The sequence below is a fragment of the Dipodomys merriami genome, unplaced genomic scaffold, assembly GCF_024711535.1.
Source record: "Dipodomys merriami isolate MVZ:Mamm:240054 unplaced genomic scaffold, mDipMer1.0.p SCAF_278, whole genome shotgun sequence".
Taxonomy (NCBI): domain Eukaryota; kingdom Metazoa; phylum Chordata; class Mammalia; order Rodentia; family Heteromyidae; genus Dipodomys; species Dipodomys merriami.
Window position 1 is genome coordinate 674,290 of NW_027204248.1, and position 121,896 is coordinate 796,185.

The 121,896-nt window shown below is 37.3% G+C and overlaps 1 long non-coding RNA gene and 2 pseudogenes across 1 annotated transcript; 1 reads left to right on the top strand and 2 right to left on the bottom strand.

Moving 5' to 3' along the window:
• Positions 1-19,895: 19,895 nt before the first annotated feature.
• LOC138837888 (U6 spliceosomal RNA) lies at positions 19,896-19,992 on the top strand (annotated as a pseudogene).
• A 39,636-nt stretch (positions 19,993-59,628) lies between these two features.
• Positions 59,629-100,354, bottom strand: LOC138837878 (uncharacterized). Its single transcript, XR_011375486.1, has 3 exons — positions 100,105-100,354; positions 60,402-60,596; positions 59,629-59,692 (listed from the first exon to the last, which is right to left on the bottom strand). It is a non-coding gene; the product is annotated as an uncharacterized lncRNA (long non-coding RNA).
• Positions 82,680-82,779, bottom strand: LOC138837886 (U6 spliceosomal RNA; annotated as a pseudogene).
• Positions 100,355-121,896: the final 21,542 nt, after the last annotated feature.

The window sequence follows — 121,896 nt, forward strand, 5'->3', positions numbered from 1 at the left end:
TGATGGCTGGCAGGCTATCAGGGAAGCCAAAAGCCAACATGTCAACATAGGCCCTCGGTTCAAATCCTAATCCTTACATTTACCAATGGCAGGAGATCACAAGAGACTCGTTCCTATGCATAAGAATACAGATTGAAAGAGTAGTTCATGCATTTGTCTAGTCTAAGATTGGATGCAATAATCCTAGGATGCTGATTGACCTTAATTAATAGTTTATTAAACATGAAAAGAATAATATTGTTTCAATGGAGATATAATAAATACCTAAGAGTTGGTAGGAATGTAGTAGATGTCATTCAGTCATAGATAGACAGCTCTGGAACTCTTTCACTATATATATTTATTTGTATACCACCTCTGCCTAGCCATGTATTGCTGTTTTGGCTAAACTTGGGGCTTGATCTCAGTGCCTGGGAACCACCTGACAGCTTCATTGGCTAGAGGCTTCTGTGCTCACACTCACCCAATCATGAATTGGGCCTGCTAGTCCCTGAGTTCAGATCCCAGCACTGTCAAAAATTTAATCTTTGAGTAAGAAGCCGAGTGTGACACATGTTTTCCTTTTCTGGGAGAGTACAGGATGTCAGGCATGATAGAGAACACATCTACAAATGTAGATGGTATGTGATATGATGTAAAAATCGTAATAAATGGATAAATGGTATAGGTGTCATCAAAGACAATAAAATAAATTGTAAATAAATGGATAAAAAAGAAATAAAATGAATAACAAAAAAAGAAAAAAATGAATAAAATGTATGGATGTATAAATCCTGCCACACCAAACACAGTATCTACTGAACATCTGTATGGAACTATAAATCCTATCTTTAAAATGTATATAAGGAGTATGTTTTCCATGCCTGAGGCTTGAATTCAGCCCACCCCCATGAGAAAACAATGGCAGGAAATCCTGAGAAACTGGTTTCTGGACCAGGAAAAGTCATGGAATATGAACGATCTCATCAAATGAGTAGTTCATGCATGATGTGTCTAGGAAATGATAGGCAAGACTCATGGGGTATCACTTATTTGTAAAGCAGTGTTGATTAAGTGTGACAATTATCATCACAGTCATGAAATGAAGACATCTGGAAAGATCCAAGAATCAGTAGACACATGGTAGATTGGATTCCATCACAGGTTATCGTCTCTCCTACTCCATACAAATGTGTACTCATTTGCATACTACCTTCAACTTATGAATGGATGACTACTGTGTACCCTACTCCCCCCCCACCTAGGGGTCCATCTCAGGTCCGGGGAACGGCCTTACTCCTTAATAGCTCACAGGCTGGTGTGCTCACATGGACCCATTCGTCAACTGGGTCTGCTGGTCCCCAAGTCCAGATCCCAGTAGTGCCAAAAGATTCCTCCTGATGTCAGAAGCCAATTGTTGCACCTGTGTTCCTTTCCTTGCAAGTCCTGGCTCTCAGCTAGGATGAAGAATACATGGGCCACCCTGTGGCCATGGGAATAGGTTGTTATCTTGTGAGGCAAGTTATACCTGTCATCATATACTGAAGAAAATACACAATACATCCATGAATAGCATACAAAATAGAATAACTACACTAAATGCACAATGCAGTCCACACACGGATTTGAATATACATCCCATGTTTAAATGATGCATTCAGGACAATTGTGGCCTCCCTGTTGCTCGATCTCTGTTCCTGGGACCCTACCAGCTCCTTAGTGGCTCACAGTCTGGTGTGATCACGTGGACCCATTGTTCAGTTGGGCCTCTTAGGCCCAAAGTTCAAATACCAGCACTGCCAAAATTTACCTGTTGTGAGAAGCCAGTCACTGCACCAGTTTTCCTGTGCTGTGCAAGTCCGGCGTCTCAGCTAGGATGGAGAATGCACAGGCAACTCTATACTCATGGGAATAGGTTGTCATCCAGGTCACCGCAGTTATATCTGTCATCCTATACTCAAGAAAATACACAATACATCAATGAATAAGGCACAAAATAAAGAGAATGACTACACCAAATGCAAGATGCTGCCCATCCATGTATGGAAATATAGATCCTCTGTTTAAATGATAAATTTATGACCATATTGGCCCCAACCAGGGCTTCATCTCAGTTCCTGGGAACGACATACTTCCTTAGTGCCTCACAGGCTGCTGTGTTCACCATGACCCATTCACCAGTTGGGCCTGCTAGGGCTTGAGTTCAAATCCCAGCACTGCCAAAAGATTCACCTTGATTTGAGAAGCCAATCGATCCACCTGTTTTCCTGTCCTGTGAAAATCCTGGGTCTCAGCGAGGATGGAAATTCTATATAGACAACTCTATAGCCATTCGAAAAGGTTGTTATCCATGTCAGCATAGTTATATCTATCACCATACTCAATAAAATACACAATACATCCATGAATAAGACACAAAATAAAAAGAATAACTACACTGAATGCAAGATGCATGACAAACTTGTAGGTAAAGAAAGATCCTATGTTTAAAAAAGGCAGGCTTGTTATTTTGTCCAGTACTGGAGCTTCAAATCAGGCCCTTGACGAGGCCTGACATTCTAGTCTTCAAGGATGGTGAGATTTCCCTTGCCCCAAAGTGCAACAGAGCTACCCAGACCTCAGTTCAAATCCCAGCACTGACAAAAGATTCATTCTGTTGTCAGATGCCAGTCGTTGAACATGTTTTCCTCTCCTGTGAAAGAACCGGGCATTCACTAGGATGTAGAATGCATAGGCAACCATATAACTATGGGAACAGATTGTCATCCATGTCAGCACAGTATACCTGTCACAATACTCAGTAAAATACACAATAACTCCATGAATTAGACACAAATTAAGGAGAAGTGCACCGAATGCAAGATGCTGTCCACACATCTATGTAAATATAGATCCTATATTTGAATTACGAATTTATGACTATCTGGACCTCCATGGAACTCGATGTCAGTTCCTAAGAATGGCCTATCTCCTTCGTTGCTCACAGGCTGGTGTCCTCACCTTGACCATTTTCCCAATTGGTCCTGATAGAGTGTGAGTTCAAATCCCAACACTGCCAAAAGATGAATCCTGATGTGAGAAGCCCATCGATTCAACTGTTTTCCTGTCCTATGAAAGTCCTGGGTCTCAGCTTGGATGGAGAATGCATAGGAAACCCTATAGCCAGGGCAATAGGTTGTCTTCCATGTAAGTTCTGTTATATCTGTTACTTTATTCAGTAAAATACACAATACTTACATAAGACAGAAAATAAGGAGAAAAGTACTCCAAAGGCAAGATGCTGTCCACACATATATGTAAATATAGATCCTATGTTTAAATTATTAATTTATGACTATCATGGACCACCCTGGGGATCCATGTCAGTTGCTGGGAATAGCCTAACCCCTTTGTTGCTCACAGGCTGGTTTGGTCACCTTGAACTATTCAACAATTGGTCCTGCTAAGCCCTGAGTTCAGATCCCAGCACTACCAACAACTGGATCATGCAGTAAGAAGCCAAGTGTGAAACTTTTTTCCTTTTCATTGAGAGTCCTGTGTGTCTGGCATGACGGAGAACATGTCTACAAATTTATATTCCATGTGATAGGATGTCATCAATGTAATAAAGGGAATGGGTGTCATCATAGAAAAATCAATGGTAAATAAGTGAATAAAACCAAAAGTACAAGGAACACCCACACCAAATGTGTATGGACTGAACATTCATAGGTAAGTACAAATCATGTATTTACAATGTGTATAAATAGTATGTTTTCCAAGGCAGGGGTTTGAATTTTGGCTTAGATTACAGGCCTGACTTTCTTATCTTCAAGTACGGTGAGCTTCTGCTTCTTCCACAGTGCTGTAGATTCACCTAGACTCTGAGTTCAAATCCAAAGCCTGGCAGGATAAACAGGGTGAATTGCAAGCCAGGGAGCTAATCTCTTTTAATTATTTTTTTGCTCAGCAAGGGGCTTGAACTCAGCAGGGGGCTTGTGGTAAGTCTACCTCAGCTTTGACACCATTTGCTGGGGTGCAGCCACTGGACCCACAGTAGATCCTGGGATCCTAGACCCCCAGGCCTTGTGTGGCAAAAATGTACAGAAAAAAATGCAGCGAGATGGCCTTTTTATGTTTTCTTCTTTTGCACGGTGACCCTCCTGGGCCTGAATGACACTGTTGCAAAGGGTACTTCACCTTTCATTGCTGAAGGTTGTCAGACTATTGAGGAAGTCATAGGTCCACATTGCAATGTAGGCCCTGATTTCGAATCCCAGTCATGACACCAATCAATGGCAGGAGATACTAAGAGACTTGTTCCCATCCATGGGAATAACAAGGAAATATTATCAATGTCACAGTTGAATGAGTTGATGGTGAATGACGCTCCGATAAAATTAGACAGCATCATTTCAGAAGACTGACTTTATTTAATATTTATGAAACATTACATACAGAATGCAATAATTTCAGGATATTGATTGATTTACTTAATAGTTTGTTAACCATGAAAACAATAAGATTAATTACATGGAGGCATTATAAATACCCAAGAATTGGTAGGAATGTAGTCTATATAACTGAATAATATATAGACATCTCTGGAACTCTATAAAGATATACATTTACTACCATCTGTATGTCAATCTGTTCTTATTTTGTCAACCTCTGGGGCTCGATCTCAGGTACTCGGTACTGCCTGTCTGCTCAATTTGCCACAGGATGGCAGGCTGACACTCACCCATTCATGAATTGGGCCTTGATGGCTGTGAGTTCAGATGCCAGCACTCCTAAAAAATGAATCGTGTAGTAAGAAGCTGATGGTGACACATGTTTTCCTTTTCTGTGGAAGTCCTGGGTGTCAGGAAGGAAGTGCAATACATATGCAAAACTATATCCTATGTAATCAATGTAATCACTGTTCTATGTGTCATAATAGTAATAAAATAGTCAGTACATGAATAAAACAAAAAATAAAATAACTACACTGAATGCAATATGGAATCAACATATGTTTAAAAATATAAATCCTATATTTAAAACGTAAACAAATAGTATGTTTTCTAGTGGTAGGCATCGATTTCAGGCCTAAGAAACAGACTTGAATTTATTGAATTCAAGGAGGCAAGCTTCCCCTTCCCACACAGTGCAACAGCAGGGTTACCTAGACCATGAGTTCAAATCCCAGTCCTGGCAGAAAAAAATGGCATCTCTATGCTATGTGATGCCCAATTCGTAGGTATTTCATTTGGCCTCCATTTAATGAAGGTGATTGTTTAAATGCTTCATAAAGTATTAATTAATATCGACCAGTGTCCTATTATGTAATTGTGTATAATTTTATCCTCGAATCATTCAAGTACTGCCCATTTAATCATGACATACATCACATTCCTTTGGTAATCATATGAATAGGAATGAGTTTCATAGGATCTCCTGCCATTTGTTGGTGTCAGGACCAGGATTCAAGCTGTGGGCTCCAGCTCCTACCACTTAAACCTTAGGATAGGGAACTCAAAGGTCTGTCCAAGAACATCAGCAAAACCAGGCATCAGTGGCTCTCAGCAGTCCTCCTTAAAACTTACAAGGCTGTGAAAGGAAGATCATGGTCAAAGTCACCCTAGGCAGGAAAATCCTTGAGACTCCTGTCCAACTTGTGCAATCAAAGGCAGAAGTAAAGCCATGTGGCTCCAGTCTTAGAGAGCTAGCCTTGATCAAAAACAACTCACAGATTGTGCCCAGATCCTGAGTTCAAGTCTGGGAACAAACAGACATACACAACAATGTGTGCAGCCATCCAGCTAAAGTGGGTCACTCTCTTGTCCTCAACTGGATTGGACAGAGTTCCCTGGGAAAGGGGCTGCCTTCATTTTGACTCCACCCATTCTGCCTGCATCAGAAGGTTCCAGCCACACCTCTATTGTTTCATGGTTCTTTCTGACCAATGGGATACAAGAATGGTGGCCACGCCCACATTCCTTGCTGCTCAGTAGCACCTTGATTCACTCTGTTTGTTGACACCACTACCTCCCCTCCGACTGGGACCACGCCTCCCCTGTGCCCCACAGTCTGGCCCAGGCCCTGCCACAAATGTTCCCCAGGGGTGGGGGTGGGGGTTGACCCGAGGATGCCACCCCCATCCCCAGCGGCTAGTGTCCAGGATACGGGGAGATGCAGGTTGGGTGCAGGTTGGGTGAGGAGGGGGCGCCAAAGATCCCCTGGCCTGGAGCAGTGGGAACCACACAGCAGCACATCTGTGCCCTTCCACTCCCTGGTGGGAACCCAGTGGCTTTAGTCAGAGGTGGGGAGCAGCATGTCTACACCTGCCTTCTGGGTTTTTTTTCCTTTTTTTCTGAGGATGGGAGGAGGTGGATGCAGAAGATAGACACCCTTGCTGTGTGAACCCTTGTCTTCTGTGCTCAGTCAAACTTTCACCTGTAGACAGAGAGAGAGAGAGAGAGAGAGAGAGAGAGAGAGAGAGAGAGAGAGACAGAGAGACAGAGAGACAGAGAGACAGAGAGACAGAGAGACAGAGAGACAGAGAGACAGAGAGAGAGAGAAAGAGAAAGAGAGAGAGAAAGAGACAGAGACAGAGAGACAGAGAGACAGAGAGACAGAGACAGACACAGAGAGACAGAGAGATAATCTTTGTCCTTATACAGCCTGACTGTGCTCAGGTGAGTGATCAGTTGGCAAATTGCAGGTGTGCTGCATGGAGGAGTCTTCTGTCACCTGTCTGGGTGTGTGTGTGTGTGTGTGTGTGTGTGTGTGTGTGTGTGTGTGTGTGTGTGTGTGTGTGTGTGTGTGTGTGTAGAAGTGGGTTGTAACAAGGAGGCCGAATACTTTGGTAACTTCTACCTGCTATCTTTGGGGCATGTATGGGCTTCACAGCTGAGGTCTGGGGGCCTGGAAGGGTGAGAGGCTTGAAGGGGACACAGCACAGTTAAATTACAAGAACAAGGGATCTGTGTGCAATGGAGCTGTGTACTCCCTTGGGCCTGGTTGGTGGCATTTGGAGATTGGGAGGACCTGGGAGTGTGGCCTGCGGGGGATGGCTTCCCAGGAGGACAGAGAGCATGGCCAACTCTTAGTAAGGATATGAGTTCTGCTAGTATGGAGCACAACAGCATAGGTCAGACTCTGGGTCTTCTCATAATGCCGTCTGATGTGCGAGGCCAACCCTATTTTAAATCTTGAGCTGTGATCTTCAGATCTCAGCATCCTGAGTATCTAGTATTATAGGCATGAGTCTCTGGCACTGGGACTCTGGTTCTTTTTGGTATATTAGGGTTTGACCTCAAGGCATTAGGCTTGCCAGTCAAGTCTTCTACCATGCGAGTCAAGCTTTTCTGTCTTGGGCATTTCTGAGATGGAGAATTAATACATGCTCATTCTGGGCTGGATCATGGTCCTCCTATCTGTGACAGGCCTGAGCCACGAGGCCCGTTCTTCTGTAGTTGGGATGGTAGATATGTAGTGACCTGCTCAGTCATTGGTTCTCTTTCTTTATTACTCTATCCCCATGAGTAACGGGATCCTTCACTTCGTTCAGTTTTGAAGCTGGAGAAACTGAGGCACAGAGAAGCCTGGTGACCTATAAATGACTCCCAGCTGACAGGAAGCTCAGCCTGACTTCTCTGCCATGCTCCCTAGGACAATGGGTGCTATTCAGTCCACTTCTTGTGGTGGGAAGTCCACTTCTTTTCAGTCATGGGGCTTGAACTTTGGGCCTAGGGCAGCTCCCTGAGCTCCTCAGCTCAAAGCTACCACTCTACCACTTGATTCACAGCACCACTTCCAGTTTTTTGGTGGTTCTTTGGAGATAAGAGTCTCACAGGTGTTCTTGCCCGGGCTGGCTATAAAACACAACCTTCATATCTCAGTCTTCATTGTACTTAGGGTTATAGGCCTGAGCCACCATCACCTGGCTTAAGTGTAATTCTGACCTTCTTTCTTTCGCTTTCTCTCTCAGGAACTGATTCAATGGGTGCTGGAGGAGGTGGCCCAGCATCTCCATGTGGCTGGAACCAAGGTGGTCCTCTCATTCTTGAGGTAGGCTGTGGGTCAGGAGCTGTCTTGCTCAGTCTGTGGTACCAGCTCCATGAGGTAAGTCCCTCTGTACCCTGGCTACACTGTGACAGTTATCCATTGTCCATCTAGCCTTACTGGACTCAGTACTCTGTTCAATGCTCTTTTCTAGCAAAAATTCCTGGCTAAAATTATGATGCAGAGTTATAGAATGAAAATGTAATGCCATCTTAAGAAAGTCATTTATGGTTCTGGGAATGTGGCTTCATGGTATGGTGATTGACTAGCATGCATGAAACCCTGGGTTCAATTCCTCAGTACCACATAAATTGAAAAGGAAACCCTGGAAGTGTTCCTGTGCCTCAAGTGGTGGAGGGTTAGCCTTGAGGGAAAAAAAACACTGAAGAATAATTCCCAAGCACCGAGTTTCAGCCCCAGGACTGCCAAAACAACAGCAACAACAACAATGAACATTTAGTTAGTAAATGCGAAATAAAGAACCCATACTTGGAATATATAATTGCACCTTCCATACTGATACCTGACAATAGTTCCTAATACATGTACTTTACCTATGTTAGGATACTGTGTTGAAAAAATGTTTTGTTCATTAGGTCACGGCAATTAATGCTAGGAATGTGCTTAGATGTCAGGTGAAGATTAATTCTGGAAATTCAAAGATTCCAGGCTTTTGAGTGGGGTTACTGCTAATCACAATGTGAAGGATAGTGTAAGTGAGATTCAGAAACTATTTTGGCCAGTCATCTTACCAAAAAGGCAGAGGCTAATTAACAGTTGTGACAGAAGAGAAGGAATAACTCCAGATGGAAAGAATAAATGATAGTAACTAAGGTATAGCAGAAACCGTTCTAGGGAACCATTTTTGCTTATTAAAGAAGTAGTTATCAACTAGGCTTATTCCTCATTGCCTTTGGCATTCAAAATCTCCTAGGCTAGTTCTTAATCTCTGAGTGATGAATGTATCTCCTTCTATGCTGATCTTTTATACCTGATCTCCTTTGCTTTCTAAAAATCTGTCTTGCTGTATTTATCTATGAACATTTCCTAATACTAAATACACCTACAAAGATGAAAGAGGATGCTAATGTAAGAGTCCCATAGCTCATGAGTCATTTATGTAACAAAATGGAAAAGGAGGACATATTTATTGCTACCTTAATTATTCTGAAAAGCTGCAATGTCACATCATATGGTTCATATTTCCATTCTTTGTCTACATAATGACATTAATGCACATAAATGCAAATATGAGCAGGGTGCTGTTGGCTTATGCCTGTAATTCTAGCTACACAGGAGGTTGAGTCCAGAGGATTGTGGTTCAAAGCCAGCCTGGTCAGGAAAGTCCATGAAACTTATCTTCAATTAACCCCAGAAACCCGGAAGTTGTGCTGTAGCTAAAGTGGTAGAGTGCTCAAGTTGTGCTGAAGAGCTGAGAGACAGTGCCCAGGATCAAGGTTCAATACCCACAACCAACAAAAAAGTGCAAATATAGGTTTAAGTTTCCCCCAAAGGAATGATGAAGTCAATAGTAATCTTCCCAAATGATTTAGTAGTGCACCTACTTTTACTGAGTTATTTGTTATGGCTTCTTTGCTAAACATATTCTCTTCTTTAAAAATTGTCAAATATTAGCTTTATAATAAACTTCATCTAATATTTCTTGGTTCAAAAGAAAAGTCCATAGAGTCGATGTCACTTAGCTTTCTTACTTTCTTAGTTTAAAGCCAACCCAGGCAAGAGAGTCTGTCAAACACTTATCTGTAATTAAACACCAAAAAAGCCACAAGTGGAGTTTTGGCTCAAGCAGTGGAGTACTAGGTTTGGGCCAGGTAGGAAAGAAAGACAACTGTTCATGGACAGGGACCAGTCTCTAAGTTTAAACCCCAGAACCAGCACAAACTAAACAAACAAGCAAACAAAACAAACCCTGGGTATTTCGTTGGGACTCTCCTTAAAATAGTGGTAGTCCGAGAAGAGGCTGCTTTTGCTGATCATACTCACTGGATCCTGCTTTTTTGGAATTCTTATTGCTATGGAAAACTCAAGACCAGACTAAAGGAATTGAAAACTGATTCCTGCAACAAGAGAATCATCTCAGGAGTGAAACATCCATCCATAAGACACTTTAAAACCTCCATGTCTTTGCTTCTTTGCAGTAGAAAACTTTTAAAACAAAGTTACTTCCTTTTGTTCTATGCCTGCCTTCAAATGGCATATGGTTTCCTTTTGCAATTCTCTCAACCAGAAGTTTACAGACAAGTTTTATATGAGTAAAGGACACACTCAAAAAAGTCAGGGACAGAGTTTCTTTCCAGCCTAGGATTCTTTTCTTGTACAGTACAAAGGAACGCAATAGTTAACTAGAACTTTGTCATTTCTCTATGTTAACTTCCTCTCCTGGGATCAGTTTCCACATCCAGTAACAGTTACTTCCACTTACTTCTAGTAACAATTTATGGTGCTGCTCCAGAAAAAAATGAATGTTTTCTGGCTTCATTGAAATAGCACAAAGACACTTTTGGACATGAGGTAACACGTGTTTCAGAGACAACTTAGTAAAGACAAATGCAATTTAAATTGCTTATAAATACATTATCCATGAGAATATTTTGTTCAAACTTCTCATGTGCTCTGTAAATTAAGGTGAATTTTAAATGGTAAGAAGGTTCTCAGATCATTTTTTGTGAGTCTATATGCTGTGCATTAATTTCCCAACTGTACATGAGTTAACAGTAAAAGAAAGAATAGCAATAATAGGAGAAAAAGAATTTCTGTGTTTATGTATAAGTGTTCAATACAATATACAAGACTCTACAAATAAAAAATTGAAACAATAAAGCCAAGTCCCGTATGTAGATTTATGGGAGTGATATAGAGAAAGCATTACCCCTAAATGGAACATGAAGCATGAGGCCACTCCCTTTCTAAATCACGCTTGCTAATCATGTAAATGTGCAAAAAGGAGAATGGAAGAATGATTCTGTTTCCAATGCAAGTCACATATGGGAGAATAGACTTAACTGGAAAAAAAGAGTCTATCTTGAGGGAACAGGAATTATACTAACAATGAACCTGGTGGCTAAGATCACATTTCTTTTTCTTTCCTTTTCTTATATTCCTTTTTATTGTTGTTGTTTTTCGTGGCACTTGAAATATGGGAAAGGGCGCTTTCCCTCTGAAACGCAGCTCAAGGCTAGTGCTCTTCCATGTTAGCTACAGTGTCACTTCCAGTTTTCTGGTAGTTATTGGAGAAAAGAGTCTCCAGGACTTTCCTACCCGTGCTGACTTTAAAACCCAATCCTCAGATCTCACAACAACTTGGTTTATGATCACATTTCTAACAGTGTACACTCAGGATATGTAATGTATATGTTCATCTATCTTTATATGAATTCTTGAGTTAAAAATCTGCGCTACAGTTAGACTTTACACTCACAAAAGTGTTTGAAGTTTAAAAGTTGATACTCCTGGAAAAATAAAACCTAAGAATGTAAAGGAGTCTGGGAAGTTCAATTTGCATCCAGCTTGGACAGTATAGGCTTTGAGACACTACCTATAATTAACCAGCCAAAGCTGGGATACCAGTCACGAGCAAGATTGCTGAATTACAGCTTTAAGTTTTTGCATACATACATACATACAAACATACACATACACACAGAGGCACTTATAGGTGCACACAAAAATACACAAATGAAACAACTCTCAGAATATGTAGAAAAGTTAGAAAACAATAGAAAATAGGTCCTGAGTAAGACAAGAATTAAGTGATAATTTTTAATATTAGAAAGCCCTCAAGTGAACTTTCCCCCAGAAGTTGAGAATATTACATAGGTAGGGACCAGAGCTAGTAAGAGAGTCAAGCAATCATTCTTAACGGGATAGGATACATAGTGGAATGAATCAGGGAAGCCTGCAGGTGCATCTGAAAATGTTCATATCCTGTGTCAAATGTTAAAATACCTTTGAAAATAGTACATAAACAGTCTGAGCAGTCAGTCTAATGGATAAAATCATAGGAGAAGTTCAGAATTTCTAGTCTGTTTCTAGATTAAATAAACAAACTATGGCAGGGAAATGTGATACAAGCCTGGAATTCTAGCACTCAGACAAGAGATTAGAGAGTGGAATTACATAACGATACCTTCTCTGGACCAGATAGAATATTTTTGTCTCAGTAAAACAAACCAAACAACAAGAAAGGAATACACAGTTTGGAAGTTTGGCCTAATTTTGTCATTATGTATTGAGAAGTCAAGTTTCCTATTGAATGCACCTCATACATATCCTCACTTGTGTTTTAAATGTTCTCATCATTACAGAACATTCGTAGATGCAAAATAGCTCATGATTCCCATCTCTCATTCTGTTGGATTCCAAATAAATTTTGAAGGATTACAAAAGCTTAAGTCTAGAGAAATAGCAAAGTTCGTGTAATGTAGGACTTTGTAGACCTTGTTAAATTAGAATTTAGATTTAAATATATATTTGCGGATTTGTTTGTAATTTCATATTCTATAGGATACTACAAAATTCTTTTAAAGAAGAGGAATTAATTGAAAAATTCACAAATAATTCTGGCATTCTATTTGCCTAGATATTCTTTCACGACAGTTATAATTAGAACATAGTTAATAGATAATTCACAGAGTTCATGTATACCATGTTAATATGAATAATCTAGACAGAGTTGCCAAAAATGGATGACATTAATTTATACATTTAGAAAAACCAATTTTTTAAGGTTTGGTTTAATATGGTGTGAAGAGAGTAATTGTGAGATATCTTCTTTCTTCTACCTATATGTACCACAGGAAGCCATTTCCTTATTTACGTGCCTCTGTATATATGGAGAAAAATGCTAGGTTTGGGGTTTGTTTTCAATTTTGGTTTTTTTTATTGGTTCATCCTGAACGCTTGGCATAGACAGGGTCTCTGATCCTGTTTATGCTCAAGGCTCATGCCCTACCACTTCAACCTCAGTGCCACTTAATTCTGGCTTTTGCAGAGAAGTTTTTTGGAGATAAAATTCTAAGAAACCTTCCTGTATGTGAAGGCTTTGAATCATAATTTTCCTATCTTAGCATACTGAATATCTATGATAGTTAAAAAAGTCTAAATATAAATAATATTTGCAAGTGTTCTGATCTCAAGAATACCAGTGGAGGAAAAATGATGCAGATCAATGTACTGTGGTGTTCTTTTCAGAACAAGGAGGGTGTCACATTAGCAGAGGTGTAGTATTTTTTCAAAATAGAGATAAGGTATTCATGATGTGAATTAAGGAATTTTAAGGTGTCCCTTACAAGTTGAAAACTGTTGGGCTAGGATGACTTTATGGTATAAATCTTGGGATTGATGGTCATAGACATAATAGCTTACTCTTATAAACAATTGCTTACTCTTGAAAAATTAATTATTACACATGCTTCACAGTTTTATCCTCTACAAGAATGTGGCTATTTTTCTGTTTACTTCTCAATCTGTAACACCCCATTGGAAACTGCATCTATTGCAGAATTACATAACCTGCAAACAGGTACTGTTTTGAATCTCTTAGGAATGTTGAGAATTTAAAAATGAGTAGTTGTTAGTCATAGGAATTTTGAAGAACACATATATTCTGTCTTCCTAAAAACTTACTTACTTTTAAAATTATGGGTTTCCATAGTATTAAACTGGGTCTGGTCACGGGGCCTGAACTCTGGGCTTGGGCGCTGTCCCTCAGCTCTTCAGCTCAAGGCTAGCGCTCTACCACTTGAGCCACAGCACCACTTCTGGTTTTTTTCTTTTTGCTTATGTGGTGCTGAGAAATCGAACCCAGGGCCTCAGGCATGCAAGGCAAGCGCTCTACCACTGAGCCATCTTCCCAGACCCTGTTTTCTGTTTTAGAATGAGAAAGTACTAAATTTATACTTTTTTTGAAAAATTTGGCAAGTATATTGTGAAAATATTGTCTAGTTGGATAACGTTCAAGTTGATGAACCTCTGATAAATAAGGGGTTATTAATTCAAATTAGAAGCCAAATAGTATTGATTTTTAAAATGTTACTACATAAAGAATAATATTTACTGTGCCAATACAGTAAAATTACATTTTACGCAGCTTATTTTTTCAATTTTATTAACAAATTGATGTACAGTGAGGTCACAGTAATTGTAAGGTAGTGAATGAAAAACATTTCAAACTTGTGAACCCTCCCTCATTTTTCTCACAGTTTTCCTTCACCGCTTCACCCCTCACAATTTGTAAAGTACATTTCCAACATATTCTCTTGTGAATATTCCTATTGCATTGGTTTGCCTTTTGTCCTTTGTCTCACCATTATGCTCACCATTGTCTCACCATACAGCAGGGATAAACCATAGGGGAAAATCCCAAAGAAAACAGAAATCACATAGTTCATCAAAAACAACAACCACAAATGAAAAAAAATCTGGTTCCATATCTTGGAATTCATTTTGCTTAGCATCAGCTAATATGGTTACATATATGCATAACAAAGCCACTGGAAAATAATAGCTGCATGGATACTATATCATGAAAACAGCATGTTAACATTTTGATGGTAAAGGTGGAATTAGGATTGGTGAATTTGCGGTTCTGATAAAGGATTTTCAACAGTTTTAAATTTATGACAGGTAAAATTTAATAGTTCAAAATTTTTAATAACTTAGCCTATTAAGAAAATTTTAAATTGCCTGGAAGAATAGGCTTTCATGCAAAGAAATCCAAGGAGACTTAGTAGTGAGGGAGCAATGTGGATGAAGTTGGCGCTATTTTTCAAACTAAACAAACAAACCTCAGAAACCTTGCTGTAAATCCTGTAGGTTCCCTTGGAATTGTCATTACCCAGGAACTATATTCTCACTGTTTGAAAGAAGGTTGTATTGGAATTTAAGTTAAAAGTTCTTAAAAAAATAAGGCATCAAAATTTGTGAATTTACCTTTAATTACCAAACAGTAATTCTCTGAAAAAGATAATTTGAGTCAAAATATTTAGGGAGAAATTGCCCTCCACAATGAAAGAAGGTTTTGGGATTACACATTTCTGTTTGTAACACTTTCCACAATGTCTCTGGACGTGAAGCAGTGAAACACAGAAAAAAAATTGATTGGATACTTCAAACCAATGATTTCATATTTCTTAGTGGCTCACAAAAAATAATATTCTTATTAATATGAGGTAGTGAAGACTTCTTTTATTACATATGCCAAAAAGTTCAGAAAAGAATTAAGCAAATGGAAAAATTAATAATAAAATTTTTCTTAGAAGCCTTAGCTAACCGTATTGACTTCAGCAGTGAAGGGAGGCCAAAACTTTTTGATGTAAATTGTGTTAGTATTTTTACTCCCTAAAGTGATTTTACAGAGCCCATTCGGCTCACTACAATGCAGAACTGATTGAGTGAAGACATGAAAATACATTCCACATCCAAATGAGGCAACTTGAAGAGTTTTAAAAGAAAAATAATGAAGATGTAGCAGTGGTGGAGCCCGTATGGTCGTTCAGCTTCACAAGACTGGAAGCCAAGAAGCTGTGATTAATTGGAACTCTGGCAAGAGCTAAGAGTAGGACATAGAAGTAGGACATAGAAACATTTTCCTTTTGTAACAGACACTTTCTTCCAAGGTATGGGTGATTTAACTCTATTCTCCTCCATACATCTTTGTGAACAAATGCAAAACCAAGAGAAAAATAATCTATTAAAATAATTTTGCATAGAATAACTTCACTGTTCCTGATATGGTATCTAAGAAGAATCTTAAGATAGAAGATAAAAAGTGCAGTATTTTTTGGTTTCCTCTAAGCATCTTCTTAGCAAAATATATCTTTGAGGTTAGACAATTCTGATTGAACCAACAAATGATGGAGTACATATTTTGGTGGGCACTTTAGACACAAGAAGACTTTCAAGGTATAAGAAACATATATATATAGACAAATATTTGTGATCACAGCCTCTTGGACTGTTTTCTAGAGACAAAGTTTTACATTAGATTTCTCCTTATTAACATAGATGTTGTTTCATGGCAACCAAAAACAAGAGGGAAGTTTTATGGACTCACTTGGCCAATTAAACAGCATGAAAGAAGAAAATGACAAATAATATTTGATGAAATTACTTTGACCAATTACTTTGCCAGAAGAAAGAAGGAAAAATATAATTCAAAATCAATTGACTTAAAAGTATGAAGAAAGAATAGTGAAGAGCGATTAGAGAAAATATAGAGGATTGTTTTCTCTCCAGTGGAGTACTGGGTTCTTGATCTTGTTTCTTTCATTCTACCTCACAAGCTACCAAGTGTGTCTCAGGACTGGATTATCCAGTTCAGACAGAAAACTCGTAGAAGTAAGATACTGTATGCAGCAGATATAGGTGATTTATAACCTTAGACAATCTATTTAATTCTGTTCAAAATTCTCTCCTATCCCAAACTTCCCTCTTTGAACAGGTTTGTTTGCTTTTCCCAAGACTGCCCTTCATTAACTGATTAAAATTTTGAGTGGTCATATTCCTACTCTCTAGAGATTGCTGTTTGGTTGTGATTTTTGTGTGTTTTTGTTTCTAGTTGTGTTTTTTAACTGAATTTTAAAAGTTTGTGCAATTGTGTTACAATTAAATATATCAATCTAATTGTCCAATGCTCCTATATCAGAGTCACTCCTTCTATCATTCTCAACCAACACTTTCTCCAAGATTTATTTCCAATTGACCACTTCCTTCATCATATGTATACATTCAGTATTCTAGCTGTATTTGCTCCTTGTTCATTTTTCATTCATTCTATGTCTTTACTATAATTCCTCTTTGGTTTCAACTTCCTGATAGTCATTCTGTTAAACTGTCTATTAATACTTTGAAAGGTTTATATACATTCCATGGAGTTTGAATCCTGCATATTCTTGAAATGCTGTCAGCTTATATTTCCATAATTCATTCATCTGCAGCAACAATTTGCAAGACTGGAGACGGGAAGCACCTAAACATGATTTTTTCTCAACCTTTTGAAAGATTAATCTTTAGTCAAAAAGAAAGTTAAAAAATGCCTTAGAATGTATTCCTAACTATGCATTTTTATAAATGGCTTTGTACAATGGTGTGATTCTTTTATTTTACATGGAATAATATTTTCTACTACCTATAAGTTTTGGAAAAAGAAGAAATTTAAAATTTATTCCTAGATAGGAATATGATAGAAATAGAAGACAGATATTATGTTTGTCATATCTCTGATTAGTACCCATATTCAAGACTTAAAGTCATATTTCTTACTATGTTAGACAGAGGGAAAACAAAAATAACATATGATAAGGCAACTATTTGTGATTGTTTAAAATGTACCTTATTAAATGATGAAATTTATTAACTAACGTTTGGGTTTGAAATTAGGAGGCTGACATATTAAACACATTTCTGAAAGGCCCATACTGAAAAACACAAATTGTGGGTGGTACTATTTCTACACTTTAATGAATGGTTGAACATGTTTGGCATTAGTGCTGTGTAAATAATTCAACTCTATTGTAACTTGCTCCCTACACTTGAAAAACTTGTAATGTCACTAAGTATCATCAACTTGTCAAATGTTATTTTGGCGAAAGTGATTTAAAAAAGTTTATTTGAAAAGGAATAAACTTTCAGGAGATTAAATCTAGATTATCATTGGTTTGAGAGTGACATTTTTATACCATAGAACCATGTTGTACTGAAGTCCCAGTGTTTTGAAGCACTCCTTAGTGCTTCAAATGTTTTTCTGAATTACATTTGACCTCTAAGTCAAGTTTTCGGGCTTTGGTAGACCAATTATAGATCTATCCTTCTAGGAACTATTTTTTGGCCCACTAATGTTGGAATAAAATCTTTCGTTAATCATAGGTGAGGAGTATTAAATATAATCTCATGACACTTTGTGAACTTGTTCACTCATATGGGCTGGTCATCTGTAAGTTGAATGTTTGAATTACAGTACTTTCTCTCAAATTTTGTGATCGCATCCTTCATTTTAAGTTGACTTGCATTTCACAATTGATTACTGCTAATTCCTGCAACTCAAGGAATTGGGGCCCTGAAATATAGGAAATTCAAATTGAGATGGGTCTTCAATTACTTTGTGTTGATATGTTGCATGGGCCTTGGTGAAAAGTTGTAGTGACCGTCTACTCGACCAGCGAGGAAAAACGACCACCACACCAGGAGTCTTCTCAGATCACGCTTTATTGGAGAGCCTTTTAGTTGTAGGAGAGCTTGGGCGCGAGAGAGCGTGCACCCGAAACACAGCCGCTTATATAGGAGAATCGGAACGCGGGTCTTTCTATTGTTGGTCGCCTGCCTTTCACCATCACCAGGTGTCATGGGATTGGCTGGGGGCTCTACCTGGCTCGTGCACGCGCACAGCCCAGGGGTCCCGCCAAGCACCGTCTGGGGTGGTTACCTCAAAGCTGCAAGGGAGTGGGCTGAGTCTCGCCTCGGCTCCCTATTATCTGCTGATGCAGGTAACTGGGCCTTGGGATCCTAGGACCCATGGGTAATGCACAAGAATAATATTTTTTAGACATCTTAGCAAAATTTGGGCATAATCAGTAAGAATGCTTCAGAAATATGGACAAAAACCTTTTAGGACAAGCGAGTTAAAAAAATAAACAGAGCAGCAGAGTAAAATCATTACAGATTAGAGGAAAACATTGTTTTTTTATCATGTGGATTCAGAAGACCAAGAACAGTTTGAATGTATCACAAGTTTATACTAAAAAGATTGCATTGATACTTTTTCTAGTCTAATATATATTTGAAACCTAAATATTTATATTCCAATTCTATTTATTGGAGTAAATAAATATCAATTTATTTGTCAAATTATCAACTAATTCTAGTAAGTTTCATTGTGTGAAATATAAAATCAGCACATATAAATATAAAATATATAACTATATATAATATGATTAAAAGACACACGTTTTGTATTGTTCTGGTGTAGTTACTGTATCAAAGGCAACTCTGTTTTAAAGTATGATTCTATTATCTCTACTTCAGTGTTTGATACAGTTAGACCTAAACCTTTATCATTTGTAGATTTACAGCATGGAGGCAAGAGGAAACACTGTGATTAAAACATTATCAATTTAATGCCTAATAACGAGGAGAAACATATGCACTTCTCCTGCAACTATGAAAATATTTGGTGATAAAAAGGCAGTAGTGTAAGTTCCTGCCAGGAACTTACAGACAGGCCAGGACATTAAGTAATCATGCATACGAACAATTTTTTCACCTTCTTGGCTTTAGCTACTTTTAAATGGAAGGTAAAATAAACAATTATATTTTGATAAAATACCTTCTTGTCTGAACAGTTCTGTTTGAACTGTTCATCTCTCTATGATCCCTTGTAACCAAGATTAGTTTTGTTCTAGTAAGAAAATCTTTGCTGTCAGGGTAAGGTATTCTGGTTGGTCTGTTCACACATGGAAGAAGGGTAAAGGCTCAGGTAGACATTTGTTCCAGTAACACCTCATTTGGGAAAATGTCAGCTGAAGAAGTTTAGAAGTAGCTCTTAAGCAACGCTTACTTTGAATCCATTAGGTCCACAAAGTTGGATAAATAAGTACTTGAAAAAGCCATCACCTTTGGACCTAACTATAAATAATAGAGAGTATGATCAAATTCCAAATAAAAAGACTTAAGATACTCATTGGCAAAAAAAGTTTGCAAATGTGAACAATCGACTGATCAATATAATTTTTTCCACTATTCACAGAATTTTAGGGAAATAAGATCGATAGCATTGTTAGGAACAATAAGGTTTCCTTGTTACAAGTAGGCACCCATAGATATAAGCCTGTATAAAGATTGCATCATTAACTATTAAATTTAGAGGATACTACATGCTTCAGCAACACGTATACTGAAATTACAATACAGAGATTAACATGGCACTTGCACAAGGATAATATGAAAATTTGAGAAGTATTCCATATTTTTCATTCTTCAGATGCAAGAAATGAAAAAAAGTGATTAAAAAGATGATTACAAAATTACAAGTGTAACAATACACGTAATTCATATAATTAAATTTAGTTTGACATCAGTGTATTAAATCACCTCAGAAAGGCATTTACATAGCATAAACTTTACAAAAATTTTCAAATTAGACAACATTGTGATTTTATCCCAAAGAAAAATAATATTAAGACGTAGAAAAAAAGGAATCAAACTGTTTCTATATGGAATGCAATCGGAAAGGACACATTAATGAACCTATATATTATAAAATAATATATAATTCAAAGTATATCTAGGAGAAAATAAATTATGAACATGATGCAAACATAGAATATAGAATATTTTAAAATATACTTTTTCAGACAAGCACGAGAAATATTTTAGTTTCTGTACTACTCATTTCAACAGGTAAATTAAAATTATTTCTTATTAAAAAAATCACAAACTTTGAAGAAATTATTATACATGTTTACAAATCTATTGAATACATTTTTCCATCCAAGGCAGGCAATTCACTTGGAAGAACTCCGCAGAATCCATGAATTTTTACAGTAAAATATTGGTGCTGCTGGGCACTGGTGGTTCATGCCTATAATCCTAGCTACACAGGAGACTGAGATCTGAGGATCATGGTTCAAAACCAGCATGGGAAGGAAAGTCTGTGGTACTCTTATCTCAAACAAACCACTAGAAAACTGGAAGTGGAGTTGTGTCTCAAGTGGTAGAGGGCTCACCTTGAGCTGAAGATCACAGGGATAGCACCCAGGCCCAGAGTTCAAGCCCCATGACCGACCAAAAAAAAAAAAAAAATAAAGATATTGCTCTTATTTGGATTGTGAAAATATTTTGTAGGGACACAAAAGATGGACTTGCATTTTTGAAATTTAAGAAACTTAACCCGACCATTAGGACTTCGGTGAACAATTTGTACAGTCTTTCACAACTTCATAGAGGTAGTGATACATACTTATCCTTTTGGCAATATCAAATACAGTTTCTTCTATGTTGTTCTTCAGGCCTGGATTTATATAATGGTTCAACAGAAGGCGATCCAGAGTATCTTTGCTATCTCAATTCTCAACAGCAAGATATAAGGATGTCAAGAGTCCTTTAGTTTGGGGAAGTGTTACTGTGGCTCAAGCGGTAGAGCACTCCCCTTGAGCTGAAGAGCAGAGGGACAGCACCCGAGCCCAGATCTCAAGCCCCATGACCGACCAAAAAAAAAAAAAAAACCACAACAACAACAAAATTCAAACAAACAAAAATATTTGGGCTGGGAAAGTGGCTCAGTGGTAGAGTGCTTTTCTTGCATACATGAGGCCCTAGGTTCGATTCTTCAGCACCACATAAGCAGAAAAAAAAGCGGGAAGTGGTGCTGTGGCTCAAGTGGTAGAGCAGTAGCCTTGAGCTGAAGAGATGAGGGACAGCGTCCAGGCCGAGTTCAGGCCCCACGACCAGACCAAAATTTTTTTTTTAAAAAGAGTCCTTTAGTTTGGGCATTGGTATCTGTATCATGATGAAGTAAGAAAGAAGCTACTCTGCTATTATTCCACGTATATGCACTGTTCAGGGGTGTCCAGTCATCTACAGTTATTGCATGTGCCGCTTGAGACACCAACTCACTGACAATGTCTAAGTGTCCACCGTAGGCTTCTTGAAGAGGGATATACTGATCATCATCCCTACTATTCAGATAAGTAGCCTTTTGGGAAAGAAGTCTCCGCACTGTAGTAAGCTGAATATTTTCGGCAGCCCAATGAAGAAATACGGTTGGATCCTTCTCCAATATTTTTTCTTGCAATTGATACCATTCCTTACTTTTTCATCTTGTTCCCCATATTCCTAAGAATTGCCTAACCAGAGACTTTGAGTGCCAGTGGGAATGAGGTGTCCATGTATTTCCCTAATAGTTCACATTGGTTGAACTGGTCAGAAATATCTGGTGACTTTTCTGCAACTGTTTATTCACCATGATTTATTTTCTCTTTTTCCAATTTTACTATTCGAAATTATTCTAACTGGAGAGTAGGGAATTGATGGAGAGCAAAGATATTCCTCCATATTCAAATGTACACACCGAAAATGAGGACCAGTGATGTCTTCATGTGCAGCTTATTCTAGGCATGAGAAAATAGGAAATAATGCCTTCTATATAAATGATTTGGGAAATGGCAGAGCAAAAAGTGAAATGATACAACCAAAAATATAAAAGCAAAATAAATTAGTATAATTATGGAGCAATCATATTATCTATGAGAACCAGGAAAGGGAGAGAGAAAGAAAGAGACAGATGTGTAATGACGTAGCTAGCCACAAAATCCATGCCTCTGATCAATTTGTAGAACAAACAAAATTTTATTTTTTAAAAGAGATGGAAATCGAATTTATGTATTTACTTGAAGTTAGTAAATACATTTTTAGTAGCCTACGTAAAGAGACATATCTTTACCAAATTACAGACAGTAAAATAAATCCTTTCTAGTTCTAGTAACAGATCTGACTGAAATCAGCTGAATCATACTTTTCTTGTACAATGAAGGAATAAGAGGGCAGTAAAGCAGCTAGAGAAGGCAGGGAGATTGTATCTGTGACAAAACTTTGTGGAAATTGGTACTGATGATTTCTTACTGGTGATCCACTTGCACTGGAAGCATGATTCTGAAGTATTGCTTGCCCATTCTGAACTATTGATTTGATCATTATATTCTCCAAGAAGAAAGTGAGAATTGATAGTGAAGGACTACTAACACATTTTGACCTTCTCACTGAGCACTTTCAATCATCAAAATCACATGAAGACAATAGACAGGCCTACTTTTTAGATGAAAGAAAGTGTCTTATAAAAACAAGGAATGTATGTAGTCATGCAAAGGACTTCTATTTTACCAATGCCTCATACATTTTTCTAATGTTGGGTACCAATAAATAATGGATCTATTAGAAAGCTCTTAAAGCTCATATGTTCAATGGTGGGTTCTCTTACACTATATCATGGTATTTTTTGTGTATGGTTTTAAGAATAAATTTACATTACTAACTTGAATTTCTGACAGGACAGTATCATCACTGTACATCTTGCTGCTATACTCTCATTTTAAAATTACCATCTAAGTATGTGTATTAGATAACTATATAGGAAAAAGTAGAAGCCACACTGATGGCTTATGTCTTTAGTAGTAGTTAATCAGAAAGATGAAATCTGAGCATTGTGGTTTGAAAGGAGACCAAGAAAAAACAGTCCATTAGATTCTGATTTGAAAGTAACCAGCAAAAGCTAGAAATGGAGCTGTGGTACAAGCAGTAAAATGCTAGCCTTGAGAAAACTGAAATAAAAAATAAATTCTGGGACAAAGCCAGGCCCTGAGTTCAAGCCCTAGTATTAGCACCAAACAAATAAATTAATTAATAAGGTAATTAATTCATTAAAACTAAATTAAGTGGTCACATGTGGGGAGGCAGGTAAAATGTAACATGCGTGGTAATGGTTTATGTATTATTTTGTAATAAGGTATATTATCATTTGTCCTATTCACTAATATTTTATGTGGACTTTTTTGTACAAAACCCTGAATTTAGCATGTGTGTATATGTGTGTGTACATGTGCGAACATGTGTGTATGTGTATATGTGTACGCATGCTGTTGCAATGTTGCTTGCCAATGTGGACAGGGTGAGGCTGAAAAAAGCTAACTGTTTTGCAATGTTTTTATTTATCAGTGTTCTGTCATGTCATTTCAGTGGAACCAACCTTTGTACATATTATTTGTCTAATAATAACATCATACTCAAAGCATTTACAATATTAAGTTAGAAAAAGAGACAGCTTTCAGTTCTTATTGAATGTTAGGTAAGAAGATACAGACATAATTAGTTAGTAAGTTGTTGATATAAGATGATTGTCAGTACAAAATACGTATTTGACCTCTTAAATTGGTTATACTTTTAAGATACACTCATGGAGTGATTTTGACCGACTTGACCAAACAGGTATTACTCTCTGAATATTCCTGTGAAACACAAGTTGGATAAACTCTTTCCGGGTTTCTGTTGAAAATCACTTTCTTTGCAAGATTATATCTATTCTCACTAAGAGATAATCCAACCCATATTAAGTTTGAATATCCCATCTTATTCATTGAAAACAAGTATTGTGGATATGCTTGTTAGATATTCCTTTCAAAAACGAACAAAGAAAAAGCAAGTGTTATGTCCAGATTGTGGATGCATTTGAAGGTGTTTTGTACATGCACAGGTATCTTTACTAATGGCCCTTTTGTGGGAGAAACTACGGCAACTTTAACAAATAAGGCTTTTTGAATATCTGTTCCAATATACATAACATCTCAGAGCAAGTCTTGCAATTTCTGAAAATCCTTTGAATATTTTAGTATTATTTCAGTTCATTGACTGTAGAGCTAAAATTTCTGAAATATTGTTAAGATCTGAAAATGTAAGTGGGTATATATGCTTTTTTATGCTTCATTTTATGAAAACCCAGTTTTTATGAAAGTAAATGGAATAGAATAAAAGAATTCAGTGAATTGGGTAAGCTAATTATTAGTATAATTTTGTTTTCTATTAATAGTCCATTGAATGTAGATGATGCAGTTAAATTATTTCCTCTCTACTTCAGTTACTTTTAGAATCTTTATAGTTATGAGTGAACTTTTAGTATAAATAAAGGTCTTTTAAAATGATTAGGATTAACCTTGTGCTTTTTGTCCTACTCCCAAGAAAATGAGTTATTTTTAAGTGTTAATAGTTTATCATTATGATTACCATAGCGAATCATTATCATTATCATAGGGACTTAAAAATTCAGTAGTATTGATGTCTTTTTAAACCAATTGTATTCTCAAGTTGGAGAGTCTTTAATTCATAATTAGGTCTTGGTGTCTATGATTTTTAACCTCTCGTTCCTAACATTAATGATAGGTAAGACTACATTTTTGGGTATATGAAAGGTAAAATATTTATCTGTGGTCAAATGTGATTTTATATCAGTCTTTCTTTAATAACATTTCAAAGTAGTACATTCTTCTAAGGGTAAACAATTTAGGTGAGCTACAATATGGAAATGATTGCTCCAAAAGACCTGCAGTCTGTTTCCATCAGGAATTGGGCAGGTCATTCTTTCAGTAAGACTGTGTTAACCAGAGATGGGGTCCGCAGGCAGTGCAGTGTTGAGTGAAGGGATAAAATATGATTTCTACTATTTTGAGCTAGAAATCAAGAATGTTATAGTTTAGGAATTCCTTTCACCAGGGAGGTATAAATTGATTATGATCTTGGAGTTTTCATATTACATTTACTTATTTTATTTTATTTTTTTGTTGTTGGTCATGGGGCTTGAACTCTGGGCTTGGGTGCTGTCCCTGCGCTCTTCTACTCAAGGCGAGTGCTCTACCACTTGGACCACAGTGCCACTTCCAGTTTACTAGTGGTTTATTAGAGATAAGAGTCTCACAGTCTGTCCTGCCCGAGCTGGCTTTGAACCACAATCCTCAGATCTCAGCCTCTTGAGTAGCTAGCATTATAGGCGTGAGCCACCGGTGTCCGGCTTAGTTACCTATTTTCTAACAAAGATAAAGGAAATATTATTAGAGTGTGCACAATAATTTTGGGAATTTTCCTAGAATTAGTAGACTGAGTGCTGGCATTTAGTTATAAAATAGAATGAGGTTAGTTCATATAGTGGGAATGAAACGCAGGCTAACACTTACCGTGTGTAGAATGTTGTACTAGTAATTCCAACTCTGAAGACTTAAATATCATCATATTAGAATTAAAAATAGAAATAGTTTCACTTTATGGGATTATTGTGAGGATTAAATTAGATACCAAAGGTAAAGTACTTGGAAAATCAATCAGATTTTGATACTTCCTACCTTTTATTTTATCATGTGATATATTCTAATATTTTTACTGTCATTTTTATATTGTCTGTTTAGGATATGCAAAGTGATGTATTGATATACATTGCGTTGTTCACTTTTCTGTCATTATGAGGAAAATACCTGCAAAGAAAATTTCTGAGAAGGAAAGTATCATATTGACTCATGGTTTAAGATCAGATGTCTCCATTGTTTTTAATTATACTTTTATTAAATAGTTGTACGAAATGTTTTCCATTCAATGAATCAGTTTATAAGTACAATGGATCTTTACATAACTTTCTCACATCCTTCCAAACCTCAAACCACTTTCGTTTTTATTAGTTTCATAATATCTGCATTGAATATTATGGCTTCACTCTCTACTTCCATAAGTCTTTTTATTTCTTCCCTTTTATTTCCCCTCACATTTTCCAAGTGGTAACTTCCTGGTATTCATTTTGCTGGATTAAAAATTCAATTTTATAAGAAATTACACCTGTTAAATATTCCTCTACAAATAGCATGTTGATTAATACTGTTGTTTAACTTGCATAAAATTCTGGCTTGTAAATACGCGTTCTTTTTGTGTCTGGCTGTGACTTCGTTTACTTAACATAATTTTAGTTCTATCCATTTCTTTGCAAATGCTGTAACAGTCTTTATAATAGATGGGTGCAATCCAATTGTGTATATGTGCAACAAGTGCATCTGGGCTGTTTCCATAAATTCTCTACGGTGAATAGTGCAGTAGTGAACATGATTGTGAGAGTGATTTTACTATAACCTTTTGGAAAATTCATCACTATTTTACTGGGAGCAATCCTCTAGCTAATTTTCCAGAATTAGCACATCCCTTCCTTCATCTACATCACAACGGTTTTCAGGTCCTGAAAAACTCACTACCCCCTACAGGTACCAATCAGCTAAAACCACACTGTGCCCATATTCTTTTGTTGTTGTTATTGTATTCTTTCCGGTCGAGGGGCCTGAACTCTGGGCCCCTCTGTTGCTGTCCCTCAGCTTTTTTGCTCAAGGCTAGAAATCTACCACAGCGTCACTTCTGGCTTTCTTCTTTTTGCTTATGTGGTGCTGAGGAATCAAACCCAGGGCCTCAGGCATGCAAGGCAAGAGCTCTACCACTGAGCCACTTTCGCAGCCCCGATGTGCCCATATTCTTTTAATACATTTTTCATAATTTTACACATAATTTAGTGAGAACCTTCTATGTACTTTCCTAAGGTGGGAATGAGGTATATGACAATAGAGCAAAAGTAAGAGAAATGGAATTAAATTAGCTATTATCATATTTAAAATGATTTTCGGCTCTAACTCATAGCCTCACATAGTATTATTTTAATCTTTATTTGATTCCTTCACCTATCCCCTAAATTATAACATGTGATTTAAATACAAAGGCAAAAAAGTGTGGTTTGACTTTGACACTCATGTTTGAGGATGCACAATATGGGTAAATAAAGGGATTGGAATTAATAGCCATTATCCATTTTGTTAAATGGTTTTCTCAAACTGATTCTCACAATTCATATTTCATTCGACAACAAGAAACATGTGACAATTCCCTTTGTTTTGCTCCTCATTAAACTTGTTTCCATGTTATTTTATAATGAAGGATGATTTCATAAATCTACTGCAGATAGAAAAACTATGTTAAAATATTTCTATATGTATGAATTGATATACATATAAACCCATATATTATAAAGGTTATAATGATAAATTATAACTTCTGTAACTGTACAATTTACTAACTTATTAAAAACATGGACGACTCAGGCCTGGAATCCTGGTTACTCAGGAGGCTGAGATCTGATGATCATGGTTTGAAACCATCCTGGTCAGGAGAGTCCATGAGCCTCTTATCTCCAAACAACCAACAGAAAATCAGAATTGGAACTGTGGCTCATAGTAGTAGAGTGATAGCCTTGAGAGAAAAGACTCAGAGATATCACCCAGGATCTTAGTACAAGAACTAAAATCTACCCCCAAAAAGTATTTAATATACACCTGTGTAAATAGAGTATTTTCTTCACCCAAATGCACATCCATGCTCATTTGCAAGGTAACTCTGTTATGTCTGGAGTACCACATAATATTATCACTTAAGTAGAAAGTATTACAACATGGGTAAACTCTACCTCTCTCATGGATTTTTCTCCACTCAAATATTCAAATCTTGCAATTATTTGCAATACTTAAAGTCATAGCTTTTTTTCTTTAATACACATAAGATTGGAATTTGAATTGAGTGTCTTGTGTCTCCTAAATGGATGTTCTTACCACTTTGGCATGCTCCCAGCCCTAAATTATCCTGATTAACTTTCAGATAGAACCTCGCTTCCTACTTGTGTATGATCGTGGGCTCAGTCTACTTTATGTTATTATTCCTGGAATTTAGAATAACAAGTGCCTGGCATTGTGTACCGATCTTTCTGTCCAGTCTGAGCTTTAACCACTATCCTCACAATAGTAGACTCCCTCGTAGTCAGGATTTTCATAAGCTTATCATAGCTATTTAAAAAAAAAAATCTTTGCATTTCCTGCAAGTTCTTGAATACTGAGTTAATTGGTGTTTTCTTGGGCTGTTTTGTTTCTTTTGAATGTATGTGTTGAGTTGTTCCTCATTTTTCCTTTTGTTTCTTTCACTCAAGTTCTTACCTATAGTGCTGAGAAACCAATTCTTTCTCAAGATAGTCAAGGTGAACATTATTTATTCCAAAACAATTCCAGTAATATTTAAACACCTTCAGAAATTTCGAGAAGATGGCGGAGGAGAATCTGGTGTCTAAACAAGCTCTTGCATAGAAAGCAGTTCTAGTATTCCAATGAACAGTCCTAGGCACACCAAGTGTGCCATCACAGTACAGAGAGTTTGGGCAGAGAGGGAAAATCCAGGTAAGGAGACAGATCCGAGGATTTTATAGCAGCCATGCCTGAGGTTGCTGTGGTGGCTGTGTTGCCATCCATAGTGGCCATAACTACAACCCAGAGAGTCTGGGACAAATGTGCCAGATGCAGCGGGCAAGCAGATTTTACTCTACACGAGCAAGAACTGACAAGTAGCAGATATCTTCATCCTGCAGATAGCAGACCAGAGGCTACCCAGGAACCCACACTCCAGCGTGAGTACAAAACTAACATCCTCACTCCTTCTCATAGGGAGCCGAGGAGGGAAGGACACCCCTCCCCCCAACACCGGAGATATCCACCTTTGATGTAGACAAAAGCCTGGCTAAGTAGCTAGATCCAACTCAGTTTTGATGAAAACAAGAGTCAGTTAGCGAGTCACAAGTACCTACCCTGACCTGCCATTCTCAACTCCACCCATGGGAAAGTCACCACAACAAGGCAGGGAAAGCTACACCCACGAAGGAGTGGCTTTCTTCACTGGGTAAACAGAGCTAGAGGCTGCCCCTCCCTACAACAGCCCTGACAATCAATTGAAACTCAGTAAACATAAACCATAAACCCTGAGAATGGCTCCAGGCTGGGCTCTGTGAATGTCTCAGAAGCTAGCCCCTCAGGGAAAAGCTACTGTTTGCTGAAAGGCCTCAACTTTAGAACCCAGCCTTATCACAGCAACTCCAAACTAGAGGAAACTGCCACCTCCCTCTTTTGTGATACTCAAAGCAGATCTCCTTCCCACTGAACTAGCCTGGGAGGCGATCACAAACTTCTGGGTAAACCAACAGAATTTTTTCTACCTGCCCAAACAAACTGACTTAAGAAACCAATCAAGCCACAGAAAACCAAACACCACAAGCAAACCAGAGACTCCACCAACAGACTAGTTACTGATACAAGGGAGATACAGGATCTTCCCATCAACCCCCGGAAAACAAAATCAAAGAAGTTTTTTTTGTATCTTTTTAAATTTTTATTTTTTAATTATAAAAATTGTTTTCATTAATCTTTTTTCTTCCTCTTATAACTTTTATTTTAGGTGTGTGTGTGTGTGTGTGTGTGTGTGTGTGTGTGTGTGTGTGTGTGTGTGTGTGCTTTTTAAAAAAATGTTTACTGACCTGTTGGTCTTTTTTGTTCTTTCTTTCTCATTCATTTTACTTTTTCATCTTTGTTCTTTTTGCATGAATTATTTGTTATTCTGTTCACCTCCTATATACCTGTCATTAATTATAAGACCTTATCCCCAATTGTGTTCATTCTTAATCCAAAAATATATTACTCAATTCAAAACCTCTTAGGATTAAATTCCTTAATAGCAGTATTATTTATTTATACCTATAAATTATTTGAAGTATTTTTATTTTTTAGTTTTTCAGGTCTCATTCTATCCCTCCCCTCCTCTCATCACCGTTCATCTCTCAATTTTACTTCTTTAAATTTTTATTACTTTTAAGAGTTTCGCTTTTTAAATTTAAATATTTGTCTTTCCATTTTTTCTTGTCTCTTTTTAAAATTTTTTTTCTTCTTTCTTTTCTATCATGCTTTCCAATCCATTTCCCTCTGTGAGATTAGGACTTGGTTAATTTCACTCTCCTTTTACCTTTCCACATCCCTCTAACCCTGTTTTCCCCACCTTTCTCCCTAAACCTAATAATTTCTGGTTTGTCAAATTATTCTTTGGTATTCTTAGCCCATTAAAACATAGTTATTTAATGCTGAATGGACTGTGTCTGTTGAACTACATTGTATCTTCAGACATTTGACTATTCAATTACAGGACTTTGGTTGATGCTTGCCGTAAAATGGTGTTCTAGCACAAAACTGGCATTACTTTCATCCCAAATGGGCAGAACAAGGAAGAAAAACACAAGGAAAATGGTAAGTCTGGGTATCTCAATTCCCTCTCAAGATAATCAGGTGACAGAACAGATAATGAATAATCCAGACAAGAGTTCCCAAAAAGCTCTACAAACACTACTGGTAAACATGGTGAATGAAAAGACTGAAACCCTGCAAAGGACTCAGTGTGAACCTGTTATGGAGAGAGAGGAGGCAAACCAAAGATCAAAACAGGAAGCTCATGGGCTTGAGAAAGCTACTCAAAGATTGATACTGGAATTGCGTGAGCAGGTTGAGAATACTCAAAGAGAAATAAAGGAATTGTGTGAGCAGGCTGAAATCAGTCAAAGAGAACTACAGAAGTTACATGAACGTGAGAAATCTAATCAAAGAGTAATACAAGAATTGCAACAGCTGGATGAGCATAGACAAAGATCAATAGAGCCATTCATGGAATCCATAAGCAGTCACCTGAAAGGAGTCAGGGAGACCACAGTGGGAATGTTTAATGGAGCCCAACAGAAGGAATGGAAGTCCAAGGAAACCATAACCTATCAACTAAGTGATTTGAGAGTAAACACTGAACACCAAATTAAGGAAGTAAAGAATTTCATTCAAGATCTAAAACAAAGCTCCAACAAAGAATTTGAAGCCATAACAGCCGACCAATTAAAAAGAAAAGAAATGAAAAATAAAGTAGAAAGTCTTGACAGTAGGTTAGACTATGCACAAGATTGAATCTCCGGCATTGAAGACAGCCTAGGTATTATAGAGAAAGAACATACAACTATCCAAGACAAATTCAAGAAATATGATAGATCTATTCAACACTTGGAAGACGCCATCAGAAGGCTTATCTGAGGGAAATGGGTGTAGAGGAGCACATAGAGACAGAAGGTAATGGTCTAGAAAATTTGTTCAACAGGATCCCAGCAGAGAACTTCCCAACACGCAAAAAGATAGGCATATTCAGATACAAGAAGCTTTTAGAACTCTAAATAGACCAGACAAGAACAGGACTTCCCATCGTCCAATTAATTATAAGCCACACAGGATCAATTCAGACCAAAGAAAAGATCCTTAAAGCTGTCAAGGAGAAAAGATCAGTCACCTATAAAGGAAAACCAATTAGAATCACCTCATATTTCTCAAAAGAGACAATTAAAGCAAGAAGAGCCTGGAATGGTGTATGCCATGCTCTAAAGACAAACAACTACCAACCAAGAATAGTGTACCGAGCTAAACTCTCCTTCATAATTGAAGGTCTAATAAAAATCTTCCATAGCAAAGAAAAACAAACAATAAATCTCCACCAAATCAGCTCTACAAAAGATACTTAAAGATGTCCTAAACCTAGAAAACCAACATGACCACAATAAAGGCCAAGAAACCACATACAAACAGAATCCAAGAACCATAGAAAGAATCCAGTAGGCGCAGCACCTAAGAAGGTGGATAAAATGGCAGGAGCACCCAAATACCTCTCAGTCCTGTCTCTCAATATTAGGGGATGTAACTCTCCAATTAAGTGACATAGACTGTCTACTTGGTTTAAAATGCAAGATTCTTCTATCTTCTACCTTCAGGAATCACAACTTGCCCATAAAAATCAAACACATTTTGAAAGTGAAAGGCTGGAACAAAATCTACCAAGAAAAAGGCCTCCCAAAACAGGCAGGAGTTGCAATCCTAATATCAAATAAAGTAGACTTCAAATTAACATTATTGAGAGGAGATAAAGAAGGTTACTACATACTAATTAAGGGATATCTCTTTCACCCAAATTTATCTAAGAAATATTACTTTAAATCTCACATAGATCAAACGACATTAATTGTTGGGGACTTTAACAAACCACTATCCCCACTAAATAGATCAAGTCGGCAAAAACTCAACAGAGAAATCCCAGATCAGCAGGACATGGAACATTTTCCAAATCAAACTTGTCAAAATTCAGAAACATTGAATTCATATCTTGCATTCTATCAGACCAAAAGGAAATAAAATTAGAACTCAACACAAAAAGCCACCAAAGAAAGTCCAGTAAAAGATGGAGGCTGAAAAACACACTGTTCAACACCAGTGGGTCATGGAAGAGCTTAGAATCGAAGTTCAAATGTTCATATTATTCAACAAAAACTAGCACAGAGATTTTCTGCTCCTCTGGGACACAGAAAAGGCATGATTCAGAAGCAAGTTTATAGCTCTGAGTTCCTATATTAACAAATTGGAGAGACATGGAACCAACAATTTAATGAGATCTGACACTCCTTGAAAAAGAGAATCAAGATAAACCCCAAACCAGTTGATGGAAAGAAAGAATTAAAATTCAATCAGAATTAAATGAATTAGAATCCAAAAAAAAAATGAAGAATCAACAAAATGAGAAGGTTCTTCAAAATAATTAACAAAATTGACAGACCCTTAAAAAAGAAAAAGAAGAGAACATACTGAAATTAATAACTCAGAGATGAGAATGGAAACATCACTACAAAAACAACCAAGATTCAGAACATTATAAAGGAATACTACTCAAAATTTTATGCTAATATGTTTGAGAACTTGACAGAAATGGACATTTTACTGGCAAATATTGACATGCAGAAACTAAAATGAGTTAAACCATCTTAGCAGGCCCATATCAAGCATTGAAATAGAAAGAGCAATAAGAGAACTCCCATCTAAGAAAAACCCAGGAATAGATGGTTATACAGCAGAATTCTACAAGGCCTTCAAAGCAGAGCTCACACCAATACTCCTCCAACTCTTCAATGAAATTGAAAGAGAAAGTTCACTACCGAACTCTTTCCATGAAGCCATCATAACCCTCATCTCCTCAAAGAAAGAGCACTATAGACCCATTTCTTTGAGGAACATTGATGCAAATCCTCTCACCAAAATTTTGGCTAATCAACTTCAACAATTCATCCAAAAAATCATACACCATGAGCAAACAGGATTCATTTCAGGGATGCAAAGCTGCTTCAATATGCACAAATCAATTAACATAATTCATCACATCAACAATAGCAAGGATAAGAACCACATGGTTATCTCAATAGTTCCAGAAAAAGCCTTTGACAAGATCCAACACCCCTTTATGGTGAAGGTCCTAGAAAATTAGGAATTTATGGAACATTCCTCAATACAATAAAGGTTGTGTATAACAAAACTACAGAAAGCACTATACTCAATGGTGAAAATCTAAAGCTATTCCCTCTAAACTCTGGAACGAGACAAGGAGGCCCACTCTCTCTACTGCTTTTCAATGCAAACATAAAGAGGAACCCAATAGGGGAAGAAGAAGTATAACTTTCCCTCTTTGAAGATGATATGATCTTGTATTTAAAGACCCCGCTCCCAAGTTACTCAAGGTTACTCAAAACTTGGGCAAACTAGAAGGGTATGAAATTAACCCTCAAAAATCAATGGCTTTTCTGTATGAAAACAATGAGAAAATTGTGGCTGAAATTAGGAAAGCAACTCCATTCATAGTAGCCCCACAAAAAATAAAATACTTAGGAATTAACTTAATCAAAGGAGTGAAGGACTTCTATGATGAAAACTTTAAATACCTGAAAAAGGAAATCAAAACAAACTTAGAAAGTGGAAAAACTCCCATGTTCCTAGATTGGAAAGATCAAATCGTGATAATGGCAATACTTTCCAACGCTATCTACAAATTGAATGTGATACCTATCAATATTCCAACCTCATTCTTCAAGGACATAGGAAAGGCAATCCAAAAATTCATATGGAGCAATAAAAGACCCTGAATAGCAAAAACGATACTTAACAGAAAGAACAGTGTTGGAGGAAAATCAGTACCAAATTTCAAACTCTTCTACAAAGCCATAGTAAGCAAAACAGCTTGGTACTGGCACAAGAACAGACATCAGGACAAATGGAATAGAATTGAAATGATCCTAAAAACCTACAGCCATCTAATATTTGATAAGGGAGCTGAAAAAAATAGAATGGAAGAAAGACAGCCTCTTCAGTAAATGGTGCTCTCAAAATTGGTTAACTACTTGTAGAAAAATAAATCTAGATCCTTATATATCACCCTATAGCAGAATCAACTCCAAATGGATCAAAGACCTCACAATATGAAGACACTCTGAAAACATTACAGGATGGAATAGGAGAAACCCTAGATCTCCTTGGTACAAGCCGAAAATTGCTTAATAGAGACCCAGAAGCACAACAAATCATAGAAAGGTTGACAAATGGAACTGCATGAAATTGCAGAGCTTCTATATGGCAAAGGACATAGCTAGCAAGATCCATAGAAAGTCCACAAATTGGGAGAAGATCTTCACTAGCCATGCAATGGACAAGGGTCTCATATCTAAAATATATCTGGAACTCCAAAAAATTAAATCCCCCAAAAACAAATCCTCAAAGAATCAACAGCCCAATAAATAAGTCTGCTAAAGGCTTAAAGAGAAACTACTCTGAAGAGGAAGGAAAGATGGCCAATAGACACATGAAGAAATGCTCAACCTCCCTAGCTATAAAAAATGCAAATCAAAACAACATTGAGATACCACCTCACCCCAGTTAGAATGGCTATAATCAAGAACTCTAATAACAACAGATGCAGGAGGAGATGTGGATAGGGGAACCCTACTGCATTGTTGGTGGTAGTGTAAACTTGTTCAACCACTTTGGAAAGGGGTATGGAGGTTCCTCAAAAGACTTCATATGGAGCTCCCCTATGACCCAGCAATCACACTTTTGGGCATTTACGCAAATGATCACAAAGAAGACCACACTAATGCTCTCAGCACAACTATGTTTATGGCAACATTATTTACCATAGCTAAGCTTGGAACCAACCCACATTCCCCTCAGTAGATGAATGGATCAATAAATTGTGGTATATATACACAATGGAATTTTTTGCCTCCATCAGAAAGAATGACATTGCCCCATTGTTAGGAAAATGAAAGTCTTGGAAAATTATATTAAGTGAAGTAATCCAGGCCCAAGTACACATTGGCCCCATGGTTTCCCTTATTGGTAATAAATAGGATATGTCTGAGACAAGCAGAAAAGGTAAGATTCGTTGATGTTAGGTGAAATGTACCCCAAGATAAGCATTCAAATATTTTTTCTTTCGTGCGATTGTTTCTAACATATTTATAAGATGAATTTTTGTTGCTTTGTATGTCCCTTCCCCACAATATAGCTCCTGATTTCACTGTATTTTATGTTGGTATAGTTTGTGGAGGGGAAGGAAAAAAACAAATCTTTTAAAAATTGATAGAATTGGACCCATTGTAACAATGAGATGTACAAAATGTTATGTCGAAAAATGAACTTTAAAATTTTCGCAAGGCGGGGCCTAATGGGGGGGAGGGGCAGGAGGGATGAGATGGAAAAGGATAGGAAGTGGAAACAAAAGAAGAGGCAACAATGCTTGATAAGAAATATACTCATTATCTTGACCATGTAATTGAAACTATTCTATATGGTATTTTCAGAATAAAAAAAAAAACCTTCAGACCTATTAATGGTACACGAATTCTATGTGCTTAGAAGGGTCTTTTTATTTTCACAGCCGTTTTTGGCATACACAGACATATCATGGATTATATGAAGATTATAAATTTCCAGATACTTGCCAGGAGGAGTAAAACCTATCGTTTATTTTTTTCCAGAGGCTTCCCATTTCATGAAATAAATATGCTGCTTGATGTAGGATTTCACAAAATTATATTGCTAGGAAGAAGTTAAACAAGCATCTAACATTACAGAGATGAGGGAGATGAATTGATCTCTTGAATAATTTACTTTTGGGTCAAATAAGAGCAGGCTGCCAAAAAGAGAGTAGACTTTAGAGAAACATGATGAGTTGTATGTAAATAGGTGCTTAGCTGATTTTGTTAATTTGTGAACTAATACAGGGAAATAAAGTACAGCAAGGTAAAAAAAAATAAAGAACTCTGCATTGAAATACTCATTTGTGTGTGTGTGCACACACACACGTGCCTGTACACACACATGCATGTTCATGTGCTCATGCATGCATTCATCATTCCTGCTCTAAGCATCTGTGCCCAAGGTAGTGGTCTACCACTTGAGCCACTGCTGCACTTCTGGTTTTTTGGAGATAATCACATGTGTTTTCATGATTGTACTGGCTTTGAAAAGTGGTTTTCAGATCTCGGCCTCCAGTGTAGCTAGCTAAGCTGATTCACCCTCTGAGTAGCTAGCTAAAATTCTGTTTGTCCTCTATGCTTCATTGCTCTTTTATTCCTTTCCTGAGGTAATCACAAACCTGTCATATAAATGTCTAATTGCTTTAAAAATATTGTTACTGTTTGGCACTAGGGGCTCCAATCTGTACTCTTAACTACTTAGGAGGCTTGAGAACAGAAACCAGGCCAAATTTTAGGGGAGTTCCTTCTCAATCTATAGCTGGGTGCATTGGATCATTTCCACCATCCTGCACTATCTAGAGACTAAGATTGGAAGGACTGCAGGATCCAGGAAACTAGACAAGTTGGTGTGCAACTCTGATGCCATTGATGATTGGAAACTTAAAAGGACAGATCAGGTGCATGTTCTTGTGGAAAGGGAACCCTTATCCTAAAATTAACCACTGACATAATGCCAGCCTAGCAAGAACAATACCCCATTTTGAAATCCTCACAATTTTCCAAAACCAAAAAAGTACATACATTAACATCCCAAAACTTAGTACAATCTGATCTTTGCTCTAATATCATCTTTATCTGATTGTCATATGACAGACAGAATAGTTTCTTCATTAAACTTATGATATATTTTAAAAGACCTAGAAAATTCTTTCTCACTTATTAAGTGCAAACGAATGGCATATTGCCTCATTTTTTACATATTTGACTGCCACTAAAAATCCATTCAATGATTAGTATAGTAATATATTCTGATTTCTTACTTTATTTGTAACAGTTGTTAAACATGTTGCTTTTCTGCTGAAGTATAAGTATTTAAATAGTCTTAACACAGTGTGCTATATGCTGAGTCCTGGGAAAGAGTGCTACGTGCTGAGTTTTTCAAAGCATGCCATGCACTGAGTCCTATACACGGCGTGCCTATGGACTCCCTCCTTCAAAGGGTGCTGTGTGCTGAATCATCCCAAGGCTACTATATGCTAAGTCCTTCAAAAGACACATTGTGCTGAGTCTTTTACTTAGTGTGCTTTGTGCTGTTTTTTGAAGTATGCTGTGTGCTGAGTCATCCCAAAGGGTGCTATGTTCTGAGTCCTTGAGAGGTAGTTTTCCCCAACAATCTCTCTCAGTCTCTCAGTCTCTCAGTCTCTCTCTCTGTCTCTCTCTCTAACTGGGTCATTGTGCACGTTCTTGATATGTGGAGTGGAGAGGCTTGGAGGAGAATCTCCTCTAGTGGTGGGGCTGATGGGAGGTTCGATCCCCTGAGCAAGTGCTAGGGTTGGCAGGGAGTGCAGAGCTGAGGTGAGGCTGTAATTCCCATGGCCTGGAAGCCATGTCAGGGCTGATCTTTTGGGCAAGGGTAGGGGGCGGAGCCAAGGGGAAGAGGGGACTGGGCAGAGGGGAGGAGGAGGCAGGGTCCAGGGGCCTCACTGTGGAGTCAGCAGTGGCCAGGGTCTCCCAGGGGCAGGTGTACATGCTCAGAGGATGTGAGGCGGCCTGCAAGAGGAGTGGAAGTAGAGAGAGAGAGCAGAGAAGAGCAAGGATAGGCACGAGGGTAAGTGGCTTCACATGCTCTGTTCGTGGATCAATAGAAAAATAGCCAAAATGAGAATAAAGGAAACAAATGTACAGCCAAGATGAATATAGTTAGAATAAAGGTAGAGGCAATAAAGGTCCAGCCAAGTATATAGGAAGCCTTGAACCAACACCCTCTTCCTGCAAGCATGCTTCCATGAAGCTTATGCTTTGTCTGGCGTGATCTCTCACGCAGATTCAGCAGGAATTGTCATGGCATTTCTTCCTTTTTTATTTTTTAATTGAAGCTCATGAATGTCTTGGTGCACAGAAGAGATAAATCTAAAGATCATCCGGAAAATGATTGGAAATATAAGAATAAGAATTGGGAGAATTGATCTGACAATGGTAATTATAATTATTACATTAATGCAATCCAGAAGATTGAGGGCCTCCACGTTATGCTTAAGTAATGCTGCCAAAGATTGTAAGTTTTTTACATCTAAATGAGCTTTACTAACTGCTGTAATTTTATCCTTAAAGCCTCCATAACATGAGAGATATCTTTATCTCTCCAGACTCCCAACAAATGATTTTTGGTGGCATTCCAATTAAAAGAAAAGTAATATTTTAGAACAATAACACAGATATATTTAAAACTAGCATGACATTTAACTGAGAGTTGTGTTTTTAAATTATTAACTTCCTGACCTATAGCCAGAACCACTTCCTCCAGAGCATTTATTTTCATTTTTAACTTTTTATCTATAATTTGTTGTTCTGCTAGGGCTAATGAAACATATTTGTTTAAATCAGTAACAAAATGAGCAGTGTTTACTTCATTTACTAAGGCTGCTGTAGAAATCGCTAAAGAGCTTATTATTGTTAATAAAGCACTTACTCCTAAAATCAAGGCCGCAACAAAGTGTTTTGGCTGCAACATAATATCCAGAATTTTCAGCATTTGTAAAGCAGAATTTTTAAACCAAGGGTCATTTTATAGATCTACACGTAACATTACATATGAAGGTCTTTTTAAAATAAAAATTACAGAATATGTTTTATCCAGAGAAGAAGTAAGACAATTAGTAAAAATATAATCCTTACAGCTAATATAATAAGATTTTCCTTGATTAATAATGATTAAATTATCTAGTTTTCTAGCTAAAATTCCCATAGGATAATCTACACATGCTCTTACTAAGAGTACTTGTAGTACTCTTAGTTTCTTTGGGCTTTTTCAGTAAAATCATGTTTGTTGCTGCAAAAAGTCTAAACAAATACAGATGAATGCCCATTTTATTGTGAAAGGGAGAGTGACTCACCAAAACGGAAGCCACCCACGCTGGAGTGAGCCATCTTTTCAGGGGTTCCCCGTGCCTATCAGGAGCATAGCCATTAAACTTTCCTGAATTATGTTTTAAGTAGGCGGCATAATCATAATCAGGGTTAGCAATGGAAAAATCAAAAATACTATCTGGTGCCCCAAAGGGTTGTAAAAAGAGGCCTTTTGAAATCCACATTCTCACCATTTCGGTGAGGTAATTAATACATCCCCAAACTGATCTTTGTCATGATATTTTTGTAGGCAGTTACCTAAATGTATATTCCTCTTGGGAATGAAAAAGGATTCGTTATAAGTATGAAAGCCTAATGTCATCATGCCAATTTCCCACATCAATCATTTTTTGAACTTTTTATCATTGGATTGATCAAGGGGATCAGTCAAAAAAGTTCTATAGTTTATAGGCAAACACCCGTGGAGATTTTCTCCTGATAGCGTTATGCAAATTGGAGTGGTATCTATCATTCCTTCATAATTAATTATTTGAGAAGTCATATGAGAATTAGAATAGTCCTCCAAACCCCCTAGCAGGTCACTATTATTTGTCATTACTTGTATTATATCCTCATCCCCCTCCCCTTCCCACAGGATGTAGAAGAGGAGGTTTAGGAACATATGTCCAGTATTGTTCTCCTGAAACAGACACTGCCTGCACAGCAATAATGGCAAGCATAGCAAGAAACGTATTTTCAACAGTGATAGTCTTTCCTATAGAAACAACAATCTCCTCCACAGAATGGGTGAGCTTCTTAATTTATTCCCAGGTTGGTGGTTGAGCTTCTTTTGTTGTCTTCGCCTGTTGAGGAGAAAGGTGAAGATGAAGACTTTTGAGCTTTGGCATCGCTTTCTTCATTTGCATCTTCTGTTTTGTTTTTTTTCCCTGGGTTTCTCTTATTTTTGTAGGGCACACAAGTCGGTTGCGATTCCAGATGTGTGACTCGGCTCCTGTGGAAACACACATGGATACCCTCTTCCCTAGGTGATTAATACATCAGGCCCTTTCCACCTGCCTGTGAGCAAATCTTTTAACTTTTGGCTGAACTTTAAATCCAATTTAGCTCCAATGTTTTTGCATAAGTGTAAGATTTTGTTGATTAGTATTAAGGTGATTAATTACAAATAAAGCATGATGGTTTCTCTAGTTAATAAGTCAGCCATCCTATTTCCAAATGAAAGAGGACCTGGTAAATTTGTATGTCTCTTATGGGTTCAATAAATATTTTTTTTCTAAGTTGAATTAATTTTTGTAACTGTTGTAACAAGTCTATAATTTTTGATTGTCCTGATAAAAGAGCTGTCTCTATGGCAGGAAATAAGTTAACCACATGCTTAGAGTCTGTGTAAATGTTATGCTGCTGGGGAATATGGTTAAAGCTAAAATTACAGCAATAATTTCCGTCTGTTGCTCTGAAATGTCAGATCCCTTTTAATAATAGGGAAGTGGTCTGGAATGTATACCACTGAAGTTCCATTTGAGAACCTATCAGTAAAAACTCTTAGAGCTCCCTCGAAAAGTGTTGTTACCATTAATGGAAAAATGGTTTTTACCTCTTCCACAAATTTTAATGAAGGATGTTGAGGAACATGAAATATTATTTGTCCTGTATAATTTAATAATGCTAATTGCCAATTCTCATCATTCTGTAATAATATTCTAATTGTTTTTTATTATAAGTTATAATTATATTATACATTTCTTTCTCAAGTAACTCTAAGGACCTACTCCTTGCTTTGACAATGAGTTGGCTGCACAAATATACATAAGAAGCTATCATTCTTGTCTGACTGTGAGGCAAGTTAAGCCACTCCAGGACTCCATCTTGCCATAAACATCTTGTATAAGATGTCTTTAATATTATAATATCCCAGTCTTTATTATAGTCCAATTGGACCACTTTTGCTTGTAACTTTTCTTCCACCAATGAAAATTTTCTAACATTATTGGAGTGAATTGTCTCTTACATTTAGGATTAGAATCCCCTTTTAAGGCTTCAAACAATGGGTGTAATTCTCCTGTGGTAATTTTCAAGTAGGGTCTAACCCAATTTGTATTTCGTAGTAATTTTTGAAAATCATTTAATGTTTTTAATTTATCTAGCTTAATACTCATTTTTGTGACATGATGTATTATTTTTCCTAAATAATTTAAAGGTTTATTATGTTGAATTTTATCTGGAAAATAAGCAAACCAAAGTTGGTTAATTGCTCAATGGTTAATTGTTAAAGTTTGTTCTGTTAAATGTTTACTTTCAGCAGCTATTAAAATACCGTCCATATAATGAATAATATAAGCATTAGAAAACTCTTCCCTAGTTTTTTGTAAAGCTTTATCCACAAATTTTTGACACAATGTAGGAGAATTTTTCATGCCTTGTGGCAAGACCTTACACTGATATCTCTGCCAGGGCCTTTTCAAATTACATGAGGGCACATGAAATGCAAATCTTTGAAAATCATTAGGATACAATTTTATTGTTTAAAAAATCCTGAAAATAAATGATTATTATATAATGTCCTTTAGGAACAGCCACAGGAAATGGAAGTCTTGGCTAAAGAGCCCCCATGTCATACATGGTGTTATTAATGGCTCTGAGGTCTTGTAACAACCTCCATTACCCAGATTTCTTTTTAATTACAAAAATTGGAGTATTCCAATTTTTGTATTGGCTATTGGATTTCTCTAAATATCCTTTCTGTATTTGCTCATTTACCAATTGTCCTACAACCTGTATCTTTTCTTGAGTTAGGGACCACTGATCAACCCACACAGGCTGATCATATTTCCATGATATTGCATCAGCAAACTTCTCATCAGCGGCACCTATGAAAAATTTTGTACAGTAAAGGAATCTGAAGTAACGAATTTTAGTTCAATGTTTTGCAAAATGTCTCTGCCCCATAATGTAAGGGCAAAGAAGATATAATAAAAGGTTGAAAGTTTCCAAATCTATTTTCACACTCCAACTTTAAAATTTTTGAACTTTGAGCAACATTGTTAGCCATACCCAATCCCATTAATGTAGATTCTGTCTTCATAATTGGCCAGGATGAGGGCCAGTCTTTTCCTGAAATACATGTTGGGTCTGCCCCTGTGTCCAAGAGACCTTTATCGGCTTTCTATCCACTTTTATAGTTTTTATGGGTCGATCCTTAGAAATAGATTGTACCCAGGCCACAGTTTCTGTGGAACTGAAACCTCCTGTACCTCGACCTTGTTTTAGGATTTGATTTGGAAGATGGACATAATTTAAAATTAAGATTTGAGCTAATCTTTGATCCATATGTATTTGCATATTTTTTAAAGACCTTACCGTTACACTAATTTCCCCTTGGTAATCTGCATCAACTACTCTGGGTAATACCTCAAAGTTTTGTTATAATTTGAGCTTCTACCAATTATCAAGCCCACAGTTCCTTCAATTACAGAACCATAAACTTGAGTTTCTATTAGCTGAACATCATGCATGATAGAGATGATGTAATCTCTTTTTGCTGCCAGATCAAACCCTGCACTTCCTGGAGTAGCTCTTGGCAAATCCCATACTGTAAATGGAGGAGACAAGGGATTTAATGGAACTGATCCCTTAGGGGATTTTTGTGTAACAGTAGGTGTGTCCCCTCTTTCGTTTAATGGGCTGAGGGAACATCCCTCTTCTTGTTTTTTGTGTCCTTTTCTTCTGCTGTTAGAATTCTATCCTTATGATATTTTGATCTACACTCATTTTTCCAATGATTGCCTTTCTTTCATCGTGGACAAAGTCCAGGCACTTTACCCTTTTTATTGTTACTAGGTTTATTTTGCTTTAATTGAAAATCTTTACTCATGTGTTCTGACTGGCCACATGAGAAGCAGACCCCATTTCTGGCCTGAGGTCGCGTCTTATGTAATTTTTGTTCATAAGCACTGAATGGTTTTCCTTTCATTGCTGCAGCATATGCCATTCCTTGAGTGACTGCTGGTGAGGCATCTATGCATGCTTTAACATTATCTTGCAATGATCCCGTCAGTAATTGAAAAGTACTTAATACATAACTTTTCATACTTGTTACCTCCTCCCTCATTTTTCTCACAGTTTTCCTTCTCCTCAATACCTCTCACAAGTTGATATGTACACTTCCCATATATTGTCTTGTGAGCATTGCTATTCCATTGGTTTGCCCTTTGTCTTTTTTCTCACCATTTTGTTTTTCCTCTTCCATTCCCTAATTAAGGTAAATGTATACACAAAATACAGGGTACCAAAATCAGGGGGATAAACCATAGGGAGAAAACCCAAAACAAAATAGATATCATATACTACATTAAAAACAGCAACCGCAAAAAGAAAAAAAAGCCTTTGTTTTCATATCTTGGAGTTCATTTTGCTCTGCTTCAGCTTATATTGTAATATATATGCATAACAAAGCCATTGGAAAAGAATCGTTGCATGGACACTATATCATGAAAACAAGGTTAACTGTTTCTAATGGAAAAGGTGGAATTAGGATTGGTGAATTCACGATTCTGATAAAGGAATTTCAAAAGAGTTTTACAATTATGACAGGTAAATTTTAATTCTTCAGCATTTTTAACAACTTAGCCTATTAAGAAAATTTTAAATTGCCTGGGAAAAGAGGATTTCATGCAAAGAAATCCATGGAGACTTGGTGGAGAGAGAGCAATGTGGGTGAAGATGGCTCATTAAACAAACAAACCAACAAGCCAATAAACCTCAGAAAACTTGCTGGAAATCCTCTAGGTTCCCTTGAAAATGTCCTTACCCCAGGAAATATATTTTCAGTTTGTGAAACAAGGTTGAGTGGAATTTAAATTCAAAGTTCTTTAAAAAAAACAGACATCAAAATTTGTGAATTGACCTTTAATTACCAAACTGTAATTCTCTGAAAAATATATTTTGAGTCAAAATATTTAAGAGAAAGTGTCCTGAACAATGAAAGAATGTATTGGGCTTACATTTTTCTGTTTGTAATTCTTTCCACAATGTCTTTGCACATGAAGCACTGAAACAAAGAAAAAAAAAATCTGATAGGATAATTCAAACCACTGATTTCACATTTCTAAGTGGCTCACAAAAATAATATCCTTATTAAGATGAGATAGTGAATACTTCTCTTATTGCATAAGCCAAAAAATTTTGGGATCAGAAAAGAATTGAGGAAATGAAAAATGTAAGAAAACTCTTTTTAGAACCCTAGCTAAGCATATTGGCTTCAAAAGTGTAGAGAGGCCAAAACTTTTTGATATAGATTCTCTTAATATTTTAGCTACCTAAAGTGATTTTACAGAGCCTATTTGCCTCACTATGATGAAGAACAGATTGAATGAAGACATGAAAATAAATTACACATCTGAATGAGTCAACTTAAAAGAGTTTTAAATGAGAAACAATGAAGATGGAGCAATGGGGGAGGCCCTATAGTCCTTCAGCTTCACTAAACTTGAAGCCAAGAAGCTGTGATTCATTGGAAATCAGGAACGAGCTAAGAGGAGGAGATAGAAGTAGGACATAGAAGCATTGTCCTTTGTAACAGACACTGTCTTCCAAGGTATGGATGATTTAACTCTTTTCTCCTCGATACATCTTGTTGAACAAATGCAAGACCAAGAGAAAAATAATCAATTGAAATAATTTTGCAAAGAATAACTTCACTTTTCCTGATATTATAACTAAGGAGAGACTTAAGAGAAAAGATCAAAAGTGGAGTAGACTTTGGTTTCCTCTAAGCATCTTGTTACCAAAATATATCTTTGAGTTTAGAAACGATTGAACCCAAACGTGGTGGAATACTTATTTTTGTTGGCAATTGAGACAAAAGAAGACTTTCAATTTTTAAAAAAAGAAAAAAGTATAGTCAAATATTTGTGATCACAGCTTCTTGGACTGGTTTTTGGAGACAAAGTTTTACATTAGAGTTTGTCCTCATTAACATAGAAGTTGGGTATTCATAACAACCAAATTCAAGAGGGAGGTTTAATGGACTCGCTAGGAAAGTAAAAAGAAAACCACTAGAAAACCCGAAAGTAGTGCTGTAGCTCAAGAGGTAGAGTGCTTGCCTTGAGCTGAAGAGCACAGGGACAGCACACAGGCCCAGAGTACCAGCCCCATGACCAACAAAAACAAAAACAAAAAAACGAAATCAAATTAGTAACAGAAACTGAGAAAACCTTGATCGTTCATCTTACATAATGGGTGGGAGAAGAAGGGTAACAAGAAATCTAAAGGGTTCTACATCTATGGCCAGGCAAATGTGTTAGTCATGTTCTTGGTGATAAGGATTACAGGTGAAAATGATCGACTTAGGGGAAAAAACTCTCTGATAGTTCTAACGTTTATATTAAACAGATGCAAAGATTGATCTGTTTAGATATCATCAAAATATCCATGACCATGAATATGAAAAAGAATGATAAAATTGAGGGCATTATTAAAGGGAAGAAGAAAAGAAAAGTTATGACATAAGTGTAGCAATGTGAGCACCAGTGTGGACAAGATTGGAAGAAAGAGATAAGGAAATAAAAAAGCAATAGAAACAGATTTACAGAAGAAAAGAAAAGAAAGAATTTGCAGGAAGAAAAGGTCAAAACTGTTACAGAAACATTGAAGGAAATATGCTATTTGGATTTGAAAACTAAAAGGACATAGACAAGTTCAATAAGAACAGTGTTTTGGTGAACTGGTAGAGATGTAATTCATATTGATGAAATTTTGAGATATGAATGTGAAGCCATAAAATTCTAGATCCATTAATTCAACAGATCCTTTTTATTTTAAAATTTGGGAACAAATGCTTTTATTCTGACCTTAGAAGAACGAATGAGCTCCAAGAAAATGTCTCTAAGAAGACTTTCAATTCAAATATCACTGTTTGTCTCAAAATGCCTTAAATTCTACATCTTCTAATGTTGGCATAGAGTTACACTGTGGAACTTTTATCCGAGAGTGAGTACTACCCTATTGGTTAACATGGACAAAGTACCTTCATAAATAGAATGGGTGTTTGCAAACAAGAAGTGGTAGCTGAACAATGTTCTTAGCAGTTTTTACAGATGAAATAGAAATAGAGTAATCAAAAGGAACATGCAAAAAAACAAAGGCACAAAATAGAATGTGCCAAGGAAATGCTGATATACAATTTCAAATAATGTGCTCAGGTGTGAAGGTGTGTTCAAAGTACAGCGTCAGACAATATACTTCGATACCTTGAGAAAAAACTGCATTAAACTATTCTGGGATTATCATACAAGTAGAAACCTGTTACACTGACTCTCTAATCAGTCACAACACCATCAATTTAGGGAGTATTTTCCAAGAGCATATTGAGAAAAAGAGGGCTCATCACAATTAGTGTTCAGGTTGAAGTAACGACAATTACATAACGTTTCTTATAAGTCTTCATTTATTTTGGAGCATTAAAGTGGGAAAAAGCAAAGTAAATATTTTGCATGTATCTAAATTAAGTGGGACGAATTATATTGGTCTCTTTTTAACTTGGAAGTTATAGGTTATGATTTTTTTATACTCTACGTTGGGACAATGATCTGCTTTCAGTTATTTTCTTCTCTTCCCCTTCTTTTGCCCTTCCAATTAAAGAGACATACTTGAGCTTGCATTTCTAAATCCTTCAAAATTATCTGAATTTCTCCATACTTCTGTCAGCCTCCTATATCTTTCTCAAGGGAATATCTTCTTACTAGCATTTTTTTTATCCCATATGATATTGGATATCTTCCTGCCAATTCAGTGCAAGATACACATTAGACTCATCCATATATCTCAACACTTGTACCACTATGAAATCCTATCTTACTTAGAAATCATGATTTTAGTATGTCTGGGGAGGTGACATCTGTCATTTTTGAATGACCATAATTGATACTTACATGCAAGCATGTTTTAAACCAATATGCCTCTCAGTAGATGAATGAATTGGCATGTCCATTGCGGTGCTGTGGGTTGTGGCAGGGACGAGGAAGAAAAATGGTTGGCTACCCTTGGTTATTAATCCTGGGTCCCAGGGCTGGCCAGATGGAGAATTTCCCTGCATAGGGTAAGCATTTTTATCGGAATTCCTTTATTGTCTATTTTTTATCTACACACTCTTGCCCAGTGCTTTCCTTTTTATATTTAGGGCAAATTCCTGGTCCTCTCTTGTTAACATCAGTATCCTTTTTACAGTTCTTCTTTATATGTCCCATTTGACCACATCCAAAACATTTTAGATTAGATGGTTGTAAAGCATACCAGGTAGTGGGCATAGTTTCAGCAAACAACTGCAAACGCCGGGATTCGGATGTATTGTTTTTACACGCCCTTAAATATGTATTTACATCCCCAGATTATTTTTAATAGGCAATAGGGCTCGTTTACAGTCCTCATTAGGATTCTCATAAGCCAACATGCCTAGTAGTTGTTGCTGTGCAGCTTCTCCCACAACATTATGTTCCAAGGTCAGTGTCAATCGTGATAAAAATTCAACATAGGGTTTATTAGGTTTTTGAATTACTTTAGTCCAGGAGCCATAACGCTCTCCTACCAGCCGAATCCTCCCCCATGCCTCAATACCTATGTCTCATAAATGCTCATGGATCTCTTCAGGAGAGTTCAATTGCATATGAGCATCTGCATATGGTTCTGTTCCACTCAACATAGGACAGGTTATGATCTGCAGGCGTGGATTATTGCTCTGTGCATTTTGTCTAGTCCTTTCTGTATATAACTCAGTAAACTACATTTGCCATTGTAGGTATTCAGGTTCCTTAAGCAAAGCTCTACAAAGCATCTTCCAATCCTCGGGAGCAAGATTATCGGGCAAGCTTATTAAGTAATCCCTTAACATAATGAGACTGAGGACCATAAGCCACTGATTGTTAAGTTTACCAATATCATCGACAGCAACACCCTCATATCTGGTTGGTTGAGCTATACCATTCATAGGAGGTGGTCAAATTACAGGATAAGAAAAAATAGGCATTTCTTCATCAAATTCACTGAGCCTTCTGTTTTGTGAAGGAGTGATGTGGTAAAAATTGCTTCTGCAAGCTGAGGAGTGGAAGGCTGTTTTACTATCACCTTCTCAGATTATCCTTTCACTCTGCTAATTTCTAACTCCATATGTAGTAATCTTGATAAAATCAATTCCATTTGCTCAGACATTCTATTTACGCTTTCAGTTTGTTCATTTTCAGCTTTCTTTACCTCTTGTTTTTTCTCCTAATTGTGATGCAGCCTTATCTATTGCGTCCTTAACCTCCGAGTCCAATAGTAAACCTACAATAGAAGGCGCTGCCTCTTTCTTTAAGTCCGCTATTAATCTTTTCTCATTTAAATCTTTAAAAAGGGTATGTAAAATAGCCCAAATGGACCAAAATCTAACAGGATTCCTTTCCCCTTCTCGAACATCTCTTTCTACAATACTTTACTCATTTCCAATTAGCAACATCTAATGCCCCATCAACGGGGAACCAAGGATTCTATTCCCTAACTACATTAATAGACATTTCTATGTCAAAAGAAGACATAGTTACACCATAAGCTGCAAGTAAATATTTTAGCATATGTAAGTACGGAGTAGACTTAACTTGTTCCATCACCATGTCATTAAAAGTACTTACCTGAATATCCCTTCCTTTATTCAACACTGCAGGGTCCCTGTTTGTGTGCCAGTTGTGAACGTCTCAGGCATTGGGGTTCCTGGGTAAGGGTCGCAAAATCACCAGGAAACAGGGGTTGCAGAGTGCAAACAGCAATTGCCACTGCATGCTGTGCTTTATTGTTAGTGGGTATTTAAAGACAAGCAAATATTATCTTTGCCAAGATTTATTCAGGAGACATTCACACAAAGAATTTCAACAGATACAATTTTGCTTAAACTATGAGATAAGTCTTTGTATATTTTTATCTAAACTATTTTAGAGCAAGCTCAAACCATTTCCCCGTACTCTGGAAAATGCTTGACTAGCTGTTCGTCTATGCGTAAGTAAGCAGAAGAGCTACTTCCTCAGCTTTGAGACATGATAGCTTTGAGATAGGGAGAGAGAACATGTTCCCTCTCTAGGCCGGCATGCCAAGAGCTTTCCACATACCCAAACACAGTCCTCAGATAATCCTGAGGCCGGAGCCAGCATCATTCTGCACCTCCAACACAGACCCTGAGTTTTCACACAGATTGTCTCACCAACTCTTCTATTACTTTAAGCAAAAACAAAGCAAAGCAAAGCAAACAAAATAGACATTATCGTTAATTAAGCTGCTATTAAAGAGTCTAGGCACAATTATACTGTTAAATGATGTTAGTAAATATGTTTTGTAGATACTGATCTCACATGTGTCACAAAAATATCCATGGATTCATAACTAGAAACTCTGAAGTGTAAAGTATATTAATTAGGTGAGTTTCATTAGGTAGCCAATGAAGAGAACACCACAAGGTTTTCAGTCAGGTAAAGAAGTTTATTTAATGAACTGCTGCCCATGAAATACATGGGGGAAATGCATGTAAAAAAATGGGGCGATCCAACCTCTGGCAAGGATGAATCTATGTGAAGGACCAGATGAGGTGTGGCCATTTGGGGGAAACTCTGGCCACACTGGATCTGGATGTGACTTCAAGTTCTGGGACTCACCTCTGGTCAGATGGAAAGTGGGACCAGAGGCTGACCAGGTTGTGATTTAACAGGATGGGGAGGTGGCTGCCTCCAGGTGTGCCAGATACTAGGCAACACATAAAGGGTTGAAACTTAGCCAAGAAGTGGCTGCATAGGGTCTGCATGACCTGGGGCAGACCTAACAACAAATACAGGTAGTACTTCTGATATATGACTCCTGACTCCAAACAATTCATTCTCAGTCATGTTCTTTCTTTTCTTTCTTTCTTTCTTTCTTTCTTTCTTTCTTTCTTTCTTTCTTTCTTTCTTTCTTTCTTTCTTTCTTTCTTTCTTTCTTTTTCTTTCTTTCTTTCTTTTCTCCCTCTCCTCTCTCTTTTTTGTTTTATTGGTTGGTCGTAGGGTTTGAACTCTGGGCTTGGGCACTGTCCCTCAGCTCTTGAGCTCAAGTCGAGCGCTCTACCGCTTGAGCCACAGAGCCACTTCTGGTTTTTAAGTGGTTTATTGGAGATAAGGGTTTCACGGACTTTCCTGCCCAGGCTGGCTTTGAACTGCAATCTTCAGATCTCAGCGTACTGAGTAGCTAGGATTACAGGTGTGATCCACCAGCGCCCAGCTCTTTCTCTATCTCTCCACTCTTTCACTCACCCTCCCTCTCTACCCTACCTCAGCATTGTCAAATCTCAAATAATGAACACTTGCTGAGTTGAACTCACAGGCTGGCAGAGCAGCTCAATTGGCATATGTGAAATTTATTTAATGTTTCCTTCTACTTCTACCACAGGTCACTGGAATCAAATAATGAACACTCAGCAGCATGGCATCTCAAGCCGGTTGGAGGAGGAAAGCAAGCATGCTCACTTCATTCTGTGAGGTTCACCCTGGGAAGGTGGGGCAGACTCCTCCCTCCTCTTGCTAAATCTCAGCCCAGATTCTGCATCCGTAGAGGTGACTGCCTCCAAGAGTCCCAGTTACTCAAGTGAAAAAGTTACAAGGCAGAGACTTAGCTTCTTGTGGTGCTGAGATTAATGGCAGCATGATTCAACATGATCCACTAGTTTATTATTTAATGGCAGCATGATTCAACATGATCCACTAGTTTATTGGGACTTCTTAAATTTTTGGTTAGGCTATGTTCAAATTGTGATCTATTTATTTCTGATTGCTAACCATGATTATAGATGTGAACCAGCACATCAGAACATTCAAAGTTCTTTATCCCACATGGAAGACATGAAGTTTAATTTACCAAATGACATACAACTAGACAGACATCAAAAGTAAGTCCTTAATTCTGGTCAAGATGTGTTGTTAATGTGAAACAAAATTACTTAGCAAAATATCTGACTACTGCGATTATACTTTCAAACTTACCCTACACTTTAATATCAAATCACTTATATTAGCCAATGATTCACTCAAATTACCTGTAATCATTTATGTCTGTCCTATCTTCTAGAATTAGGGCAAACAGGAGCTCACACAATTAACTAAAGTGGTAGAATTTGAGAGGATCACAGTTCTGAATAGGTCTAGGAAGGAAAGTATCAGCCATATCAACCTACTAGGTAGGGATATTGGAATGCAATCCTGATCCCTGCTTTTTGGGCTGGGTGCAAAAATTGCTACTCTATGCGTAAAGTAACTTAAACTAGAAAGGAGTGGTGGAGTGACTCCAATGGTGGAATACTTATCTAGCAAACAACATCAAAACTCAGATCAACTTCCTAAAGATAAAATAAGACAAGAAAAGAAAGAACAACTCATACTTAGCATGTGTTCATTGTAAAGATTTACACTAAATTATTGTAGTTATAAATGCCATCATTTATTTCTAGGAGCACACACATTTTGTGTCAAGACTAAATGAAAAATTAACACCATATATGTAAAATTTTGGTAAAACACAGGTCTAGCTTACAATGGTGAACGCTTAAGTTTGCATGTGCAGTGGTGTTACAGGGTTGTTAAGGTTTATGGAAGTCCATCTTTTTGATGGAATTGACATGATGAAATTACCTAAACATACATAACCATACAGTTCACTGGACAGATACTGCTGAGATATATGTATATATATATATATATATATATATATATATATATATTGCACACACATGTATGCATTTATATATTAAGGGACAGGTAAGTAAAAATAAAAAATATAATGAATAAATTTAGTGAACAGATAACTTTTCCAAAGTATTACTTTACCTGAACCAGTTCATTTCGTAAAGTCTCCAATGCTATATCACACTTACATGGTTGCTGATCCCCTTCAGCTTTTTTATGAAATTGTTTTTTCTTTGTTTTACAGGTGAAAAGCCTGCCAATAAATATACTTTCATGACATTCCTTTCTTTAGAAAATGCAAAGCACGTTGTGTTATCTGGCTCTTTATGTATCATCAATATAACTTTTTTATAATTTCAAGTACATATTGTCTAAGATCTCACTCATTCTCTTCCAATAGTACCTATGGGAAGGAGACAATGAAGGATTATGCTGTTACTTTGGGAGTTTCTGTTATTAATAACTGCAATAAATATGAAAATGAAACTCTGAAATTACTTAGAGAGGTAACTTGAAAGTTAAATTTCTACACACTTATTTTACTCCCTCAACTAAAACACAGAACTTAAAATAAGTAACATTTTTAGCTGGGTGCCATGCTTGGAATCCTAGCTACTCAGGAGCTGAGATCTGAGGATAGTAATTCAAAGCTAGCCCTGGCAGGAAATCCATGACACTCTTACTTCAAATTAACCACCAGAAAACCAGAAGTAGCACTGTGGCTCAAGTGGTAAACATGCTATCCTTGATCTGAAGAGCCAGGGACAGCGCCCAGACCCAGAATTCAAGCCCCTTGACCAAGAAAATTAAAAAGGAAAAAAGGGGGAAAAAGTAATGTTTTAACACTAATGTGCATATATACACAAAATTTGTCTAGAAATAAAACTATAACAGCCCCTGGACTGGCAAAAAAAGAGATTAAAGTGAAATTGCCTTCAATAATTCATTTAGACGATCTAAACTGAGGGCAGGCTACTAGAACTCACATCTCTAATTGAAGAGGTAGAATTTGAGAGGATCACAGATCAGAACCAGTGTGCAAGGAAAGTAATAAGAGTCTCATATCATCCTAAAGGTTCGCATGTTGGAATGTATTTGTGATCCCCGCTACTTGGCAGACAGAGGTGAGGAACTTAGGCTGTGTTCAGCCCTCAGCAAAATGGATAACATATGAACAAAGTAAATAAATCGAAAATGGATTATTCTAATGGTAGAATACTTGTTCAGCAAACAAAATATTTAAATTCATACTCATTTCGTAAAAGAGGAAAGAAAAGGGAAGAAAGAAAGAAAGAAAGAAAGAAAGAAAGAAAGAAAGAAAGAAAGAAAGAAAGAAAGAAAGAAAGAAAGAAAGAAAAGAAAAGAAAAGAAAGATAGAGAGGAAGAAAGAAAGGGAGGAAGAAAGAAAGGGAAAAGAAGAGGTATAAAGAAATACCTCAGCAGGCATTAGATGTTAACAATGACCCTAAATCATTTTAGCTATAAATGCCTTCATTTAATTCTGGGCAGAGACATTTTGTATCAAGCCTGAAAAAAACCATAGCATACCGCATACAAAACTTGGGTTAAATACAGGTCTGCCCTACACTGTTGTACCAATAGGAATGTATGTCTAGTGCTGTTGCAGGTATGTTAAGGTGTGTGGGAGTTTATCATCCTGATGATCTTGCAATGATGAAATTGACTAACTACACAATTACCTTGGCAGATCCCTGCTGAGACTTATATTATGTCACAGGTTAAAAAGGAACAATATATACGATGAAATATATTGAACAACCAGGCATTGTGTCCAAAATTATTTTTACCTGATTCAGTGTATCTTTACATTCTATATCACATGTACAAGTTTCTCATTCCCTTCTGTCTCATTATGTTGTCTTGCCTTGGTTTTGTTTTGTTTTCAGAACCGTGGTATAGGAGGGCATTTCTTATATTTTTGTCTTCTAGTCTTCAGAAAGTCTGCAGTTAAATATGCTTAAGTTCCTTTCATTAGAAAATTTAAACCACAATGGGTAGGGTCTTTATCATGATTTTGTTATGATCTCAAATACGTTTTTATTTCTTGCATTCTACCTGTATAATCTCACTTCAATCTTTTCCAAAGGGCACTTTAGCGGAAGTAGGAAATTCAAAGGGGATTCTGGTAGAGAATTTCTGTTACTAAAAATTCTGGTACATAGTAAAGGATGTAAGTCCAAAATTATTCATTAGAGAGATGATTTGAAAGTCATCTTTTTACATCTTAATACTCTTTCCTCAACCGAACCAAAGGAGTTAAAATAACATATTTATAAGTTAATGGACACAAATGTGGACCAAAATTCTAGAAATAAAATGATCACTCATGAAACCTTACTGATACTTCAAAGAATGCTTTCCAGTTAGAGGAATCATCTTCACACATTTTCACACAATGTGAATCTGCCTGTTAACAGAACCCCAAACTAGACTAAGGCATCTAATAGCTAACTAATTTTTGTTGTCTTTTGTCAATACTGCTTTCTTATCATATTGATTAGTATGAATTCTGTGACCATTATAAAATCACATTTGTAATAAAAGTTCCTAGGTGGGAACTTCAAGGATGATGTGGTGTGGGGTTTCTGGTGGAGCCCTGTCTGGTTCAAGGGAGGAGTTGGTATTGGGACAGCCTCTGTGGTAAAGCAGGGCGGGGCTTTGAGGGTGAAAGCCAGTCTGTGTAAGGCTTTGAGACAGCAGGGAGGGGACAGGAAAGACTAGACTTGTTAGGAGCAGGGTCTCTTGTGGAGTAGGTGGGACTTTAGGATGGAGACTGGCAGGTGGATGGGTTTTCAGTGGAAGAGGGCAAGGTCACTGGGGAAGAGGCTATTTGGGGCAGAGCTTTGAAAAGGAAGAACAAGGCTATAGAGGAGGAGGTTACTTAGAGGAGGGGTTGTGGTTTAGCACTGTGAGCCCTGGTGGGATATGTAGGGTGAGGTTTCCCATAAGGCAGGGAAGATAATGAAGGCAAGAGGCTGACAAAAGGTGGGGATTCTGGTGCAGGAATGCAGAGCTATGAAGGAGAGGCTTTTCAAAGTCTGTGAGAGGGCAGAGTGGTGCTAGAAAGAAGTGGGCTAGTAAGGGGCTGACCTTTGGGAAGTGTGTTATGGTGGAGGTGGTGTTTCTGGCAGAGCAGGATGTAGTAACAATGTATGGAGGAATTTTTCATGACCAGAGCTTTGTGAGAGCAGAGATAGGATCCAGTGGACTAGACTATTTAGGACAGGTTTTCTGATGTAGCCAGTTACCACTTCGAAAAGAGCAGTAAGTTTGGGTGGGGATTTCAGTTTTGCAAGGCAGGACATTAGAATTGGACAGGGTTTCCAGTAGGGCAAGGCAATCTTCAAAAAGGGATTATGAAGGGACAGGGATTTACAGTTGAGTCTGGTGAGGCTTTCAGAGGGAGGCCAACAGATGCAGTAGTTTGCAGTGGAGCAATGTGGGTGTCGAGAGATGGGATAGTGTGGTGGGGGTTTTCTAGAGCAGGTCAGGGCTTGGAGCCATGGGGTTAATTGGAAGAGGGACTTTGAGAAGGAGTGGAAGGTCTACAAAGGTGTAGAGTAATTATGGGCAGGGTTGAGTAGGGTGTGGCTCTGTGGGAGGAGCCAATAAGAAGAGGATTCATCATGGGAACAATGAAGCCATTGAGAGAGTAGATATGGGAGATACAGAGGCCTGTGGTGGAGCAGGGCTGGCTTTCCAAGCAGGAGATGGGCTGTGTGAGAAGCTTCTGGTCAACTAAGGTGGGACTACAAGGGCAGTTATAGAGAGGTGGAGGGTTTTTGGTGTAGCATGAAGGGAATTGTGGGAAGAGGTAGGTTCAGGGCTGGGCTTGAAAAGTTCGGCTACTTAGACTAGTTATGGATCGAGTTTCTGATGAAACCAGGAGGGGTTGAGGGAGAAGTTTGGTTGGGAGTGGGGTATGAAAGGGATGGGAGGAGCTTGGAAGTAATAGAATATGGGAGCAATGGGACTCAGGGAATAGAGTAGTTAGGGACAGGGTATCTGGTGGATGAAGTTAGGATTAGAGGGAGGAGCCCAATGTAGGCGGAGTTCTTGTTGCAACAAGGTGGATATTAGGAGGAGATATGGATATGTTTGGTTTCTGGTGGTGCAAAGCAGGGATTCCAGGAAGGGGTGGAGTGGAAGAACGATTTCCCTGTAGCAGAGGAGGGCTTTCAGGAAGGATTCTGGTTGCAGTCAGGCCATTGAAAGTTTATAGCAGGACTACCAGAGGGTAGGTTAGTTAACGTTGGGCTTTTTAAGGACCAGGCTGACTGGAAGTGGGTTTCTAGTGGATCCAGTCAAGTTTTATGGGAAGGGGAGATAGGAAAGGGACAAGATTTAGTAAAGAGTGCGGCTACAAAAAATAAACAATTATTCAATAGGAAAACCATTTCAGTCAGCATAGAATTATATTACTTTTATGTATGCGAGAGATATTGGAGAAAGTAAGCAAGTAATAATTCCTTCCTATTGAATTTTTTAAAAATTCCTGTTGAGTGAAAATAAAACCACAGGTCACATCAGGCTCAGAGGCCCACAGTAGACTAAGAAATATGAAGCACTGGACTGGATTCCCCAGCACAACCTTTAAGGACTACAAAAAAAATTTTACATATCTCACTTGGTCATAATGGACACTCTATTATCTTATAATTGTGAATGAATAGAACTTTTACTCTGACCGTTTTAGAAATCCTAAAACTAAGTAAGTGATAATGTTTTAACTTTATATAATATGGGAAGTATATTAAAATAATTAGGAAAATATAAAATTGTACACAGAATATTTGTTGTGCAGCATCAGTTTTAATCTAAAAGAATTTAAAACCAGAAAATTGCTATATGTGAGATTGCAGCATGGTTGCTTTTCAGTCATCAAAATGGTGACTTAAGGAATGTGTCTTCAGCATTGGATACATCGATGTTAAAACATATTTAAAAATGTGAAGCACTATACAGACCCTGAAGAAACTCAGAGGGATCTGTGAAATGAGGTTGGAATAAAATTAATGAATAGTTACAGTAAGAATTGATCTTCACTAGGCACATAAATATTTTCCAGAAGAAAAGACTACATTGAAAAATAAACAAAACAGTGAAAAGGAAGCAGGCAGGCAGACCTTGAAATACACATTATCCAATGAAGAATATCTATTGAAGTATGATTGCAATAATCTTTAACCTAAATTACAGTACTGATCTATGTTCTTCCCTAATGCCAAATAACAAAGCCATGAAAATGCAGTAATAATTTTCAAGACATTAGACTTTACGAAGGAATTCAATGAATGTATTTCTAGATAGTAAAGATAGATGTCTGAGATAAAGAGTAAAGCAAATATCCCCAATTCTTAGCCCTTCCAGGTCAGAGGGGTACAAGCCGAAGCACAAGGAGAATAGACAGAAGTACAGTAATGCATACCAGTAGTTCCCAAGATGCAATGATGAATATAAGAGTGGAGAAAATCAACATGACCATCATAGGACCTAACACTGGAGAATAGAGAAAAGAACCGTGAAAATCCATGGAGAATCACAAAGAATGTCCTTGCATATTTGACAGAAGTGTGCCTTGCATGGCATTGAGCTCTAAAATATGTGTAGGTATTATAGGAAACTATTTGTGCTCATATGGTGCCTCAAGTAGTGATAAACTTATGATTTACAGGACATTGAGTAATAATAAAGGTCCTGCTTCAGTAGTGTAGAGATAAACCTTGATAAATTCTGTTTTTAAACACCTAACACCCTATAAAACCAAGACAAGAAGATTCAAATTATATATAAGTGACTTGACTGCAACAATAGAGTTCAAAAAATCAAATCACATAATGGGATGTAAAAGGATTACATTATTAAGGTAATCTTTAAACAACACACAATTTTATGTGAATAGTCCTGATTTTTGATGCACAAAAACAACAAAAACAAAACAAATCAAAACGAAGAAATGACACTTGGCAATAGAGCTAGATGCCAGTATCTCATCTCATGAGGCTGAGATTGTAAGACCATGGTTCACAGATGGCTGGGGTAGCAATCCACGAGACATTTATGTTCAATTGTTCAATCAAACACATAGTGAAACCTTGGTTAAAATAGTACAGATTCAGTCAGTCATGAGTGAAAAAAAACAAACAAGATTTTGAGGCTCTGAGTCAGTTTCATTACTGCACACAGGCACACACACACACAAACACACACACACACACACACACACACACACACACACACAAACACAAACACACACAGCGAATATTAAGAGTGTAAAAAATGAACCTATCTGCCAGGACTATCCTAAGCATATATGAATTAATAAAAATTAGGGAAACCATAGAGCCTATGTTTCTTTGAGTCTGGCTTCCTTCACATAATGATTTTTTTCCAAGTCTTTCCATTTTCTTAAGAAAGGGGCTATGCCATTCTTTCTCATAGAAGCATGAAATTCCATTGTGTATATATACCACATTTTCCTGATCCATTCATCTACTGAGGGGCATCTGGACTGGTTCCATATCTTAGATATGGTAATAATGCTGCCAAAAACATACTTGTGCTGGTAGTTTTAGTGTTTCATTTTTTGGAGTCCAGTCGTGGGGCTTGAACTATGGACATGGACGCTGTCCTTCAGCTCTTCATCTCAAGTTTAGCGCTCTACCACTTGAGCCACACCGCCACTTCCGGGTTTTTTCTTTTTGCTTATGTAGTACTGAAGAATTGAACCCAGGGACTCTTGCATGCAAACACTACAACTGAGCCACCTTCCCAGCCTGAGAGAAGATATTTTAACTTATTTTCTACACGTAAATTAATATTAAGCAAAGCTAATTAAAATAATTACTTATATACTCTTCAGAGGATGAGTATATTACTCTTGGATATCTTTAAGGAAAAGACTTTAGACTCATTACAACTGATGCCTTGCATTGAAATTACAGGCTAAACTTTCTTCTTCATTAAACAAAAGCTTCAGTTCTTTCATATTAGAATTGCAAAATCATAATACCTGAATTTTGATTTGTTTTCCTTTGCTATTTTCAATTCCATTTTTCATCCATTAGCTATCTAGAGATAATTTCGACAAATGCCCATGAATGGGATTGCTGGCTCTAGAGCTATGTACAGTTGACCATACAAAATGATGCTAATTGAAATGGACTCCAAGACATGGAAACAACAATTACTTTTTTTTTTCAGATATCAACCTTGATGTCAGTAAAGAAGTGTAAATAGATCTTATTTTATTTCATTTGTCTTTGATTTATCTCTGGACATCTCTGTCTTGATTCTGGTACCTTCCATCTTGTATATACATTATCTGATTTGGAGAAAGAAAGGGAAATAACATAATGATGAAAGAAGTGACCCATTCACAAGACAATATACCGGCAATGAACTTTACAAGTTTGGGGTGGGGGGTATGGTTGGGGGTGGGAAAGGATAGGAGAACAACAATGGAGTGGGTAACAATATTCATCAATGAAAGTACCTTACTCATGTAACTGTAAACACTCTGTGCAGTACCTTTAAATAAAATAAAATTTAAAACATTGAACCTACCCTAGAAAAAATATCCCTTTCAAAATAACCCATCTGTAATAGTACTTGTGAGGGATTCTAGAGTCAAACTGTTATACCTGGAAAGGGATATATTGGGAAGCCATCTCAAACAGCAATCAAAAGGCTGAGAGCTGTGCTCTGGAAAGGTCAAACAGTTAAGGGAAGACAGGGGTATGATTTATTACCTCAAAAGTATTTAAGTTAGAGCTGTTGGACACTAAAAGTTTAAGACTTTGGAAACAAGATGTATGTCTGTGCTATGGTTGTAATGATTATTGCTCCCTTCTGCTCCTTAAAAATAAGGGATTCAATTATCACTATGTATACAAACAATACCTCAGTTAATAGTTGTAACCACAAACTAGGTTGATGCCTCAGTTTGTGGACATACCTGTAGCCACTCATTACCCCACCCCTGTAGTAGAATGAATATAAAGCATTTTAAACAGGATTTGGGAATCCAGAACCTGGCAATGAGGCTTTGGGTCCTCTGGTGTCTTCTTTCCTATCACTTCCTGTGATTTCTCAGTTCTTTGGCCAGGTATCCCAACATCTTTGCTGTTCCATGGTTCTGGTTAGTGACAGTACTGATATTCGGGACACCTCAAAACAAACTATGGAAAACACTTCCTCAGAGAAGATTCACAAATGTATAGGAGCACCTGGAAATTAACCAAACATCACCAGTCATTCTGTGATTCTCTAACAAGAAAGTATAATTCAGGTGTATCTTTACTTCGGATATATATAAGAGATGGACAATTGTCCCTTTTGTTCATTTGGTATTTGGTATTGCATAAATTTTCAGAAACACATATACATTGTGAAATAATGTTATTTATTTCATAGGTCACAAACCTTGTCACTGGAGTGATGACCCAAATGTCTTATCTCAGTTGCCCGATTCACTCTTAGATGAGTGTGAATTGCATAATTGTGAACATTTTTCCATGAAACTTAACAACACAAAATGACGTTTGAAGGTCAGGCCACTCCATACCTCCAAAGATTTTACATATATTACAGTAATACACACATAAACTGCTCAGCACTCATAGCACATTGGTGTGTTATAATTGTCTTCAGATCAGAAATATTCTAGAGTTTAAAGTAGAATGATGGGCTGTACATTTTCAATGGAAGAGTGATGAACACCCCCTGCAATTATTCTCAGTGGAAAATCTTCCTATACATTTTACTGACTTAGCTTCTACTCTGTGCTGTAAGTAATTTGATGTTTTGACATATGAATTTAATTTTGGCAATTGAGGAAGTCAATGCACATCACTCACAAAAGTTTCTTTATATGTACTGGTATTGCTTTATTGTGAACTTCCTAAAAGCCAGTCATAGGAGCACATGTCCCTAATCCCATCACTTCTGTCACTGAGATGAGGTTTGAAATATCCAGACCACTTGGCAATTCATAGTGAGAAAGTTTCTACAATGAAGGGTGAGAGAATAGAAAAAAGAGCAAATGAATCTTCCAACTGTATTGTTACATGTTCTATACACTTAGCCATTAAGACACCACAACAGTATTTTTATAACTTCTTACCCACTTTTTTCCTGTTCTGAGATGTTTTATTTATGGATCTCTAAGAAATCATATAAGATTCATAAAATAAATCTATAAATCATATAAGAAATCTTAAAAAATAGTTTGTTTTGGATATATAATTTAAAAGGAATAATTTCAGGAAAGTATTAAGCACATAAAATGTAATGCACACCTAAAATTGTCTATTTATTTAAAACTTCAGCAGTTGTAATTTATTTATTCTAATAACAAAGATTATAAACTAAGTTACAATAGTATTCCAAACGGAACACAGAACTAGAAAAATGAAGGGTAGCACTAAAGAATGCTACTGCTACTACTAATAGAGTAAGAATAAAATTTAGGCAAAACTCCTTCAGACTAAAAGCCACAGGACAGCCCCAACATTACTTTAATTGTTTCATATGAAGACAAGACCTTTTTTTGTAAATGTAAGTTTTCACAGATATTAACATCAGTTGGGTACATATTTCTTAAGTCCTTCAGGAAGGATGTTCTGACAATGTTGATGGAAGCTGACTTCTTTGGGACCTACTACACAATGTGAAGACACCATTCCAAGCACTGCACCTGCATTAGGGTAATTTTAGTTCTTATGATAGTTCTTCCAATTAGGAAATGAATTAAGTATTTTATTAAAAACAGAAGTAGGCAACAAGGCCAAACAAATTTCCCAAGTACCCAATACGGATCAGCTGTAGAACCATAATTCAAATCCAGGTTTCCACCAGGCATATCTGAGGATATTCTGTAAGTTTCACATTCATTACCTTTCAAGATGTATGGAGCAGATGAACCCACATTATCTTCCTAATTATGGTTATAATGACAATAACATTGCTACAGAATATACATATTTTTAAATTAAAAGGGTGTGGGTAATGACATTGTAGGTGATCTTTATACCAAATAAAGACTGAACCAAAAAGAAAAGTAAGGGGCTGGGAAGGTGGCTCAGTGATAGAGCGCTTGCCTTGAATGCATGAGGTCCTGGGTTCAATTCCTCAGCACCACATAAGCAAAAAGAAAAAAGTTGAAAGTGGTGCTGTGGCTCAAGTGGTAGAGCACTATCCTTGAGCTGAAGAGCTGAAGGACAGCACCCATGCCCAGAGTTCAGGCCCCACGACCAGACCCCCCCCCAAAAAAAAAAATAAAAGAACCTAGGCCACAAATTTTAGTCATAGTACTAGCACTCATATACCATATATATATATGTGTGTGTGTGTGTGTGTGTGTGTGTGTGTGTGTGTGTGTGTGTATGTGTGTGTGTGTGTGTATATACACATATATATGCTTCCTAAAATATACAGTTAGTTAATTTGTCCAAACCTGGTCATAGATTAAATATGAGGTGTGAAAAAGTATGTAAGTCTGAAATGACTCCAAGGTATTTTGAGAAGACAGCTGGAAGAGTTATCACTTAATCAGATAGTAATGAGGGATTGGTTTGTAGATAGAGATCAAAGCTCACTTTGGGATATTTTGAGTTTGTTAAAATCAGTAGTTAGGAGTTGTCAATGGACAGGATGCTATTAAGGACTTGAATTAAAGTAAACAGAGATGGAGAAAAAATACAGAAATAATTACTGTACTCAGTGGTAAAAAACATGAGAAGGAATATTACAGAGCTAAGCCCTGTGATACACAAATATGTAACACATGAAAAATGAAGAAAAACCGTAATAAGTATGTAATGCAGACTTATATGGGTAGGTATTTTTAATGTTTAAGGGTTATGAAGTGATTGTGTGATGACCTAAAATTTAAGAAATTCGTAAGTTCAACTATCCTTTGGGCCAACCATAGCTGATAGTTTAAGTTAAACGGGGCCACAATAGTGTGTCTTGATTTACCAAAGTGAAAATAGGCCAATATTTGGAAAGCCTCTTTTTGGACATGTGGTTGGAGTGCAATTACTGCAGTTTGTTCAACTGTCAGTAGAAAGCTACAGGTTTAGCACAATGATAGAAATCTTTCAGGGATCTGGTAGATTTTCCCTCTGTCTTCAATTTCCCTTTTTTTCTGAGAGCTAAAATATCACTACTGGAAGCCTGTCCAAATTGTGCCTTTGGCAAGTTAACGGATAGTCAGTCTAACACATGCCCAAATAAAAGAGAATTGGAACAGGTTTACATTGAGCACTCACAGTAGACGGGTCTCTGGACTTTCTCAGGAAAATCCTTCTGCCATTGTGGGATGGATAGGGCTGGATAATATGCAAAATAGACACCATAGATTGAAAGTATTCTGCTAAGTTAACACTTGAGATATCGGATGTTTTAACTGCATTGTATTGATTTTATGAATCAGTTAATCAGATTCTTCATGCCATATGATTTTACTAGACTGTAAAACGCATGCTTATAGCATTTCTTTTGTATAACATATAGTATGTTTTGAAATTTGGTATAAAACATTTGTCTTTTCATTTATTTATTTTTAATATGTATTACTCTAGTTTTCAAGAGTAGGGAAATGCCCTGGAACTTTGTAATTTGATGTCATATGTAATTTATTTTTTTTAAATTCTTAATTAGTGTCTATTGCAGTTCCCGGCTATATGTAATTTAAACTGTACTTTTCTTCAAGTGTATCATCCTACGCTGAAGTTTTTTTCTTACAAGCTTTCTAATAAATATGTAGTCTATTCAATTTTGAAAAGTACTGCTGTACCTCCCACTTATTTGTGGCATTTCTGGAATCCAAGTTCCTCTATGTGTCAGGGTGGATACTTTTGCTTGTAACAGTTTTGTTATTGAATACATAGCATCTGACTACTTAGGGAACAAAGGATGTGAAGTTACAGTATCCCAATAAAGAAGTTCCAGGACAATTCAAGGGCAACTCATGTACTCTCTGTGTAGGTGAATAGGAGCATAGAAAAGAAAGTCTTATACATGAAAGTGACTGGGAGTGTGTGCACATGGGTATTCACTTATTTATCTGTTGTTATAGTTTTACATATTCAATATTTTTCATTATATATATATATATATTATATATATATATATATATATATATGATTACAATTTCCAAAATCCAGAGAACCACATCCATGGGCCACGCTTTCCTATGTTGCTCTTTGGGTAATAAGAATGAAACCTGGTATTGTCCTGTGGTAGAGAAATAACTCAGAAATTCAAACATTTTTCTTTCAATATGTTGCCTGTTCCTACATCTAAAATGAGGAAGTCTGTTAATATGTAATACATGTTATAATCTATTTAATATATTTATACAATGTATAATATATTCTATATTATATATAATAACTGAATGTTATATATTCATTAGGAAAAATACAACGAACGTATCTATGTCCATACTTTCCCAGCCATGATTAGGTTCAGTAAAGTTAGGTGCATTACATCTCAACAGGAAAAGTCTACTGAAGTTTTGATGACCTTGAGCTAGATAAGGAGAATTTCTGTAAAAGGAGCCTCTCTTCAATTATGAGAAAAGATAAGTTTGGAAGTTTTTTTGTTTTATTTTTTTTGTTTTTATTTAGGCCGGACAAGGAGCCTGAACTCTGGGCCTGAGCACTGTCCATCACCTCTTCAATTCAAGGCTAGTTCCCTACCACTCAAGCCATAACAGCACTTCTGGCTTTTTTTTGCTTATGTGGCACTGAAGAATCGAACCCTAGGCATTGTCCCTGAGCTCAAGGCTCGTGCTCTACCCCTTGAACCACAGCACCGCTTCTGTCTTTTTCTGCCTGGGATTGCTTTGAATCATAATACTCAGATCTCAGCCACCCAGGTAGCTAGGATTACAGGTGTGAGCAACCAGTGCCCAGCAAGTCCCTCTCTTTTAGATATTATTCTAAAAGCCTCCTATCCAAGGTCACTCCTAAGATAATAAATGGACCTATGCCAATAGTTCCTTCATACTCTCATCTCCTCTTATGGCTATGGTGTGTCTTTTCCATGGTATCCTGAACCTACTTCACAGTTCTCTTCCTAATCCATGATTCTAGGTGTATTACTAATAATTACCTAAATTTTGTGGCTATAAACCCTAAATTACTCAACTATTTATTTAATTTATTTTTTTTCAATATGATCGTGGTTCTGTACAAATCTGAGCTTATATTCACCTCTCGCATCTACCTCTTGGCATGAGCAGAGCCTGGGCCTAATCTACTTTAAATGCAAGAGGTTAGCCAAAGAACAGCCTACAGTATTCCTGCCTACGAGTCAGTACAGGTAGTTGAGTGTCTGAAAGAAGCAATGCATTCCTGACATGAGAAGCGGTGAGAGAGACAACAGCCTACAGAGCAAACTGGCAGTCACAACATTTAACAACTTCTCCTTTGGGGAAACTGACCTCCTGCAAAGTGGCAGCGAGAAAACTTTAATTTTCTTATATGAAGGAAGTTGTCATGTCTCACTACATAAATCCCTTGTAATCAAAGTGAGGGTCATTCTTTTGTTTCCACCTTAGGCCCAGTCTCAGTTTATGTCAGACTTTGCTCAGACTCTATTCCTACCGGAAGGTCCCTGATGAGGAGGAAATTGTGATCTCTTGGCTTCTGACTGGCCCATTGGGACCTGAGGCCACTTTTAGTTTTCAACATGTTCCTTCTGACAATGGGAAAGCTCATTCTCTGAATTGTGCCCTAGTATCGAATCTCTTCAGAGAAATCAAGGAATGACAGATTCTTCCTGAGTGAGTGAGTTTCTCCATTTCCAAAGAGGTCAATTAATATCTGATTCTGAGACCCAGGTGAAAGTCCTTTACCAGATCCTCCAAGCTGGAGTGGATGTTAGCTCAGACTCCAAGCCATCCTCATATTTCTCCAGCTCTTTCTCATGAACCAAACTGTGACAGGAGTTTAGTTCAGAAACAAGGAAAAATGAGAGAAGCAGAAGAACCATTGGCAGGGTGAGGAATTTAGAGATTTTGTCTGAAAAAAAGGGCTCAGAAAATCTAGAATCAGGGGGCTGGGAAGGTTGCTCAGTGGTAGAGCGCTTGCCTTGCATGCCTGAGGCCCTGGGTTCCATTCCTCAGCACCACATAAGCAAAAAGAAAAACCTGGAAGTGGCTCTGTGGCTCAAGTGGTAGAGCGCTAGCTTTGAGCTGAAGAGCTGAGGGACAGTGCCCAGGCCAGAGTTCAGGCCCCAGGACCAGACACCCCCCCAAAAAAAAAAAGAAAATCTAGGATAACTCACATCATTAGGGAATCACATCATAAGATTAGGGAATAAATGTAATAAATTACTATCTAAATTACTAACTCCACTACTCTACATTACAAGTGTTCTGTCAAAAGTTAGCTGTCCTAGCTCTATTTTGATCAGGAAAACAGAGCATATTCTTTCCTTACAAAGTTCTACTGAGAATCTTTATCCATACCCCAGGTTGTTCTTACTCTCTACTTCTCTGTTACTTTCTGTACTTCTCTGTTACTTTCCTTTGCTGCATTCAATCAATGACACTTGAATGTGTTAGCATCTTCTAATCCATTTGTTATAAAGTAAAACAAATTATGGGGAAACATATATCTATGGTACATTTTCTTCAGGGGCATATTTATTTGATATTATTAAGTATTATTTTAATAGTTTCATTGTTAATACTTGAGAAAAATATTTTACTATTAGCAGTAATTAGTTGCACATTTTTTTGGTATTTTTCCATGTCTGTGTATTTTTTAAGCTTCTAACATCGTCTTTTCACCCAACTGTTGCCTTCTTAAAATTGCTTCAAATTATAAACTATATATGATGGTCCTCTATGTGTTCATTGATATATTTAAATTTTGATCTAATATCTACATATTATAGGAAATCTTCAACCTATTGCAATTGGTCTGAAAATCAATATGGATGTTCGTCATTAAAGCAAAAACACAATGCCACAAAACTTAGTGAAAGTAGGATGATTAGGTATATATTCAAAATATTTAGCAATGATACAGTACAAACATTCACTTCTCATATACCAGAACATGTTTATAGCTATGAATAGCACATTTTCTTCATTCCCTCTTTCTGGTGCATCTAGGTTGATTACACAGCTTGGTTGCTATAGAATATTGCTGCCATGAACATGTATGTTCATGTTGATTTATATTCCTTCAATATGTATCCAATTGCAGTAAAGGTCATCAAAATATCTGTCTTTTTGGTATTGTGTAAACTTCCATTAAGATATCCCTATGGGTTACACTAGTTTACAATGCCACAAAACCAAATATAGTTCCTGATTTATTTACCTCTCCAGCAGTTTATTTATTTGAGTGGTGGTAGCTATTCTGGTGTGTAAGATAGGATCTCAGTGACTTTCCTCTTTATTTTCCTTCTTATTTGCTATGTGGATATGAATCTCAAAAATTTCATTTATTTATTAAACACTTACATTTGTACTTCATTCCTGATTAGTGTTTTTCTTTTTCTTTGGTAATTGATCAATTTTTAAGATTTATAACATTTGATTTTTTCCCATTACAAATACTCATTTCAGTTAGTAAAAAGATTTTTTTCATTACAGTGGTGCACAATTAACTAAAAACAACAGATTGTACATTTATATCACTGGATGTTTTTGTTTGTATTTACAGCCAGGAAATTGTTTCAATAAAGATGCTGAACTCCTTTCATTGATATAATGAAAGTATAGTATCTCATATTGGCCTAAACTAATCTCAGAATTAACAGTCAGTGCCTGGGCCACCACAGTCTGGGCTAAGTAAAACCACTAACACAGTATAAACTGCATTTAAAGAGAGCAAATGGCTTCATAAAAGATGGAAGAAAGGCATCACCTTCATGAAGCAAATGTTGAAGTTCACAAGCAGACCTTAGGAATCTGAATATCAAGAAGATCAAAGGATAAAAGTATTTAGAAGGACAACTTTAGAACTCAAAATTGGGGAGGTGGGACAAACAATAGATACCAAAACTCAATGCTGAAGGGAAGGAGAATTTTACCCCAAACCTCAGCTGTGTCTGACTCTCTCACACAACACACACAGACACACACACAGACACACACAGACACAGACACACACACACACACACACACACACACACACACACACACACACACACACACACACCGAGTGAGAGATCTTTGCCAAAGCACAGGCATTCTGGACTTAGACACCGAATACTCCGAAACTATCCATTGTGAAGGCCTTTACTGAAAGTACCCATTGTAAGTAGACATTTACTGAAAGTTAGAACTCAGGTTCCTGGAAAAACCGTGAAATGTCACAATAAAGTTCTGCCCATAACTCCCCTAGCAATAGCCTTCAGCGGATGACAGGAAATACCTAAAGCTACAGATTATTTTTAATTTTTTATCTTTTTTTACTTTTTATTGTGAAAATACTGTACAATGGAGCTACAGATACATGGGCAAGATAAGGAGTACATTTCTTATCAAGCATTGTAGCCTCCTCCTTTGTTTCCCCCTCCCATCCCTTCCCATTGTCCCCCTGCTCCCCCTTCGAATCCTCCTCCCCCCTTCCCCTCACCAAAGTTGTAGAGTTAGTTTTTCTCCATAAGAATTTGTACATCTCATTGTTGCAATGGGTCCACCTGTATCCCTATTTAAATGATTTGTTTTTTTCCCCTTCTCCTCCACAAATCATTGCTTATTGCTTAGCCTGCACTCGCTAGCCAATAAGATTGTTATAAGATTACCCAGTTAACAGAAGGGTCGGGGATCTCAACTCTGACCCACTGCAATGGTGACAGTTGTGAGTCCAGGCTCGACCTTGCAATAAATGACCCTAATGTGGTCTCGTGACAACTGGCTCCACGGTGGTCTTTGGGGATCTTTAGCTAAGCACAAGGCTAGTGTACACAGAGAACCCCAGGGACAGCTGTATCTGGAAAAATGAAGCTTTTTTCCTCTTCTTTTCAGATAATCAATCATGATGTTGGAGTTGGCTCCACAGCTGCTCCACACCTGAGCAGGAGGAAGGAAAGGATGCCTTAGACTGCAGGATGGCCTTGTGTACCCCTGGATTTATGTGTAAGAATGCAGTTTGTGGTCCTTAGACAGGGGCGGCCAAGCTGAAATGGTGGTAAACTTTGCCTGGAGGATGGCACCCTGTGAGCCCTGCATGCATGGTGAAGCAGCTGGAAAGTCCTGTGAACATCTCCGGGATTGCCTCTCAGTGGATTGGAGAAATTGACTCCTGTAGTTGCACATGGCAGGAGGCAGGAGGAGAGCAGGAATCCAGAAGATGGGAGAGGCACAGAAGCAAATGCACCTCTCCATTGAGACTCCTCGGCCATTCTAAGGAGGTTCACAACCCACACGTGGCGGCCACTGCACAGGTCCCCAGAGGCCCTATTGTCTGAGGAGCAGTTCCTGGTCCTGATCCAGAGCTGGAACTTCCCAAGTGGCCCTGAGCTTGGCTGGGCTGGAGCAGAGCCTACCAGCCATGTTTCCTCTGCCCTGCTGAGTATAGCCTCCTAGCAGCTGCCCAGGCTAAAGCACCCACAACAGGCCACCTCCTTGGGGCAGGCTGAAGCTGTGCTGACAATTCCTGCCTGGTGCCTGCTTCAAGGCAAGAGCCAGGCTTAGCCCACAGCAGAGTTGGCCCTCACTTCCAAGGGCATTCTAGGGAGGCATGACAACCACATGCCCAGCCTTGCTGCCCTCACTGCCCCTAGAGGTTACCTATAAGTCCCTGCCTTTGTTCTTGAAATTCTTCAGCCATTGGTTGTCTCATTTCTCATTATCTGTTTGAGTGTGGCTCAAGACTTCTTCCTCTCCTCACCAAGCTAACATGCCCTAGCAAAGCCACCCCAACTACCAATCTACCATGTATTATGTGATTTTTTTGTTTCTCTTCTATTTTCTTCCTCCATGGTATAACCCGTTTCCAATGTATTTGAGGTCGGTGAGCTCCAACTTGCATATACAAATTTCTAATGTGGGGAGGAGAAGGGAAATAAAATGCTGAAAGAAGTACACAGTATGACCCATTGTTACAATGAGATGAACAAGACACTATGTTGAAAATGAACTTTACTAGTTGGGGATGAAAGGGGAGAGTTGGGGAGGTGGGGAGAAAAGGGATGGCAGGGAAAAACAAAAGAGGAGGTAACAATGTTCGTTAGATAATGTACTCACTAACTTACTTATGTAACTCTAATCCCTCTGTCTACCATTTTCACAATTAAAAAAAAACATGAATTATCCTGGAGTACATTAAGTTCAAATTTCCTAAATGCTCTGTAAATTAAGACCAATTTTAAGTGGGAAGTAGGTTCTCAGAAATATTTTTGTCAGTGTTTGTTTTGTGCATTATTACCCAAGTGTACATAAATTAACAGAAAGAGAAACAATAGGAATAGGAGAAAGAGAAGTTCTGTGTTTAAGTATAATGGTTCAATAAACTATAGAAGACTCTGCAAATAAGACAACTTTGAAACAATAAAGCTAAGGCCAGTATTTAGACCTATGGGAGTGACGTAGAGAAAGCATTACTCCTAAATGGAACATGAAGGATGAGGCCACTCTCTTTCTTCTACTAGCTCTAAATCATGGTAGCTAATCATGCAAATTTGTAAAAATTAGAATGGAAGAATAATTCTGGTTCCAAGCAAGTCATATATAAGACTATGGACTTAACTAGGGAAAAAAAAGGCCATGTTGAGAGAGCAGAAATTATTCTAGCAATGAACTGGTGGCTAAGATCATATTTCTTTTTCTTTCTTTTTCTTTTCTTTTTCTTTTGATGGTAGTGGGGCTTGAACTCCATGCCTGGGCACTGTCCCTCTACTCTTCAGCTCAAAGCTTGTGCTGTACCTCTTGAGCCACAGCACCACTTCCAGTTTTCTGGTGGTTAATTAGAGATAAGTGCCTCAGAAACTTTCCTACTCATGCTGGATTTGAACTGCAATCTTCAGATCTCAGTCTCCTGATTAGCTAGGATTACAGGTGTGAGACACTGGCAATCTGCTTAGGATCACATGTAATTCACTTGCAATATATTATCTCCTTTTATTGTATACATTTTAGTGCTTTGGAAGTGAATTGTACCTTCATAGGTTTTCAAAGCTAGTATGAAGGCTGAAGCTACACCATTTTACAAAATTGTTCTGACTGACCTGTATTACTTGAATTTACATAGGAGTTTATTGAGCAGGTGGACCCATATTCTACAGAGATATCTAGATGTTTGATAGTCACTCATATTTTGTACCTTCAAAAAACACAAGACCCCAGATATTATATATAGAAAAATGTCTTCAGAGACTACTTGAAACAACTAAAATTAACTCAGGAATTAGTTAAGATTTAGATAACAGTGTAGCATAACAAAGCTGAATGATAACTTGAGCTGTACAACAGAGGAAAGTGAGAGGAGAAAGAATGATGGGCCACATAGGAGCTATATGTGATTGCTATTGTGTTTCAAAAACCAGAAAGACTTCAGAGAAGAGAAGGAGAAAAATAAAGTGTCCTGAGAGAAGTTTCTTTTTAATCCATCTAATAGCTTGTACTAAAATCAGTGGAAATGGGAAAAATTAAAATAGAAATTAAAGCGTTGTATATGCATGTTTTAATAGGAATATGATAATTTTCAAAGAAATAAGAGAGAGAATAGTTAAACTCTAAAGGGAAAAGGAATGAAGAGAGAAAGAAGCAAAGTAAAACTTTATCAATAACAAACACAAGAGTTTGGAAGTGGAAATATTCTAAATTACAATAAAAATTGCTAGCGTGGATAGAATATGGATCACATGTTATCATATATAATTTTGAAAAAGCATACTAGGAATGAAAGTCATGGTTTAAAACACTATTTGGATTATAACTAGACAGTATAGCTCAGTAGTAAACCATTGGCTTTGCATATGTGAAGCAATGGTGTGAACTCCCAAGCATTACAAAGTACACACAAAGCACACACACACAAAAAAACCACATAAACACACACACACACACACACCACATACACACATTTTCAATATTGATATTATCATATTAAACGGAGGAAATTATCACAAACTGTAAAAGTATGTTAATATATGAAATAATAATATTGCTCGTAGTATTTAAAAGTTTAGTAGAAAGTAAATAGTCACAGTATACTTGGATTTTAATAGATTAAGTAAATTGAAAATTAATAGAAGACATGAGAACTTTTGCAAATAAGTTTTGTGGGTTTTTTTTTTTTTTTTTTTGCTTATGTGGTGCTGGGGAATCGAACCCAGGGCCTCATGCATGCAAGGCAAGCGCTCTACCACTGAGCCACCTTCCCAGCCCATAAGTTTTAAATAATAAACATTTTGAAACATGTGTCCTTTTATTTTAACAAATGTTTGATATTACTGGTGTTTTAACTCAAGATTTAGAATATGATAGCGAGGTGTTGTATATAACGCTAGGGATGGCTATATCCATAATAATTTCACTCTGAATAGTTTTATACTAAGGTCTCATAGTTTCCCAGTCTCTCCTGAATTACAAACTCTATTTACACTTCCCACCATAGCTAGAAAATGGATTTCACAAATCACCATGCCGAGCTCAAAGTTTTTTTTTTTTAATTCAAATAAAAGTACTTCCAAAAAGTGACCAAGTAATGAAGCCTTTCTTAGTAAAGTATGTGCTTCTTGAAAATACTGTAAGTATTTGTTACCTGGACAAATATTTTTATACTATAAGAAAATAAATATATTTAGATTCACTAACCATATAAAATTAAGAAATTAATTTTTAAATAGCCACATGTTAAATATCATAAAAGCAAAATATATGTGTCTGAATAATTTACATGTGTAAAAATCATGCAAAATTAAATTAACTGATTCTAAACTTTGAAAAAAGAATTACTCTAAAGAAACAAAAGGAAACATTTAAGCTCAAAATTTGAAATTTAGAAAATAAAATGAAGTAGGGGCTGGGAAGGTAGCTCAGTTGTAGATCACTTGCCTTGCAAGCATGAGACCCTAGGTTCGATTCCTCAGCACCACAAAAGCAAAAAGAAAAAAGCCGGAAGTGGTGCTGTGGCTCAAGTGGCTCAAGCGCTATCCTTGAGCTGAAGAGCTGAGGGACAGGGCTCAGGCCCAGACTTCAGGCCCCACAACTTGACCCCCCCCCCAAAAAAAAGAAAAGAAAATGAAGTATACTCTTTAGTTGACTTAATTAAGTGTAAACGCTCTGTAAATCAATTTTATATTAAAAAATGCTTGAACAAAAAAAGCAAAAGTACCCATTGATCAATGGCAACAGCAAAAGCATCAATAGTTCTTGTTTTGAGTGTACAAAAATATCGTTGGAATATATAACAATGTTCCTTCCTGAAGAAATGTACTCATTACCTCATTTATGTAACTGTAACCCCTGTGTACATTACCATTACAATAAAATTAATTTGAAATTAAAAATAAACCAAATAATATACCAATTAAGAATTCTTAGAAGCTATTGGTTAAAAACATTGTAAAAAACTCCCCTAAATATCCAAGGAATATACTTTGAAGATACTATTTAAATGCTTCAACTTCAGCAGAAAAGCAAAAAGTTTAAAAACTGTTACAAAGTAAAGTAATAAATCAGAATATATTACTATTAATAATAATCATATGACAAATTTATAGTGGTAGTCAAATATGTAAGAAATGAGGCAATTTGCCATTCATTTGCACTTAATAAGCGAGAAAGAATTTTCTAGGTCTTTTTAAATTATCATAAGTTTAATGAAGAAATTATTCTGTCATATCATATGATAATCAGACAAAGCTGATATTAGAACAAAGAACAGATTTATTAAGTTTTCGGATGTTAATGTATATACTTATTTTGGTTGTGGAAAATGTTGGGATTTCAACTTGGGGTATATTGTTCTTGCAGGCCGGCATCATATCTGTGGTTAATTTTAGGATAGTGGTTCCCTTTCCACAAAAACATGCACCTGATCTGTCCTTTTAGCCTTCCCATCATCAATGGCATCAGAGATACACACCAAATTTTCTAGCTTGCTATCTTGCTTGGCCTGGATCCTCAGTCCTTCCAATCTTAGTTTCTAGATAGTGTAGGATGGTGGAAATGATCCAATTCACCCAGCTATAGATTGAGAAATAAGTCCACTAAATTTTGGCCTGGGTTCTGTCCTCAAGGCTCCTAAGTAGTTAAGAGTACACATGTGATACCCTGGTGCCAAGCAGTAAGAATATTTTTAAAGCAAGTGGACATATATATGACTTAGGCTTGTGAATACCTCACGAAAAGAATAAAAGAGTAGTGAAGCACAGAGGATAGGTAGAATTTTAACTAGCTACTCAGAGGCTGAATAAGCTTAGCTAGCTACTCAGGAGTCTGAGATCTGAAGACCACTGTTCCATCATGAAAATACAAGCGATTATCTCAAAAAAAAAAACACAGCAGAATTGTAGCAGTGGCTGAAGTAGTAGACCACTATCCTTGGGCACAGAAGCTGAGGAATAGTTCCCAGGGACTATCAAGCCTCAAGAATGATGAATGCATGCATGAGCATATGCACATGTTCGTGTGCGTACTCGTACATGCATGCACACATATACAAACACAAATTAATATTTCAATGTGAACTTATTTTTTTTTTTACCTTGCTGTACTTTATTTCCCTGTATTAGTTCACAAATTAACAAAATCAGCTAAGGACCTATTTACATAAAATTCATCATGTTTCTCTAAAATCTACTCTCTTTTTGGAAGCCTGCTTTTATTTGTCCCAAAAGTAAATTATTCAGGAAGTCAATTCATCACTCTCAAGTCTATAGTATTAGATGATTGTTTAGGTTCCTCCTAGCAATATGATTTTTTGAAATCCTGCATCAAGCAATTTATTTCTTTCACTAGAAGAGAAACCTCTGTCAAACAATTAATAATAGCTTATTCTCCTCCTGGCATTCATCTGTAGTTTTATTTTCTTCATATATTTCATGATCTCTCTGTGTATGCCAAAGTCTGTGCTTAGCATGTGTATACCATTCATAGATACTGAAATTGCTTTTGAATAAATAATGTTCACACTGACTATCTTGAAAAAGAAGAATTGGTTTCTTAGCACTTTAGGTAAGAACTTGAGGGAAAGAAACAAAAGGAAAAGTGAGGAACAACTCAACACATAGATTCAAATGAACCAAAACAACCCAAGAAAACAAAAATTAATTCAGTACTCAAAAACCTGCAGGAAATGAAAGATTTAAAAAAAATCAGCTATGACAAGCTTATGAAATTCGTGACTACATGGGAGTGCACTGTTTAGATAGTGGCTAAAGGCCAGACTGAACATAAAGTTCTGTACACAATGCCATGCACCTGTTATTATAAATTCCAGGAAGAATAACATCAAGTGCACTGAGACCAAGTTCATACACTAGTAAGAAGCCAGTTTCTAGATGAAAAATAATCAGGATAACTTAGGGCTGGGGGCATGAAAAAGTGGTAAGAACATCCATTTAAGGGGCACAAAACACTCAATCAAACTATAGTATTAGGGGTAAAAAAGTTATGATTTAAATAATTAGAACAATTGTAGTACTTGAGTATTTGAGTGGAGAAAAATCCATTAGAGAGATAGAATGAACCCACGTTCCAATGCTACTTTAGTGGTAATGTTTAGTGGTACTTGAGACAAAACAGAGTTACCTTGCAAATGAGCATGGATGTACATTTGGATGATGGAAATACTCTACTTATAGAGGTGTAAATTAGATTTTTTTGGATAGATTGTAGTTCTTGAACTAAGAGCCTGGGTGATGTCCTTGAGCTTTTTCTCTCAAGGTTACCACTCTAATACTTTGAGCCACAGTTCCAATTCTGATTTTCTGTTGGTTGTTTGGAGATAAAAGGCTCATGGACTTTCCTGCCCAGGATGGCTTCAAACCATGATCTTCAGATCTTATCCTCCTGTGTAACCAGGATTCCAGGCATGAGCTGTCGACGTTTTTAATAATTCAGTAAATTGTATAGTTACAGAAGTTATAAATTATCATTGTAACCTGTGTAATATAGGTGTATGTATAGATCAATGCATACAGTTAGAAATATATTGACATATTTTGCATCTACAGTAGATTTATGAAATCATCCTTCATTATAAAATAAAATGGAAACAAATTTTATAAGGAGAAAAACAAAGGGAATTGTTACACGTTACTACTTGTTGAATGGAAGATGAATTGTGAGAATCAGTTTGGGAAAACCATCTCTACTTTAATAAAATGGATAATTGCTATTAATTTCAATCAACTATGGTGGGGGGGAGTATTGGATGAGGGGGCGGGCAGAGGCTGGGAACGGATGTGAAGGGTAAACAAAGAGGAGGCTGCAATTCTTGATAAGAAATGTACTCATTATCTTGCCCATGTAATTGTAACTCGTCTGTACACTATGTTCACCAATAAAATAAAATAAAATAAAAAAGAAATAAAAAAGAAAAATGTGTAGGGAAAAGTTATATAAAGATCCATTACACGTAAATCATGATTTACTGAATGGAAATTCCCTTGTAAAACTAGTTAAGATAATAAAAATATAATTAAAAACAATGGAGACATCTAATCTTAAACTGTGTTCTCTTAAACCATGAGTCAATATAATAGTTTCCTCCTCAGAAATTTTCTTTGCAGGTATTTTCCTCATAGTGACAGAAAAATGATCAATGCAATATCAATACATCACATTGCACATCAGAAAGAGACACAATAAAAATCACAGTAAAATGTTAGAATTCACCACATGATAAAATAACAGGCAGAATGTGCCAAATGCTAATTGATTATTTTTCCAAGTACTTTACCGATGGTATCTAATTTAATCCTCAGAATAATTCCAAAAAGTGGAACTACTTACATGTTTAATTCTCAGATGATCATATTGAAGTCTTCAGAGTTGTAATTACTAGTACAACATTGCACACATGGTAAGTGTTAGCCTGAGGTCCATCCCCGACTGTATCAATTAACCTCATTCTATTTTATGACTAATATTCTAGGAAAAATTCCCAGAATTATTGTGTACACTCATAATATTTCAGTTTATCTTTGTTAGAAAATAGGGAACTGTAATATGAAAACTCGAAGTTCAGAATCAATGCATACCTCCCTGTTGAAAGGACCTGCTAAAGTATAACATTCTTGATTTCTAGGTCAAAATAGCAGAAATCATATTCTATCCCTTCACTCAACACTGCACTGCCTGGGGACCCTAACTCTGTTTAACACTGTCTTACTGAAAGAATGACCTCCCCAATTCCTGATGGAAACAAACTGCAGGTCTTATGGACCAATCATTTCCACATTGTAGCTCAACTAAGTTGTTTACCATTAGAAGTATTTTGATTGCTTTTTATACCCTACATTTTGAGACAAAGGTACTACTTTAAAATGCTGTTAAAGCAACACTGATATAAAAATCACCTTTGACCCCAGATAAATAATTTACCTTTCATGTACCCAAAAATGCAGTCTGACCTATTATTAATATTAGGAATGAGAGGATAAAAAATCATAGACAACAAGGCCTAAGCATGAATTAAAGCCTCTCCAACTTGTGAATACAATTGGTTTAAAAAGACATTAATGGCTGGGAAGGTGGCTCAGTGGTAGAGCGCTTGCCTTGCATGCATGAAGCCCTGGGTTCGATTCCTCAGCACCACATAAGCAAAAAGAAAAAAACCGCAAGTGGTGCTGTGGCTCAAGTGGAAGACCGCTAGCCTTGAACTGAAGAGCTGAGGGAGAGCGCCCAGGCCCAGAGTTCAGGCCCCACTACCAGACTGCCCCACCCCCGAAAAAAAGATATCAATACTACTATATTTGTTCAAAATTTCTCACGATACTAAAGATTCAATTGTAAACTGTTAACACTTGAAAATAACTCATTTTCTTGGGAGTAGGAAACAAAACACAAGATTAATCCTAATAATTTTCAAAGACATTTATTTATACTACAAATTCACTCTTATAACTACAAAGATTCTAAAAATAACTGAAGCATAGTGTCACGAAGGCCATAATTTAACTTCATCATATACATTCAAAGGACTTTGCTAATAGAAAATAAATTTATACTAATAATTAGCTCACCCAATTCACTTCCATTCTTTTATTCTATATCTTTTATTTTCATAGAAACTGGCTTTTCATAAAATGATGCATAAAAAGCCTATATACCCACTTATATTTTCAGATTTTAACAATGTTTATTTCAGAAATGTCTTTAGCTGTATAGTCAATGAACTGAAATAACACTAAAATATTCAAAGGTTTTTCAGAAATTGCAAGACTCGCTCTGGGATATTATTTACATTGGAAAGGATATTCAAAAAGCCTTATTTGTTAAAGTTGTGATAGTTACTCCCACAAAAATACTATTAATGAAGAAACCTTCGTATGTATAATACAACTTCAAATGCATCCTCAATCTGGAGGTGACACATGCTTTTTGTTTGTTTTTGCAATGTATATCTAATAAACATATCCACAATACTGATTTTCAGTCAATATGATGGGATATTCAAACCTAAAAAATACGGGGTTTATTATCTTAGTGTGAATAGATACAATCTTACAAAGAAAGTTATTTTCAACAGAAATCCGGAAAGAGTTTATCCACCTTGAGTTTCACAGGAATAACCAGACAGTAATACCTATTTCAAGTTGGTCAAAATTACTCTATGAGTATATCTTAAAATTATATCCCATTTAAGAGGTGAAATACATATTTTGTACTGACAGTCATCTTACAGCAATAACTTACTACCTAATTATATGTGTATCTTCTTTCCTAGCATATACTAAGAGTTGAAAGTGATCTCTTTTATCTAACTTAATGGTGTAAATGCTTTGATTATGATGATGTTATTATTTGACAAATAAAATGTACAGAAGGGTGGTTCCACTGAAATGACAGGACAGAAGAGTGATAAATAACAATATTGCAACATAGCTCTTTTCAGCCTCACTCTGTCCACATTGGCAAGCAACATTGCAACCGCACACACACACACACACACACACACACACACACACACATGTGCGCACATGTACACACACATACATGAATGCCAAATTCAGGGTTTATTGTACATAAAAGTTCAATTAAAATATTAGTGATTAGGAAAAATGATAATTTGACTTATTACAAAATAATACATATTCTAATCACCACGGTTGTTACATTTTACCTGTGTCTCCACATGTGACCACTTAATTTATTTTTAGTTCATTCATTTATTCATCATTCATTAGTTTGGTGCCAATACTGGAGCTTGAACTCAAGGCTTGGCTCTGTCCCAGAATTTGTTATGTTTTTGTTTTAGTTTTCTCAATGCTAACATTTTACTGCTTATACTACAGCTCCATTTCTAGCTTTTGCTGGTTACTTTCAAACCAGAATCTAATGGACTTTTTTGTCTGGTTTCAAAGCACAGTCATCAGATTTCGTCTTTCTGATTAGGTAGGATTAAAGACCTGAGTCACCCGTGTGGCTCTTAATTTTTCCTGTACATATGTAATGCACATATTTAGATAGTAATTTAAAACTGAGAACATAGAAGCAAGATGTACAGTGATGATATTGTCCTGTCAGAAATTCAAGTTAGTAATGTAAATTTCTTCTTAAGACCATACACAAAAAATACTTTAGAAGAAATCTGATGTTGTGTGTGTATATGTGCGTGCATGTGTGTGTGTGTGTGTGTGTGTGTGTGTGTGTGTGTGTGTGTGTGCTGTTGCAATATGTTCCACATATAAGCACTGTGCAGCGGTGTCCAGCCATTCACAGTTATTGCATGAATATCTGCCTTGAGATACCAACTCATGGGCAATGTCTAGGTGTCCACTCTAGGCTTCGCGATGAAGAGGGGTATACTCATCCTCATCCCTAGTATTCATATAAGTGGCCTTTTTGGAAAGTACTCTCCACACTGTAGTAAGCTGCAAGACAAGCACTCTACCACTAAGCCACCTTCCCAGCCCAAGGATTAAGATTCTTGCCTGTAATTTGGTCAAAGCTATGTCTCATTACGTAGGCGACTAAAAATGTATTTACTAATTTCAAGTAAATACATAAATTCTATTTCCGTCTCTTTTAAAAAATAAAAAAATTGTTTGCTCTGTAAATTGATTAGATGCATGGATTTTGTGGCTAGCTATGTCATTTCACATATGTATCTCTTTTCCTCTTTCTCTTTCATGGTTCTCATAGACAATATGGTTGCTCCATAATTATCCTAATTTATTTTGCTTTTATATTTTTAGTTTCATCATTTCACTTTCTGCTCTGCCATTTCCCAGAACAGCACCACATAAACAGAAAAATCCAGAAGTGGTTCTGTGGCTCAAGTTGTACAGCTCTTGCCTTGATTTGAAGAGCTAAAGGAGAGTGCCCAGGCCGAGTTCAGGCCCCACAACTAATTTAAAAAAAGAATCTAAATACTTGATAATTCTACTAACAGATCTGACTGAAATCAGTTGAATCACACTTTTCCTGTACAATGAAGGAATAGGTCCAGGCTAGGAAAGCAGCTACAGAAGGCAGGCAGATTGTATCTGTGACAAAACTTTGTGGAAAATGGAATCGAGGATTACTTACTGGTGATTCACTTGCACTTGAAGCATGATTCTGAACTATTGCTTGCTGATTCTGAACTATTGCTTTGATCATTATATTTTCCAAGAAGAAAAAGTGAAATTTAATTGGTAGTAAAGGACTACTAATACATTTTGTCTTCTCATTAAGCATCTTCAATCATCAAAATCACTTGAAGGCAATAGACAGGCCTATTTTTAGATGAAAACAAGTGTCTTTAAAAAAGCAAAAATTTTGGTAGTCATACCAAGGTCTTCTATTTTACTACTGCATTATACATTTTTTCTAATGTTGGATACCAACATTAGAAAGCTACTAGAAAGCTCTTAAAGCCCATATGTTGAATAGTGAGTTCTCTTACACTATAACATGATATTTCCCAAATCATTTACAAAGAAGGCATTGTTTCCTATTTTCTCATTCCTAGAATAAGCTGCACATGAAGACACCAAGGGTCCTCATGTTCAGACAAGGAACAAGATGAAAAAGTGAGGAATGGTATCAATTTCAAGAAAAAAATGAAGTAGGATCCAAGCAAATTTCTTCTTTGGGATGCCGAAATTAATCTGCTTACTATGGTGTGAAGACTACTTTCCAAAAAGGCCACCCAGATGAATACTAGGGATGAGGATGAGTATACCCCTCTTCATATGGAAGCCTAGAGTGGACATTTAGACATTGTCCATGAGTTGGTAGCTCAAGGCAGATATTCATGCAATAACTCTGAATGGCTGACACCCCAGCACAGTGCTTATATGTGGAATAATACCAGAGTGGCAGATGCCAATCCCCAAATTAAAGGCCTCTTGTCCTCCTTGCATGTTGCTGCTGGGAATAGAAATCGAAAAGATACTCTGTTGAACCATTATATCAAACCAGGTTTGAAGAACAGCTTGGAAGAAACTGCATTTAATATTGCCAAAAGGATAAGTATGTCTCACTACCTCTTTGAAGTTGTGGAAGGCTGTACAAATTTTTCGCATAAGTCGTAATGGTTTGGTTAAGTTTCTTAAATTTCAAAAATGCCAGTCCATCCTTTGTGGCCCTACAAATTTTTTCACAATAAAAAGCAACAGCAATATCTTACTTTAAAAATTCATGGATTCCATGGTATTCTTCCAAGTGAATTGCCTGACTCTGATGTCAAAATGCATTCAAGAGTTTTTTGTCTACATCTATAATGATTTCTGCAGAGTTTGTGATTTTTTTAATCAGAAATAATTTTAACTTATCTGTTGAAATGGTGCTTTTGTGAAAAAAGTATATCTATGTTTGTACAATATCCATAATCTATTTCATTCGCTCCTAGATATAATACTTTGAATTCTACATTTTTATATAATGTATAGTTTCATTAATAAATGTGTCCTTTCATATTGCATTCCATATAGAAGAAGTTTAAGATTCCTTTTTTCCTAGGTCCTTATATTATTTTATTTCTTTGGGATAACATGACAATGTTATCTAATCTCAGTTTTGTAAAGGTTATGCTATGTAAAGGCCTTTCTAAGGTGAAGATTTAATACACTGATGTCAAACTAACCTTTAATTCTATGAATTACATGTATTGTTACACTTGTATTTTTGTAATCAACTTTTTAATAACTGTTTTTATATTTCTTGCATCAGAAGAATGAAAAATATAGAATACTTCACAAATTTTCATATACTCCTTGTGCAAGTGCCATGTTAATCTCTGTATTATTGTAATTTGGGTAGACCTGCTGCTGAAGCATGAAGTACCCTCTAAATTTAAGTACTTAATGATGCAATCTTTACACAGGCATATATCCATGGTGGCCTATTTGTAACAAGGAACACTTATTGGTCCTTAAAATGTGATTGATCTTATTTCTCTAAAATTCTGTGTATAGTGGAAAAGCTTATATCATTTGGCCGATTGCTCATATTTACAATTTTTTTGTCAATGACTATTGTGTCGTTTTCATTTTAAATTTGATCATACTTTGAAGCCTTTAAAGCTAAGTCCAAATGTGATGGCTTTTCAAGTACTTATTTATCAACTGAGTTAGCTTTGTAGAGCTAATGGATTCAAAGTAAGCCTTGCTTGAGAGCTACTTCTAAACTTCTGCAGCTTAAAATTTCCCAAATAAGGTCTTGCTGGGACAAATGTCTACCTGAACCTTTACCCTTCTTCCTTGTAGGAACAGACCAACCAGAATATCTTACCCTGACAGCATAGATTGTCTTACTGGAACAAAACTAATCTTAGTTACAAGGGATCATAGAAAGATGAACAGTTCAGACAGAATTGTTCAGAATAGAAGGTATTTTATCAAAATATAATTGTTTATTATACTTATCATTTCAAAAGTAGCTAAAGCCAAGAAGGTGAAAAAATTTTCATATGCATGATTACCTACTGTCCTGGCCTGTCTATCATCCAACCAGGCAGGAACTTACACTACTGACTCTCTATCACCAAATATTTCCATAGCTCCTGGAAAAGTCCATATGTTTCTCCTCGATATTAGGCCTTAAATTGGTAATGTTTTAATCACAGTGTTTCCTCTTGCCTCTAGGCTGTAAATCTACAAATGGTAAAGCTTTAAGTCTAACTCTACCAAACACTGAGGTAGAGATAATGGAAGAATACTTTGAAACAGAGTTGCCTTTGATTCCCTAACCACAACACAACAATGCAAAACAATTTTTATATTATATATACTTATAAATTTTATATTTATAAATATAAAGTATGTGCTGATTTTATATTCCCCACAGTGAACATTACTAGAATTGATAATTTGACAAATATATTGATACTTATTCCGATAAATAGAATGGAATATAAATAATTAGATTTAGGATATATATTAGAATATAAAAAGTATCAATGCAATATCTTCGGTATAAACTTGTGATACGTTCTATGTGTTCGTTATCTTCTGAATTCACATGGTAAAATAACAGTATTGTTTTCTGCTAATCTATAATGGATTTTACTCTGATGCTCTGTTTATTGTTTTAACTCGCTGGTCCCAAAGTGTTTTTCTCCATATTTCTGAAGCATTCTTACTGATTATACCCAAATTTTGCTGATATGATGTCTAAAAGCTATTATTCTTCTGAAGTACCCACGGATCCGAGGATACCAGTTCCTAGTTATCTGTATCATCAGATAACAAGGGCAAGACTTCTCACATAGGCCCATGCAACATGCCAACAGAAAATAATTGAAGACATCTCAATTTCTCATTTCCTATAATATTTCAGGACCCCAGTTGCTTACAAGATTTAGCAGAATTCAATTGTGAACTGCAAGGCAAGTTAAAATGAAAGATGAGATGACAAAATCTGAGAGAAAGTACTATAATTCAAACTTTCAATTTACAGATGATCAGCCCATATGAGTCAACAAAATTACAAATGAACAAGATTATTTTTAATAGCCCTCTCCTAATGATTAATGAAAGATTTTAGTGAAGCCAAAAAATAGTTTTTGTAATGATAGATCCATAAGTGGCCTACCAAGGCTAGGAATACCTGATTTAGAGGTCAAATATAATTTAGAAAAACATTAATTGAGAAGATCCTTAGTGCTACAAAACACTGGTACTTCAGTAAAATGAGGTTCTGTAGTATAAAAAAATGTTGTCATTCTCAAACCAAAGATAACCTATATTTAATCTCCTGAAAGTATATTCATTTTCAAATAAACTATTTAAAATCACATTTGCCAAAATAGCACTTGACAAGTAGATGATAGTGATATTACAAGGATTTCAAGTATAGGGAGCTAGTTACAATAGAGTTGATTTACGTACCCAGCACCAATAGCAAACAAGTTCAACCATTCATCCAAGTGTAGAAATAGTACTCCCCACCATTTGTGTTGTTCAGTAGGTGCCTTCCAGAAATGTGTTAAATATATCAGCCTCCCATATTTCAAACCCAAATATTAGCTAATAAAGTAAATTTTATCACATAAGAAGGTACATTTTAAAAAGTCACTAATAGTTGCCTTATCATGTGTTGTTTTATATTTTCCCTATCTGTCTAACATAGTAAGAAATATGACTTTAAGTTTTGAATATCGGTACTGATGAGAGATGTGACAAAAATAAAATCTGTCTTTTATTTGTGTCATATTCCTCTAAGTAGTAAATTTTAGTTTTCTTCGTTTTCCAAAACTTATAGGTAGTAGAAAAAATTATCCTATGTAAAATAAAATAATCATACACCATTTTACAAAGCAATTTATAAAAACTGGTAGTTAGAAATAAATTCTAAGCCATTTTTAAATTTTCTTGTTGACTAAAGATTAATCTTCCAAATGAACTAGAATAAAATCATGTCTAAGTGCTTCACATCTCCAGTCTTGCAAATTGTTATTGCACATGAATGAATTATGGAAATATAAGCTGACATCAGTTCAAGTATATGTGGGAGTGAAAATCCATGGAATGTATATAAACGTTTCAAAGTATTAACAGGCAGTTTAACAGAATGACTATCAGGAAATTGAAACCAGAGAGGAACAATAGTAAAGAAATAGAATGAATGAAAAATGGAACAAGGGGCAAGTACAGCTAGAATACTCAATGTACATATGTAATGAAGGAAGTGCTAAATCTGAACTCAATCTTGGAAAAAGAGTTGGTTGACATTGATAGAAGGAGTGACTCCGATCCAGGAGAATTAGACAATTAGATGGACATATTTAATTGTAAAACACTTGCACAACCTTTTGAAATTCAGTTAAAAAAACAACAAACAAAAACACACAAAAATGACAACCAAACAGCAATCACTAGAGAGTATGAATATGACCTCTCAAAATTTTAAGCAGTTAATGAAGGGCAGTCTTTGGAAAAGCAAACAATCTGTTCAAAGAGGGCATTTTGGGGTAGGGGAGAATTTTGACCAGATTTAGAAAGATTGTCTAAGGTTATAAATCACCTATATCTTCGGCAAATATTTTCTTCTGCGAGTGCTCTTTGTCTGAAATGGATACTCCAGTCCTGAGTCACACTTGATAGCTTGTGAAGACAGAATGGAAGAAACAAGATCAAGAACCTATTTCTCCACTGGAGAGAAAACAGTCCTCTCTGTTTTCTCTCAATCTCCTCACTACTCCATTTTCATACTTTTAATAAAGTCAAGTGATTTTGAATTATATCTTTCCTTCTTTGTTCTCACAAAGTAATTGTTCAAAATAATTCATTAAATATTATTTGCCATTATTTTCTATCATGCTGTTTACTTGTTCAAGCGAGTCCATTAAACTTCCCCTTTTCATTTGGTTGCCACGAAAATCCAACAACTGTGTTAATGAGGACCAACGCTAATGCAAAACTTTGTCTCCAAAAATCCAGTCCAAGAAAATATAATCACAAATATTTAGCTATAATTTTTTCTTTTTTTTTTAACCTTGAAATCTTCTTGTGTCTAAAGTGCCCACAAAAATAAGTATTCCACCACTTTTTGGTTCAATCACTTCTAACCTCAAAGATATTTTGCCAACAAGAAGCTTAGAGGAAACCTAAGAATACTCCACTTTTATCTTCTCTCTTAAAACTTTTATCTTCTCTCTTAAGAATCTCTTTAGATACCATATCAGGAACAGTGAAGTTATTCTTTGCAAAATTATTTCAATAGGTTATTTTCCTCTTGGTCTTGTATTTGCTCAACAAGATGTATGGAGAAGAATAGAGTTAAATCACCAATTCCTTGGATGATATTGTCTGTTACAAAGGACAATACTTCTATGTCCTACTTCTATGTCCTCTTCTTAGCTCTTGCCTGATTTCCAATTAATCACAGGTTCTTGGCTTCAATTCTAGTGAAGCTGAAGCACTATAAGGCTTCCCCCACTGCTACATCTTCATGGTTTCTCTTTGAAAACTCTTTTATTTGGAGGTGGAATTTATTTTCATGTCTTGATTCAATTTGTTCTGCATTATACTGAGCCAAATAAGCTCTGTAAAATCACTTTAGGTAGCAAAAAGATTAACACAATCTATATCACTATATAAAATAGTTTTGGCCCCCTCCAGTGCTGAAACCAAAACGCTTAGCTAGGGCTTCTAATGACGTGTTTTCTTACCTTTTCTATTTGCTCGATTCTTTTCTGATCCCCAAACTTTTGGGCTTATGTAATAAGAGAAGTTTTCACTATCTCATGTTAATAAGGATATTATATTTTTGAGCTACTTAGAAATGTGAAATCATTGAAGTATCCAGTCAGATTTTTTTCTGTGTTTCAGTGCTTCACGTGCAAAGAAATTGTGGAAAGTATTAAAACAGAGAAGTGTAAACTCAATACGTTCTTTCATTGTGCAGGACACTTTCTCCCTAAATATTTTGACCTAAATAATCTTTTTAAGAGAATTACTGTTTAGTAATTAAAGGTCAATTCTGAAATTTTGATGTCTTATTTTAAAAAAAACTTTGAATTTAAATTCCAATACAACCTTGTTTCACACAGTAAGAGTATATTTCCTGGGTAAGGACAATTCTCATGGGAACCTATACAGGATTTACAGCAAGGTTTGAGAGGTTTGTTTGTTTACTGTGAAAATGAGCCACCTTACCCACATTGCTCCCTCTTAGCTAAGTCTCCATGGATTTCTTTGCATGAAAGCCTATTTTCCCAGGAAATTTTAAATTTTCTTAATAGGCTAAGTTAAAAGTTAGAACAATTAAAATTTACCTGCCATAATTTTAAAACACTTTTGGAATTCCTTTATCAGAATCTCAAATTTACCAATCCTAATTCCACGTTTATCATCAAAAACAGTTAACATGTTGTTTTCATGATATAGTATCCATGAAACTATTATTTTCCAGTGGTTTTGTTACGCATATATATGAAGGTATATGCAGATGCTGAGCAAAATGAATTCCAAGATATGGAAAGAGATATTTATTTGCAGTTGTTGTTTTTAATGTACTATGTGATTTCTATTTTCCTTGGGTTTTTCCCCTATGGTATAACTCCTACTGTGTTTGAATTTGGTACCCTGTGTATTGTGTATACATTTACCTTAATTAGGGAAGGGAAGAGAAACAACAAAATGGCGAGATAAAGGACAAAAAGCAAACCAATGCAATAGCAATACTCAGGAGACAATATGTTGGAAATGTACATTACAACGTGTGAGGGGTTTGGGTATGAAGGAAAAACGTGAGAAAAAATGAGAGAGGGCATAACAAGTTTGAAAAGTTATGTATTCACTGCCTTACCATTGCTAACCCACTGCACATCACTTTCACATTAAAATTAAATTTAAAAAATAGCCTGCATGAAATAAAATTTCACTGTATTGGTATAGTAAATATTATTCTTTATGTAGTAACTTTTTAAAAATTCAGTACTATTTGGCATATAATTTGAATTAATTACCCCTTCTTTATCAGAGGGCCATCAACTTGAATGTTATCCAACTAGATAATTTATTCACAATATACTTGCCAATATTTTCAGAAAAGAATAAATTAGTACTTTCTCATACTAAAACCAAAAGCCATTTAATTCTATGGAAACCCATAACTTTTAAAAGTAAATAAGTTGTTAAGAGGACAGAATATGTGTGTTCTTCAAAATTCCTATGACTAATAACTACTCACTTTCAAATTCTCAACATTCCATACCTGAGAAATTCAAAATAGTACCTGTTTGTATTTTATGTAATTCTGCAATAGATGCATTTTCCAATGGGGTGTTACAGATTGAGAAGTGAACAGAAAAATAGCCACATTCTGGTATAGGATAAAAGTATAAAGCACCGGTTATAATTAATTCTTCAAGAGTAAGCAATTGTTTATCAGATTAAGCTATTATTTCTATGACCATCAATCCCAAAATTTATGACCTAAAGTCATCCTAGACCAACAGTTTCCAACTTGTAGTGTGCACCTCAAAATTCCCTTAATTCACATCACAAATAGCTTATCTCTATTGGGAAAAATATTACACCTTGCTAATGTGATGCCCTCCGTGTTCTGGAAAGAACACCACAACGTACTGGGTTGCATCATTTTTCCTCCACTGGTATTCTTGCAAATATTATTTATATTTATACTTTTTTACTATCATAGATATTCAGGATGCTAAGATTGGAAGATTACAGTTGAAAGCCCACCCAGGCAGGAAGGTTCCCTAGATTTTTATCTCCAATAAACTTCTCAGCAAAAGCCAGACACAAGTGGTACTGAGGTTGAAGTGGTAGGGCACAAGCCTTGAGCTTAACAGGCTCAGAGACAGTGTCCAGGTCCAGAGTTCAAGCCCTATGACAAAGCAATAAAACAAAAACAAAAATAAAAACAAACCCATATCCTAGCATTTTTCTCACTGTATACAGAGGCACGTAATTAAGGAAATTGCTTCCTGTGTTACATACAGGTAGAAGAAAGAAGAGGTCACACAATTATTCTATTCATACCATGTTATATTAAAGCCTCAAAAATTGCTTTTTCTAAATTTATAAATTAATATCATCAATTTCTTGGCAACTCTGTCTAAATTATTCACATTATCATTTTCTACATTAACAGTTAGAATTATCTATTAACTGAGTTCTAATTATAACTCGCTTGAAACAATATGCTAGGTAAATAGAATGCAAGAAACATCTGTAAATTTGTCAATTAAACCCTCTACCTAAAAAGAATTTTGTAGTATCCTATAGAATATGAAATTACAAATGAAACCAAAGTATTTTTTGAAGTCTAAACTCCAATTTAGCAAGATCTATATAGACCTACATTAGGTGATCTTTGCTATTCCTCCAGGCTTAAGCTTTTGTAATCCTTCATCCTTTCCTTGGAATCTAACAGAATGATGATTACGTACTTTTTCAAATTTTGGATGGGAATCATGAACCACTTTGCATCTAGGAATGTTCTGTAATGAAGAGCGCATTTAAAACACAACTGAGGAGGGGCTGGGAAGGTGGCTTAGTGGTAGAGCACTTGCCTCAAATGCATGAGGCCCTGGGTTCAATTCCTCAGCACAACATAAGCAAAAAGGAAAAAAAGCAGAAAGTGGCGCTGTGGCTCAAGTGGTAGAGCACTAGCCTTGACCTGAAGAGATGAGGGACAGTGCCCAGGCCCAGAGTTCAGGCCCCAAAACCGGAACCAAAAAAAAAATTAAAAAAGAGTTAAAAAAATAAAAAATAAAATAAAACACAACTGAGGATTATATACTAGTTGTATTTCAATAGAAAACTTGGCTTCTCAAAACATAATGAAAAAATTAGCCCAAATTTCCAACTGTGTATTCCTTCCTTGTTTGGTTTGTTTTATTAAGACAAAATTATACTACCTGGTCCAGCGAAGTTATCAGTAGTAATTCCAGTCTCTAATCTCCTGTCAGTTTGAGTGCTAGAATTCAAGGCTTGTATCACATTGCCCCACCATAGTTTCTTGGTTTATTTCTTTATCTGTTTGTTTGTTTATTTATTTATTTTTGGGTCCGGTAATGGGTCCTGAACTTTGGGCCTGGATGCTGTCCCTCAGCTAATCAGCTCAAGGCTAGTGCTCTAACACTTGAGCCACAGAGCCACTTCTGGCTTTTTTCTTTTTGCTTACGTGGTGCTGAGGAATCAAACCCAGGGCTTCATGCATGCAAGGCAAGCACTCTACCACTGAGCCACCTTCCCAGCCCCTTCTTGGTTTATTTAATCTAGATACAGACTATCAATTCTGAACTTATCCAGTGATATTATCCACTAGACTTCTTAGACTGTTCATGCACTATTTTGAAAGATGTTCTAACATTTGACACAGGGTATGAACATTTTCAAATGCACCTGCCGGGTCTCTGATTCATTCCTCCATGGATCCTATCCCTTTAATATTGATTACTTGACTCTCTTACTATCTCTGGTCCCTACTTATGTAATATTCTCAAACGTTTTTGAAGAAAGTTCACTTTAGGATTTTCTAATTTTAAAAATTACCACTTGATTCTAGTCTCACTCAGGAAATACTTTCTATTGTTTTCTAACTTTTCTACATATTCTGAGAGTTGCTTCATTTGTGTATATGTGTGTGCACATATAAGTGTGTTTATGTTTATATGTATGTATGCAAAAGCCTCTAGCTCTTATTCATCATTCTTGCTCATGACTGTTATTCCATCACCTGAGCCAGTCTTCCAATCTAGCTTTTGGCTGGTTAATTATAGATAGTGTCTCAAACACTGTTCTTCCCAGGCTGGATGTAATCTGAACTTCCCAGACTCCTTTACATACTTAGGTTTAATTTATCCAGTAGAAACAACTTTTAAGCTACAAACATTTTTGTGAGTGTAAAGTCTAAGCTGTAGCCCAGATTTTTAACTCAAGAATTCATATAATGATAGATGAACATAACATTACATATGTTGAATGTACACTGTTAGAAATGTGATCCTAAGCTGGGTGGTGGTGAGATCTGAGGATTGGGGTTCAAAGGCAGCCCAGGTAGGAAAGTCCAGGAGACTCTTTTCTCCAATTTACTGCAAGAAAACTGGAAGCCGCACTGTGGCTAAAGTGGTAGAGCATTAGCCTTGAGCGGAATAGCAGAGGGACAGTGCCCAGGCCCAGAATTCAAGTGCCAAGACCACCACCAACAAAAAATATATAAGTAAAGGAAAGAAAAAATGTGATCTTATCCACCAGTTGATGGCTAGTAAAATCCCTGCTCTCTCAAGTTGGAATTTTTTCCTTATTAAATCCATGCTCTTATATCTGACTTGCATTGGAAACAGAATTATTCTTCCATTCTAATTTCTACAAAGTTGTGTCATTAGCAAGCGTGATTAGGAAGGGAGTGGCCTCATACTTCGGGATCCACGTAGGAGTAATGCTTTCTCAATATCACTCTCATAAATCTACATACTGGACTTGGCTTTATTATTTCAATGTGGTCTTATTTGTAGAGTCTTCTATAGTGTATTGAACCCTTATACTTAAATACAGAATTTCCCTTTCTCTTATTATTGCTATAGTTAACACGAGTTAACAAATTCATGTACACTTGGGAAATAATGTGCAGCATATATACTCACAAAAAAATGATCTAGGACCCTTCTTCCTCTTTAAAATTCGCCTTAATTTACAGAGAATTTACAAATTTTGAATTCAATATACTCATGAATAATGTATTTATAAGAAATATAAATTTCATATTTTCTCTTTACTAAGTTGTCTCTGAAATACGTGTTACATCAGGTCCAATGTGTTCTTGTGTTATTTCGGTGAAGCCGGAAATCATTCATTATAACTCAAGCAGCACCATAGATTGTTCCTGGAAGTAACTGTTACTGGATATGGAAACTGATCCCAGTAGAGGAATGGAACATAGAGTATTGACAAAGTTCAAGTTAACTTGTGCTTTCCTTTATACTGTAAAAGAAGAGAATCCGAAGGCTTGAAGGAAACTCTGTCCCTGACTTTTTCTAGTGTGTTTTGACTTATATATAATTATTCTGTAAACTTCTAGTTGAGAGTATTACAAAAAGATATAATGTGCCATTTGCTGGCCAGCATAGAACAAAAAGAAATAACGTTGTTTTAAATATGTTCTTCTTCAGGGGCTGGGAAGTTGGCTCTGTGGTAGTGCACTTGCCTTGCATGCCTGAGGCCCTGGGTTAGGTTTCTCAGCACCACATAAACAAAAATAAGCCAGAAGTGGTGCTGTGGCTCAAGTAGTAGAGCGCTAGCCTTGAGTTGAAGAGCTGAGGTAAAGCGCCCAGGCCCAGAGTTCAGGCCCAAGACTGGACCCCCCCAAAAAATTCTACTGCAATGAAACAAAGACATGGATGTTTTATAGTGTTTTTTGGATGGATATTTCACCCCGAGATGATTCTTTTGTTGCAGAAGTCAGTTATCAATTACTTTAGTTTGGTCCTGAGTTCTCCAGAGCAATAAGGATTCCAAAAAAGCATCCAGTGCCTATGATCAGCAAAAGGAGCCATTTCTCAGACCAATACTCCTTTAAGGAGGGTCCAATGAAATATCTGTTTTTTTGTTTGCTTTTGTGTTTAGCTTGTGTTGGTTCTGGGGCTTGAACCCAGAGGCTGAACCCTGTCCCTGAACAGTTTTCTTTCCTGCTCACCTACCCCCAGAGCTAGTACTCTACTGCTTGTACCAAAACTCCAATTCTGGCTTTTTGCTGTGTAATTACAAATAAGAGTTTGACAGATGCTCCTGCCAGGTTTGGCTTTAAACTAAGATAGTAAGAAAGCCCAGTGACATCAACTGTATAGACTTCTCTTTTCAAACGAGAAATATTAGATGAAGTTTATTGTAAAGCTAATATTTTACAATTTTTTTCTTTCTTTATTATTGTGAGCATAAGGTACAGAGGAGTTACAATTACATGGGCAAGATAACGAGTACATTTCTTATCAATCATTGTTGCCTCCTCTTTGTTTCCCCTTCCCATCCCTTCCCATATTCCCCCCTCCCCATACCGGATCCTCCCCCACACCAACGTTGTAAAGTTCGTTTTTCGACATAACGACTTGTACATCTCATTGTTGAAATGGGTCCACCTGTATCCCTAGTTAAATGATTTGTTTTTAGAGCATATGTCCAGAAAAGAATCCATAACATTACTCAGCAAAAGTTGGTGCACTGAATCATTTTGGAATTTTTTTGTTTGGGAGGATTATTGAACTTGCCATTCCTTTTGGGGAAACTTAAAGTCATATTTCACCTTTTTTGTTGGTTGTGGGGCTTGAACTCTGATCCTGGGTGCTAAGCTAGAGCACCACCTCTGGGTTTCTGGTGGTTAATTGAAGGTTAGGGTATCGTGGACTTTCCTGACCAGGCTGGCTTTGAACCACAATCCTCTGGTCTCAACCTCCTGAGTAGCTAGGATTACAGGAGTAAACCACCAGCACCTGGCTCATATTTGCATTTATGTGCACTGAATGACACTGTGTAGACAAAGAATGGAAATTTTAACCAAATGATATTGCAGCATTTCAGAAAAATTGAAGTAGCAAGAAATATGTCCTCCTTTCCATTTTGTTACATTAATGACTGATGATCTATGGGACCCTTACATGAGCATCCTCTGCCATCTGTATAGATGTATTTAGTATCAGGAAATGTTCATAGAGAAATATAGAAAGAATAAGATTTTTAGAAAGCAAAGGAGATAAGGTATGAAAGAATAGCTTAGAAGGAGATACATTTATCACACAGAGATTAAGAGCTAGCCTAAGAGATTTAGAATGTTAAAGGCAATGAGGAACAGCCTAGCTGACAACTAGTTCTACAATAACCAAAAATGGTTCTCAAGAACATTTTCTGGTATACCTTAATTACTATCATTTATTCCTTCTATCTGGAGTTATTCCTTATTTTCTTTCACAACTATTAATTAACCTCTGCATTTTTGGTGCCATAACTGTCCAAAAAGATTTCAAAATCACACATAGCCTACCATTCCCTTTGTGATTAGCAGTTACGACACAAATCCTGGAGTGGTTGAATTTCCAGAATTAAACGTTACCTGACATCTAAGCACATCTCTGGCATTAATTGTTGTGACTTAATGAACAAGACTTTTTTCAACACAGTATCCTCATATAAGTAAAGTACATGAATTAGGAACTGTTGTCAGGGGTCAGTATGGAAGGAGTAATTATATATTCCAAGTGTGGGTTATTTATTTTGCATTTACTAACTGAATGTTTTTGTTTTCTTTTGATTTGATTTGTTTTTGTTCTTTTTGCCAGTAGAGGGGCATAAACTCAGGGGTAGGGAATTTTCCTGAGCTTTTTTTTTTCTTGCTCAATGCTAGCTCTCTATCATTTGAGGCACAGCACCACTTCCAGTGGTTTTGTGTGTGTGTGTGTGTTACTAAGGAATTGAACCCAGGGTTTCATGGATGCTAGGCAAACACCGTACCATGAAGCCACATTCCCGGAGCCCTAAATAACTTTCTTAAGATGGCATTTCATTTTCATTCTGTAACTATATATCATATTTTTGGCCAGGTGCTAGAAAATGATGTAGAAAGCAATACAATACAATAAGTCTAGTAAGGCTGGATGGACAATGAATAACTGTTACCGTCTATCCAGGTAACAGAAGGGCTTATCTCATGGAGCTGTTTCAACAAGCTGAGGAGACAGCTCCTGACCCACAGCCAACCTTGGGTTCCAGCCACATGGGGATGCTGAGCCCCCTCCTCCAGCACCCATTTGACCCGTTCTTGTGAAAGAGAGAGAGAAAAAAAGTCAGAATTACAATTAAGTCTGGTGCCAGTGGCTCAGAATTCTAATCCTAACTATACAGGATTCTGAGATATGAGGATCATGGTTCATAACCAGCCCAGGCAGGAACGTCTGTGAGACTTTCATCTCCAAAGAACCACCAGAAAATCAAAAGTAGTGTTGTGGGCTCAAGTGGTAGAACACTAGCCTTTTGCTGAGGCTTTTGGGAACATCGCCCATGCCTAGAGTTCTAGCCCCACGACTGACAAGAAGTGGACTTCATACCACAAGAAGCGGACTGAATAGCACCCATTGTCCTAGGGAGCATTTTAGCAAAGTCAGGCAGAGCTTCCTCTGAAGTTGAAGTCATAAGTAGGTTACCTGGCTTCTCTCTGCCTTGGTATCTCCAGTTGCAAAACTCAACACAGTGAAGGATCCTCTTCCTCATGGGGATAGGGTAATGATGAGAGAGAGCCATGTTTTGTTTCATAATCCCACATCTGTTGCACAATTAATAACAGGCCCCACCTGAGCCCTTTCTGGCTATCTTCCTGTCATTTCCTCAGAGAATTGCCGAGAACCTTATCTGAAGACTACTCCCTCTGTTCCTAGCCATGCTCCAGAGATCCCTCTGTATAAATCCCTTGTTTCCTCACAACTTTCCTGTGAGGAGAATGAGGTCTGATTGTTACGAACCTACCCAGACATTCACCTGTGGTCAAGAATTGTCTGCTGTGATTTTTCTGCCTGCTCAAATTGACTTAAGAAACCATTAAACCACAGGAAAATCAAACACAAATAGACCAGAGTCTCCAACAAGAGACAGGTTAAGAACACAAGGGAGATACAGGATCTTCCCATCCCCCACAAAAAAAAATCAAAGAACTCTTTCTTTGTACCTTTTACAAATTTTTTATAAAAGTTTTTTATTAATTTTTAATTTTTTACTTTAATTTTTTCTATTAATTTTTTTCTTCCTCTCAAAATTTTATCTCTTTTCAGAAACATTGAAGTAAAACCTTGCATTCTCTCAGGCCACAAGGGAAAAAAATTAAAACATAAAAGGAAAAGCCACCAGAGAAAATCCTGTAACACACTGTAACAACACACTGCTGAATCACGAGTGGGTCATTGAAGAGATTAGAAAAGAAATTCAAATGTTGATGAACACACAAATTACCAGCTCCTTTGGAACACAGCAAAGGCAGTACTCACAGGCAAGTTTATAGCTGTGAGTTCATACATCAACGAATTGGAGAGATCTGAAACCAACCATTTAATGAGACATCTGAGTCTCCTTGAAAAAGAGCAGCAAGATGATCCCCAATCCAGTAGATGGTAAGAAATAATTAAAATTAAATCAGAATTAAATGAATTAGAATCCCAAAAAATCATAGAAAGAATCAACAAAACAAAGATTTGTTACTTCCAAAAAATTAACAAAATTGACAGACTCTTAGCAAATCTTATAAGAAAAAGAAGAGAACACACCCAAATAAACTCAGAGATGAGAATGGAAACATCACCACAGAAACAACCAAGATTCAGAACATTATAAGGGAATACTTCTCAAAACTTTATGCTAATAAGTTTGAGAACTTGGCAGAAATGGACCTTTTCCTAGCAAATATAGACATGCCAAAACTAAACCAAGATGAGTTATACCATCTTAACAGGCCCATATCAAGCATTGAAATAGAAACATCAATAACAAACCTTCCATCTAAGAAAAGCCCAGGATCAGGTGGCTTTACAGCATAATTCTATAAGCCCTTGAAAACACAGCTCACACCAATACTCCTCCAAATCTTCAATGAAATTGAAAGAGAAAGTTCACTGCTGAACTCATTCTATGAAGCCATAATAACCCTCATGCCCAAACCAGGCAGGGACACATCACAGAAAGATAACTATAAACCCATTTATTTGATGAACATTGATGCAAAACTTTTCAACAAAATGTTGGCCAATCAAATTCAACAATTCATCCAAAAAATTCTACACACTGATCAAACAGGATTCATTTCAGGGATGCAAAGCTGGATCAATATACCCAAATCAATTAATATAATTCAACACATCAACAGGAGCAAAGATAACAACCACCTGGTTATCTCAATAGATGCAGGAAAAGCATTTGACAAGATCCAACGCCCCTTTATGATGATGGTTCTGGAAAAATTAGGAATCCATGGAACTTTCCTCAATGCAATAAAGACTATATATGACAAACCTACAGCCAGCATTATACTTAATGGTGAAAAACTAAAGCCATTTCCTCTTAACTCAGGAACGAGACAAGAAGGTCCACTCTCGCCACTTCTCTTCAATCTAGTATTAGAATGCCTAGCTACAGGAATAAGACAAGATGCAAACCTAAAGGGGATCCAAATAGGGAAAGAAGAAGTAAAACTCTCCCTCTTTGCAGATGTCATGATCTTGTATTTAAAGAATCCAATAGACTCCACTCCCAAATTACTCAAGCTGATTCAAATCTTTGGCAAAGTATCAGGGTATAAAATTAACCCCTCAAAATCAATGGCTTTTCTGTATACCAACAATGAGAAAAATGTGGCTGAAATTAGGAAAGCATCTACATTCGTAATATCCCCACAAAAAATAAAATACCTGGGAATTAACCAAAGAAGTGAAGGAATTCTATGATGAAAATTTTAAAAACCTGAAAAAGGAAATCAAAAGAGATCTTAGAAAGTGGCAAAAACTCCCATGCTCATGGATTGGAAAGATAAACATCGTGAAAATTGCAATCCTTCCAAAGGCTCTCTACAAATTCAGTGTGATACCTATCAATATTCCAATCTCATTCTTCAAGGAAATAGAAGAGGCAATCCAATAATTCATAGAGGATAATAAAAGACCGCGAATAGCAAAGCGATCCTCAACAGAAAAAAAACTGTGCTGGAGGAATATCATACCAAATTTCAAACTCTACTACAAAGCAATTGTAATCAAAACAGCTTGGTAATGGCATAAGAACAGACCTCAGGACCAATGGAATAGAATTGAAACCCCAGAAATGAACCTACAGACATATAGCCAACTACCCTTCAATAAGGGAGCTAAAATAATAGACTGGAAGAAAGACAGCCTCTTCAGTAAAGGGTGCTGGCAAAATTGGTTAACTACTTATAGAAAACTAAAGCTAGATCCGTATATATCACCCTGCACCAGAATCAACTCCAAATGGATCAAAAACCTCGGAGTCAAAGCAGACACTCTGAAAACACTGCAGGATGGAATAGGAGAAATCCTAGGTCTCCTTGGCCCAGGTTGAATTTTTTTTAATAGAGACCCAGAAACACAAGAAATCAAAGAAAGGTTGGACAAATGGGATTGCACGAAGTTGCAGAGCTTCTGCAAGGCAAAGGACATAGCTAGCAAGATCAATAGAAAGCCCACGGATTAGGAGAAAATCTTCACTAGCCATACTAGAGACAAGGGTCTCATATCTAAAATATACTTGGAACTCAAAAAATTAAATCCCCCAACAACAAATCCTCAAAGAAACAACTGCCCAATAAATAAGGCTAAAGCCTTAAAGAGAAACTTCTCTGAAGAGGAAAGAAGGATGGCCAATAGACAAATGAAGAAATGCTCAACCTCTCTAGCCATAAAAGAAATGCAAATCAAAACAACATCGAGATACCACCACACCCCAGTTAGAATGGCTATACTGAAGAACTCTGATAACAGATTATGGAGGGGATGTGGACAGAAGGGAACCTTACTTCATTGTTGGTGAGAGTGTAAATTTGTTCAACCTCTTTTGAAAGCTCTATGGAGGTTCCTCAAAGCACTCAACATAGAGCTCCCCTATGATCCAGCAATCCCACTTTTGGGAACTTACCCAAAGGTTTACAAAGAAGACCACACTAAAGCATCCAGCACAACTATGTTTATTGCAGCCTTTTTTTACCATAGCTAAGATATGGAAGCAACCCAGATGCCCTTCAGTAGATGAATGGATCAAAAAATTGGGTTATATATACACAATGGAATTCTATGCCTCCATCAGAATGAATGACATTGCTCTATTTGTTAGGAAATGGAAAGACTTGGAAAAAATTATATTAAGTGAAGTAAGCAAGAACCACAGAAACATAGGTCCCATGTTTTCCCTTATTTGCAATAACTAGTATATATCTGAGTCAAGCATAAAAGTTCAGATAAATACATGTTAGTGAAAAGAACCCTAAAATATCTATTCAATTTTTTTTCTTTCATACGATTGTTTCTAGTACATTCATAAAATTTATTTATTTGTTGCTTTTTATATCCCTCCCCCACCGTATAATCCATGCTTTCACTGTATTTGATGTTGTTATAATTTATGGAGGGGAAGGGAAAAAACAAATCGTTGCAATAGGGATTAAAGTTGGACCCATTGCAACAATGAGACGTAGAAGTGGTATGTAGAAAATGAACTTGACAACTCTGGTAGGGGGAGGGGGAGGATGGGATGGGAAGGGGAAACAAAGGAGGTGGCTACAATGCTTGATAAAATATGTTCTCATATCTTGCCCATGTAATTTTAACCCCTCTGGATAGTATTTTCACAATTAAAAAAAACTCTGCTGCTGTGGACTAAATGTTTGAGATAATCCATCTAAATCGATGACTGTGCATGTTGCTACATGTTTACCACCCCAACTACAGATGACCAGGCCCGGTGGAGCATACCTGTCACAGATAGGAGGACATCAATCCAGCCCAGCCAGAGCATATAGAGGCTCTGTTTCAGAAATGCCCAAATCAGAAAGGTGGCTTCTCAGAGCCAGGGAGAGGAAACAAGTAGTGGGTCTTGGTGCCCTCAGAGGGGCGTCTGACCCAGGGTAGGGGTGGTTTTGGGGCAGCCACTCACATGCGCTCCTAGGAGAAGTTGCTTGAGGCTGCTCCAGGTGGGGCAAGCGGGAATGGCAGTGGCATTGCAGACACATGTCCTCAGAGAACCAAGGCCATTGACCAAGTTGGAGCTTTACACAGCCTGGCAGGGTGCCATTGCCTGGTTTGAAATTCTGAATCTTGGGAAGGCGGGGAGGGGGCTGGGGACTAGGCAGGCATCTCAATTTCCTTCTATATTCCAGTCGCCTTGAGTGTCTTCTCACCACTCAGCCATCTATACCTTCCTCAACTGCTGGTAGTGTTGTAAACTAACAGAGGGAATCCTGGTGCTACCAGGCAGCATGGAATGTGGGCGTGGCCACCATGCTTGTATCTCATTGGTCAGAAAGAACAATGAAAGAATGGGGGTGTGGCCAGAATCCTGTGATGCAAACAGCATGTGCTGAGTCAAGAAGATAGCAGCTCCCCCAGCTCTTTTCCCAGGGAACAATGTCCAATTCAGTTGGAGACAAGAGCGTGACCTGCTTAAGCTGCATGGCTGCACAGATCATTGTGTATGGCTGTTTGTTCCCAGTCCCAGACCATGAACTGAGGATATGGGCAAAGTCTGTGAGCTGCTTTTGCTCAAGGCTGGCCTTCCACACTGGAGCCACAGGGATTCTGGCTTTGTTGGCACTGAAGTTGGACTTTCCTGCCTAGGGTGACTTCGACCATGAGCCACCCATCACAGCCTTGTAAGTATCAAGGAAGACTGTTGAGGGCCACTGGTGCCTGCCTAATCATTGGTCTTACTGGTGTTCTTGGACAGACTGATAAGTTCCCTATCCTCGGGTTTAAGTGGTGGGAGCTATAGCCCACAGTTGGAATCCTGGTCCAGCCACCTCAAAATGGAAGGAGATCCTAAGAAACTTACTCCTGTCCATATGATTACCAATAGAATATGATGTATGTCATGATTGAAAGAGCAGTCCTTGAATGATTGTAGGATAAATTTATATATAATTATTTTATAGGACACTGATCGATGTTAGTTAATGCTTTATGAAACATTTAAACAATCACATTCATAAAATGGAGGCATAAAGAAATACCTAAGAATTACTATACTATTACATAATATAAAGGTGCCATTATTCTGCATGGACTGGGATTGGAACCTATGGTCTTGGTAACTCTGTTGCACTGTGTGGGAAGGGGAAGCTTGCCTCCTTGAAGTCAAGAAATACAAGTCGGTTCTTTAGGCCTGAAATAGATCCCCACCACTAGAAAACATCCTATTCATGTACAATTTACATATATGATTCATATTTACATACATACGTTGACTCCATATTGCATTCAGTGCAGTTATTTTATTTGTTTTATTCATGTATTGACCATTTATTTTGACTATTATGGCACATAAAACATTGATTACATAAGATATAGGTCTGCATATGTATTCCACTTCATACCTGACACTCAAGACTTTCACAGAAAAGGAAAACATGCTTCGCCATCAACTTCTTACTCCACAATTCATTTTTAGGGAGTGCTGGCAACTGAACTCACAGCCTACAAGCCTAGTAGGCCCAATTCATGAATGGGTGAGTGTCAGCATGCCATACTGGGGCAAATTAAGCTGAAAGGCTATAACCAGGAACTGAGATCAAGCCCCAGGTGTTAGCAAAATAAGAACAGATTGAACTGCAGATGGAAGTATTTATATGTATATATATATATATATATTAATATGTATTTATATAGAGTGTTAAAGATGTCTATATATTACTCAGTTATATAGACTAGATTCCTACCAATTCCTGGGTATTAATAATGCGTCCATGTCAATAATGTTATTGTTTTCATCCTTATACTATTAATGAAATCAATCAGTGTCCTGAAATTATTGCATTCCTGTAAGTAATAATATTCTTTTTATTCTTCATAAATACTAAATAAAAATCAATTAGCCTCCTGAAATGATGCTGCCTAAATTTATAGTAGCATCATTCATGATCAACTCATTGAACATTGACATTGATAACATTCCATTTTTCTTCCTATGGTTGGGAACAATTTTCTTAGTATCTCCTGCCATTGGTTGGTGTTAGGAGGGGGATTCGAAATCAGGGCCTATGTTGCCACGTGGGCCTATGGGTTCCCAGATAGTCTGGCAGCCTTCAGCAATGCAAGGTGAAGTACCCTTTGCAACAGTGTCATTCAGACCCATGAGGGTCACCGTGCAAAGGAAGAAAACATAAAAAGGCCACATTTTTTCTGTGCATTGCTTTCCCTGAAAGACCTGAGGGTCTAGGATCCCAGAAGGAGCTGTAGGTCTAGTCGCTGCACCCCAGCCTAGGGTGATCCAAGTTGAGGCAGAGTTGCCACAAACTGACTTCAAGCCCATACTGAGAAAAGTAAAATAAAAAATTAACTCACTGGCTTGCAATTCGTGATGTTTAATCTTCCAAGCTTTAAATTTGAACTCAGGATCTCGGTAAATCTGCAGCAATGTTGATGAAGGAGAAGATCACTGTACTTGAATATAAGAAAGTCAGACCTGGGACGATGGTGGAGAAGCTGGAGTCTAAACAAGCTCTCACATAGAAAGCAGTTTTAGAGTTCCAGTGAACAGTCCTAAGCCAGATAATCACACCAAGTGTGCCATCACAGGACAGAGAGTCAGGCCAGAGAGGGAAAATCCAGGCAAAGAGACAGATCTGAGCTCTTGTGAGCAGCCGCCGCAGCGGCGGCAGCAGTGGCAGCTGAGACTGCAGGAGCCATACCTGAGCCACACAGAGTCCGGAACGAAGGAGCCAGACGCAGCGGGTGAGCGGATTCTACTCAAAACCAGCAAGAACCGACAAGGAGCACACATCTTCATCCTGCAGTTCACAGACCAGAGACGACCCAGGAACCAAGACGGCGTGAGTAGAAGCCTGATGTCCTCACTCCTTCTCAGGGAGCAGAGGAGGGAATGCTACCCCTCCCCCCCCCTATTGGAGATCTCCATCTTGGATACTGACAAAGAGCTCCAACTGAAGCCTTGGAATAAAATGAATCATTTAGCAGGTCACAAGAACTTAACGGCGTTGTGACCTGCCAGACTCAGCTCCACCCAGGGAAAAGTCACCCAGGTTGGGCGCCAGCCCTAGTAGTGGCATTCTTCACTGGGTAATCAGAGCCAGAGGCTGGCCCTCCCTAGAGAAGCCTCGACAATCAATTGAAATTCAGTAAACAGAAAGCCTGAGAATGTCTCCAGGCTGGGCTTTGTGAGTCTTTCACAAACTAGCCACCAGGAAAAGCTACTGCTTGTTGAAAGTCTTCAACTATACCCAGAAACTAGCCTCATCACTGCATCTCCCTCTTTTGTGATACTCAAAGCAGATCTGACTCCCATTGAACTAGCCTGGGAGGAGGATCACAAAATCCTGGGTAAAGCAGAACATTTTTCTGCCTGTTAGAATAAACTGACTTAAGAAACCAACCAAGCCAAAGGACCAAAAGCAGACAAGAGACTCCAACAAGAGGCTGGTTACGGACACAAGGGAGATACAGGATTTTTCCCACCCCTCCGCAAAAAATCAAAGAATTTTTTTTCTTCTTCTTCTTCTTTTTTTTTTTTTTTTTTGGTACCTTATATAAAAAAAAATTTCATTTCTAAAACTTTTTTTAATCATTAATTTTTGCCTTGATTGAAAAAAAAATGTTTTCCAGTAACTTTTTTTTCCTCTTACAATTTTTATTTTAGGGATACGTGTGTGCATTTTTCCTTCATTTTTGATTTCTTTCTCTTTTTTTCTTTTTTACTTATCTTTTTGTTTTTTGTTTAGCTCTACTGAACTTCTCATCTTTTTTTCTTCCTTTCTTATCCTTTTCATCTTTTCCTCTCTTTCGTTCTTCTTTATGGAATGTACCTCTTGTTCTGCACATCCTCAGATAAACCTGTAGTTGACTATTAGACCCTATCCTCCATTGTGTACACACTTAATCCACAAATTTATTATTCAATTCAATACCTCTGAGATATAAATTCCTTAATAGCAGTAATACTTCTTTATAACTATATAATATATTAAGCATTTTATTTTTAAGTTTTCACATCTCCTTTATATCCCTCCCCTTCTCTCATTATATTCACATTCTTCTCTAAATAGATTCTTGTCGAATTCCTGCATAATATTATTAATTTTATTTTTCTATTTTTTATGGTCTCTTTTCTTTTCCATTTCCCTTTCTTCATTTTTTTCTCTCTCTCTACTTTCATCCTACCCAACCTATTTCCTGCTTTGAGATTAGGACTTAGTTAACACTCCCTGTGATTTCCCACATCAATCTATTCCTATTTTTTAGCCACATCACTCCCTAACCCTAATAATTTCTGGTTTTCCAAATTCTTCTCCGTGGTTCGTAGCCCATTAACATATAGTTGTTTGATATTGAATAAATGTATCTGTTGAACTAGATTGTATCTGTTGAACTAGATTGTATCTGTAGACTATTGACTGTGCAAATTCAGACTTTGGTTGATGCTTGCCTTAAGATAGTGTTCTAGCACAAAACTGGTGCTATTTTCATCTCAAATGGGCAGAGTAAGCCGGAAAAACACAAGAAAAATGGCAAGTCCGTGTATCTCAATTCCCAATCTTGATAATCAGGGAACAGAACAGATAATTAATAATCCAGAGGAGAGTTCCCAAATAGCTCTACAAACACTGTTGGCAAACATGATAAATGAAAAGATTGAAAACTTACAAAGGACTCTGTATGAGCATGATAAGGAGAGAGAGGAGGCAATCCAAAAGTTTATACAGGAATATCATAAGTGTGAGGAAGCTACCCAAAAACTGACACAGGATTTGCGTGAGCAGCTTGAGAATACTCAAAGAGAAAGGGAGGAATGGCGTGAGCAGGCTGAGAACACTCAAAGAGAACTACAGGAATCCCACGAACGGGAGGAAGCTAATCAAAGAGTAATACAGGAATTGAGAGAGCAGAAAAAGAATACAAAAAGATCACTAAAGGCATTCATGGAATCTATTAACAACACACTGCTGAATCACGAGTGGGTCATGGAAGAGATTAGAAAGGAAATTCAAATGCTCATACTATTCAACAAAAATGAACACACAAATTACCAGCTCCACTGAGACATAGCAAAGGTAGTACTCAGAGGCAAGTTTATACCTCTGAGCTCCTACATCAACAAATTGGAGAGATCTGAAACCAACAATTTAATGACACATCTAAACCTCCTTGGAAAAGAGCAGTAAGATAAACCCCAAACCAATAGACAGAAAGAAATAATTAAAATTAAATCAGAATTAAATGAATTAGAATCCAAAAAAACTATACAAAGAATCAACAAAACAAAGAGTTGGTTCATTGAGAAAATTAACAAAATTGACAGACCCCTAGCAAATCTTATCAGAAAAAGAAGAGAACACATCCAAATAAATAAACTCAGAGATGAGAATGGAAACATCACCACGGAAACAACCAAGATTCAGAACATTATAAGGGAATACTTCTCAAAACTTTATGCTCAAAAGTTTGAGAACTTGACAGAAATGGACTTTTCCTAGCAAATATTGACATGCCAAAACTAAACCAAGATGAGTTAAACCATCTTAACAGGCCCATATCAACCATTGAAATAGAAAGAGCAATAAGAGGCCTCCCAGCTAAGAAAAGTCCAGGACGAGATGGTTTTACAGCGGAATTTTACAAGGCCTTCAAAGCAGAACTCACACCAATACTCCTCCAACTCTTCAATGAAATTGAAAGAGAAAGTTCACTACCGAACACATTCTATGAAGCCATCATAACCCTCATCCCAAAACCAAGCATGGACTCATTCAAGAAAGAGAACTATAGACCCATTTCTTTGATGAACACTGATGCAAAACTTCTACACAAAATTTTGGCCAATCGACTTCAACAATTCATCCAAAAAATCATACACCACAATCAAACAGGATTCATTTCAGTAATGCAAAGCTGGACCAATATATGCAAATCAATTAATATTATTCATCACATCAAGGGGAGCAAGAATAAGAACCACATGGTTATCTCAATAGATGCAGAAAAAGCATTCGACAAGATCCAACACCCCTTTATGATGAAGGTTTTGGAAAAATTAGGAATCCATGGAACATTTCTCAATACAATAAATGCTGTATATGACAAACATACAGCCAGCATTATACTTAATGGTGAAAAACGAAAACCATTTCCTCTTAACTCAGGAACAAGACAAGGATGTCCACTCTCTCCACTTCTCTTAAATCTAGTATTAGAATACCTTGCTACAGCAATAAGACAATATGCAAACATAAAGGGGATCCAAATAGGGAAAGAAGAAATATAACTCTCCCTCTTTGCAGATGATATGATCTTGTATTTAAAGAATCCCATAGACTCCACTCCCAAATTACTCAAGCTGATTCAAAACTTTGCCAAAGTAGCAGGGTATAAAATAAACCCTCAAAATCCATGGCTTTTCTGTATACCAACAATGAGAAAAGTGTGGCTGAAATTAGGAAAGTAACTCCATTTGTAATAGCCCCTCAAAAAATAAAATTCCAAAGAAGTGAAGGACCTCTATGATGAAAACTTTAAAATCTTGAAAAAGGAAAACAAAACAGAACTTAGAAAATGGCAAAACCTCCCGTGCTCCTGGATTGGAAAGATTAACATCGTGAAAATGGCAATACTTCCCAAGGCTATCTACAAATTCAACGTGAGACCTATCAAAATTCCACCCTCATTCTTCAAGGAAATAGAAGAGGTAATCCAAAAATTCATATGGAACAATAAAAGACCCCGAATAGCAAAACAATCCTCAACAGAAAAAACTGCTGGAGGAATATCAATACCAAATTTCAAACTCTACTATAAAGCCATAGTAATCACAACAGCTTGGTACTGGCATAAGAACAGACCTCAGGACCAGTGGAATAGAATTGAAAACCCCGAAATGAACCTACAGACCTATAGCCAACTAATCTTCAATAAGGGATCTAAAATAATAGAATGGAAGAAAGACAGCCTCTTCAGTAAATGGTTCTGGCAAAATTGGTTAACTACTTATAGAAAACTAAAACTATATCCTTATATATCACCCCGCACCAGAATTAACTCCAAAAGGATCAAAGATCTCGGAGTCAAAGCAGACAATCTGAAAACTTTACAGGATGGAATAGGAGAAACCCTAGGCCTCGTTGGCTGAGGACAAAATTTTCTTAATAGAGACCCAGAAACACAACAAATCAAAGAAAGGTTGGACAAATGGGATTGCATGAAGTTGCAGAGCTTCTGCATGGCAAAGGACATAGCTAGCAATATCAATAGAAAGCCCACAGAATGGGAAAAGATCTTCACTAGCAATACAACGAACTAGGGTCTCATATCTAAAATATACTTGGAGCTCAAAAAATTAAATCCCCCAACAAGAAATCCTCAAAGAAACAACTGCCCAATAAATAAGTGGGCTAAAGACTTGAAGAGAAACTTCTGTGAAGAAGAAAGAAGGATATCCAACAGACACATGAAGAATTGCTCAACCTTGCTAGCCCTAAAAGAAATGCAAACCAAAACAACCTTGAGGTACCACCTCACCCTAGCTAGAATGTCTATAATCAAGAACTCTAACAACAACAGATGCTGGAGGTGATGTGGACAGAAGGGAACCTTACTTCATTGTTGGTGGGAGTGTAAACTTGTTCAACCACTTTGGTAAGCAGTATGGAGTTTCCTGAAAAGACTTCACGTAGAGCTGCCCTATGACCCAGCAATCCCACTTTTGGGCATTTACCCAAATGTTTTCAAACAAGACCACACTAAAGCTACCAGCACAACTATGTTTATTGCAGCATTATGTACCATAGCTAAGATCTGGAACCAACCCTGATGCCCCTCAGTATATGAATGCATAAAGAAAATGTGGTATATATACACAATGGAATTCTATGCCTCCATCAGAAAGAATGACATTTCCCCATTTGTTAGGAAATGGAAAGGCTTGGAAAAAATTATATTAAATGAAGTAAGCCAAGCCCAAAAAACAAAGGTCCATGGTTTCCCTTATTTGCAATATCTAGTATATGTATCAGTCAAGCAGAAAAGGTTAGATAATGTGATGTTTGGAAAATGAACCCTTAGATAAGTATTTAAATGCTTTTTTCATTATCTTGCCCATGTATTTGTAACCCCTCTGTACAATATGTTCACAAAAAATAAATATTAAAATTAATTTTAAAAATGTCATATGTGAAATTTAATGAGGTCAACAAGAGATTATGGGGACAAAACGGCCTTAGAATTACAATTGCAGCATATCACAAAAGTTATGATGACAGGATAGGTTTGTGATGTCATGGGGTGTTATGTGATATTGTGATATGTGGTTATTGTGATATTACAGTGGCAACGTGATGTAAAAAGGGATTGTAATGTCACAATGGTTATGAGTTTATGATTTCTTTATGATATCAACCTACAGGCCGCATTTTAAATAGTATGAAATCACAGAAAAGGCATTCATAATGTGTCTATGATGTCACAGGGAAAATGTGAAGATCTAAATCTATCATATCATTTTAGTTTTGTGATTTCCCAATGAGCAGATGTTGTCAAAAATGACAAAGTGATGTCACAATTGTGATGAACTCACAAACTGTTTTTGATGTTAAAATGTCTTGTCTGATTCTCAATTGTCAATATTTCACAGTGGGGATTTGAGTACACAAAGGGAATGTGATGTCACAAAGCTATGTATTTTATCATAGGATATAAGAGGTCATAATAGATTTGAGATGACACAATGTGATCCTGGTGTCAAACCAGCAATGTGATGTCACAATGGGTTTGTGATGTCACACTGGTGATGAGATCATAATGGATTAGTTATGCCACTACTTTTAATATCACAATTATTTGTCCAATTTCAATTGCTACTAGACCACCATGAGGATACAGTAAAAACCAGCAGTGCCCTTATAATCCAAGGGAACATATAGTCATCATGGCCTCTTGGTCTCCACCACCAGAGGGGGTGGCTTCATGCCACTGGAGGGGGCAGGACATGCTGCTAAAGGAGATAGTATGTCAAGCCCAACATGGTGAGCTACCAAGAAGTCATTGGGTATGAACATTTGGGAAGTGATGATTGAAAACTGTTATGCAGAAAACATCACAGTGGGGGAAGGGCCCAGCCTATATATAGGCTGCAGGTTCAGAGCAACAGAAGGGGAGAGAAAAAGGGGAAAGGCCTGCAAGGAAAGAAGTGATGAGCCAGTAGGAAGGTAAAGACCTGGGAGTAGAGGAAATTGAGGGAGAGCAGGAGGTGAAGGATGGCAGCTGGCCACCTGGATATGGGAGGGCAGGACTGTCAAGAGTAGAACAGCCTGAAGAGAAGAAGGGAATGGTCGAAGGAGAAAATGAAAAGACTTGAAATTTAGGACAAGTCTGGAGAGAAGGAGGATGAAGAGCACGGAAAAAGCCTTGTCCTTTGAATTGTGGAGTTTTGGAGATCATTATTTTGGGGGATGGTTGTTTGCAGACCAGTTAACAAATGGCTGGGCTTCTGTTTGGAGTTCTGAGGTTTCATGGTTGAGGCTGAATTTAGCTCTGGGCATACAGCCCAGGTAAAGGTCATCGCTTGTTACAAAACTTATGAGGACAAGGCAGGTTTGTGATGTTACATTGCATTAATGATATCACAATGTCAATATGAGGTCGCAAAGGGATTGTATTGTCACAATGGTGATGTGGTCGCAATGGGTTTCTGAAATCAAACTATATGCCACATTTGAGATAAAATGAAATCACAGAATAGGCAAGCACATTGTCTCTATGACCTCACAATGAAAATGTGATTTCATAATGCTATGATGTCATTGTCATTTTGAGATGTCACAATGGGCTGATGTTATCCTAACAACAACGTGATCTCACTCTGGAGATGATGTCACAAAGCATTTGTAATGGTAAAACGGCCTGTTTGATATGTTGTCCTTTGCTCACAATGAGGATATAATTACCCAAAGGGACTGTGATGTCACAAACACTATGTGCTTTTTCAAAGGTGCTAAGAGGTCACAACAGGTTTGGTATATCACAAGGTGATCGTGATATCACTGTGGAACTATGATGTCACAATGGGTTTGTGATGTCACAGTGGGGATAAGGAAACACTTCGATAGCGATGTCACTATGAATTTGTAATATCACCATTAGATGGTGATATTATTACTAGATTACAATGAAGATAGTTGTTCACATAAGGAGCTAGAAGTCAGAAAGGCCATGAATTTTGTAAAATATTATGAGTACATAATAGATTGGTGGAAATGCGTTGGGACAGAGATATCCCATTGGCAATATAAAGTTACCATTACATGAGATAGTATTGTTTTGAAGTCACAAATAGTTGGTAATGCCATATAGGTGATGAGGTCATATAGATTTGTGATTTCAAAATGGGATGGTGATGTCACAATCTCATGCTAGGTCTCTAATTGACAATGAATATATAAGTTCACAAGGGATAATGATGTATTCGAAGGCATATGTTGGCACAAGTGTAATGAGTCTTAACAGGTTTATGATGTCACAATATGACTCAATGTTCATGACATCTGGCAATGTGTTGTCACAGTAGTTGTGATGTCACACTTGATTTCTGATATCACATGTCATACCTGATATATTATGAATTAAACAATTATTAGCTCAGGGAAGCCAGAGATCACACTGGCAGCATGTCAAAACATTTATGAGGATAGGAGAGTTTTGTGATGTCACGGTGGGTTAGTGATATCATAATGGCAATGTGGTGTCATCAAGGTATTGTGATGTCATAATGGTTAGGTTGTCACAATCTATTTCTGATATCAACCCACCTGCCACATTAGCAATAGAATTAAGTCACAGAATAGGCATTCCAATGTATCTGTGACATCACAATGAGTATGTGATGTCATAATGCTATGAAGTCATTGTTGTTTTATGATGTCACAATGGTCTGATGGTGTCGTAATGACAATGTAATGTTACACTGGTGATGATGTCACAAAAGTTTTGCGATGTTAAAATGGCATGTCTGATCTCAGCTCAAAATGAGGATATGGGTACACAAAGGGCCTGTGATGACACAAAGGCCATGCTTTCAAAGCTTCTGAGGTCATAATAGTTTTGGGATGTCACAATATGATCATGGTGGCACAATGGCAATGTGATATCACAATGAGTTTGTGATGTCACCACAGTGATGAGGTCACAATGCATTAGTGATATCTCATCAAGTTTTAATATAACAATGACATATACAACTTCAATTTCTTCTAATTCATTATTAGGATACTGTAATAACCAGTGTTGCCAGAATTATCTGTGGGAGCCTATAATCATTGTAAATTCTTGGCCTGGCACACAGGAGAATGTGGGGAATGCCGCCAAAGGTGGAGGTGTCAGGCCTCACATGGTGAGCTGTCAAGAAGTGATTGAGCATTGGGCAGATTGGGAATAGACGATTAAAAATTGTTAGGCAGGAGACCCGTTAGAGTGCGGAGGGGTACAAGCTATATATAGGTTGCATTTTCAGAGCATTGGAAGTGGGGATAAAAATAGGAGCTACCTGGATGGAAGAAAGTGATGAGACAACAGGAAGGAAAAAACCTGAGAAGAGAGGAAGATGAAGGAGAGCAGAAGTTCGGCAAGTGGTCACTGGGTCAGAGTAGAGCAGGCCTGTGGAGACTGGAGAGACCTAAAGAGAATAAGAAAATGGTGGAAGGGAAAAAGGGAACGACCAGGAAGGAAGGACAGGTCTGTAGTGAAGGAGGGAGGAATGAAAAAGTAAAAAGCCTTGCCCATTGAGGTTTGGAGATTCGGAGATCATAATTTTTTGGCCCGTGGTATGCAGACCAATTAAGAAAGGGTGGGACTGCCCATTGGAGGTCTCAGGTTTGGTGGTCAAGGCTGCTTTTGGACCTGGCTATCCAGGCCAGCATAAGGTAATCACAGTCCTCTTGCTATTGTAAATTGTTTTATTATATTAAATGTGACTACATGGTTTGTCTCCTTGTCTTAGATGTCATAAGTAGACGAGTTCACAGAAAGAGCTTTAAGTCTCAAAGGCCACGAATTTTCTAAGATGTGATGTGGCCATATAGGTTTGTAAAAACACAATGGGACAGTGATATCACAACGACAATACAATGTCAAAATAATGCTTTGATACTAGAATTATTTCTTGATGCCATTCTCGTGATGAGGTCACAATAAGTTTGTGATGTCACAATGGGTTCATGATGTCAGATGGCAGATCTCAATGGTCATTATTTGGAAATGAATATATGAGTTCAAAAAGGGACTGTAATGTCTCCAAAGGCATGTGCTGTCACAAATGTGATGCCGTTCTCACAGGTTTGTGATGTCACAATGTGACACAATGGCCATGATATCTGGCAGTATGAAGTCACAGGGGATTTCTGATATCACATGTCCTATCAGAAATATGAGATTGAAAACAGATTATGAGCTCACAAAGGGCCTAACATATGACAATGTCACAAAAATTATAAGGACAGGACTGGTTTCTAATGGCACAGCAAGTTAATGATGTCACAATGGCAATGTGATGTCACAAAGTATTGTGATATCACAATGGTTATATGGTCAAATGGGTTTCTGAAATAGAATGAATTCACAGAATAAGCCATCACACTGTTATGTCTATGACATAACGATGTCACTGTGATTTATCATGCTATGATGCCATTGTCATTTGGTGATGTCACAATGAGCTGATGGTGTCATAATGACAATTTGATGTCACTGCTGATTTATGATGTTACAACGGTTATGAGGTCACATTATGTTTCTGATATCAACACACATGTCAAATTTTAAATACAATGACAAAGCCTGGCACGGGTGGCTCATGCCTGTAATCCCAGCTACTCAGGAGGCTGAGATCTGAGGATTGCAGTTCAAAGTCACCTCAGGCTGGAAAATCCATGAGCCTCTTATCTCCAATAAAAACCATTAGAAAATGAGAAGTGGTGCTGTGGCTCGAGTGATAGTGTGCTCGCCTAGAGCTGTAGAGTAGGGACAGCACCCAAGCCCAGAGTTCAAGTCCCATGACCAACTACAACAACAAAAAAGAATAAAAACAGGCATTCACAATCGGTTTATAACATCACAATGACAATGTGATCTCATAATACTACCTTGTCATAGTTTTCTGATGTCAAAATAGTTGATGCTGTTATAATGAGAATGTTATGTCACACTGGTGCTGTCACAAAGTGTTCATGATGTTAAAATGGCATGTCTGATATCAATTGTCAGTTCATAATGAGGGTATAATTACACAAAGGGACTGTGATGTCAAAAAGGCCATATGTTTTTCAAAGGTGCTAAGAGGTCCTAATAAGTTTGGGATTTTACAATGTGATGGTGATGTCAAATATCTATGAAAGCTCACAATGGGTTTGTGATGTCACATTGGTGATGAAATCAAAGTTCTGTGAAGTCACATCTCACAATCACATGCCCAATTTCAGTTGCTACTATTTCACAATGAGGATAAGAGTTCACAGAAGAAGACAAATATAAAAGGCCCTGAATTTTCTAAAATGCTATGAAGACATACTAGCTTATTGAAAACACAATGAAACAGTGATATCACTATGGCAATGTGATGTTGCAATATGATTACTTAAAAATATTTTGATACGACAATTGGTGATGCCACACTAGTAATGAGTTTATAAGAGGTGATGTCCCAATGGGTTGGTGACATCAAAATGACAAATATGTGATCTCAATTGTCAACTCATAATGAGTATATGTGATCACAAAGGGACTGTGATGCTCCAAAGGCATGCGTTGTCTCTAAAGTGATGAAGTCCTAATGTGAGTGTTATCAGAATGTGACAAATGCTCATATCATCTATCAGTGTGATGTCACCATGATCTAAATGTCACACTGGATTCGGGTATCACATTTCATACCTGGATTGAGTATGAGAGAATTGGAATTTCACAGTGGATTAGTGAAATTACTATGGAAATATACGGTCACAAAGAGATTGTGCTACCACAATGGCTAATAGATCACAATGTGTTTCTACTCTAATAGGTTTGTTCTGTCACAATTGGTTGGAAATGTCACAATGACATGTCGATTCTCAAATATCATTAATTCACAATGACGATATGAGTTCACAAAGGGACTGTGTAGTCACCAAAGTCATGTGTTGGCACAAATGTGATGAAATCCTAACAGATTTGTGAGTTCACAATGTGACACCATGGTCTGGATGTCTATCAATGGGATGTCACAATATTCATAATTTCAGAGCCAATTTCTGATATCATTTATCATACCTGAATTATTATGAGTTTGAAAACAGAATATAAGCTTACTAAAGGCCTAAAATATCCTAAGGGCAGCATATCACACAAGTTATGACTAAAAACTCATGATCTTTGGATTTTAGGATTCTTACTTTGAAATTGTATCCTCATTGTGAACTAGTAGAAATTGAAATTGGACATGTCTTTGTAATAATACAAACTCATAGTGACATCAAAAACTCATTGTGATCTCATCACCACTGTGACATCACGAACTCATTGTTACATCACATTATTGTTGTGCCTTCACAATCACATTGTGACATCACAGAGCAATTGTGAAGTCTTAGCACATTAAAAAAAACACATGACCTCTGTAGCCTCACAGACCCTTTGTGTACCCATATTCTCATATTGAAAATTTTGATCACACATAGCATTGTATCATCACAAATACTTTGTGCAATAATTACAGCTGTGAAATCACATTGTCATCATGACACCATCATCTCATTGTGATAACACCAAACCCCAATGACACTATACCATTTGTTTCTTTTCTTTTCTTCTGTATGTTTTTTATTTTAAATATATTGTACAGAGGGATTAGAGTTACATGAGTAAGGTAATGAGTACATATCTTATCAAACATTGCTGCCTTGTCATCACATTGTCACTTTGATGTCATAGACCCATTGTGAATGCCATTCTTTGATTTCAATCTATTTCAAATGTGCCATGTGGGTTGATATCAGGAAACCATTGGGAACTCATTACCTTTGTGACATCAAATTCTCTTTGTCATACCACATTACCTTTGTTATATCACTAACCCACTGTGACATCAAATACTTCTCCTGTCCTCACAACATTTGTGACATGTCATTGTGATATTTTAGACCCTTTGTGAGTTGAAAATCTGTGTTTGACTTTCATATTTCAGATATGACATGAGATATCTAAAATCCAGTGTAACATCATGATATTACACCACTGGACATCATAAAAATTGTGTCACTTTGTGACATCTCAGAACTCTTAGTTCTTCACCTTTTTTGACTACATATACTTTGGGGACAACAGAATCCCTTCCCAAACCCATATACTCATGGTGTATGACAACTGAGGTCCCACATGCCATTGTGACATCACCAACTCCTTGGGACATCTCAAATCTATTGAGACCTCCTCATCAGTATGGTGTCACCAATTGTGACATCAAAACATTATTATAACATGATGTTGAGATATCACATTGTCATTGGGAAATCAGTGTCCCATTGGGTTTTCACATAGTATGACCTCATACTATGAAGCTTCTTCTATCACCTGGTATCCTCATATTGAATTAAGAGTAATTGAAATTGGATATATCATTCTGATATTATAAACTGTGACATCACAAAACCATTGTGACCTCATCAAAAACCCAATGGGACATCTCATTTCCATTGTGATATTATGAATCACAGTGTGCCTTCCAAAGCTATTATGACCTCTTACCACCTTTGAAAACACACATGGCCTCTATGACATCACAGAACATTTTTTGTATCCATATCCTCATGGGGAACTAATGACAACTGACATCAGACATACCATTAAAATACAAAAAAAATCTTTCTGACATCATCATAATTGTGACATCATGTTGCCATTATGACAACATCAGCTCATTTTGACATGTAAAACTACAATGACATCATAGTACTGTAACATTATATTGTCATTCTGATATCACAGACATGTTGTGATTGCCCTTTATGTTATTTGATTCTATATCTAATGTGGCATGTTGGTTGATATCAGAAACCCATTGTGAGTTCATCACCATTGTGATATCATGGTGCCTTAGTAGCATCACATTGCCATTGTGATGTCACATTGCCAAATTGCTGTCACAAAGGGATATTAATGTCACAAAGGTTATGACATCACAATGAGTTTCTGATATCCACCCACATGCCACATTTCAAATACAATGAAATCAGAGATTAGGCATTCATAATGTGACTATGGTGTCACAATGACATAATGGCAAATGCTATAATGTTATTGTCATTTTGTGATGTCACCATAAGCTAAAGATATCATAACAACAATGTGATATCATACTGGTTATGACGCCACACAGGGTTTATAATGATACAATGATTATGAGGTCACAATATGTTTCTGATATCAACGGATATGCCACATTTAAAATAGAATGAAATCATAGGATATACATTCTCAATGTGTCTCTGACAGCAAAATGGCAATGCAATGTCATAATGCCATGATGTCAGTGTAGCTTGGTGATATCACCATGAGCTGAAGGTGTCATAACCACAGTCTGATGTCATATTGGTGATGATGTCACAAAGGGTTTGTGATGTCACAGTGGCAAGTCAGATCTTAATTGCCATGAGTTTATAGTGTGGATATGAGAATGAAATCACAATGACATACGCAAATGAACTGTGATGACACAAAGGCCATTTTTTTTTCAAAAGTGCTAAAGTTCCTAACAGGTTTCAGTTGTCAAATGTTAATGATATAAAAAGGCTCTCAGCAGTCTTCCTTGATACTTACAAGGCTGTGATAGGAGGGTCATGGTCAAAGTCACCCTAGGCAGGAAAGTCCTTGAGACTCCTGTCCAAATTGTGCCAACAAAACCAGAAGTAAAGCCATGTAGCTCCATTGGTAGAGGGCTAGCCTGGATCAAAAGCAGCTCACAGACTGTGCCCAGATCCTGAGTTCAAGGTCTGGGACTGGGAACAAACAGACAAACACAACAATTTGTCCAGCCATCTGGCTAAAGCAGGTAAACTTCTTGTCCCCAAGTGGATTGAACCTGGGAAAGGGGCTGCCATCATCTTGACTCCACCCATTCTGCCTGCATCACAGGATTCCAGCCACACCCTCATTCTTTCATGGTTCTTTCTGACCAATGGGATACAAGATTGGTGGCCATGCCCACATTCCATACTACCCAATAGCGCTGGGATTCCGTCTGTTGGTTGACACCACTACCAGCAGTTGAGGTAGAGGTAGCTGAGTGATGAGCAAGAGACTCGAGGCTAGGAGGAGATGCCTTGCTCAGGCCCAACATGTGCCCGCCTGTGCTCCGGCCCCCTCCTCCCCTTCCCTGTGGCACAGCATTTCAAACCTGGTGCTGCTGGCTAAAACCCATGTTGCCTCTTGGATTCCTCAGACAATGGTGTAATGGTGCACCTCTAGCCAGCTTGTTGCCCTGACCTGGTCCTGGCACCCTTGTCCTCTGCTCTGGGCCTGATGTCAACCATACCACTGCCCCACTTGGAGCAGCTGCCAACAGATTTTGCCAGAAGCACATGTGAGTGGTGGCCACACAGGCCCGCTCCCTGTGACCCCATATCACCCCCCTTCCTGACTAGGACCTACGCCTCCTCTGTGCCCCACAGTCTGGCCCACGCCCTGACATAAATGTGCCCCAGGAGTGGGGTTGGGTGTTGACCCGAGGATCCCATCCCCATATCTAGTGTCTAGTGTCCCAGGAAATGGGGAGATGCCGGGTTGGGTGAGGAGTGGACGCCACAGAGCCCCTGACCTGGAGCAGTAGGAGACACACAGCCGCACATCTGCACCCTTCCTTTCTCTGGTGGGAACCTGGTGGGGAGCAGCATGTCCACACCTGCCTTCTGGGGTCTTTTCCCTTGTTCTGGGGATGGGAGGCTTTGGATGCAGAAGATAGACCCTCCTTTCTGTGTGAACCCTTGTCTTCTGTGCTTGATCATCCTTTCACCTGAAGACAGAGAGACAGAGAGAGACAGAGAGACAGAGAGAGAGATCATCTTTCTCCTTGTACAGCCTGACTGTGCTCAGGTGAGTGATCAGTTGGCAAATTGCAGGTGCTGCATGGATGAGTCTTCTGTCACCAGTCTGTATGTGTGTGTGTGTGTGTGTGTGTGTGTGTGTGTGTGTGTGTGTGTGTGTGTGTGTGTGTGTGTGTGTGTGTGTGTGTGTAGAAGTGAGTGGTAACAAGGAGACTGAATGCTTTGGTAACTTCTACCTGCTATCTTTCGGGCATGTATGGGCTTCATAGCTGAGGTCTGGGAGCCTGGAAGGGTGAGATGCTTGAACGGGACACAGCAATGTTGAATTACAAGAACAAGGGATCTGTGTTCCCTGGAACTGTGTACTACCTTGGGCCTGGTTGGTGGGAGTGGGAGCTTCGGAGGACCTAGGAGTGCAGCTGCAGGGGATGGCTTCCCTGGAGGACAGAGAGCATGTCCAACACTTAGTAAAGATATGAGTCCTGCTAGTATGGAGCGCAACAGCATATGTCAGACTCTGGGTCTTCTCATCATGACCTCTGATGGGCGAGGCGAGACCTATTTTAAATCTTGAGCTGTGATCTTCAGATCTCAACCTCCTAAGTACCTAGGATTATTGGCATGAGCCTCTGGCACTGTGACTCTGGTTCTTTTTGGTATATTAGGGTTTGACCTCAAGGCTTTAGGCTTGCCAGTCAGGTCATCTACCAGGTTTTCTGTCTTGGGCATTTCTGAGATGGAGACTTAATATATGCTCAGCCTGGGGTGGATCACAGTCCTCTTGTATGTGACAGGCATGAGCCACCAGGGTCGGTCCTCTGTAGTTGGATGGTAGACATGTAGTGCCATGCTCAGTCATTGGTTTAGATGGATTGTCACAAACTCAGTCCACAGCAGCCCATTTTTGACCACAGGTGAAGCTCTGGGTTGGGCCTCAAAAATTGGACTTCAATCTCCTCATGGGACAGTTTTGAGAAAACAAGGGATTAATACATAGTGATCTCTAGAGCAGGGCCAGACACAGAGGGAGGGGCCGTCAAATACGGTTCTTGGCAGTTCTGTGAGTATATGACAGAAAATACCCGGAAAGATCTCAGATGGTTTTGTGTTATTAATGTTGTTACAGGTATGGGATTATAAAACAAAACAGGATACTCTTTCTTTAATACCCAATCCCCATGAGGAATGGGATCCTTCACTTTGTTCAGTTTTGAAGCTGGGGAAACTGAGGCACAGAGAAGCTGGGTGACCTACTTATGACTACCAGCTGACAGGAAGCTTGGCCTGACTTCTCTGCCATGCTCCCTAGGACAATGGGTGTTATTCAGTCTACTTCTTGTGGTGGGAAGTCCACTTCTTTTCAGTCGTGGGGCTTGAACTCTGGGCCTGGGGCAGCACCCTGAGCTCCTCAACTCAAAGCTAGCACTCTACCACTTGAGTCACAGGACCACTTCCAGTTTTCTAGTGGTTCTTTGGAAATAAGAATCTCACTTGTGTTACTGCCAGGGCTGGCTATAAACCACAATCCTCATATCTCTGCCTCCACTGTACTTAGGATTACAGGCCTGAGCAACAGGTACCTGGCTTAAGTGTAATTCTGACCTTCTTTCGTTTCTCTCTCTCTCTCTCTCTCTCTCTCTCTCTCTCTCTCTCTCTCTCTCTCTCTCTCTCTCTCTCTCTCTCTCTCTCTCTCTCTCTCTCTCTCTCTCTCTCTCTCAGGAACTGATTGAATGGGTGCTGGAGGAGTTTGCCCAGCGTCCCTAATGTGGTTGGAACCAAGGTGGCCGTCTCATTCTGGAGGTGGGCTGTGGGTCAGGAGCTGTCTCGCTCATTCTGTTGTACCAGCTCCATGAGGTAAGTCCCTCTGTGCCCTGTCTAGACTGTGACAGTTATTCATTGTCTATCTAGCCTTAGTGGATTCAGTACTGTGATCAATGCCCTTTTCTGGCAAAAATTTCTGGCTAAAATTATGATACATAGTTATGGACTGAAAATTTAATGCCATCTTAAGAGAGTTATTTAGTGTTTTGGGAATGTGGATTCATGGTAAAGTGATTGCCTAGCATTCATGAAACCCTCGGTTTAATTCCTCAGTAACACATAAACAGAAAAAGAAACACTGGAAGTGGTCCTGTGCCTCAAGTGGTAGAGGGTTAGAATTGAGAAAAAAAAAAGCTGAGGAATAATTCCCAAGTGCTGAGTTTCAGCCTCAGGACTGCCAAAACAACAAGAGCAACAACAACAACAATGAACATTTAGTTAGTAAATGCAAAATAAAGAACCCAAACTTGGAATATATAATTGTTCCTTCCATACTGATACTTGACAATAGTCCCTAATTCATGTACTTTACCTATATTAGGATACTGTGTTGAAAAAAGTTTTGTTTAATAGGTCAGGGCAATTAATGCCAGGAATGTGCTTAGATGTCAGGTGTAGATTAATTCTGGAAATTCACATATTCCAGGATTTTGAGAGTTGTCACTCCTAATCACAATGAGAAGGGTAGTCTAAGTGAGATTTGGAAATCATTTTGGCCAATCATAGCACCAAAAAGTCAGAGGCTAATTAACAGTCGTGACAGAAGAGAAGGAATAACTCCAGATGAAAGTAAAAAAATGATAGTAGCTAAGGTATAGCAGAAACAGTTCTAGGGAACCATTTTTGGTTATTGAAGAACTATTTATCAACTAGGCTTATTCCTCATTGTTTTAGCATTCTAAATCTCTTAGGCTAGATAAATGTGTCTCCTTCTATGCTGTTCTTTCATACCTGATATCCTTTGCTTTCTGAAAATCTGTCTTTCTATATTTCTCTATGAACATTTCCTAATACTAAATACACCTACACAGATGTCACAGGATGCTAATGTAAGGGTCCCATAGCCCATGAGTCATTAATGTAACAAAATGGAAAAGGAGGAGATATTTATTGCTACCTCAATTTTTCTGAAAACCTGCAATGTCATCATTTGGTTCAAATTTCCATTCTTTGTCTACATAGTGTCATTAAGTGCACATAAATGCAAATATGAGCCAGGTGCTGGTGGCTCTTGCCTGTAATCCTAGCTAAAACCAGAGGATTGTGATTCAAATCCAGCCTGGTCAGGAAAGTCCATGAAACTCTTATCTTCAATTAGCCACCAGAACCCCAGAAGTGGTGCTGTAGCTAAAGTGGTACAGCATTCAATTTGAGCTGAAGAGTTGAGAGACAATGCCCAGGATCAGTGTTCAATCCCCACAATCAAAAAAAAGTGCAAATATGGCTTTAAGTTTCCCCCAAAGGAATGATTAAGTCAACAGTAATCTTCTCAAAGGATTCAGTGCACCTACTTTTGCTGAGTTATTTAAGTTATGGCTTCTTTGATGAACATATTCTCTTCTTTAAAAATGGTCAAAGATTAGCTTTATCATAACTTCATCTAATATTTTTTGGTTCAAAAGAGAAGTCCAAACAGTTGTTGTCAATTAGCTTTCTTACTGTCTTAGTTCAAAGCCAACCAGGCAGGAGAGTCTGTCAAACTCTTATCTGAAATTAAACACCAAAAAACCAGAAATGGAGTTTTGGCTCAAGCAGTTGTGTACTAGCTTTGGGTGCAGGTTGGAAAGAAAGACAACTGTTCAGGGACAGGTTCCAGCCTCTAAGTTCAAGCCCCAGAACTAGCA